At 41.9% G+C, this 144179-nt stretch overlaps 7 protein-coding genes across 11 annotated transcripts in view; 3 read left to right on the top strand and 4 right to left on the bottom strand.

Annotated features, from left to right (window-relative positions):
• The window catches only part of LOC139646238 (vascular endothelial zinc finger 1-like), a 16438-nt gene extending 5739 nt beyond the window's left edge, over positions 1-10699 (bottom strand). For all 3 annotated transcript variants that reach the window (XM_071522197.1, XM_071522198.1, XM_071522199.1), the window contains exons 1-4: positions 10636-10699; positions 3785-4545; positions 1566-1635; positions 858-1026 (exon numbers count right to left, since the gene is read on the bottom strand). In XM_071522197.1, the coding sequence (XP_071378298.1) occupies positions 858-1026; positions 1566-1635; positions 3785-4545; positions 10636-10668 (1033 nt within the window). In that variant the 5' untranslated portion in view covers positions 10669-10699. The remainder of the gene's footprint in view (positions 1-857; positions 1027-1565; positions 1636-3784; positions 4546-10635) is intronic.
• A 3204-nt stretch (positions 10700-13903) lies between these two features.
• Positions 13904-15010, top strand: LOC139646240 (gap junction delta-2 protein). The gene has a single exon (XM_071522200.1). The coding sequence runs from the start codon at positions 13904-13906 to the stop codon at positions 15008-15010; it is 1107 nt and encodes a 368-aa protein (XP_071378301.1).
• A 19511-nt stretch (positions 15011-34521) lies between these two features.
• On the top strand, positions 34522-112176 carry LOC139646243 (neurofibromin). 3 transcript variants are annotated; one of them, XM_071522207.1, is made up of 57 exons: positions 34522-34581; positions 38064-38207; positions 42008-42091; positions 43775-43965; positions 45428-45534; positions 46656-46723; positions 47119-47194; positions 49812-49969; positions 50236-50409; positions 51328-51456; positions 52855-52929; positions 53083-53214; positions 53900-54037; positions 54348-54461; positions 55136-55215; positions 55911-56034; positions 57205-57451; positions 57922-57995; positions 58524-58607; positions 58978-59364; positions 59489-59628; positions 59877-59999; positions 60407-60490; positions 60662-60778; positions 61597-61778; positions 61994-62205; positions 62901-63062; positions 63246-63343; positions 64335-64470; positions 65552-65614; positions 70805-70963; positions 71458-71555; positions 71778-71924; positions 73093-73239; positions 73875-73985; positions 93061-93493; positions 93748-94088; positions 95134-95336; positions 97230-97423; positions 98082-98222; positions 99970-100249; positions 100800-101014; positions 101470-101531; positions 101633-101774; positions 101949-102050; positions 102664-102804; positions 103027-103153; positions 104931-105062; positions 105208-105343; positions 105871-106031; positions 106159-106281; positions 106438-106556; positions 106704-106804; positions 107354-107496; positions 107868-107914; positions 109255-109471; positions 112034-112176. In XM_071522207.1, the coding sequence occupies exons 1-57, from the start codon at positions 34522-34524 to the stop codon at positions 112174-112176; spliced, it is 8328 nt and encodes a 2775-aa protein (XP_071378308.1). The 3 variants fall into 3 exon arrangements, with proteins under 3 accessions (XP_071378308.1, XP_071378309.1, XP_071378307.1); XM_071522208.1 differs by having other exon boundaries at positions 58975-59364; positions 101633-101747; XM_071522206.1 differs by having other exon boundaries at positions 58975-59364.
• Positions 78452-82409, bottom strand: LOC139646248 (oligodendrocyte-myelin glycoprotein-like). Its single transcript, XM_071522214.1, has 3 exons — positions 82064-82409; positions 80148-80360; positions 78452-79445 (listed from the first exon to the last, which is right to left on the bottom strand). The coding sequence occupies exons 1-3, from the start codon at positions 82075-82077 to the stop codon at positions 78452-78454; spliced, it is 1221 nt and encodes a 406-aa protein (XP_071378315.1). The 5' UTR covers positions 82078-82409.
• LOC139646245 (protein EVI2B-like) lies at positions 86216-89114 on the bottom strand. The gene is made up of 2 exons (XM_071522212.1): positions 89011-89114; positions 86216-88374 (listed from the first exon to the last, which is right to left on the bottom strand). The coding sequence occupies exons 1-2, from the start codon at positions 89027-89029 to the stop codon at positions 86693-86695; spliced, it is 1701 nt and encodes a 566-aa protein (XP_071378313.1). The 5' UTR covers positions 89030-89114; the 3' UTR covers positions 86216-86692.
• On the bottom strand, positions 90351-92649 carry LOC139646247 (uncharacterized). The gene is made up of 2 exons (XM_071522213.1): positions 92603-92649; positions 90351-92095 (listed from the first exon to the last, which is right to left on the bottom strand). Exon 2 carries the CDS (start codon positions 92087-92089, stop codon positions 91427-91429), a length of 663 nt encoding a protein of 220 aa, XP_071378314.1. The 5' UTR covers positions 92090-92095; positions 92603-92649; the 3' UTR covers positions 90351-91426.
• A 5626-nt stretch (positions 112177-117802) lies between the features above and the next one.
• akap1b (A kinase (PRKA) anchor protein 1b) lies at positions 117803-135007 on the top strand. Its single transcript, XM_071522201.1, has 11 exons — positions 117803-117938; positions 124911-126643; positions 129798-129922; positions 130888-131014; positions 131301-131428; positions 131681-131858; positions 132824-132974; positions 133258-133325; positions 133915-133988; positions 134073-134138; positions 134725-135007. The coding sequence occupies exons 2-11, from the start codon at positions 124936-124938 to the stop codon at positions 134785-134787; spliced, it is 2688 nt and encodes an 895-aa protein (XP_071378302.1). The 5' UTR covers positions 117803-117938; positions 124911-124935; the 3' UTR covers positions 134788-135007.
• The last annotated feature ends 9172 nt before the right edge of the window (positions 135008-144179 follow it).

Raw genomic sequence — 144179 nt, 5'->3', positions numbered from 1 at the left:
ACTCTCCTGGTGTCACCTTCCTTTTAAAGACCATTCAACCCTGTGTCACTTTCTGAACTGAACAATCCTTCTAAAGTAGCCTACATCTTGGTGGCTAATGCTGCACTGACTCATTTCCTGTGACTTAGTTGGTGAGTAAAATGGTAAATGTCTGCAAACCTCTCATAAGAAATAAAAGTACTGCAGCAATGACACACTGCATGATAACCTGCTCCTGACTGAAGCCTGAACTCCAGGTCACAGCTGCAGGCAGACGATGCCCCCTTTCGTCTGTAGGCCTGTATAATCAGGTTAGACTGATACATGGGGCCAATATTTGCAGTTTATTAATAATGGGATCTGGTACAGTCAGTGTAGTCTACCTCTGATATAATGGATATGATGCAGTTTGATTGATTACATGTTTACTGTAGAATTGATCAATACTACACTGGTTGTCTACGGGAAGCCCTTAACCTTTTGATCAGATTCCACAAAAGTATGTATGGATGTGTTTTATCATTATTATCATCCTGGGGTTCAATGGAGAGTTTTAGTGTCCTGTGGCCTAAATGTAATTTCAGAGGCTTTTCCATCCTTACAGGACTACATTTCTGGGGGAAAACACTGAATACTTGCAATTTTTTGGCAGGCAAATGGTCAAATTCAAAGATATTGGCACAAAATATCAGCAAATATCAGTATTGGCCTTCAAAAACCCATATCAGTTGAAGCCTTCTATATACACCTCATGTTAAGAGAGAGCTGAAAGCTAGTTGGGGCAGGAAGGAGGTAAGAGTGGAGGATGAAAAGAAAATGTGGTAGGTAAAACGGAGAAGCTAAGGAGGGATGGAGTTAAAAGGAGAGGCGTGGCCTACCTTTATTATTACATGGGCTGTTGAAGCTGGCCTGGCCGTGCGTCTTGAGGTGACTGGTGATGTAGGCAGCGCTCAGCATCTTGCCGCAGATGTTGCAGGTCACTTTGCCCTCATGCCTGATCATGTGGGAGCGCAGACGGTCTTTGGTGGCGAAGGCCGAGGTACAGGCCTGAGGCAGACAAGCAGTGATCATTGGCATTCGTTCTTTTAACGCATGAAGAGCACAACGACCAAACACAAATCTAAGCATAACAACTGTTAATGTGTTGACGGTCAGAAAGGGATTAGCTTCCTTAGTGGCTGTTGGTTCCGCTTGCCAATGGATGGCGGATAATTTGCATTTTTCAAAACTCTGCTTTGTTAACGGAATGCCAAAATAGCCAGTGGTTTATGGGATTGCAAATTGTAAACAAAAAACTCTCTCCATTATGCAAGTCAACAGAATATCCGTTTCCATAACAAAAAGTTTGTTGTTACCACATATTGGTTTTCATAATGAAAAAAATAGGAATAAAACAGGAATAGAACGAAGGGTGTCTTCATACATTCAACATGAAAGCTACTTGACACGGTGAGTGCTAAGCTTTCCTGCATGCTTGAGTCTGAATATATTCCTCCTGACATATATGGATTATGACACAAGTCTTAAAACAGAACATGAAAATAAAATGCAATTGAGAGGACGATATTTTGGGTCAGAACTCTTACCGTTACTTGGCACTTGAATGGCCTCTCTGAGGAATGAACATGCTTGACGTGACAGCTTAGGTGGTCAGGTCTACAGGGTGAGAGGACACAGAAGATAATGGAAAAGGTTAAACATAGGAGGGTGCAAGTCTTAGTAGTAGTGGAGTTTCACTCACACAATTACCACAGATAGGCACACATTACATCAACAATGTTATATTTGCAAGCTCAATAGGGCTGTGGAAAAACAGAAAGGGGATTCTTTCCGCAAAGAATCTTATCACACCAAACAAAAGCTTTAATGTGGCATGTCTATTCTATTCAAGAGTTGAATGCCATCAACTTTTGTGAGCTGTCCACGATTAAATTTTCAATTATATATACGTATATGTATATATGAAAACTCAAAATTGTGTTTTGTCACAGTCACAAAGGGTGACATTGTCCAAATCCTCTTTGTGATGGAAAATGGTTAAACACAAACCTTGTCCCTTCACAGTTCCATTTCTAATTAAAAGAAAATAGCACCCAAGTAAAGCAAACATTCAAATCCAGTCCCAGAGATCATTTGAGCTAGTCACATAATATCAACTACTAGCAAAAACATTTGTGTAGCAAATATTTGCTACATATTTTAGGCAGCAGGAAGTCTCTGAAATCACCGATTTGTGTCCCATCTACATTTTGACTTTCAGACTCAATTTCAGTTCCGTCATATTAAATATAGAGACAGCTCATATTAAATAAAATCATATGTCTGCTCTCCATGATTCTGGACTACATGCTGAGACATCTTGGCACAACAGCAGTTATCAGTTCTGCCTTGGCTGACTGCACCGAGCGCCAAATGGACATGCCAGAGATTTTCCCTCCAACAAGAGAGTGGCGCAAAATATCTGTAAGAAGGCCATTTCACACTGGCAGGGCTTTTCACGATGGCAAGCAGGCGCCTGATCCCATCTTCTCAGGAGTGCAGTGGAGCTGAAAAGCTCACATCCCCCTCCCACTCATGGTTCCTTGTTTCATTTAAGACGCAACGGATAACCTCTTTCGAAACTACCAACCCTGCAAATGAATGCCGCGTTTACTGGAACTCAGGAGTAAGGGCTCTTCTATGCAGAGTTATACATTACCAAGAACCAGGTGATGTGCTTTAAACACTTCACATTTCCGCAATGAAATACTGTGTGGTTTACCTCAACTTTAAAGCTGTACTAGGGCAAAATCACATGTTGGCGGTGAAATCACCTAGTCTTTGGTTGGAATGAAAACCTGCATACTCTTAGCCCTCCGTGACACACGGTTGCCAAGTTAGTGAATCCAGCTTTCTGTGGATAAAGTCATCGCTCACTGCTGTTTAGGTGACAGTTTGTATTTCACTCTTAAGTGTTGATTCGTCACTTCCTGTGTGGAGAAGATTTCCCACCAGTGACCATACTGACACACCAGAATTTCATTTGGGCAAATAGGGCGACCCTACAGCGTCTCAATTAGGAGAGATGGGATACTGTTGTTTGTTTTCAGATTGTCTGATGCAGCCACTGAGTCATTCTTTTTTTAGCCAAACCACCAGTTATACATAAAAGACAGGTTTTAGCATTTACCTTGGATAACCTCAAAAGCCTTTCAAACAGCAAATGCTTGGCCTAGGGTTATTTTAACCCAGTCTATCTTGAACGGGTTTTTCCGTCCATAAACTTAGAAAAAAACGTGGTCTCTGGCTGCAACCAGTGTGAAAAACCCAGCAGTGACTAAGTGATTTGCAATTTATTTTAATCGTAGTTGTTCATTGCAATCGGCTCAAAGCCCACATTACCAAGTGACAACAAGGTGCTATCCTGGCCTTATGACCCAGCCGTACGTGTTCAGTGGGTCAGAAACTACAGCTTGAAAAATAAACTATTCCTCTACAGAGTTGCCAGCTTAGCTCCGCAAAAGAGAATACTTTTTGTGCCAGTGTAAAAATATATTTAGCAAAGTTGTTTCACAAATTCTTGTTTCGCTTCTTTTGTAAAATTAAAATTTTGGAGCCCATTGAGATTAAAGCAGTGATTAAAAGCCACCATTGTCCAAATGTGGTTGTTCTTTGCTCTCCAAATAAAGTAAAAGTAAAACATTTTTTTACATTTTAAAAATGTCAATTACTGGAAATGGTGGGCTATTTAAATCAGTAAAGATACCCCAAAATTGTAGATATATTCATGTACAATAAGACAGATTCAGAAATGATGTCCACATACCTGGAGAACCCCTTCCCACAAACAGAGCAGATGTAAGGCTTGTGAACGCCGCCATCGTGGGAGCGGACATGGTACGTCATGCGATCCTTCCTCTTGAACCTCTGCTGGCAGATCGGACACTCGAACGGCTTCTCGTCAGAGTGCGACAGCTTGTGGCGGTTGAGGTGGTAGACGTCGCGGAAGGCCTTACCACACATGTCGCACCCGTGATTCTTTTTCACCGGCTTGGGGGGCTTCTTAGGGATGCTCTGCTGCTGCTGGTGCTGCATAGGGGTCATGATGCTAGTGCCCGTGGATGTGGAGGTGGTGGCTGTAGTCAGGATGCCGGCCACAGTAGAGATGTACGAGGGGTTGCCGCTGTTCTCCCGTGGTACGGTGGAGATGAGCGGCACCATGGTGGGGGCCGTTTGCGTCTTCTTGGGCCGCGACACCATCTTGATGCCGGTGTGGCAGGACTCGTGCCGCCGCAGGTGGTAGCTGTCCCGGAAGGCCTTGTTGCAGTAGCCGCAGATGAAGGGCGTCTTGGATTTAGGCTCCTTCTTGACCACAGCAAGAGGAGGCCCTCCGCCACCTCCGCCCCCTCCCCCGGTCCCGCTGGCCACATTGTCTTTAAGGAGCTCCGCGGCGCTGACTGGGGGCTTCTGGTCCAAGGGTATGGGCAGCACTGGTTTCTGATCAGGCGGCTCTGTTCCAGAGTTGAGGAGAGGCAGGAGGCTGTTCCCAGCCACTTGGTGCTGGTGATGCAGGGCCTCATTGGCCTGCTGTGGTGACAAGACACAGCCACAGAAAAACAAATCAGTACACATCCTCAAAGCTTTTGCCACAACATGAAGCAACGCAAAGACAAAGAGAGAGTGGAGAGGGATACATGTTTCTGCTCCAGAGAGTTGTAATGGGCTGCCATGTCAGCAGAACTACTGCATCTAAGATATGCTCTCTAATTTGGCAACGGGGATGAAGGTGGCATCAATCTTTTCGGAGGAGCAACAGCTTAACTCATTTCTTAGATCACACTTTTTAAAAGCATACTTGGCAGTCTGCTAGAATTTTTTTTTTTTACTTTTCTTGAGAAGAATTTTGTGTATTCCTTAAGTATTCCACAAGCCTTAATCCAACACAATCCAAATGTATCTGACAGACATATTTTAAATTTGCCAACTTCCTACTGAAAAAAGCACGATTTCAACAAAAATATAAATCAGTTTTAGAAATTAACATTGAAATGTGAGTATGTTCGGTTACATGCTGAGGAACCCAGTTCAATGATCACATCATATAATACAGACCACAAAAACAATTATTTCATCTTGAGTCTTTAAGATTCATGTCTTTCACAGATTTTTCTCCTGCAAATCACAATCAGGCCACTAAACCCCTGACTGATGAAATCGATGCATACTACGAGCAAGCCCTCGCTTTTAACATAGCCTTTAATTTATCTGAAATAGAAAGTGACTCATTTCCTGGGCACGGGTGACTCGTACAACAAGAGCAGCCGTGAATGCAGCTCTCGCAGGGGGGTTTAGAACGCAGCTGTTCAGCAAGGTGCCGAATGACTAATAAGACACAGGAGACAGAGGAAAAGTTTTCTGTGAGCTCAGTGTGATGATGTAAGGTCAGTCACATAAACCCAGAATGCAATATGAACAAAATAAATGGTCTTATTATCTCTTCTTCATGCTAGCATTCTCTGGTTACTTTGAGTTTTTGTCTCTTATATACTATGTGAAATCCCGACAAGGTGCGTCATGCTGGTCAATGATAATGTGTTACGGTGCACAATATTCACCTAAGCCCAACTACAGCTGAGAGTAACTGAAAGCCCTGTGTTGAAGCAGACTTGCACTCCGGTCCAGAGGACACACTCAGCTCCTTGCCCCTATTCCACAATCTAAATTTGTAGCATGTAAGGCGATCTGCCATGGTGATGGAGCCGTTTCTTCATGTGACCAGTCGTCGTCTGGCACAGTGCGTTCTGGGAAAGCAGAGAAGAGCACAACCTGTGCAGTAGCTCTACCTAGGGTGTGTTCACAGCAAGCATGTTTGGAGTGGTTTACTCAAACTCCGGGAGCTTTTATACTCCTTTAGTTTCCTTTGGCCAGGTGAGAACAATGTCATTCAAACTCAAGGGGCACCAAATGACTTCATCAAGACTACTGAAAATGCAAGCCTCAGTCCTCTTCCAAATGAACTGGGGTGCGGTTCATTACGAGTGATAGCATAAGCCGAACCAACTACAGGAAACAACCCCAAAACGCAAGAAGAACGCAGACGAGTCCATCATGCTTAGCTTAAGTTGAAAGAGACTGGAATCAGATTTGTTTTGACTCTCCCACTATCAAAATCTCTAACCTGGCCATGGGGTGGCAGGTTACTTAAATTCAAAGCACTTTTGTTTACAATAAGTCCTGATTCACTCGGAATTGGTAAGTGTAAACCTAAATGAACCAAAAAAATGCAACAAAATCAACTTTTCCACTATGGTTTGGACCAAAGAGAACCAACTTTAAGTGTGATCACACCCCCACATCAAACCTTTCACAGATTCCATGTGCATATGGTGTGGCTCCTTGATTCATGGTATGGTTCATATTTCAGGATGGCCAAGAGTGGACATTAGCCATTCTGTGAGAGACTTTTGAACTAAGCCTTGTATAGCATTCCATACACAAGTGAGAGAAGTAAACTGATTCCCAATCTGGAAACAGAGATAAGACACGCTAGAGACATGTGCTAGAGAACTAATTTTGAGAGTTTGACATCAGAGTTTAATTTCTCAAACACCTGGTGAGATTCATAATGGTGCCATGCAAAAAGGTGAACCTGTGCAAAGCCTTGTGAAACAAAAAACTTGTGGTGTACAGTAGCTGCCTTTGTAACTGACTTCAAAGTTAAGGCCTTTTTCATGTGGTTTTTCCGTTAATTTGTCCCTTTTGATGACTTCACACCATGCCATGCAGCTTGTGGCAGGTGTCACTGTTTCATACTAACCACATTCAAATTCCCCCTCAACTAAGTCATCACTAACAACATATGGTACTGGGAAAAAACTGACACTGGGGACATATCTAGGTGGTATCTTATCGACAAATGTCTTTTTCTTGATCATGTTTTCATCTCGATTTCTCATCACTGCACTAGCAATCCAGAAAAGTCAAATACAGATAATCAAACCTACTGTCAGAATACTATTTTTCTTAACAATAACTTAGTCAAAATGGGAGCTAGACGGGTCTTATCCCATACTTGGAGAAGGATGGTGAAGCAGGTGTTTCTCAGAAGGGTACATAAAACTACATAATCATCCTTTTGAAAGAACTCCAAAATCTTCTGCCACTACCAAAATAATGTAGACAATGGAGGATTGAAAAATGCACCATTTTAAATAAATAAAGCAATGACAGGCACACAAAAAATGACCCAACAGCGGTAATAAATCAGCGTGCGGAGGACATCTTAAGTCTGCAGCTGCTGGCATTGTCCAATTGGTCATGGCAGATCCCCAAAGGGATATGATGAACAGAGGGGGAGGGGGTGTATGAATATTTTGGCCAGGGGGTGAGCAGAGGTTCACATTGTAACCAACAACTTTACAACAGGTCGGCCCAAAGACATGGCGATTGAGACGGCCTTGTTCTTTTCTGTAATCACCATAGGGCAGGGTTAAAGACCTGACCCATGGCTTTTCAGGTTCAGCCAAGCATCCCAACCCGGTCAGCCAGGCAGGGAACGTGGTCTGAGGGGGCCAAAGATGCCAAATTGCTCCTTTTTTTTTTGCAGTGTGTTCTTTTGTGGAGGACACAAATCCAAGCGCTGATGCACTTATGGCCCTCAGGGGGGTCTGTTCAGCTGCCGGCCGCGTCCCTGCTTAGTGCAGGCGGCCACACTGTGGAACTGTGTGTTAGCATGGTGGAAAAAGCTGGGGGCCGTCACAGGTTGTCGACTCCCCTTTATATCCTCCACACTGTAGCAGGACTCAGACTGGAATTGTTACTGCAATTAGCATTTCTTCTCGCGGATGTGTATGTAGTCTCTGTGTGTCTGTGTGCGTGTGTGTGTGAGACAGCCAAGTGTGCGCGCTCTCCCTCTCCCTCTCCCTCACACACACACACACACACACACACACACACACACACACACAGAGGCATAGGGAGAGCAGCCTGCTGTGCCATCACGCTGCTCTGATGATTTTGATACAAATGCGCTCTGAAGGCTGAGGTCCCTTCCAAGATAAATAGTACTGAAACAGAGTCGGGGGCGTGGAAAATAACAAGAAACACAGCGCAAATAAAAGTAGCCCGTTCTGTGTTTCTTTCACTGCAAGGCGGGGCATGGATTCACTGTGATAGAGAGCCTCATTCAATAGAATGTTAATCTGTCTACAAATCTGTCCCTGAGTGAGGTGGTTATGGGATGGCTTCCAATTGTTCTGTATACATTCACTCCAAATTAGGCGATACTATGTCAAATACGCCGCACTTAAGGTGACAGGAGATATGACTAAAAGCCTAAAATCTTAAATTTTGATTTGTTTTAACAAGATATTTGTCTTGAACATTGTGGTGCATATTAGATTAATATAGCTTAGACATGAATTATGCTTCCAAAGATGCTTGTTAAATACAGTAAAAGAATCAAATATCTCAACTCTTAAGAAATATCTTGTTGTAAATCACAAAAAATGATGATACAAGTGTGACTAGACCCTTAGAAATGAATAGCAACATTGAGGGATAGCCTACAGTAGCATAGCCTGACAGCAACCCCCACCCATTCAAATGCCATCAAAACAACGCCTACAGAACAATAACAAGTGACGCTCACTAGAATGTAGCCTCATTAGATGCCTCATCACATGAGGTGAACCAAACGGAGCCTAAATAAGTCTCCTACTCTCTCACGCACCAGCTCCAGGTATTTTGGCCATGTTTGCATGAAATAAAACGATCACAAGTGCTATCCAGCTCTTGCCAATTAACCAAGAACAGATGCACTTTTGACTTCAGCAGAGGAACACAGTAGTAGCCTACAAGTGTACCTGTAATACATTTCAATGGAGGGGGGCATAACAATACAACTATGATCACTACCATGGCAGCTGAAGCCAAGTTGCAGAAAACAATGGCTAGGCCACTCAGGTGGGCACAGCAGTGCCTACAGTCTTTGAACCTGTATATTACAGTCAGTGACACTGACAGTCTGAAGTGCAAAGGCATAAAAATGTTAATTGCTGACATTTTAGGAATATGCCAACACTGTTTGAGTGTCTTAAGTAATAGCCCGCACAGTGTTTAATTCAACTAAGGAGGACTTTAAAGAAGCAGGAGAATCTGTTCTTACATTCAAAATGTTTATCCTTCCCAGAGAACTGTGATGCACAATTTTGTCATTGTTTGCCAATAATTTGAGTATGCACAGATTCAATATAAACTGAGTTGTTCCAGACTAATTCAAATAGAAGAGGACACAAATTTTAAAGTCTAGGCTTTCCACTGATGGTGAAAAACCAGGATTACTCTTGGAATTACCTAAAGTCTGACATGCAGTGCTCCAGCAAGGTCCTGACTATAACATTAAGCAGGCAAGCAGTTTGTATTGACTGTAGCCCCATACGAGCAGTCCTCGTATGTACAGAACCTCACGCAAGAGTCCATTCGCAAATCTGACAATTACATATTGGCTTGCTTATCGGCATAGGTATACACCTAATGGAACATTTCACGGATGGTTCGGGTCTTCTGGTAAATTCGGCATACAGATGATCCACTAAGTAGCACTTAATTTCAATAAAATCTCAACTTTTAGAAATGGCTCGCACTGTTCGCTACCATCCACCACTGTGTATTTTGGTGGCAGAGGATTGTGGCAGGCAACACAGTAATAAAAGTTGTCATTTTACTAAATTAAAGTTGTACTTAGTGTATTGGACCTATGTCGATTTGAAGAGTGGCTCCTAACGATTCAGAAAAGGTCTTAAGTCAAGTTGTACAAGGTATGTTATGTTTGCCAATAAGCAAGGCCGCGTTAAACTTCCAGATTTTTAAATGGGGTTTGGCATAATGTTCTCTCCATACGGAAAAGGGAACGTATCGGGTCTATGCTGACTGCAGCTTAACATAGTTTACATTCTTGCCTGCGAGCCGCGGCTCCAGATTTCTGGTAAAGGAGGAAAGTTTGCAGTCGGAAGTACGGCTTATTCCCTCCTGTCCGCGTGCCAAGCAGTCTACATTTTACAATGTTAGCTAGGTTCTCGTTAATGGAATGATGTAGCCAAATCCCTTTCAACTACTGATCTTCATAAAAAGAATTAAGTTTGGAAATCCCATTAAATCACTGCCCATCAATAATCGCTATCTGTAGTATAGTGAGGATTGTTCTGTACCAGACAAGAAACTAGCCTGGTTAGCTAACCCGTTAGCCACTTAGCTTAGCATAGCTAACACAGCAATAGCCCGAGCTACTAGCTAATTTACTAGCGCGCGCGTCAACAGCAGTTACTGTTCTGACACCAGAAATTAGCTTCAACTATGAATAATTGTGCCGATTAGCACAAACGTCGCAATAAAATATAATACGCAACGCAAATAATTAAAAGAAGGGTAAGAAAGCAGCCACGGAGTGTCTCGGTAGACCAGGCTCAGCCGGGGGTCTCAGGTTTGATAAAGCTGGCTAGCAGTTTGCTCCAGCGAGCCAAACAGCGAGCTAGCTAGCAGGCTAACGCTACCACCATTGTTTTGCTTGGCTAGCTCCACTTCATTTCACTAAGTACAATTTGTTTGGCCAACAACGCTTACACATTTTCGAAAATGCCTATACAGTTTATCAAATTCCCTACGAATTGTGCCACTTACTTGGAATAAAAACGTACTCCAGCTCGGTTCCATTGCAACACTTAAAATCTGCAGGAAACCTACAAGGAATCTACAACAAAGCAGCTAAACATGGCAGCTACAACTTCCTGTAACCCTCAGGGCTGAACCATGTCCAATGGACTTTTTCAGGACGTCTGGAATTTACAATAAATCACATTCCAAATCCCTTTCCTAGAGACACTACGGTTAGACAAAACTACTATATTTGAGCAAAAAAGGCATAGCGCTCTTTTATACAAATCATAAATTTGGTGAAATGAACTAAACATATTTTTAGAACACAAAAGTGTGTTTTTACAGACAAAAAATGTCTAAGAATTCTGCGCCTAAATGATCTAGTAAAAGAAAGTCAAAATCTGTTTTTGATTATGTAAATATTTTGAGCTTACCAATTATGTCGTCTGAAATATTTGAAAAGATGGAACATACTATCTGACTTAATTTTAGGCAAGGTATTTATCAAGATCCAAATCATGTACATGATAAGCCTATTTAAAAGCAAAAGCTGACAATTTATGTTAAATGTTTTGTGAACAAGTTATTGTCTAAAAAGTTTCCAAAAATGCCTTTCTCAACACTTGTAGAATCTGGATAAAATGTTCCACTGAATTTCCTGTATATCCCATCCTAGCAACATTGTGTGACAGACAAGCTTTTGATTTATTTTTTACAATAAACCAACCTAAGTATTTCAATATGTCTGTCAGTCTACAATATTGCAAAAATAAAGTAATAGACTAATATTAAACAGCTTTAAGTCATAAAACCCTCAACAGTTTTTCACCATAAAATTCTTAATAGCTGCATGGACTAGTCCATTATGTCTGACTGTCAGGTCTCCAATTATATAATAAAATGACTCTGAGGTTCCAAGTCAGTCCTATATAACTTATAACTATATAACTAATTTGAATCACTTGATATGGATTTTATTCACATCGACAGTGAATTCTGTAATGGAATTGCCTTTAGCTACAAGCAATTTAATATAGGGACATCAATCTAATGAGATTGTGACAGTTAGGACATTTATCTTTTTAACTTTGCTGTGCTGCCATTTGGTCCCACTTTTGATGGCTATGCATTAAATGTAGTATGCATGCTTCAAATGAAGGTGCTGACATGCCTGCCAAGTATCCAACTGATCATGCTCTCCCACTTTGAGTTACAAGCTATTAGGCCTACAACCCATTTCCCAATCAAAAACAAACTTCATGTATTGAAGGCTTTTTTTATTTTTTTGTTTTTTGCATGTATGGTGCCATTATTTGTCAAATAAAAATGGATTGAAGTAAGTCTCTATACAATTTAGTAATAGGCTATGCACACTTGCAAGGTCATTTGATAGTAGTGGCCCTGTTGTTCAGGCTAGTGTATTTGCAAATAAATGCCAGATGTTTTTAACAAAAAAAACATAGGCCAGGGAAAATAATTGTTTTTCAAAATATTCCAGCATGGCAGACACTGACAGTCCAAGATGCAAATGGGTGGGGGAGATAACCTTTTATAATTTAAAATTTGCAATTCCATTATAGCAATCTCATCTGCATATGTAATTGCGCTGGCACCAACTGTTGAGTTGTAAAGTTTCATTTCTCTTTTCTCTAGCGTGTAGCATGTCACAGTAAAGAAAAAAGTAATTTTGGAGGAAAAAGAACTAAGCACCAGGATAAAAATAGGGTTTCAGCCCTATGGGCCTGCATCCCTGACAAAAACATTGTTTTTCTGTAGTCCCATGGAGTCGGGAAACATAGAAAACCAAACCATAGACACAAAGAGCAGATTTATGAAACAGAAATATAGGATAAAAAATCCACAGTCCCAAGGTGTATTTCATCAAGATAGACTACTCAATATTCTCATTTCATTCTGCTTGACTATTAGTTATTCAGGTATGGATTACGTCTGGTTGCCCTGTGGTGTTTACTTATGACCTTGCACACTGAAACTAATCCAGCCTTTCACTCCATCTGCATAGAGTGACAATTGAATTCCAGCCCCTAGCAAACTGCAGGGGAATGGTCCTAGACCAGTGCGCTGTACATTAGTGGCAGAGTTGAAGGGCTGCAGATGCATCAGTGGTACAGATGTTGGTGAAGATTCTGAAATTGACGAGACAGTAATCGCTCAACTGGGTGAACAGACTCAGAGGATTTGATAAGACCATCAGTGAGAAAGTATTGGGGGATATATACTAAGGTTTCTGTTTCTGGACTTGGATTGGATTCCTGGATGTGCCGTTTCTGCAATCTACTTACTACCAACAATGATTGTCTCCAGAAGACAATCTTAATGTATTTTGAATGATTGTACAGTGCGATCTACCTGGGACTGGAACACTCATGTAAGAAACTGTTTGAAACAAGTTGTTACCCAATTGGGTCCACTGTATGTTGATTGGACCGAGGACTACAGAGAGGCCAGCAGAAAGCTGCTGGGCTCGCCCACCTCAAGCCTCTGCTCTAATATCACCTTTTCATTCTAAAACGTTTGAGGCATCATCTGGAAACAGTATGAAATATTGAATGATTTATTCCTCTCTAAGTTGTACTTTTCAAACAGGCTAAGTACAGAACCTTTGCATAAACCAGCATTGTGTCCCTTTTCCAGCTTGTTCCATACAGTTTTTGTTTGACTATTCCCGGCTGTTCAGAAAAGGTACCCCTCATTGTGTTTTTAAATCTTTGTTGCACTGTATATTGCCTGTCTTTGTAGCCCCATAGCACAATGCCAGTTTCAGATAGTGTGGCTGAATATGTGTGGTCAGCCTATTCTCCCACACCACGCTCAGCAGGATTCATTTCATCCATCAAGCTGCTACAACATTAAAAATAGCCATGCAGATTGCATGGCAAAGACTACTTTCTCCAGATTTGCTTTGGAAAGACGCAGATTATACTGAGGTGAGTTGACTTTTCACTGTCTTACTGCTTTAGAAATTGCATTACATTACCCTTCAGTTTTATGTACGTACTCCCCTATGTCTATACAATACAAATGAGTTATGCATTTCTAGAATGTCTTAGGAGTATGAGGATTGCAAATGAGGAGTTACAAGCTCACAGTGTTCCATAGGAAAGTCTAATCCATCAAATATTTTTATAAATATCATAGTTTTATCAGCCACAAATTTTTACTTTGCCTCTTTATCAGAATGCACACAGAAACCCCATTCTCTTCCTCGTCATTATTATCCTAGACCATAACTCATGACCCTAATGTTTTCTTTTTTTTCTAAGGTTAAGCTATGGGCGACTGGTCCATACTTGGTCGTTTTCTGTCTGAGGTACAGAACCACTCCACGGTGATAGGCAAGATCTGGCTCACCATGCTGCTCATCTTCCGCATCCTGCTGGTGACCTTGGTGGGTGACGCCGTCTACAGCGATGAGCAGTCCAAGTTCACCTGCAACACCCAGCAGCCCGGATGCAACAACGTCTGTTACGACACCTTCGCTCCCGTTTCGCATCTACGCTTCTGGGTCTTCCAAATCGTGCTCGTCTCCACCCCCTCCATCTTCTACATTGTTTTTGTTCTGCACAAGATTGCTAAGGACGAGAAGCTGGAGGTCCAGAGGGGGCAGGTGCTGGCCCAGAGGCCTCCCAGAAAGGGCTATGGACAGTTGGGAAGAGACGGCATGGAGGCCCTTGAGGTTGGCATGCCCACCCACTGTCCTCAGTATAGCGAGGAATGGAATGCCAAGGAGACAGAAGGAGTGGAACAAAGCCTCCTGGAGGAGGACTATGGCGAGGTAGGGGAGGATCCTACCCAGCTGTCCAGCCAGGTTCTGCTTATCTACATCCTTCATGTATTACTACGCTCTGTCATGGAGATCACTTTTCTGGTGGGCCAGTACTACTTGTTTGGGTTCGAGGTGCCTCACCTGTACCGCTGCGAGACCTACCCCTGCCCTACCCGCACAGACTGCTTTGTGTCGCGTGCCACTGAGAAGACCATCTTCCTCAACTTTATGTTCAGCATCAGCCTGGGCTGCTTTGTGCTCAACATCGCAGAGCTCCACTATCTGGGCTGGATCTACATCTTCCGCGTCCTCTGCTCAGCCTGTTCCACCTGCTGCAGTCGGGAGAGGGACACGGTGGGACTGTATTCGAACCACAACCCCCTCCTGCTGCAGCTGAAGCATTCGCTGAGGGGCCGGCTGGTTCTGCAGACCCCGGCGCCCATGGCCCAGGAGAAGGCTGGAGGTCTGCTCACCCATGCCCCAGCGATCTCCTTTGAGACGGACTCTACTGTGGAGTGCACCTCCAAGCGGAGTCCAGAGGACAGAGACAAAGTGAAGGTCAAGCTGGCCAACATGGCCAAGCTAGGACGGACTAAGAAGTCTTGGTTATGAAAGTCCCATTTTTTGTACTGCAGTAGTATTTGTGAAGAAGGACTGAGAGAGTGCACTCTAAGATGGCATATTTACTCATTTGTGGCACATGAATTATGTATGGGCTTCTGATTCATTTTCTTTAACTGCATTAAAGACAGAAACACTTTTTTAGAAACACGTTTCTAGAGAGTGACTTCATGGATTTAACTTGTGCATCGAAGGTACATTTGGAATACCACACCAGATTCATTTTTTACTGGCTTCTAGTGTGTTGTGAAAAGGGGAAGATCTTTTTCTTTTGCTCTGAATATTTGTAATGTCACCCTTACTTTCCTTTTTTCATGGAACAGTTTTATGTACCTAATAGCTAGAAAGGTTTATATTCCGTTAAAATTGGGTACAAAGACATATTCAAATTCTTAACCTTAACCTTCATGGTATCTTACAAACAATTTGTTTTGTTCACATGTATTTTAATGGAACTGAATCATGGTGATTTCTGTATATTTTATACTGTCAAATGAGTTCTTGCTATTAACTTGCAGTTTATTCCTCAGAGCTGTTCTTGGGTGCCTTACTGTATGGTTGAAATATTTGGTAGCCATTAATTCCTGATTCATCAACGCTGATGTACATTACTTCTGAAACCATATGCACCAAACACATATAAAAATTTTAAATATCATCCTGAAGATCAAACGCCATTCTGAAAAACTAAGACCTCTGACAAGTTCTGACAAGTTGTTCCATTAAATATATGTGGCTCTCTGTGCTGTAACAAACACCATGAGGGTGTCTTCATCTTTTCAAAATGAGATTTGGATCATGATTTGTAAATTGAATCTGTTTTCATGGTGATCAAAATGAATCTGGATCTTTAACCTCTGGTGAAAGATATACTCTGGTGCTTTGGTAGCTGAGTGGTTATTTTGGTGGTTAAGAAAAGGATACCCTTTTTTGAGGGTGTACCATGTTCCTTTTAAAACTTATGGGACATTTTCAGTTACTTCTGTACTGTGTTTGAATGAGTCGAGTTGTGAGGTTGAGATGTGACCACAGGAGGTCACTCTAATACCTCCTGATGGAACAAAAATACACCTAATGGAATAAAAGGAGTAAGAAATATAAAGATATGCCATCTATTTTACAATAAATGTACAATCAATAATAAACTGACTCATTTCCTCTATCTAGGACTTTATAATACAAAAGCCCTGGACACTCATTTATTGTTTTTTTTGTTGGTAGTGAGTTTGGATGGCTATAAATTGTGTTCTGATTTGTGTTCTGCAGTGACATGAGTATCTGAAATAATATGATAATATACACTGCCCGTCAAAAGTTTTTTTTTTTTTTTTACTATTTTCCACATTTTAGAATAATAGTAAAGACATCAAAACTATGAAATAACACAAATGGAATTATGCAGCGACCAAAAAAGTGTTAAACAAATCAAAACTATCTCATATTTTAGATTCTATAAAGTAGCTGCTATTTGCCTTGATGGAAAAGCAAAGGCTTTGGAAAGAACTTCATACATAGGATCAACTTCACTATTTATATTTGTCTAAGAAACACATTTCACGCTTTTAAGCATAAGCCTTTAGATCAAAATGGCTTTAAGATCATGAAAAACATAGAACATTCAATGAGCTGTCCCCAAACTTTTGACGGGCAATGTATACGCTGAATGTGTAAATCCAGTAGACAATTTAAAAGATGACATCATTCAAACTACCACATTTAAGCCACAACTAGGTAACAAGGTTAATGATCTTCAACTGGTGGAAGATATGTGATTCCAATGAAATTACAGAATATCAGCAACACCAAACAATTTAAAAATCAACATAGTGTACATTTTTCTTATGGAGCCCCATTTAGTGTTAATTAAAAGTGAATAATTTTTAACTGTGAGCTAGACACCTGAAACCCAAGACTCTAATCTGACTTTGTGTACTCACTTTTTTCTAAATGTTGCATAAAAATGAGCTTTGCAATATATCAGTATTAACCGGGAAATGTACCCATATGCCTAGAAAATCACTTTGTCCATCTTATCCTGTTCCTTCTATAAGGAGCTGCGCATGTGACATGATCAGGGTTAAGGACAAACTTTTCCCTCCTGTTGCTATATGGAGACAGTGGTTGATGTTCACTGGCATTGGCTGAATTGCCTGAGGAAATAAGAGTAACTTTCAAATCCAAAATTCAGTGGAATTCAGGTTCCAGGCACTCTGGACAAAATGTAGCATTATGATCATTGATTTCCTCAAAAGAAGATTAATTCTTCATGCACACTGATATACGACAGCTGGGTCCAGGAGAGCTAAATGCTAAAACAGTCTTTTCTTGAATGATTTGGAGATGCGAATGATGTTGCAGAGGATAATGATTGTTTGGGGGAGAAAGAATTTGCAGAGAATGAAGAAATTTAGAGGATGAAAGAGTGCAGAGCATTTTAGAGGTCGCAAATAAGAAGCTTTTGTCCTTGTTCCACTAGGGCGATCTATGCTAAAAAAGTAAAAGGTTCAGTTGGCACAGTTACCAATTAAATGCAAGTTTATGAAAACAGGTTTTTCAGTTGTTTCCTAAATGAATGCACAGGGTTTTGTAGTGGTATTTAGAGTTTTGAATGGTGAAATGAGCTTTAGAGATCAAAAGCGACCTTCCTATACAGGGAGTTAAACGCTCTGTAATATCAGCTGGAATAAATCCATTTTATGTTTCAGAAGTAACTGATGAAATCTTAAAATCAATTCTAAATTCAACTTGAAGCCAATGTAAGGTAGCTAAGACAGGAATTATATTATCTCTCCTCTTAGTGCTTGTTAAAAAGCATAGTTGCTGCAAAGGCAGATGAGAAAGAGCTTTATTGTGGAGGCAAGAATAAAGAGTTACAAAAGTCAATATAATAGTCAATAATTTTCTCAAAGTCATACAAGGATAAAAATGACCTGATTTTAGTGATTTTTTTTCAAATGATAGAAACAAAATGAAACAAGACTAACTTGATTCTCGTAATTTATGACAGAATCAAAAGTGACTTCCAAATTTCTAGTAGCCTGTATTATATAAATTACCAAGTTTAACAAGCACATCATTTGTGATAAACTGCAACCTATTTGGTTCTATGAAACCAAATACACAAGCGTACTGGGTTCATCATAGTTATCATTCATGCAATTTTGGGATAAATAGATAATTGGGATCAATATGGGATCAAAGATGTAGAAAATGAAAAACAAATTCAAAAACAAAAACATCAAAAACATTACTGATCAACAGGAAACGCTCTCCTGAGTCCAACAAGCCATCATTGATTTCAATGCAACTTTTGGATAAATAGATATAGATTGTCAAGAAACAGCCAATCAAGCCAGAGTTCAACAAGCTGTCACACATCACAATGTGATTTTGGGATGAATAAAAATAAACAATAGAAAACCAGCCAATCAGGAAAGGGGGAGGGGCTTGAATGACATTGCCAATCTGCCAATCTACAGAACAGTCTGTCCCAAGTCTGATGAGCCATCACTCATGTCAGTGCAACTTTGGGATCAATAGATATAGATGATGAAAAACAGCAAAAAAAACAAAAAACAAATTTGTAGCATTGAAACTTTCCTCCGAGTCCACCTATCTCAATGTGGGTTCGGCATTGTCCGATGAGTCCATCTGGGATCAAGACAAAAGGACGATCACACATCTTAATGATCAGTACAGCCAATGATCTCACAATCCAGGATCAATACAGCCAATCAGGAGAGGGGGAGGGGCTTAAATGACAATCGATAGGAAACTCTCTTCCAAGTCCGACAAGCTATCACTCAAAAATAACAAACTCAAATTTATTATCATTACATTGAATAATGTTTTGATACATCCAAAATAATAATGCTAATAAAAATAATACATTTTATTTGAAAAAAAGAAAAGAAATATATAAAATACATAGAAACAAATACTAAACCAAATTTTGTATGTGATAGGCAATGTTTTATCAATCTCTTCATGTTATCAAGGCTACGTGTATCACTATGTTTTACAGGCAAATAAATCTGTGTATCATCTGCATAGCACTGAAACTAAGCATTAATTAAAATTAATACCATTATTTTATTAATGGTATTAATTAGAAACTGTGAATATGCCACAGCTTAAGGAATAGTTCCCCCTAAAATGAAAATTCTGTCATTATCTACTCACCCTCATATCATCCAAAACACCAGTGAAGTTTGTATGTTCACATGACAAACAGCGAGTTAGCTAACGCAGCTAAATGTCAGCCTTCTCCAAAACAACTAAATAGATAATGAGTGAATTTTCATTTTGGGGTGAACTATTCCTCAACTATTCTCAAAGATGCTTCACAGCAAGAGGCAAAGTACAGTTTAAAACATTAAATCACAAGCAGAAAGATAAAATGACTCAAAGCGATATTGAAAAAATAGCTTCCCTTCCTTATCAACTTCTGGAAGGAGAGGCTGCCACTTCTCAAGCCGGTTTACACTGAATAATAGTAAATTCTACTGTTATATTGAGCCTCCTGGTGGGTTTCGTCCTATTTTTTAGCTATTTCACATTGTAGCTGTCTTTTAATATGTTGTTCACTGCATGTTTCACCAATTGTTTAACTCTGGATGAGGTCTCTAGTCAAATAAGTCCTTCATCTGCCAAAATGCCATTACCCCCAATTTACTAGACTTTTTTATGAGTAATGGTTTATGATTATGAGTAATGATTTATGATTGAACTGAAACCTGGCTGAGTGAGGGAGACTTTGCCCCACTGATTGAAGCCACTCCCCAACATTACTCATACTTTCACCAACCCGAAATATCTGGTTGTGGTTGTTCTCTTTTAGGTCTTTTAGTTTGGTGTGTTAAAAGAACCTACACATTTGAAAGGACATATATCTGACTTAGTATTGTCATTGTCTTTTTAGCTTTCCATACTTTGCCATTTTCTCACACAAAGACGAAATGACCAGCACATTTATATGCATATCAGTATTCACGAAGGACGTTTCATTAACCATTCATGGCTAATTGTGGTGATGGTTAATGGGGTCATGTGCGCAAAATTCAAAGTTTCTTTTCCTCAATTACATGTTCCTAATGTTTCAGTAACAACTGGACTGAGCTAGCAGAGCTGTGTTCTGCAACAAAGGTTTGGAATTTATCAAGTTTGCCCAGACAATGCCCCGCTGGACTTAATCCAATTCATAGAAATGATATTTGAATATTAGCATGATACTGGAATATTAGGATGAAGGTGTAGTCATGCACCAGGAAAGAGCAATGGCTTAGCTAGCCAGTATTATGCAATATTTTTCTTCAAGTTGAATACCAAAATTCTAGAGAGTAGTCCCTATCTGGACAATACACAGCCAAAAGCAGTACATTGTATCTCAGTATAATTGTGTAAAATGTTTACTGACACTACTTTCAGAATGCTTGCTCTAAATTATTACATATTTCCTTTAATAAAGCACAATTTGTATTACCTAAGAGTGTATTTTGTTCATTCTAACCACTTTTTTGATTGAAACTAAGCCATTCTACAATGTCCCTCAGTATGTTCATTCAACTTCTAATAGAAATAAAACAAAACAAAAATACAAATAATATAACACATATAAAACAAATATTGTACTGTCTCTCTCATAATATAATTTATCATAATTAATGCATTTTGAATAATAATAATAATAAAAAAGATTAAATACATTTGTGTCAACCCTGTTACTCCAATGAAACTCTCATAAAATAAAAAAAAAGAAAAATATGATTTTCAGGTAGTGACATCATTTTCATGAAGCAAAAACAACAGTGAGAAGGAAAATAAGTTTCCCAGCTATATTTTGCCTGTTCTTGAATGTTTTAAAATGTTTAACTGATGGTAACGATCATAAAATGTCAACCCTGTTATCCCGCATTTCAAAGGAAATCAGCTCCTATGTTCACTCAATCCTGTGCTCCCAAAGTCCAATATTACCTATGCTTGAGTCAGCTTGAGGAGGGAGTCCACCCTCCTTTACCTTTGTATTATTTATTGAGACAGTGTAGTGACAAGAGACAGGATAGAGAGGAGAGTAGTGACAGCGCTAAGCAAGATTTGAATTCTGTTGTACAAATTCCCCCAGCATTTTATTGGGACTGTCGGGTTCTGCCCCACTTGGTCTGTTGCTTCTTATAGAATCCAGTCACTTTACAATCCCAGGTCTTTTTTATCATGCTGATCTTGAATATTTGGATTTTCATTCAGACAGAATCCGACAGAGTGTTGTCGTCAAGACCGCCACATGCAAGACTAAAAATAAGATCAAGACCATTTCCAGTCCAGATTGAATCAAGAACAATCTTTTTCCATATGAATGATGTGCTACAATGGCATATAATACGTTTTACACACTGTTGAAGAAAATGAATGTTTCACTTGGTGAACATTATAGAAACTCAATTCATTATTCCTCATACTATTTCGTGTTGTGATGTGTATGCTCTTTAGGCTGTGGGGAAAGGGCATCATTATAATTTGATTTGCACATATGTGATAAAAGCATATAAACTGCTAGAGAGTTTGTCAGTGAGAGAGAGCGAGACACAGAGAAAAAGAGAATGAGAGACAGAGAGAAGAGAGAGATTGAATTTTTTTTTTTTTATTAAACCAGTCAAGGTTTTTTGGCAGGTTTGTGAATTTGAGAGCATTTTGAACTCTGTTGTTGTTGGCATTTGTAAGTGTATGTCCATTTATTTAATCCACTGCAAGGCCTTTTGTGTTTGTTGTGTGAGAGTCAGTAAGTGTAAAGTGACAGTATGAAAATCTCCAAACCTACAGTTCTTTCAGCACTCCTAAGACATAGTGTGTGTATATGGGAGGGGGAGTCGGGTTAGGCAGACACAGAGGAACACAGAGACAGTTATGTTTTTGTATCCAAAAACAAATAGCTGTTGTTCAGCCAAAATTTGTTGTGGCAACTTGTATTGCCAAATGGACTGCAAGCATTGTCAAAACACCATGCATAGCCCGCTTGCGAGCTAAACGATTAGTGAATATTATGGCCAAATCTAAATTGTTGTGTTCTGCTCAAACTTTAACATAGCAACTTGTCCTTTGGAGTGGCCCTCAAAACATATCCAAAAACCATGCAAATCAAATTAATCGGAGCAGGAAGGCCCTAAGCATTTTCAACAAAATTTAAAACTATGGGAATTCACAATGGTGGACAATGAACAAAGTTGCTCAGTATGAGGAGATATAAATTTGGAGGAAGTTCCATGGATATGCCTAACCCTGTTTTTGAAAAGTGCAATTTTTGAAGTGTTGCTGTAGAACCATCCATCTTGGGTGGCACAAAATTTGGCTACAACGAGCTGCAAGCATCAATGAAACTCCATGCATACAGTATATACCTTGTAGTGAACTGGGCCAACAATACAGAAGCAGTTGAGTTCAATGACTGGGGCTAGTTGGAGTCCAATATAAATTGTTGTGTTTCCATCAAACCCAGTGTCGGGGCACTTGGCTCTGACTCGGCATTGGGAGGCGGTTAATGGGCCGACTTTTCCGCACAACGCATGCAACAACGCAAAAGGGCAACACAAGGGGCATTTCTTGCGACGCAAGAATTTGAGAAACGTCAAATTGTCAAATTTGAAAAACACAGCTTTCGAAAGCTGCATTTCTGGGAAGACAAAAGGCTTTACTGGAACTTTGATGGTAACGTCTACACGATGCTAAGGCCTAGGAGGAAGGGTGAAAGTTTGAGCCACCAGGGAGCAGCTGTTTGGAAACTGCAAAATGGACATCTGTTTTGATGAAGTTTTTATGCACACCTACCACAAAATATGAATAGAATAGTCATATTTTGCATGCACTGCCATCCTGACAATGTTCACTTGATAATTAACATAGTCTATACAGTAGGTCTATGTAGTCTTAACATACATTCATGGATGAACCTTTTTCCTCAGCCTACATTAGTGAATTTGGTTTGCACCAAAATCTTTCCTGCATTTCATGCTCTAACAATCAGTTAAAAAACAACACCATCCTAAATTGGCAAACAACATAGGAATCAATACAATATAGAATTTATTTTTAATGGCCCGAATTCCAGCAAATTTCACTCGTGCCATATTGCTTTTGTGAGATGTTGGAATTAAAATAGGCCCGTCCTACACATCATAATCCCTTACGCTCTTATCTTTCCCTTATGGTTTTTCAAGTTTTGTCAATGATATATTCTGAGCGTGGTCACAGTGAGATCAGACTTCCTGGGGAGGAAGCATCTCTCGTCTCTTCTACTATTAGGACCGCAAGCAACATGGTGGCATGAATATCAGTTTTTGTGTCACGGTGGAAAGTGAGAGGTAGTGGAGGAAAGTGGAGGAGTGATTTTTGGAGCTTTGCAATGCAGCCATGGCCTTTCAAAGTTGACCTTTAAAACTGCACTAGGCAAGTTTGCACATTGGCAGCTCCAAACTGCAGAGGGAAGTATCTGAATGCTCATGTGTGCCAACTTTACGATCAACTGTCAACTATCAACTGTGATCATTTTACACCACAGGATACCAAAGGGATGAGAGAGGCAAAAGATCTTTTCCTGGTCCAGTTAGACCCCAGTGACTGGCAGTAAAGCAGTGTCCTCTAGTGGCCCCCACCATGGTACCAGGATGCACTTAACCCTAGATCCATAGCCTGGCATACTGGCAAAGTTTCAACTCACTGAGTGACCGAGGGGCCATGTGTGTTTTGCATTCAGTGACATTCTCTGGTGGTCGCAGGTAAACTTTGTCTTTGTGAGTGGGTGAATATCAAATCCAACAATGCCAAAGGATGTGATGCCTTGTTCTTGCAATGAATCTCAGGGCTTCTCATTTGTTCTCTTGGTCAAGTCACCATCCGACGTATCCTCGGGTGACAAGTAAATCCATCCTCCCTCCTTCCATGCTTTTGTTTCGGAAACATACTTCGGCCATCGGATATTACATCAAACGCGCCATGGAGGACACAGGAACGACAAAAACGTATTTTGAGAAAGACCCACTGAGTTATAATTTGGTGAGTGGTGCTGAGTTGTTATAGGCTTGATGAGTCCAGCAAAAATGTACTGAGGGAACATACAGTATGGAAAGGACACATAAGAGTGACGGTGCACATAGGATGTTGATTATGACGAAGTGCAATTTGACAGGGGCGATACACCACAGTCTTCTAGGTTGAAGAGGTCCCAGTTTTTCTGGCTTCTACAGTAATTGAGAGAGATAAGCTAGGACCAGAAGATTGAATATCTCCAAATGAAGACACTTATATCCTATTGATTGCACACAATGACTGATGTAGCCCCAGCATGCTTCTGCTAAAGCCTGATGGCAGTGGAAAGAAGCAGTAGACAAGCACAGTCGGCATGTAGACACAGGAATGTTGTGGGGCAAGTGCAACAGGGCAAAAATGAGGTGAGACAGTTTTTGGGGATGGCAAGCTAAGTGGTTTATGCCAGGCCTTTCCTGAATTGACTAGTTCCTTGCCTCAGTTCAGTGCCAACAGGCTTTTGTGAGTGATAAAACGTCTTTTGTTGGGGCCACTCCTGCAGGCTCCTTATCTCTTATCTGTTTCTCCCTTTCAACAAGGACAATAGCCAGCACTGTTGGTGCATAGTGTGTGTGTTTGCTATCACTTTATGTTGACTGCCAAAATAAAATGCACAGACAGAATAAGACCTATAGTGTCCTTTTTACCATTAAGAGCCTGTTCACTGTATCACAATCCCATTTCCTCTTTTTTTACAGATTGATTTATTGTGGCATTCTTGCGGGGGTTTTTTTGTTGGACAGTGGAGATAGACAGGAAGGATCGGGAGAGAGAGATGGGGATGACATGCGACAAAGGTCCCAGGCTGGATTCAAACCCAGGAAGTTGCGGTTACATGGTATGCGCCTTAGACCACTGAGCCACCAGGACGCCCCCACAGCCTCATTTTCAACCAGTGATGTATTCAACTTGGTGGTCATAGTGGATGATACCAAATATGATAACAAGGAGCCTAGATACCTACTCTGGTGGTAAAGTTATTCAACAATTGAAGGTAGTGATTGGTGGCGTGATACTCATTGCCAGTTTAGTGAAAATAGGGAGAATGATTAGCTATTTTGTTAGGAAATGGCTAGGAGTCCTGTGTTCTCTTGGCAGTGGAGCACTGTATGGGAAGTTGTCTCTGTTACCTCCTTTTAGAACTAAGGATGCGCAAAAGTAAGATTGGAGTTGATGCTAAAGACAGAACAATAAGTACTGTAGCACCTATTCCAGCATATGGGTGGAAATGAACCACTAAAGAAGCAGTAGGCAAGCACAATTGGCATGTAGACACAGGAATGTTGTGGGGCAAGTGCAACAGGGCCATGGGGTCCTTGGTCTTGGCATAAGCAAGCCTGAAACCTGTACAAAACAACCATTAGAAGAAAGGAAGCTGGGAGCGGAGGAAGCAGTTTCTGAAGCTAAGCACAGATAATGGATGAATGGGGAAAGAAGAAGAAGAAGAAGCTTGATTGAAAAGAACTTTGGAATATGTCGGCTTACTGTAGGATTAGATTCATTACTGGAGCAATCTATGATGTGCTGCCATCACACCAAAACCTTGAGAAACAGCAAGGCATAGACAAATCCAACCAACCTGCCAAATGCAGGTAGAATTTGGCAGTGGTGGGCAACTGTCATTCCTACCACTTTGGTAGGTGACATAATCGGATCTATATTCTGTATGAAAATGACCTCTATAGTTTTCCAAGGCCTCCACAATACTGAGGTTTTGATCGGTGTGTGCTTTGACATGGCTCCAACATCACTAGTTCTGTCTCTCAGTAGTGTGTGAGTTGAAAACAGCAAGCTGTGTCATCAGGTTGAATGAAGTTAAGTTGCAAGTTAGATAAGGTATAACTGCATTGGCAAAAACTAAAGAAACTAGAATGTGGCACAAAAAGACCACAAGAATCTGAAACTGAATCATTGGGTCTTGGCAGCAGGTCATGGCTGGCATGTGTTTGACCAAGAAAACAACATCATGTTTTTATCAAGGATTTATGCTGTGTAGAAGTCTAATTATTTTGTAGTTTTATGTTGTAGTATTTTGTACTGCCTTTTCTTACTGCTTTCCACAAATGTTGATGCTGTGACTTCCCTGTTCTGTGGCAGCAAACCTCACCTTGGTAGCCACAACCAGCTCACTACTGGCCACACCCACAGCAAATGGTACATGCCCCAAAACGTCCCCAACATCATTGAAAAGACAATTTCAGTGATGACAGGGCTTTCCCCTTGTGAGCAACTCTATGGCTGAAAAAACACAGTAATCGACTCGATTATGGAAAGCTAGGAGGAGGATTACAGCGCTATTAAAAATGAAATGCAGACGAGACTAGTGAAGGAGTATAGCCTAAAGAACCTAGGAGGCTGCTTCAGCAACATTTTGGTTAGTTAAGTTAAGGATTTCCCAAGCTTGCATCAAAAAGGCTCTTGAGTAGCCAGTGATTAAAGCAGAAGATGGGAAGGCATTAAATACATTTGCCCTGTTCCTGATTGGGTGTAGAAATACTATGAATGATGTGGAGTTCCTGGATGAGATGGATAACCTGCAGGATATTAAGTCTGTCATCTCAAAACTCCCCTGTAAATTAAGAGAGCGGCAGAGAAACCAAGCCTTTGAGATCCAGGAACAGAAAAGAAGAAGAGACAAATTTGCGGAGTTAGTAGAATTTATTGCCTGGTCGAACAACCTGCTGTTTGTAGACATCCTAGATCAGTGGTTCTCAACCTTTTTGGCTTGTGACCCCTATAACGAAGCAATGCCTGTTCGCTGCCCCCCATTACAAGAATTCAGAGTGTTCCGAAGGTGCAGTTCGAAACAGAAATGTCCAAACACACCGCCCACCAGCGCAGTGATTGGCCAGATGTAATGAAATGTGAAGGGGGCTGGGAACAGGACGGAACAGGTTCTATAGGAAATGACTGAATGATTATAGAAACACTATAGGCAGCAGTTACTATAGGAAATGACTGGATGATTATAGAAATACTAGTTGTTACTATAGGAAATGACTTAACGATTATAGAAACACTATAGGCAGCAGTTACTATAGGAAATGACTGAATGATTATAGAAATGCTAGCTATTACTATAGGAAATGACAGAATGATTATAGAAACACTATAGGCAGTAGTTACTATAGGAAATGACTGGATGATTATAGAAACGCTATAGGCAGCAGTGTGTGTGTGTGCTTCTCTTGGAAATGTCTGAACGATTAGCAGCATACACAACAGCATCTACTAGTTTCTTTGCTTAACAATGCAAAAGAAGCATTACATGTCTACACAGCTGTTTGATTTACTTAGCATGGAACTGCAGCTTCAACCTGTTTCTGTGAGTCAACTGTTTTTAGTATTTGCTATTGTTTCCTAAAGCCTGACCGCAACTAATACATAAAGTCAGTTTATGCATAGTAACGGATGATTTTTTTTCTGAAAATCAACATTGATGGGATTATTGAGAATTTGATTTTGATTTGACATATATAAATGAATTGTGTGAAGTTCAATACCCTGCACCAAAACCTGTTTTTATTTATTTATTTATTTATTTAACCTTTATTTAACCAGGAAGTCCCACTGAGATTAAAAACCTCTTTTACAAGGGAGACCTGGCCAAGATCGGCAGCAGCACAGATAAGAACAAATGGTTTCAGACAGACTACAATAAAAATAAATATAGGAACAGAACAGAATACAATACAAGCAGGATGCAAAATACAGCATAAACTAACAAAACAGTTAAGTAACAATAGTCCGCTACACAGTTGAGAAATGTGTTAATTTAAAACAGTGACATTCCAATGACTTAGCCTCCAATTCTTTCATTTTGGATTTAGAAGCGTTTAGCGAGATCAACTCGTTCAGTTTTAAGTCATTCAGGAACATATTCCAGGCAGAAGGTGCAGAATACATAAACACCCTTTTTCCAATCTCTGGACATACATTTGGGACAGAAAGCATAAAAACATCTTGAGAGCGCAAAGAGTATTGACCAGTACTTTTCCTGCAAAATACCAACACAGAGATAGGATGGGAGCATGCCAAGATTACTTATAGATTCAGATGTACCAGTGTACAAGCCTACCGGTGGCTAGAGCAGGCCAACTTACCCAACTGTATAACTCACAGTGGTGAGTTAAGGATTTACAATTAGTGATAAATGTGAAGGAGGCATGGTAAGCTGTATCAACCATCTGAAGACACTGAACAGAGATATGCAGATATAAAAGATCACCGTAATCCAACAAAGGTAAGAATGTGGCAGCCACAAGTCTTTAACATTAAAAGAAAAGTAAACACTCAATTTAAGCCTCAGCGGTTTAACCAGCTGCTGTACATGTGACTTAAATGGGAGTCATCGATCAAAATGTCAAGATATTTATGAGAGCAAACTAGCTCTATTACCTTTCCCTCCTGAGTGACCAACTGAACTGATATTCAGAGGCCTGTTTCTAGAGTTGGTGAACAACATAAGCTTGGTCTTAAGAACAAGTTTCAGTCGAAGCAATGTGTTTTGAATAACATTGTGCAAAAATTTGATAGCTTGAATAAGGGAAGGCACACAGCAATATATAATAGTGTCATCTGCATAAAAATGAAAATGAGCATCTGACACACATTGACCCAAATTGTTTATATTAATAGTAAATAATAATGGACCTAATATAGAACCTTGTGGTACGCCTTTGCAGACCGGTAGAACAACAGAGCAGAGACTATCAAATTTAATGCACTAGGACCAGTAAGATAGTTACAGAACCAAGCAACTACTTGCTCTGAGAGTCCTATGTTCAAAAGTCTTCATTTTAAAATATTATGGTCCACTGTGTCAAACGCTTTAGACAGGTCAATAAAAAGTAAAGCACAGTGTTTCTTCTTATCAAGTGCAGCATAAATGTCATTTACCACCATTATTCCTGCTGTGCTATGCTGCTTTCTTAAGCCTGATTGCCATATTGCTAAAATGTTATTGGTGTATAAAAACTCCTTGAATTGATCACTCACAAAACCTTCAAGAAGGTAGAAGAAAGGGAGAAAGGGAGAACAAAAGTAGATTTCCATATCCTTGGTATTTCCTTTTTTTTCCACAGTTAGGTTAAAGAGATTTGTCCGAGGCTCTGCCGAAGTCAGCTGCCAGTTTAAAAAAATAAGGATCAATCAATGAGATCAGGTCCAGAGGGCTTCCTTGAGTCTAGAGCTTTCAGGGCTTTACGAACTTCATGCACAGAAAAAGGTGAAAAAACTAAAAGATTGACCATCACTTATTGGCTGACCCACATCATAATCAGGTTTTACTGAAGATGAGCAGGAAGTATCAAACAACGAGCCGGAAAATATAAAATGGTCATTAAAACAATTCAGTATAGCCATTTTGTCATTAACTACTAGACCCCTTCATAACATAGGCAGGTAAAGCATCTGAACTAATATTCACAGATATGGATTTGATGCTTTTCCAAAATTTTCTAGTGTTATTAAGGTTGTCAGTTGTGACAGACAAGTGAAACAAGATTTGGCTTTCTTAATTAAAAAAGAACATTTGTTTCTTAATTGTCTAACAACAAGCCAGTCACTGGGAGAATCGTTTTCATAGCCTTCACCCAAGTTGCGCTTATGAATAAGATAGATCAGTGGAAAACCAAGGGTTATCCTGGCCCTCGACTCTATATCTCCTAAACAGTGCATACTGTACAGGCTTACTATGCATAGTAATACGATAGCTTGTCACAACAGAAAACAACAATTAATGTGGCATGATACTCAAAGTATTCTTAGAAATATTCCAGTGATGCAGGACTACAGAAGAAATAAGAACCACGCACATGCAGCCATATCCTATTGATTCTTGAGCTCCCCTGCCATTTCCTCACAACACCAAGTTACTGTGTTTGTGTATAATTGAATATCATTCATATGCAGCCACGATTTCTGTCATATTTTTAAAATCTCCAAACGGAGTGCCTCGGCCTCAATAAATGCCCCCTTCAACATCTCTCCATCCTTGAAAGACCTCTTGTGTTTAGTAAGAACATGTGATACACAATATAACGCTATGATCGCTGCCTCTCCTCTGCTAATAGGCTTTGTGAAAATGGACTACTTTGCCATTACTTGAAATTTCAGCTCTTGTACGTTTTTTCTGTAATTCACTCTTGGCTGGGAAATCCCTCTCATGGGTTTGTGTGTGGTTTTGAAACAGCATTCCAGATTGCCCTTCTTTGTGATGGAGATGCAAGCATGGCAGATGAGACATAGACATTCAAGTCACATGACTTGGACTCAAATCAGACTCAAGTCACTATTTTAATTACTTTAACTGACTTGATGCATGAAGAGACTTGACTGGACTTGGGTTCTGGTGACTCTAATAAAGTTAATCATGTGTTCATAAAGGTTCATCTAAGGGCCTCTGTGACAATTAGGTACTGGTCTTCTGCTAACTTGTCAGTGATCTTCCGACAGGGTGTCAGGTGTGGTTGCTATGGTATTTAGAGCACTTCTGTAAGGTCTATTGTACCTGTTAAAATGAAGTCCATAAGTAGTGAGAAGATAATCAAGACTCACGCATGTACTGTCTGACCTGGAAATGTGTGGCGTGGAACAGACTATTGATTTGCCACGTGTTTACTAAATAGAGCATACTTGTAAAGAAGGAAAACATACCTCAGTAGAAAGATCAGATGTTAGTAAGTGGGATTACCTCCAGAAAGTCTGAATTACGCATACAGAAGCCATCAAGCCCTGGCAAGTGATGAATAGCAAAGATGATGACCATCTGCAATTAAGACCACATTGGGTTAGGTAATCAACGGACCACTCAGAAGAAATTTCAGCTCCGATAACATCAGGCTACAGAGTTATACGTCGAATCTCAGTGTCGAACATTGAGGACGTACATAGGTTTGATGAAAAGGCAGAAATGTCTCATTACGATTGCCGATTCATGCATTCAGTATGAGCTCAGTCAACACACCTTGTGGATGGTCACTACTGCATTGGACTGCCTCAAAAAGATGAAAAGATGAAGATGCTGTTCAAGTATGTAGCAGAACAACACCTCACTAATCTCAAGAGAAAGTTTTACAAGAACCTTGACTTTCACAAGGAGTATAATTTCAGTCACAGTCCCCACGGAACAGTTGGATCACAGTGATGGGAGAGTGGTTTATTCCTCACCATGGTGTATGCCACCCAAAAAGAAGTTAAGAGTTGTCTTGCCTGTACTCTTGCCAAGGGTCTTGGGACTCAGCGCTCTAGTGGTGCATTCCATTTAACCAAGTGGGTGAGTAACAGTAGAGCTTTATTGTTATGAATCCCTGAGGAGGAACAAGCTTCAGAGGTCAAGGATCTGGACCTGTGCCACCGACCTTTTCCACGGAAGAAACATTATCTTTACTGGGTGATTAGGGCGATAAAGTGATGATGTTTGAACGTACCAGTTACTATGCAGACAAACCCAACCCCAAACAGCCCAATGATCAAGGAAGCCAGTCCAAAACAAGAGCCCAATGCCAAAACTCCAAAATACAATCCTGCCAAACCCTATAAACAGCGTTTTAAGTCCAACAGCATTTATACCACTCCCAAGCATATTGAAAACCGCAAACCTGGCAACATGAGAGGCAGCCATGGATGTGAGCTTAGCTGACAAACTAAGCTAGTAGTTTCCCTCTGGGCTAGCTTGTCATTATACCTTTATGAACTTCAAAACTATAATTATCATTTGAATTTCACAATAATCTTTACACAGAGTGAAAGCCAAGACCTTATTTTATTAAAATTGGATGAAATCCCCAAAACAGCCGACAAATGACATTGCGATCCATAGAGCCCCTGCTGTCACGAGGCTAAAAAAAAACACAAAACGGTGGCACAACAGGGCCTCCTAGCGGTCGCGGGGCCCTACGCAGCCACGTAGTCCACATATAGTAAGAAACGGCCTTGGTGCAATGATCCTCTGGGTTTTTCGGCACCATTCATCTAACCAGCAAAGCTCATCTTGAGAGACCACAGCAGAGAGAGGGAAGGATGAAGAGATTGCCGAAAGACAAGCACAAAGACAAGCAAAACCGGTCCTTTAGCATCAGCAGATGTATCAAGCCCGCACGATTTGGAGTCAAGAAGGTGGTGCAATTACACCACTTTTCGGATGCCAGTGACGAGGGGTGTGGCACAGTGTCCTCCATCCTGCTGACAAATCAGCAAGATCAGAAACATAATGCTTCCCTGATGGCTACGTCAAGGGTCGCAACAAAGACAACAAAGACAGGCCAGGTGTCAGTCCTTCGCTCTGACAATAGCACAAATTTTGTTGGAGCTGAATATCGGAAGACTTGGATCAGCCCAAGATCAAAGAGGCCATGATGAGGCCATGATGTGGCTCTTTCGGATAGGCTTTGTGACAACCCCAGCCAATAGGAATACCTTCTGGATAGCACACAACTGGCTGACCTGTCAGTATGAATGCATTCAGGGTGGGACAAAGCAACTGCAGTTTTAGATGGTTTATGTGAGAAGGAAGTGACAGGAATGACTTCTGCGCTAACGCAGCAGAGTGAACCTAAAATACACTATGTATTTTCTATGTATTTTATGGGTTATGCATTTAATAAAAATTGCACCAAATAAATATATTCCTTTAAGTAATCATTTTGACAATACCTCTTTTTGTCAAAACGAGCATCAAAACAAAATCTTTCTTTTTTTTTATTCAATCCAATTCCAATTATCACATTTTTTTATTGGTATTAGTAAAAGAAGCAGCTCATTTGACTTACCAGAAGTCAGTCATACAACTGTCATAAGGAAAGAAATTGCTCAGTCAGAAGCTATGTCTACAGCACCTGTATTAAGATGAAGACAAGCATGCTGGAGCGGCCTATGATGAAGTTGTGCTTGTTGCTACTTAAAGACTGGAAGAAGAAGAAAAGCTAAAGGTTTAAAAAATGTCTCTTGTTCATTTAATGCTGTCAGCCTACTCAATTAGGGTTAGGGTATATGGAAACAAATTTAGATATTTCTTTAGAGATGTAGACAATTCTGTCTCACTATTATTTTAATAACTTATAGGGTTGCTGTAATCTATTCACAAAATGCTTCATGTGTAATCCTAATTGCCTTAAACTAATGCTCCTCACTCATTTGTTCATAGCAGAGAAACATATGCTTGTTTCATTTAGTGGAGGCAAGAAGCTGTTGAGCGAGGGAGAAAATACGTTTTGGACTGTGTTGTTGTGACTCTATTGTTTTAGATTTGTTGGGGTTCAACAGTTAAAGGCAGCTTTGAACATAGCCTACAGAAGATATTCCAGTAAATCCCAGGTGCTGAGCATCAAATTACCATTAATAGAAACAAGTTTATTGAAAAAACTGCTGAATCTTGGTCATTGCTTGCTGTAGATAATCGGGGATGCAGTGGATGGTAAACCCAGTTAAACTCAGTTTACCTTTTCATTTGCAGAATAGAGTTTACTACCTTGGCTGACATTAATCTTTCTGACCCAAGTGAATTGATTACACGAGGTTGAAATTGTGGAAATGGTAGCTGTAGTTGTTTGTAATCTGATCATAGTTTTTCAATGAACTTCATTTAAAATTGGTAAACAAAACAGTCAAACCCTTTATGATAATTTAAAACAACATTCTGATGGGCCCGAACAGTTAACGCACGCGCTTCAAACGAGCTGCGTCAAGCCCCCCCGAGTTAGCTTGAATAATACTGAAGGGCATCGTGCCTTCAAAATAAAATCGTAAAAAAGATTTAGTATTACAGAAAGGCGATAAGAAAAACCATATCAACGCAAGCATTATGGTAAATATGGAGCGACACTGTAGCTGTTGGATGTTTTAATGTCCATTTCACAACATAGCCATAATGGCCTATGCAATATGGCATATAAAAAAGGATGCCAAAAATATACATAGAAACTCTAACACCAAACTTATGCCAGGGAACTTGCACGGGTGTCTGCTAGCTTATGAAAGTGCCTTTTAATGAATTTAAATCTCCCAGTTTTCCCGAAATGCAATATGAGCCCCAGTTTCTCGGTTCCTATTGTACTATCGTTAATTACCGATTCATCCTCAAATACATTCTTTGTTTTAACTTTTGTACTTTGTATTAACTCAAAAAACGTTGAAACACGCTCGTCAACAAGTGTGTCATTGTGAAGGTTGTGACCGGAAGTCTTATTTTTTTTTATTGACGCTGACTTGACACTGGTCTCCAACGCCTCCCATCAGTTTCTCCGAGGAAGACTTCCGGTGGTGTGTCATGGCGGTGGCATGGTGAATCCTGCTGAAAGGGAAAAATAACTCGCCCCTGTCGTCCTTTTCCATCGATTCAGGACAGATTTTCATGCATATCTAAACCTGTCAGCTCCGGTCTCATACCTTGGATTTACAAGCAGAGCATCGCGGTGTCCCTCCGCCCGGCCATGGCGGCTCACAAACCAGTGGAATGGGTCCAGGCCGTGATTACTAGATTTGATGAGCAGGTAAGATGGGCTAATATGACTCCGTGGAAGGGTGTAGCAAGCTTTGCTAGTCTTAGGCCCTATCAGCCCGGATACATTTGTCGTGAAACAAAACTAGGCTGATTTTCTGCTAATTTGAGGGTCATTTCTTCGACTATAATTGTCGAACTTGTTTTCAGTATTGCTTGTTCCAGCTACAAAACACTGAAGATGATGTCTTGCTAGGTCTTGCTAGCTAGCGCTGTTTCCATGATCAATCAGCACAGTTCTCCCAGATTTCTCCTGTGCTTTGTGCTGACCTAGCTAGCAACATGAAAACACAATGTGGAATAGTATGGTGATGACTACTGAACCCCTCCGTTAGCGTCTGTATGTTAGCTAGCAGGATAACGTTTCCTATCATGTCAGCTAGGTAGCTAATATTAGCTGGCCTAGCTAGCTAATGTAAACAAATGAGATGTGACTGGGTTAGCACACTGCATTGATATGGGGGAATTGCACCTTTCTACCACTAATTCTGGCAGGTGAGGAAATGTCAGTAGTATGAGTTAATGCTACTATCCCTGCTAGCTAATTTCTTCACTTTCACTGTCATGTTGTCTGCTTGATATGGCAGATAACTCATAGACTGTATAGTACATAAGGGTGAAACAACTATATAAAATCTTAAATTTACCTATGCCTTTTCCTACACAAAAAACATTTACATGATGATTTTGATTTGGACTTATTACGACTGTTCATAATAGAAATTGTAGTCGGTACCATTAATTATGGGGGTAAGTTTTGGAGAAATCACATTATGTCTTGTAAAATGGAACAAACAGATTTGACGGCAGAATAACCTTTTGTCATAAGTATATAGCCTACTATGAAATATAAACAGATTCAGTCCAGTTGAAAACAAGGTGAATGGTTATAGGGCTGGGAAATAAATCAATATTATCGTTTATCATCTTTCAATAGAATCATATCATGATCAACTCAAGTTTATATATATATAGACCCATAAAACAAATGAGAGAATATGCTATTATTTGAAAATGACAAAGTTTCGTCATACTTCATACGTCATACTATATTACCATGCAGTTCAATGTGATAACCATCAATTTGATTAACGTGATTTTGCTTATGTTACCAGATATTGTTATATATATCGAAATAAGTTCTTACAATTATCGGGCTAATAATTTTGTCCATATTGCACAGCCCTAAATGACTATACACCTATACACCTACAACTCAACGTGTAAATGTGTGTCATGCTGCCCCACCAGTTAGCACTGCAAAATTATGTTTCTTGTTTGAAAGGAAATTTGACTTTGTTCGGTGTCCAGCAGTCTTTGCGTCTGGTGTCAGTGGCCACATTATGTGGATTGTAGTCGGGCTTAGCTCGGATCACTACGGTTTGAAGAAAGTGGCATTAGGAGTTAAATCCTCCTCTTGTGTATTGTACTAAGCCCCAAACGAAGCCTTCAAGTCAATGAATTTTATTTCTTGTCCCCATTCACTTGCAGTTTTTTATCTTAGCTAAAATTTCTTCCTCTTAGTCCAGCCTTCTCTACTGTCGCATGTGTGAGCCATTTCACCCCTGGAAGCTATTGCTGTGATGATAAAGTCCCCCCAGGCAATACCCCTCTACCCAAGTACATCTCCCCCACAGCGCACCTCCTCAACAACAGTTTGAGTCATTAGATGGTGCACTTTGTTAGATGTAATCATTACAGTAATAACAGCAAAAATCCATTTCCTGAAGGGAAAAGTGTGGACTAGCTGCACGCAGCAGGAAGTGTGCTTGCCTCAGCTTGAAAGGTTAAAAAAAGGTGACTTCATTAGAATGAGTTTATCGTTTCAGTGTTTACAATTTGACCACCAGATGACACTATTCACTCTATGCCATTCATTTCTATGGGAGAAGAAAGTTGAATGTCTTAAAATGTATAAAGACTATCAAAAAGTTGAACACATCTGCACATCTCCAAACCTACAAACATAGTGATATGAAAATGGAACAGACTTTCGAGCATAAAATGTGAAAAGTTCCCGCTGAGTCTCAGTCATTTTTTGTTATAAATGTTTCAAGTTTTCAAGTAGTTTCAAAAAGCACAAAGTAGGCCAAAGTACAGTATACATAATAAAAGTTTAATTTGAAGGTGTAGTATGGAAGATATAAGAGTATGATTATTGTGTAATATACAGTGTAATGTAAAAACAGGAATTTTTTTTTTATTTTTATTTTTTTACATGCATTCATTTCCAGAAGCAAATGCCTGGTTTAAAACAAATCCCAAAAGTTGAAATGCTTTTCATTTACACAATGTATTGCTTGGTATTGAATTCAAGGTATTGATACTGATATTAGTATAAAAAATGTGTAAGGAAATCTCATCTACTATTCACTATGTAAACCCTCCCCCCTCCTTCCACACACACATAAACATACACAAAAGTGCAGGTACCACATTTAGGTGTATCTATTCACATTTTTGTCAGTTATGAGATGATACCTATAAATATCTGAGTTTATAAGCATCACACATCAAGAAAAAAACCACGAGATATTGCAATGTAGGCAACAGTATTCATTATTAATGAGGATTTATGGTAACATGATCATTTTGTGTCCTTTGTGGCTAAATGTTGTAGATTAAATCACTTTTTTTTTTCAACATCATTTAGTCGACACATAGCGGATGCGATGTGTCCTTACGTTGAGCCAAAGTGCATATAAGGGAAAGATGTGTGTGTGTGTGACCTTTGGAGGAATGACCAGGCCTGGCTCGGTGAAACAAAGAGCTTACTGACCATGCTATGCTGCGCCGGACTGGAGACAGAGGGCCCGGCCTGTTTATACATTGTGCATTATGTGGATGTGTGTGTCAGTCTGAGTTCATGATGGAACAGCGGGGCTGCAATAAGTTCCTGTCCCAAGACCGGAGGAGAAAGTGCGGTCTAGCCGAATTAACAGCTGGAAGTCGGCTTGCTTCTGCTTGAGAGGTTAAAAAAATTGAATTCATTAGAACGAGTTAATGGTTTAAAAGGGTGTGCAATTTGACCGTCAGATTACACTATACCCTGTCTGACATGAGAGAAAAAATAAGAATTAGTAGTTAAAGTCCAAAGTTTTGGAGAGAGTGAGCAGAATAAGAAGAACAACAAAATAGTGGGAATGGCATGAATGTGTTCGTTTTCAGCTAGTCCACTAAGAACAGTAATGATTATTATAATAGTAAATAAACAGTGGGAATAGCACAACTGTCCTAGCTTTAGGCTAACATGTCAGAATTATTTAGATCTACATTAGCTAAATTACTGATCGATTGCTTGCTAATAAACAACAAAGTGGGCTCTGAAACTGTATGATTTCAAAAACAATATGGAGTATAATATTACTCACATTATTGAATGAGCGTCATGGTATCACTTCCATGTAATGCAATACCATGAACTGAATACTGTGGTGACTGCATCATCATCCCTTCTCATGTCTTTCCTTTCAGCTTCCGATTAAAGTAGGACACCAGAACACCCACACCAAAGTCAGCACAGAGCACAACAAGGAATGTCTGATCAACATCTCCAAGTACAAGTTCTCCCTTGTCATCAGCGGCCTTACCACCATCCTCAAAAATGTCAACAATATGGTGAGTGGGCTTCTTCCTCCTCTTTTGACCGGCTTGTAGGCAGTGGGGGTTTGTCAGTGGACAGTCTCTGTAGTGCTTTTATTAGGACATGACAAATACAGGATATGGGGTTGACATTCAGGCCAGTCTTCTCAAACACGGATCTACTAGCTCATTTGTGTGCCAGTGCATTTTGATGCTGCCACTTTGAGATTTGAGATGTTTTTTTTGAGATTCAGTTTTAGGGGTGGGCAGATCATAACTGTCACAAATACATCGTATCCCAATCCAAGTACATTTTGCAATGCGTTCATTCAACATAGTTTCACTGACACAACTAGCACACGCTAGCTGTTTCCACACGTTGCTTTCCCAACGTAACTATCCGGTGTTGCCCAGGCCGAAACAAACCCCAGAGGGATGCTAGATGGTGTTGATCCAGATGTGCCATTACTAGCGTCCCAAAGACGTCTGTATAAAACAACTTACCAAACCCTTCAAGGCCTTAGTATCTTGTTAGCAGGTCCATCAAAGTTCCAATAAATTCTTTCGTTTTCACAAAACACAGCTTTTGGGAGCCGGGAGCTAAAGCTAATACTAGCTCGCTAATGACGTCGCCTCCACGCTTCCTTACGCACAGCACATGCAGCCTATCACGATAAAAGTCCCCAAGCAATCTATGAAAACGTGTAAGAGAGAAGGGGTTGGCACAATGCTTTGCAGATTAAAAAGTTATTAATTAAAATATGTATGAAAACGTACTTGCAAATCTGCTGGCTGTACTGGCTGGTCCTAATGGTCTGTCAGTTATAATTTTACTTGTGTTTTAAATGAATGTCCTAAGCAGTGTTTATTTTTTTTTGGAGGGCTATATTTTTCTTAAAGGGTGCAAATAGCGTATTGTATAGTCTTAGGAAAGCAACATGAAATAAATCGTGATCCATATCGTGGATCGTGATACTGCCTGAAAAGATCGTGATTTGGAATTTTGACCATATCGCCCACCTCTTATTCAATTTACACCAATTCTACTCACTTGTCTGCATAACTGTGAAATTCTCTACATTTTGTTCAAAGAATAAAGTAGCGTTTATGGTGCTATGTAATTAGTCCAAACCGCCATGTCGGCATTCTGCATGCTTGATCGCAAATTGGAAAGCGTTTTCTAACAAGATCATCATTCTGTCATATCATTTCATAACCAAACCAACCGATCACTGGGCAACTGGGCCACTAAAAATGTATATTTGCTGGCCCAGAGCTCTGAGAAAACACTGTCGGGCCGTGTTAAGAATGAATTAATGATATTTCAGTATCAGTTAAATATCAGTAATTAGAAGCTTGAAATATTAAATAGAAGTCAGAAAGACACATTCCCCTCACTTGTTGCCGTGGATACCACCGATGTGAAATTTTAAACGGGAAGCAGGAAGCGAACATGTACACAGTCGCCATAACCGAGTTGACATACCTTATTATGCATTTAATACTTGTCGTCGTAGGAGGCTACAGTTTATATATTAGCCATTTTAGGTGAGTACAGTCAACACTGGTTGAATATACGCTTTGTCATAGAAGTAGATGTTAATAACTTGCACTGGAATAGCTTCTTTGCATGTTTTTCCATCATGCTTGACATCTGCTTTTGTTGTTTTTCTTCTTGATCTGCCTTTGTTTATGCTGACGTATTTAGAACATAGAGAGAAGTCAACAGAGAAGTCTGCAAGGTAGCGGACTCGCTGAAAGTCTGCATTGAGCGCCCCCAAAAGTCCACCTGAGAGCCCCTGCGAACTTGATGAATTTTGACAATGGACAGCCCTCCTGGACTTCACGGGAGCGTGATATAGGCTAAAGTCCACAAGTGTGCAGGTCCGCGGAAGTCCGGACATTTGATACTCAAGCCTTACCATGCTTTGACAGTATGAACAACTTGACAGATTTTGGGCTGTGTGAGATGCTCCGATTACATCTACTGTATGTAGTAGCAGCTTCAAAGTTTTGAACAGTCAAATCTAGGTCGACCGATTTACTGGTTTGGCTGATTAATTGGGGCTAATAGGAGGTTTTATAAACAATTGGTTATCGTGGATATTAGCGCCGATGGTTATGGGCCCTCTGGTGTTCGAAATAAATAGGGTCATTCCCTTATGTTAGCCGACCTGTCTCACTATTTGCATGGAGGCTCCACACTAAGTGAAAGTTATTAGTTGGACATTGTCAAATTCTTAACATTATCAATTAGTGGGTTACATGATGGTATTACTAGTGAATTAGTGACTACTAACGTGACCGCTGCTCTGTTCTGCCGGAAGCATGTCATGTAGTTTTGCTAATTTGTAAGTCCTGAAATCAAGATGGTGGTTAGGGTAAAAACTAGTACTGTCTGTCCTTTAGTATTTCTGTAAAATCTCCAACTTCCATGTAACAAGGGGCTCTCAATCATCTTTTCTGTTAAAGTCCATGCTGCTATCTTGTTTTGTGTAGCAAGCTCAGCACGCAACTGCTGGCCATATCGAAAATACCTCTATCCTAAAATGAAAACGGTACAGCTACTGCTCATTTGTGGGCTAACGAACCAAATTCTTATTAGGTGTTGTTATGATTATGCGTAACTGCTGGTAAAGCTAAACAACGATTGACTGTAGCCTAAAGATACAGTGATATTAGACTAAGTTAATGCTGCTGCTTCGTGTGCTATAGTAGGCTACTTTGTTGGCCAGTTTCACTAGTTATTAACTGCAATTTACTTTTCGCACGAGGTATGTCAATGAATGAATTGATCCCATCTTTCATTTGAGCCGTAGCATGCTGTTCTGGCATTGAGTGTTATATGATCAAATCCACCAGCGGGATTTGGGAGTCTCCAAAATATTGTTATTATATCGGCCTTTAAAAGTCCACCTTTGGTCGACCTCTACTTCAGAGCTTACCTTCGACCGGAATGATGGATGCAACTCCAAGCATTGGTTTTGAGTCAAATAAAAGTTGTAGAGAACTGGGCAGCTTTTAATGGCTGTAATCAACTTCTCCATTTTGCATTTGCCAGGCGGGACTAATTGTCCATGAAATTAAACTACATCGGTGAGGAAACAAGGAAGCACAGAAATCTGATTGGCTATTGATGGCCGATGACTGTGAAATTTCAGCTGTGACCAACTTTTCTCTGCCGACAAGCTTGTTGACTGTCCACACGTCGGCGGAGTTTCCCCGCTCGCACTCTGAATGCACAGTTAGCCTTAGGGCAACTTTATGTTTTTGGTAAACAAGTTGTTGGATTTTCAGAGCAATATTTAGCCTAACAAGTGGGAGTGCTTATCTAGAATCAGGTCTCCTTTGACACCATAATGAGGTCAAGGTGTCTCATGAAGTGATCCTAAATCAGCTGTCTGAGACTTATGGTACGTTCGGACTACGGGCTACAAAAGTAAGCTACATTGTCCCCAACGGAGCGGAAGAATTTTGCCCGGGTGGTCGTTAACATGTTGGGTGCAGCATATAATAATGTCGTACCATCATAGCTTTGTTTTTGTCTTGTTTTTATTTTATTTGGCAATACTCGTTCTTCTAATTCGTCAAGTAAATAATAATAACGTAAAAATAATTACGCTACTTTTAATTTGTTCGCGCGTCATCAGAGCGTGGAAAAAAGTTGAAGCCAGCTAAACTTCATAATGGTACGTTCAGATTACGGGCTACAAACTGAAGTACAGACCATAACACCCAACCTTAGGTTTCAGAATGGAATCCCTTGTTGTTTAACAGCTCACTGAATGACATATTTTGTTCTGTCTGCTTTCCTGTGCTTCTGGTTGTCTCTATAGCGGATATTTGGGGAGGCTGCTGAGAAGAACCTCTACCTCTCCCAGCTCATCATCCTGGACACACTGGAGAAGTGCCTGGCTGGGGTGAGCGTTTCCCTGTCTCCATACTCTCTGCTCTCTGTTCTAAATGTCCTGAATCCAAATTGAGTCACCCAATTGGCTGCTTTCTACCTACTGTCTCTCTGTTTTATCTCTTCTCTTTTTCCTCTGCGATCTCTTTTATCTCGCTCTGTTAGAAATGACCTGATCTCGTCTCTTTCAAAACCTACGGTTCTACCCCCCTCAACTTGAAATGGCACCAATTGAAAGCACTTCCATGACAAGCCTGCGGGGTTGGGAGTAGGTTGTCAGCCTCCGGAACCTATCCGTCTCCCATTCATCTGCATTACTTGAAAGCCTCTGAAACCAAACCCAGAAATTATTGAACGTCTCTGTTCTGTCTGCTTGCACTCACCCAGACACAAACCTCTGGTAATGTACTTAAGGCCCTATCAATCCTGCTCTCCCTCGTTTCTGAGAGGTACCTTGGCGACCTGGCAGCCCCAGATTACATTTGCAGGTGTTTCCTCGACTCGAGTTGGTGGGGGCCCGGCATCTGATGGGAGCCGCCGCCAGTTTCCTGTATAGGTTTTTTTCATTAGCGCGCACCGTCAGATGGAAGCCAGCTGCTCTCCTGCACTCATGGTTATAGACACTTGTTTAAGATTCTCTTTTTTTTTTGGTTTGCTCTGCTTTCAATGTACACTCAGTCTTTTCCTATACACAGGACACAGGTAGTATTCAGAAGTTGCCAGTTGGTGTGCCACTGAGCAAGGCACTGAACTCATGTTTTATAAGGAGTGAGTTGCTACCAAATGCAGTCCTTAAATCATTTTGAAAGGCTTGTTTTGTTTTTGGGGGCAGTCCACTCCCTTAGTTACTTTTTCAGTTAAAGAGACTGAAGAAGCACTAGGAAAGGCACAGTGGAGAGCAGGCTGCAGTAGGAATTGATCCAAGGCTCACAGGGATACACATGACTTTGGAGTCAGGGATCTCAACTAATATGCCCTCTTGGACGCACGCTCTGTTTCTTATATCTGGTTTTCTTATTGTCACTCTTGTTTTATACTCAAAATAGAAGGATTGGAAGCATCTTACATGTGCAGCGTCAAAAATGTAGATAGATGTAATGTATTGAAGCTTCAAAAGTGCATGATTAGCAGGTGAACATATATAGGCTGCTGTTTGTGCACCTGCTCATTATGCGCTGTTGTCTACTGATGCGCTTCCAATACATTTTTGACGTTGCACATGTAAGATGCTTCCAATCCATCTATTTTGATTATAGTCTTTGCCACTTCGGAAGCTCTTTTCTTCCCACTGTTTTTTGACATGGACACTTTTTTATACACACTACGATCTTAAGTTTGATGTAACAACATCTGATGCACTTAGAAGAAGGCAACAGTAAACATGTCTTCCCCCACGAATGACGCAATCCCCCTCTGGGCCAATCGGTAACAAATATGTCAAAGAAATATGTTTTGACCGGTTACAGTAGCGTCCCGCCTTGGGCCGCTCAGTGTAATTTTCAAAAAAGTGGCGAGAGACATCAATGCCCCAAGTTTCAACAAAAGCCTATTAGTGGAATCTGAGAGAGTGCGTGTGATGGATGAACGAATGACCCATAATCCCTCCTCAATATCAACATGGGTACAAAAATCAACCAAACACAAAGCCCTTTCCCTTTCGCTGACTGTCTACCTCTTCTCTCGCTTCCTTCCCCAGCAATCCAAGGACTGTTTGCGTCTGGATGAGACCATGCTGGTGAAGCAGCTCCTGCCGGAGATCTGCCATTTCATACATACGTACCGCGAGGGCCACCAGCACGCTGCCGAGCTTCGCGCCTCGGCCTCGGGCGTCCTCTTCTCCCTCAGCTGCAACAACTTCAACGCCGTCTTCAGCCGCATCTCCACCAGGTAGCCGGGCGAACCAGTTTGTCATAGGCCTGCGTGCCACCCAAGAGGTTTTTAAATTTGGGGCTGCTGGAATAGCATGTAGCCCAGGGGTATTCAACCATGTGCCAAGGGTACGCAGGTTTTCATTCCATCCAAAAACTACATCAGGTGATTTCACTGATTAGTTCCTCCTCTCTGGTTGAAGGTGTGCTAATCAGTGAAACAGCTGGTGTAGTCTTTGTTTGGAATGAAAACCTGCATACACTCGACCCTCCATGACGCGCGGTTGAATACCCCTGATGTTGCCTTTTCCAGCTCTATAGAATTTCTATGAAAATGGGGAAAGGGCTGCAGGTTTGAATCTCCAGATTAGGGTTAGACTGCTTGTTTGGTTTGTTGTTATATTGGGCTGATATTGGCCATTTATTAAAAATCAGATATCAGTGTCGTCTACCTCTGATATGATGGATATGATGCAGTTTGATTGATTCCATATTTATTGTAGAATTGATCAATAAATTGATCAATTTAACCTGAGTTGATTCTAATGCAACATTTTGATACACCCGCATATATGTGAATTTGCAGGGTTTGACATTCAGGCCAATTTAAGTTACTAGCCCAAACAGTGAAACCACTGGCCCGTTAGTGTGCCATTATGTTTTGATGCAGACACTTTGAGATTTCTTCGAGATTGTGATTCGCACGTGCATCGTGCAGAAAATGTTTGCACCACAATCTCAATTTTAGTGCTCTCTCATGCATTTTAAGGGCTCTATTCTTGAAATTTGAGGGAGGATTCATCAATAGAATTGTCTTGGAAGAGCAGAACTGTTTTAGGTGGTAGCAAACCAAAACAAAACATCAGTATTATTATGCTGGTCTCATAACAGCTTTCTCTAGATGAAGACCTCTAAGATTTTACTTGGTAGTAGGGCAGTTAGGCTATATACTGTATAGGCTTTTAGTTAAGTTAATTAAGTAAATCACAAATTTTCAGTAAGACATTAACTCAGGATTAGCTTGAACCTTGTTAAGAAAGAAAGTTTAAGAAAATAAACTTTTGAATACAGTTTCAAACCTTATTTGTGAAGTTTACATTTTCACAATCGTTTCACATTTACATCGTTATCGGCCTTGCAACACCAATATCAGTCGCACCCTAGGCCAGACCAGCAGGGAGAGTGACATTGTACCACTCTGCTCTCCCTTAACACCTACTGCCGAGGTCCCTTGAGCAAGGCAGCGAACCCCCAGCTGCTGCAGTAGAGCTGCTCAGTGACCGACAGCAGGAGGCTGATTGTGCTGGGCAGTTCCCAGTGTGAATGAGTGGAACTCCAATGTGAAGCAGGGTGTTGCTGGAAAAGGGGATGCAGTGCGCTCAGCAAAAGACCCTGGACAGATTAAAAAAAAATCCCCCAAAGTCCTTTGATTTCTTTCCCCATTCAAACCATTTGAATGTATGTGTGGTGTTGTCTCCTAGGCTACAGGAACTGACGGTGTGCTCGGAGGACACTGTGGACGTCCATGACATAGAGCTGATGCAATATATCAACGTGGACTGCTCCAAGCTAAAGAGGCTGCTACAAGGTTAGCTTCCAACATCCTTACAACTCCAGATTGTCAGGCTCAGCACTTCTTATAAGTGGCTGGTATTGAGTAATACATTACTCATAACTTACTAATTTCAGAAGTAACATTAATACTTTACTCATTAATTAGAGCAGTAATTCGTCACACTACTCACTACATTACTTTTCCACCATACCCCCCAAATTGGTGATTGCCTCCTCTCTTAACTGCTCTCTCAATCAGGGTAACTCGATTGCAATGATGGTATGTTTATGAATAATCTTTGGGGAATAATCAGGGAACCAAATAGTGTTGATTTCCAAAGTTCTTTCATCCCTTTCCTTGATCAAAAGTAGCGAGAATATTTCCACCCAGAGAAAGTCTACATTCATGCTAATTTTTTCTCATGTTCACAAATGGTGATATACAACTGCAAGTCTCAAATTATTTGCAAAAATCATTTCACAAGCGCAGAATCTTTTTACAAGCTCAATTTTTTTTGACCCTTTATTGAGCCCGTAAAAATCAACGTTTTTTCCATCTATGGTCATAGAGGTTGGGCTCAGGACGTTCCTGCGCCAACTGAAAGAGGGAGACAACTAATGGGGTTAATCAGTGTTTGGAAAAGTGTTCGTCTGATTTTTAGAGGGTTGATGACAAGTAACAAGTTGCAACTAATATTATTACTGAAAATATTACTGTAACACGTTACTATCCAACCCTGCTCCCATGTTTCCTTGATGGGGTCCCTAGCAAAATGAAGAAAATCAATTTCATAATTTCACTATTTAATTTTTTAGCTGCCATTGAGATATTATGTAGTGAATGGGTTGTGTGATAATGTTTTCTCTCTTCCAACTGTGACCTCCCCACCTCTATAGAGATAACCTACTGCGAAACTACTGCCAAATTTAAAAATGGAAAAGTATTAATTTTAGATGAGGATCCACGCCGAAATCATTGTCCACCATCATGAGGGGTGGTTTGGGTAAATGCGTCTTCTGGGACTCTTCATATGGAGAAGTCCTGATCCTTTCGGTGTGATAGCCATGAATGGAAACCAAAAATGGAGATCTAGGTTCAATTAATGTTGGTGTTTTAATGATTTGTTTGCCGTAATGCTGTTTATTTCCTTTCAGAAACTGTATTGAAGTTCAAAGCTCTCAAGAAGCCCGCCCAACTAGCTGTCATCAACAGTTTAGAAAAGGTACTTCTCCTAATGGCACATTTCACATGACATATTATTGGCTCCTACGAAAATGTGCAGCTCGTGCAGTGCCATTTAGTTTGATGTTTTATTTGCACACTATCCACTTGATTCAGTTCAGGAGTTATTGGCTCCTACGAAAATGTGCAGCTCGTGCAGTGCCATTTAGTTTGATGTTTTATTTGCACACTATCCACTTGATTCAGTTAACCTCAAGGGAAGATCAACAATAGCTGAGCAGTTGTTACAAATAATACTCATGTCGGGAACTCAAGCACAAACACCAAAACAGCTGAGACATTTTAAGTGCCGCACTCTTTCACGATTTGCTCATTCCTACCAGTTCCATCTGTGTACAGGCCATTGCTATACTAAACGCTGTGATCTTTCCTCAGGCGTTTTGGAATTGGGTGGAGAACTACCCAGATGAGTTCACCATGCTCTACCAGCGGCCGCAGACAGACATGGCAGGTGGGGAAACACAGACAATTTAACAACAAGCTTTCTCACAGATCAGTTTAGCTAACTCGGGGCAGAGTTTCAGTCTGGGAGCATTCCTCTATACAGAATCACAGTCCTTGCTTGTGGACTCTCCTCTTCGGCTCACCCCATAGGTTTTCAATGAGGTTTGGGTCAGGCGACTGGGATGACTATTGCAAAAGCTTTATTCTGCTTTTTTTTGTGTGGATTTCGAGGTATGCTTTGGATCATTGTCCTGCCGGAAGGTCCAACCACGACCCAGTTATAGCCTCTTGACAGCGGCAGATTTTGGTCTAAAATCTCCTGGTACTTGATGGAGTCCATGGTGCCATGTATCCTAACAAGGTTCCCAGGACCCTTGAAACTAAAACAGGCCCACAACATCACAGATCCACCACCATACTTGGTACATATAGTGAGGATTAGGTTCTTTTCTACATGACCATCCCTCTTTTTATGGCAAACCCGCCTCTGATGTTTCTGGCCACAAACCTCTTTTGTCTCACCTGACCATAGAACCCGGTTCCAATCAAAGTTCCAGTGACGTTGAGCAAACTCTAGGTTTGAGGTTTGATGACAGCAGACCTTCCAAATACCTTGTTGGCATGGAGGTGCCATCTAATCGTAGTTTTTGGAGATTTGGTGACCCCAAGATACAGCCAAGTTCTTCCATTCTCCAACTATGATCCTTGGAGAATGTTTTACCTCTCTAACCGTCCTCCTCACTGTGCATGGGGGCAGAATACACCTTGCATCCTCTTCTAGACAGGTTCATCACAGCTCCAGTTCTTTTAAACTTCTCAGAGTGGAGTTGGGTATTTTCAGGCATGTAGCTATTTCTTTTATAGCCATTACCTGATTTATGACAGTCAACAACCTTTTGTCTCCTTTCATCTGTGTGTTCTCTGACCTTCCGCATGTTGGCTGACTAAGGGAGTTTGGCCAGGTGTGTCACCTCATATTTATACCCCAATGAAACAGGAAGTCATTACCACTTAAGAGTTCCCAAAGACTCAGATGGATTTTAATTAGTAAAACATAAATGACAATATACTTTGATTACATTGTGTTCATAACAATTTCTAGGCGTGCCAATAATTGTAACACACATGCAGGTTTATTTTTGTTTGAATAATTTCACCTCAATTATAAAGGTTAGATTTCTCTCATATTGCATGTGTAAGATCAATCTGATAAACAACATTTTTCCATAGCCTTTTTTGATAATCTTTACTGAGGGTAACAATAATTCCTGAGGGCACTGTGTGTGTGACATAAAACTTAACATAAAAACACAATTAGTGGGAAATCATGCCCGGGGACACAGAATAAACACATAGAAATCAACACAAAGAATAAACCATCTTTTACGCTGATAGCCTCATTTTTCTGCAGTGTTTATACTATGCTATCAAAATGAATTTGAGAATGATATATTGAGGTAAATATTTTACACGTAGGGTCTTTCATGCGTCTTTACATTACATTCAGCTTCAGCTTGGCTTGTGTTTAGATTTGTCTCCAATTACACTGTGGTTATCGAGGTGAAAATCCTGCATCACCGTTTCTCTCAGCTCCTTTCTCATTATACTTTGATCTTGAAAATGTATCAAATTTTCTCATGACCAGGAATCTGCTGGAATTATGTATTCCTGGCTAACCTCATTCTTCATCATAATCAGGCAGGCATGATGTGTCAGCTTGGGCACATCTGAAAATTATAGCAATTAAAGGTCCTATGTGTATCATATTTAAACATCAATATATCAATGTCAAATTAATTGAGAATTGTGAACTGTTACCTTGGTATAATTGCGTAAACAAATGAGACCATGGTCGTGTTGGGTAGCCTCTATCTGTCACCTGTGGTTCCTTTTTCACTAGCTGCCTAGCCATGCTTTCCCGTCAGTCCGGATGCACTGAAGATGCTGCAATAAATATATCCTGTAAAGAAGATAATGATATAATAAAAATCCTTTTTTATTTGTAGCATCTTTAAAGACAGAGAAACAAAGGGTTTCATAACAAAAGGGCATCACAAGAGGTGCATTTACACTGCACATTAAGTCCTAAAAGGCTCGCAAAGAAAATAGATTAAAGGCAGGCACAGATAAAATTAATAACATAAGTCATAAATAACAAACAGCATCTGCCTCCGGAAACAATAAAGAATACAGCAGCATCTGGATCGAGCACCATGCTGGTCTACTACTTGTGGATGTTCACATTTTTGCTTGGGAACATAATCTAACCGAACAGTGAGGAGAGGAAGCCCTACTTCTCAGTTCAGTGACAGTATAGTTGGATGTGTGTGTGTGTGTGTGCGCTACTTGATACTGCATCTTCTTCTTTGTTTTGAAATACCTTTCTTTGGAGCTTGGCTGCCATAGTGACTGTATTTTCATTGTAACATGAGATTACTACCATCTATACTTATTGCACAAACAACCCATACAATTATCGTCAAAAAAATATTGTGATCCCTAGTTGTATCGACGTGTGTTTACGGTGATTGTACTAATGGCTCAAAATGAATGTGGCAATGATTTATTGATGTTAAAATGATATCATTAACTGTGTTTGTGTGTTTGTGTTGGCCGGCCCTCAGAGGCCGCTGAGAAGCTGTTTGACCTGGTGGACAGCTTTGCGGAGAGCGCCAAGAGGAAGGCGGCAGTCTGGCCTCTGCAGATCATCCTCCTCATCCTCTGTCCCGAGATCACACAGATCATCTCCAGAGACACCGTGGACGACAGCAAGGCCAACAAGGTGGGAGGAAAGAGCACACACACACACACACCCACACACAGTAGGGATGGAACGATATATCGGAACTGGGAATGCGAACGGGACTGGAATGAGACTGTGATGGTGACTGGGATTGTGACTGAACTCAGGATAGGGGGGTTAGCAAATGGAAGTGGGATGGTGTCTGGGAAGAGGACTGGGTGGGTGATGCCGGCTGGGTAGGTTAGTTAGGCTTGTTAACTGGGCCGGTGACTGACTCCCACTCACTGCCACTTTCCTGTCTCCAGAAGCTGTTCCTGGACAGTTTGCGAAAAGCCTTATCCGGCCAGGGCGGCAGCAAGCAGCTGATGGAGAGCGCCGCCATCGCCTGCGTTAAACTGTGTAAAGCCTCCACCTACATCAACTGGGAGGACCACTCTGTCATTTTCCTCCTGGTCCAGTCCATCGTCGTGGATCTCAAGGTCAGACCACTCACTCTGTTGGCCCCTGGGTGCTTGGACAGCAGAGCTTTCTCTTATGTTTTAAAAAAAAAAATGTCAGTCATGTTGTGGGTTTTTTTTTTTTTTTTTTGGCCATTTCTGCCTTTTATTTGATAGTTGACAGTGGAGATAGACAGGAAAAATTGAGAGGGAGAGGGATTGTATATATTTATTTATACAGGTCAACCACTATTTTTTAAGAATACTGATTATTAGGAGAGCAAAAATGGCTGATTATGATGGTTTTTTTTTAAACAAATTTAGTGAAAAATTCAAACAAACAAATGATGCAAAACAGGTCAGGGGATTTTCTGTTTACCTGATCTTAAATTATACCTATAGCCCTAGTTTGGATCTTCAAGTTAATTAAAAAAAACTTCACATTATCTATGCATATGGGAGGAGCAGACAAACTGTGTGTCTGTCAAACTTAATAATGTATTCATGGAGTCATGATAGAATACTTGGAATTTTGTGTGGTTTCTTGGAACACAGGAATGTAATGTCATTATAAATTACACAATGTGCTAGTATGGTGGATACTGAGAAAGTGTTCCAAGCAAAGCTTGAGACAGCTTCTTTGAACAGTGAAAAAAAAAAGCACTATTTGTTTTCAGCACCATATTCCGTGCTTTCATCCACATATTACAGATTTTCACAGCTCTAATTGGCCCCAATTAATGGATAAAGCAAATCAACCTCTATTTATTTCACTGTATGAGCCTATTCTGAAAGTTTTTGCACATGCAGTCTTTTCTTAGAGGTATGCTACAAGTATGTTTTTGATTTATTTTTGCAAGCCTGCATGCATACAAGTTTTGAGTTTCCTTTATCGGAGAGCACCACTGATAGGGCTGTAAATTGAGCTGGGGTGACCTTTGGCCTTCTCCGTCCCACCAGGCTTTGCTGTTCAACCCAGCCAAACCCTTCTGGCGGGGGACAGGCAGCCAGAATGCCGACGTGGAGCTCATGATGGACTGCTTTGTCTCCTGTTTCCGCATCAACCCTCACAACAACCAGCACTTTAAGGTAAATGGCAGAAAACGTTTATCCCCCGTTACCCGCCCAGGAACCACTGAGAGGTGAAGTGTCCCGTTATCCCAACAGATGAAAATGCGCTGTACTTATATTGTGCTCCAACAGTTGAGGCAACAACATCCCAAGCCTTAACTTTTTTATTGTTGTCTTTGTAGAAACAGTGCCGAGGGTCATATGGCGCACTGTACTTTTCCACTTAACTGCAGGGCTTTACTGCCAACCGCACCAACTTGGTTTCCTTTGCAACTATGCCCAAAGACTAGTCATTGTTGCAACTGCTTGCAGTGAATTCTTCCCAAGCATAACCCACTGCTTTTTCTTTGCCCTAATCTCACATTGGAACTCCGCATTTCTCTCTTATGTTCTTCTTTGGGTGATCACTTCGATCACGCTGAACTTAACTTCAGTTGCGCCATGGCATGAGCATTATTGTGCAGGGATATTACTAAATTGCGTGTGCCCACAAAAAGGAGCTGCAGCTTGAGGATGGGTAACATTCATGTCTTTGCTTTTATTTAGTGGTCTATTTAGTGGTTACAGTTAAGTTTTGAACAGACAAATCGTGTATTTTTTGCTGCTTTGGTATTGTCTCTCAGAACGTCTTTCTTGAACCATGTTACCTTGTTGGTTTTAACAAGTTAACAAAGTCAGCTAGCAAGTGCTAATTAGATAGCATTCATCAAAAATAAACAGGGGAAGAAAATGATGGATGCAACCATTCTCCAAGCATTATTTTTTCCCTGTAGTCTTTCTACTGAACGACTACAGAGAACTGGGAAGCTTTGAATGGCTGTAGTCAACTTGTCGTCCATTTTGCTCTTGCCAGGCAGAACTATTGTTCATGAAGCAAAATCACATTGTCGGGAAACAAGGAAGCACAGAAATCTCATTGACTGTTGACGGCCAATGAAAGTGGCCAACTTTCCTCAGCCGACAAGCTGAAAAGTGATTTGATCGAAGGTCACAAGATTCGAACAGACCAGAATTTACCGTTCACTTTCTTATAGTTGTGCTGTTCTCTGACAACAGAAACAGAAAAATATGTCAGTGACAACACCTGTATTGTGTTAGAAGCTATATTGACACACAGAGTGACAGCAAGTGATCACAGATGAGTAAGAAGTGACAGTTGGCTTCTTAATGTAGCTGGCAATCGTGAGAACTGATATATACCCTGCGGAAGTACTTCAGGAAAAGGTCAGTTATATGTATCGAAAGCATCTCACTCCCCCAAATACAGTGGTATGGTGGTGGTTATTGTTGCAGCCCCGGTCTAGAAGTACCACTGGAAAAGTTCCCCACTCTCTTCTTCTTTTGTAGGTGCCTGAGCTTGGAGAGCCAGTGGACAGAAATGTTTAAATCTGCTTTTTTCCCCTCTTTCTCCTGAAGGTCTGTTTGGCCTCCTCCTCTCCCTCGACCTTTCACTTTGTCTTGGTCAACTCCTTGCACAGAATAATCACCAACGTAAGTCTGCGACAGGTCAGATGCATTATTTGTTGCACAGATTAGTTGCATATAATAGGTTCATCCGGGCTGTGATACAGTCTTTTTATTGTTTGTGTTGATTTTTTTTTACATGTTCCTTCTCATTTACTGTCTTGTGTTTTGTGGTTTCAGTCCCATCTGGACTGGTGGCCTAAGATCGATGCGGTGTACTGCCACTCCGGAGAGCTTCGCTTTATGTTCTCCGACACCCTCAACCGGGTCATCCAAGGCCTCGGCAGCCACGCCCCGCTACGCATGACACCGGTGAGAAGACGGGAACACGTTGCATTGTTACCCACATTTAGCATGCCACTTTATAATGAGTGTCGAGTTTGAGCACTAGGATCAAATTTTCATTTCTTTTCAATTTGATCAGGTCTATTGGTGTAATTTTTGTCATTTTCTTGCCTAATTAAGATTGGTTTGACTTGATGAGGGGAGTATATTGCTTACATTGCAAGACATTGGTCTGACTATAAATGGCATTCATTTTGACTATTGGATTCGACTCAAAAATTCATATTACTGAATTCATGTCATATGTCATTTGTGGGCAAAATCATTGACAATGTCCAACACTAGTATAGTTGCACTTAAGTAATTTTGCAGAAGCATGGGGAGTTCTGCCCTTTTATTGGTGGTGAATATAGTTGTTAATTAGACATAGGACTACTCAAGTCCTCTTTGGCTTCATACACTGCCAGAATTTGGTAGTGACAACCGAATTTATGAATGAGAGTAAAATATGCAGAGCGCAGTAAAATGACTAGATTGTGTATGTGCGGGAAACAGGAGACACACCACTCCTCCAATCTCACAGTGGATGTAAATAATGTCTGTAACCATAGCAACGTTTTTACTCCAGACCAATATGGCGGCTACCATCGCCTGCTTTTTCAATTTACTTGACACCAGTAACCAGAGGCATCAATTTTCGTCCCTCCAACAGAGTCTGACATTCAAAGAGAAGATGACCACCAGCCTTAAGTTCAAAGAAAAAGCCACAGAACTGGACACTCGGAGTTACAAGTGCCTCCTCCTCGCTCTGGTCAAGCTCATCCACGCCGACCCGAAACTCATGCTGCATGTGAGTCCGCCGTGCCTTCACTTACGCTGCTGCACTCATGTCATATGGGAATAACTGCCGGAACGACTTAACAATTAAAAGCAACAACTTCAAGACGCCATGACTGAAGTTTTTCTGTAGACAAAACCTGAGGTGAAGAGTATTTTCTAGCAGTATTTACCATCTGAAAGTTAAGGAGAACGATATTTTCTGGTAGGAAGCTTGCATCTACTGTCTTTCCCATGTGACGTGAATACAGCATTGACTATATTGACTACAGACTGGCTTGCAGTTTTCTCACAGTTTGTGTGTGTGTGACGTTGCGTGTTAGAACCCGGTGAAGCAAGCCCCAGAGATCCAGAGCAGCACAGCGGAGCTCATCACCGGCCTGGTGCAGCTAGTGCCTCTAACCAACACCACCCAGCTCTCCCAAGAGGCCATGGAGGTCAGATGACCATTTCTTTCTCCATTGCTTGAAAATGTCTTTCCAAGATTCCTTGTTATTCTCTTGCATTTTTCCCAGAAACTTATAGCTAAACCTGAGAGATTGCTAAAGCTAAAAGGATTTTTTTTAAGAAGAATTCAGTTTACAATTTTGCTCTGAGCAGTTTGGATTGTTTCCCTTTTATTGACTATAACTCTGAGACATTCCACCAAATTTGAACATAAGGAACATAAGAACATGTTAAAAAGGTTGAGTAAAAGTTTTGGTAACCATTTTGAATTTTTCTTCAGAAGTCTTCTTCCCATAGTCACAAGTTTATTGGACAGGCCGTAAGTTTGAGAACTGATTAAGTTGAATTAAGCAGTATTTTATTCTTGGTATGTCAATTTACTGCTTAATATTGAGCGTCAGGAGTAGTCATCCGCACATTTGACAATCCCTATGACAATCTTTATTTCTTTGGTTCCCATGCAGTGGAACCCGACTCATTGCTCCACTGCAGCTATGTTCATTAGAATTGTATTTCCTACCCCCGAATCTAAAGAAAAAATTTCAGATGTTTCATTTGTCTTCTTAATGTTTTTTTTTTCTTGTTTTCGTCTGATGTTTTTACTGCAGTGCTTAAAATCACCACATAATGTCGTGTCTCTCTTATCCCTGCTATCTCCTTCCAGGCTCTTTTAGTCCTGCACCAGCCAGAGACCATAGATCTGTGGAACCCTGATGCCCCCATAGAAACCTTCTGGGACATCAGGTACTCTCTCCAGTCCCCCCAGCTCTCCATGAAAACCAAACAAAAAAAAAAAAAATCATAATCCACGGCTCACCTGTCTAAAATCATGACATGTAGTATTTCTTTAATCTATAGATTATGGTTAAAGAGTTAAAGAGTTGCCTAGTGCAGCTTTAAAATTGCGAAAGCCATCCCAAGACAATATATAACCTATTAATCAGAGTGTGATCATTAAACCAATCAGAACTGTCGTCAGAGTTAAACTAGCTCAAGTATGGCAAAGGACATCCTACCCCAGCTGCCTGCCCCCCATGTTTTAATGCAACTCCAAACGGAACCACCTTTTAAACTGTACACCATGGGTACTTAAGCCAATAAAGAGGAAAACTAGACATAATATATAGCATTTAGATCAGCTGTAAAACTGCAGCAAACAAATGCTCAAGGGCTCTATGGGTAATGAAAAGCATTCAGAGGGGAACTAGACTGAAAATAGACTTAAAGCTTAACCACCTCCAGTGACATCTAGAGGCGGCAATCAGCATTTTTCGTGTGATTCCATGATTTTGGTATTTTCATATTCAGTGAAATTCCACAATGGCAGAATCGCAAGAAAGCAATGGGGTCTATCACTGATCCTCTGTGACACTGGACTCCTACTTGATTAACAACCCAAATCGTTGAAGTTTGCGGGATGATGAGCCTCTTTTTTTCAGTTCCCAGGTGCTCTTCCTCATCTGCCGGAAGCTGATCAACCATCAAATGGTCAACGGGACAGAAGTGCTCAAGTGGCTGAGGGAGATCCTCATCTGTAGGAATAAATTCCTGCTGAAGAACAAGGTAGAGGCAAGCTTATTTCTAGTGCACTTTTAACAAACACGCTTGTCACCTAAAGTAAGGAACGCAGATAATGCAAATGCACAAATCCAGATAAAAACAAGATCGAACAAGTACTCTTCATCGCAGCTTAGGTGAAGTGTGCAAATGGAAGTGTCAGAAGGGGATTTGTAAAGATTGAAATGGTACCTGTGCTCTTTATTTTCAAGTGGCTTGCTCAAGTGCCTGTGTGGACATGGAGTACCAAGGACTTAATGGTCAGGGGTTGGTCTAGAGTACAGAGTGAAGCTTACCTGTTAAGCTATTGAGTGATCTAAAGCTAGAGATAGTTAAGGTTTTAATGTCAGCATTCTTTGAGAGGACTAAATAGAGGGTGTGATGTTGACAGGGAGTGTGTCCAAAAACATGTAGTGCTAAATTTACTGTCTGTAAGAGACATAAATGCCTCTTGAAAACATCATCATAATTGTCAATTTGTATATTAAAGGGAAATTAAGCAATCTATGACTTTTATCGACCAAAGAAATTGAAAGAACATTGGGGAGTTTATGTTCCAAAAAAGAGAGATCATGTCTTGGTCTCAAAACAAACAGCAGATGGCGCTCACAACGCATTGGCAATTGCTTTGAATTCAAATCTTCAGTATGATAGTGAAAGGCTCTCTCTCTACCCCAGTCTTTCCTGTCTCTCTCCACTTTCAACTCTCTAATAAAGGCATAAGTGCCATAAGTTTCTCCTCCATGACTACAGCCCAACAAATAGGACATACAGGCTGCACCTGATTGGATGAAGGCTTTCACTCGTTGGGCTGTCCTCGGTATCTGCCCCCGGATTTCAAACTGGAAAAACATGGTGGCTTTTTTGGAAACTTTCTCTTATATTGTGAAAATAGTTCACTGAAATATGTTTCTGAAAACATTTGAGGGAGTTTGTACATGAGTTTGGGGAGTTTCCAGAGGCGGTGAGTCATGTTGGAAGCCCCTGATTTGCAGTAAGTAGACTAGACCTCAACATTATGCAAATGTGATTTTCAAATGGGGTCTACTCTCCATACATTGGGGCTTATAGACAGTAGGGGGAGGAGGCTGTTCATATGGACAATTTTAGCTTTAAATGAACCCCCCAAAAGTCTTAGTGACATTTTGCGTTTTTCCTCCTCTCCACTCCTTACAGGAGTGCGCCACCATGGGCAGCGGCATCCCCATCTGCCGGCAGGCCCAGACCAAGCTGGAGGTTTCTCTTTACATGTTCCTGTGGAGCCCGGATGCCGAGGCGGTGCTGGTCGCCATGTCTTGTTTTCGCCACCTCTGTGAGGAGGCCGACATCCGCAGCGCTGCCGACGAGGTGCCCGTGCAGACCATCCTGCCCAACTACGCCACCTTCAGCGAGCTGGCCTCGGTCAGCAACATGATGGGCACAGGTCGGTCCAAAAAAAAACCCCACGCCGTGTTGACTCCACCTCTACACACTGCAACTGCTCGGGTTGAATCTCTTAAAGCCACAGGATGCAGCTTTTTGCCTTGAGGCAGGAAGTGTAGTGTTAGTCCCGCCCTCCCACTCCTCAGTTCAAGTTCCTGCCCCAACACTTCAAACAGTGGGACACAAGCAAAGTGCAAGAGCAGTTATCTAGCAATAATATACATTACAGCCAAGTTATCATGGAACAGTGATGTGCTGCAATACTGCACTGTACATTCTCGAGTGTGGTAGATTGTTTGGTAGATTCTGGATGTCTAAATTCCTGGATGTAGCACTTAGTCCTCTGTGATCCTGCTCCCTGTAACCCTCTTTTGAGATTTGTCTCAGTCTGAATAGAGAAAATACCAGTGTGGCCAGCTTGGGGACTTTCACTGTCCGTTTCCTTTACCACTTTCCTTCCTCTTTTGGTAGGTCGGTCCACCTTGCAGAAGAGGGTGATGGCCTTGCTGAGGAGGATAGAGCATCCCACTCCAGGAAACATTGAGGTGAAATTCAGTCAAAATTCCTTTTGTCCTCAAATGCCTTTGCTCAATTCACCTCTATTGGTTGAGATGATATACTTGCAGGGTCTGATATTACTTTCTGCCAGGCGTCAAATGCTGGTAAAATCTGTTTTTGGTGGATAAATTGGGGTCACCTCCTACACCGGTTTTTGAGACAGTAACATTTCATTGCTTTGGTTATATACAGTCTTTAGTGTTTGCCCCTGTTAGCCACAGTACTCTCGCTGACTGTGGACCAATCAAATCAAAGCAAAACAATGGCTCTATCAAACAGGCTCCTGATTGGCTGCCTGTTTCGCTAGCTCTACTAGCTCTACTCTCTATTTTTGTTTGTGCTGCCTGGATGGTTAAAAATCTTAACGTTAATTGAAGCTTAAAGGGAAAATCCACCCTAAAACACTTAAACTCTGTTAAATAAAATAGCTTTTGCATATGTACGAGATGTAAACGTTTGTAGTTGAGTTTGTTCTCACTTCTGTCTGTGCACTATTTTGTCCGTTACACCTCTAGGCTTGGGAGGACACGTACGCTAAATGGGACATGGCCACCAAACACATTCTTAACTTCCCCAAAAACAAGGCAGACGACGGGCAGGTAAGGGTGCTTTACAGATGGAACACCGATGACATGGTCTGTACTCGTTGTACCTTTGGGACAGGAGGGTACTATGGATCGGGCTGTGTCCTCCTGTCTGACACACAATTGGGCTACAGACACGCTGAAGATTTTTTTGTTGGTGATTTTGTGTTGAATTTTAAAACTGCCTCCACTGACAGCTTTGTTTCTTTATTTTGTTTTTTTGCATTGGTCTTCAGTTCAATTGGCATGAAAAACGAAAAATTTCTCTTTCTTAAGCTGGAGACACCCTGTTGTGTATGTTACACACAGGGTGTCTCCAGTGTAGCCTCTTCAGTTCTGTGCGTGTGCCACTCAGTGTTGCCGTTCCCCCCCCCCCCCACAGCAGGAGTGGATCAACATGACGGGCTTCCTGTGCGCTCTGGGCGGCGTCTGCCTCCAGCAGCGCACCACCCCCGGCCCGGCCACCTACAGTCCGCCCATGGGCCCCATGAGCGAGCGCAAACACTCCATGATCTCCATGGGCTCGTGCGAGGTGTCCAACCCCGTGGCGTCCGCCGCCTCCTGCTCCTCGTCGGCCTCCAGCGAGACGCCGCTGAGCCGCTTCCTGGACCGGCTGCTGGCCCTGCTGGTCTGCGGCCACGACCGGGTCGGCCTGCACGTCCGCACCAACGTCAAAGACCTGCTGGGGCTGGAGCTCAGCCCTGCCCTCTACCCCATGCTCTTCAACAAGCTGAGGAACAGCATCGGCAAGTTCTTCGACACGCAGGGACCGGTGAGTGGAACTTGGGGGACGATGTTTGGATAAAAATTACCACTTTAATAAGTTGGTTTAAGATGTGGATGTCTTCTGTCGGTGTCAGAAATGCACTCAGTGAGGTCACTCTGTGGTGTTCCAGGTCCCGATAAACGACACTAACACCCAGTTTGTGGAGCAGACCATTGCCATCATGAAGAACCTGCTAGATAACCACACAGAGGGCAGCTCCGAACACCTGGGACAGGCCAGCATTGAGACCATGATGCTCAACCTGGTCAGGTCAGTACACACACACACACACACACACACACACACAAAAATGATATTTATTAGCTTGAGGTTCAGGTCTGAATCTGTTATAGTATTATTGGTTGGAGGTTTATGTATGTTTACTGGTACGCCATGAAATAACCACTACAATTACACCATTTTCTATGAAGTAAAAGCAATGACTTTATAACAGGCCATGCTGGAGTTGTTTTGGGGTGTGCTGATCTCCCTCCTCCCTCCCTCCCTCCCTCCCTCAGGTATGTGCGCATCCTGGGCAACATGGTCCACGCAATCCAGATCAAGACCAAGTTGTGCCAGCTGGTGGAGGTGATGATGGAGAGACGAGACGACCTCTCCTTCTGCCAGGAGATGAAGTTCAGGTCGGTCAGGTCAAGCTGCAGCACCAGCTGCCAATGCCACCTGTGTAGAGTCTGAGAAAGTCTATTAAAATGAATGATCAAAATTTGAGGCCTGTAAAGTAGCAGATGTCTTAAATCTAAACACAGTTGGACTTTTTCTTATTTTTCCCATTCACAATTTTCTATAGGTATGATCAATCAGGAATAGGCTGGTTTTGGCATCTTTGTTACTTTATTTTGGGCTTAAATTCAATTCTAGGTACCATTTAGAAAGTCTTCAATTTATAAACGCAAAAATGTGTCTTATGTTAGTTGTGTTTTCAGTAATAGCCTGCATGACACATATTTAGGTTGGCAGTGTTTTAACTGGTAGTCCTGGTGACCAGGATACTGAGGTTCATGCTGTTGCCTTCCTCTCTCTTATGCAGGAATAAGATGGTGGAGTACCTGACCGACTGGGTGATGGGAACCTCCAACCAAGCTGCTGATGACGATATCAAGTGCCTGACAAGGTGCAACTTTGTTATATGCGCTTGCCTTAATTGATGCATTGATGCACACCTCAGTATTTTATCTTTAGTTTGCTTGCAGGCTGATATTCGTTTTAACCACATGATAAACCTGTGTGTACATGATGCCTTATGCCGGTGTGTGTGTGTGTGTGTGTGTGTGTTGCGGTGCAGGGACCTGGACCAGGCCAGTATGGAGGCAGTCGTATCTCTGCTAGCTGGCCTTCCACTGCAGCCAGAGGAGGGAGACGGAGTAGAACTGATGGAGGCCAAATCCCAGCTCTTCCTCAAGTAAGAAATTACCTCCACTCAACTCCTCTGTCAGAAAAAATCAACAAATCTTTACCACATTAGAGTATGCTTAGATGTTTGACTTTTAGTTTGTTAGATGCTTCCCTTAATATATTGTATAATATCCACCTTCCATGACCTTCCATGGACAGACACACAATATAATGTAACACTAGATCTAATAACCAGTGCTACCCGACCTTTTGATACACTTGATTTAAAACACTTTTGATTGATGGTAGTTCATAGCAGAACTTTTTTTTTTGATTCATGCAGTTCACTGGATCGCCTAGCCAGCCAAGATCAGATATGATGACATTTATGAAGGAATGATTAGTTGGGAATGAAATGATAAAACATCATATCTTATCATGCATACTTCCCATACACAACCAGCATAGTGTTGATCAATTCTACAATAAATATGTCATCAATCAAACTGCATCATACCTGCTTCTGGACGATGTTCACTGGATTACCCAGCCAGCAAAGATGAGATGAGGATCATGTTCCCAGTGAGGAAATTGGATCGTACAAGGGAAAAAAGTTATTACAGGATAAGCCAAAGAAAAACAAAACAGCGAAAAACAAAGAAGAAATAGAACATAAACAGACAATTCCAGAGTATATCAAATAAAATTGTATGAATGAAACTGAATGAAAATGTGAGTTAAGCATTATGAGGGTGTGCAAAAGAGCTCCCGAGCATAGAAACCGATAGACACACAGACAAAGAAAACGCATAGACAAAGAACTAATTACCAACCAAGAGAAGCCCTTTCCTCACCGGAGTCCCTGTCGTCTGCTCTGGTGGTCAGGTACTTCACCCTGTTCATGAACCTGCTGAACGACTGCAGCGAGGTGGAGGACGAGGGCCAGGCGGTGGGTGGGAGGAAGAGGGGCATGTCCCGCCGCCTGGCGTCGCTCCGCCACTGCACGGTCCTGGCCATGTCCAACCTCCTCAACGCCAACGTCGACAGCGGCCTCATGCACTCCATAGGTGAGTAAACCGTTTATAGAGGTATACTTTTTTTTTTGTTTGTTTTCAGGTTTCTCTTGAAAAGGGTTTGACAACCTGATTAAATAGAAGATAAATAAAAATGAAGCCAGTGATGTTATTCGTCATCACTGTTCTTACTTATGAACCACATAAAGTCGGGGGAAAATTCTGTTCATGACGAAGACCTGCAAACTACATTCCCCCCCCCCCCCAAGGTCTGGGCTACCACAAGGACCTGCAGACCCGAGCCACCTTCATGGAAGTGCTGACCAAGATCCTGCAGCAGGGAACGGAGTTCGACACGCTGGCCGAGACGGTGCTGGCCGACCGCTTCGAGAGGCTGGTGGAGCTGGTCACCATGATGGGAGACCAGGGAGAGCTGCCCATCGCCATGGCGCTGGCCAATGTGGTGCCTGGATCCCAGTGGGTGTGTACCTCTGCTTGCTTCTTCATTGGCTTCTTCACTAAAGAATGACTGAAATCCTTCCAATCTGGCCAGTTTGCATCATTTGACATGGAACGCCTCCACTCAGCAGGTTTACCTCGTTTGAATTAGCGGAGCTGCTGTTTTTAACCAATCAGGGTCCAGCATTGTGTATCCATAGCAGTCTTAAAACTCATTAATACTCTTTAAACTAAACTGTATTCATTTTGCAAAACATCATCGAGAACATTATTCTTCTACCGAGCCATAGCATATTTGAAAGCAAAATCATGAAAACGGAATATGTGAGCTTTAATGCTTTTCTTCATGGATTTATCATAATCCACAACAGGGTTTCCCACCGCGCTTTATAGTAAACTTGGGCTGGCTTAATAAAACAACACCCTGCCTGTAAAACTGTAAAACCGTAAAACCATAAAAACCTTAAGTAAGTCCATTAGCAACCTCAAATTATTTCCTTTGTGCTATTGCAAGCCTTCCCTCCCTGTGTTTACTGGTATACTGTGTTAGCCTAGTAAGTAAGTCGATACAATGTAAACTAATTAAATTGGGTTTATTTGCCCTTGCATATTAAACGGCAACGGCATCAATAATATCTGCGGATGTGAGCTGATACCAAGTAGATGTAAAATGCAGTCCCAAATCCACCTGATCTATTTGCATGCGCCGTGTCCCAGGACGAGCTGGCCCGGGTGCTGGTGACGCTGTTCGACTCCCGCCACCTGCTCTACCAGCTCCTGTGGAACATGTTCTCCAAGGAGGTGGAGCTGGCCGACTCCATGCAGACGCTCTTCAGAGGCAACAGCCTGGCCAGCAAAATAATGACCTTCTGTTTTAAGGTAGAGAACACAGCACACACTTCCACTCTACCCTTCCAGTCGAATTAGTCGCGCCGGGTGGAGTATTAGTCCAGGTTTTGACCAATATGGGTCTTTGAAGACTGAAGACTGAAACCGCATTTATTGCAAGATTGAATGCACTTGATTTATTGGATGCTGTGCGGGTTCCTTTGTGTGTGTCAGGTATATGGGGCGGCGTACCTGCAGAAGCTACTGGAACCTTTATTAAGAGGGGTCATCACCACCGCGGAAAACATCAGCTTTGAGGTGGACCCCACCAGGTAAAACTAGCTGCATGTGACATGAAAGAACATTAAACAAGAGAATGCAGTGTTTTTTTATGCAGTATTGTCAAATTTATTGGCTTTTTCAAATGTACAAATACACAGAATCAATGTTATTTATAGCACCTGACATTTGAAGTAAATTGGTACTCTATAACTCTAGTGTATTTCTTGGGGTTGTGATATTGAAACTGATTTTAATGACCCCCAATTTAGTGGTTTTCATGTGTTATTTTAACAACAAAACATTAAAAACCTTGCCATAGATTATTAGAAATTCTGATTACTGTGAACGCTTGATACTGCAGCTGTTGGTGGTTATTTGACCACATGAAAAGGTGTAGTGTTACAGATATCAAAAGGTGATCAGAAGAGTGGCCTATAGTCTAAAGTAGCCCTAATAATCTCAACAAAACCAAATCAAATCCTACAGCCAGTGTGAAATGTTTGTATGTGAATTTTATTAGATACATAGCCTTGGAAAATGTCTGTGTGCTTGTCATCTTGCTTCATTTTTATTTATTTTTTTCGTCCACTTAGGTTGCTAATTGGCTAACCTAAGCTAAATACAGACAAACAGTGATGCACAGTGAATATAAATGTGTATTTACAACAATTAGAAATGTTGGCAATAGACACATGTAAGATTATTGCTCACACGGTCTGATAGTGATATGCAGTAATAGTCTGATACTGATATTCCATGTTAAAGGACAATGGAAAACATGTGGGGTTGGGGGTTCATTAAAGGAATAGTTCAGAATTTTCACCCTCATGTCAGTTGAAACACCGGGGAAATTTGTATGGTCAATATTGCAGCCTTCTCTAAAACAACTGGAGTGAATGGAGACTTATTTTCCCCCATCCAACCCGAACAGATATGAACGTAAAATGTATTTTTTTGTTTGTAATAGCTGTCAGACGGCAGTTGCTTGTCAAAGGAACGCTGGTTGGAGCTCCCTCTCTCTCTCTCTCTCTCTCCCCGCAGACTGGAGCAAGGGGAGAACCTGGAGGAGAACCAGAGGAACCTGCTGCAGATCACCGACCGATTCTTCCAGGCCATCATCGGCTCGTCCAGCGAGTTCCCCCCGCAGCTCCGCAGCGTCTGCCACTGTCTCTACCAGGTAAGCTACCTCCCCCCTAACCAACCCCCCCCCCCCCCCCCCCACCCCACCCCACACACCCCAACGTGGCCACCGGCTGCTCACCCCGACCCCCCCTCTGCCTTCATCTGTATGTGTGTGTGCACTGTCACTTGCACATTTCAAGCTACTGCCTCTCCACTCTGAGGTTTCCCCCGACGCCGCTGAACTCACTGCTCTCTCAAATCACGTGCATTAGGACACTAACTTACATACACATACAGTAGGGTTTGACCGATATGAGTTTTGATACTGAAACCTTTGTTTTTGAATTGAAGCTACCGGTATCTAACATCTTTAAATGTCCCCAAATGTTTTTTCGACACCGACTAACTGATATCCTATTTTTAATAAAAGACCAGTATTGGCCCAATATGTCGGCAAACCAGTATATCGGTCTAACCCTTGCAACATGCAAACCATTTCTACTAGACAAACTGCCTTATACGAAAGCACACCATTGAGTACTTTCTGCCGTTTCCACCTAAATGTCTGATGAGCAGCCTCACATTGCTGCTACCAGGGTAAAACGGATGCTCCACAGCTTAGCTCACTCATGCTCAACAACCATACATACAAACTGAATGAATAGCCAATGTTATATTGCAGCTTAATGTTGTTTAATTTGTTGCCAATTCAAAATGGTTTATGCCCACACCCCCAAAAAAGTGGTTTGGGACGTCAATCAAATATCAATATAAAATGAATCAAGTGAAGATTTTGTGTTTTTTTTTCCGGTACCATCTTTGGTTAATCATTCCTCATGTTGGATTTCCATTTGCAACACCATGTGGAGGCACACGCATACAAACTAATACAGTCTGCTGAAGTAAACACACGCAAACGCATGCATGGACACGCATAAAATACCTTGGGAGCAGTGACGAAAACTTTTGTAACAGCAGTTATTAAAGATTTGCCAATGTTGTCCAAGATGTGAATGTGTGTTTACGCCTCCAGTGGTTAGGGCTGTGCTACCTGTATGTGTGTGTGTGTGTGTGTGCGTGTGTGCGTGTGTGTAGCTGGTGCTGTGACCATGATTGTGCTCATCTCTGTTCTGTAGGCTACTTGCCACTCTCTACTGAATAAAGCAACAGTAAAAGAAAAAAAGGAAAACAAAAAAGCAGTAAGTTCAGAGAATCTGTTTTTCCCTCAGCCACTTTTCCCCCTAAAGCAAAAAAGCCTTTTTTGCATTTTCTTCATTTGATTTTTTTTTTCTTCATTTTTTTTAAATTTGGTTTTAATTTGGTGTTTCTCTGGAAATGTTTTATTCTTTTCTCCATATTCAAGTTTGTGTACAACCCTCTTTTAAAATCATTGTACTAATATTGGCGCCAAGTTGCTTCCATTTTATTTATTGTTTTCAATTAACAACTCCCAAAAACCAGTGGCATTCTTCTCATGATATCTCCCTCTTTTCTTTCTGATCTCTCTGTTTGCACTCCAGGAGACTATTTCTCAGAACATTTCATCTGCACTGGAAATGATCCATGTTGTTTTAAATCATATTGCTTCATCTCATCCTGATCCAAAGGATAAAATCCCCCCCTCCTCCACACACAGACACAAACACACACACACACACACACACACACACACACACACCACCACCACCAGGCAGTGTAGAGGACCCCCACCTGACATGTTACACAAGACAATGAATTTGCTTTAGATGAAATGTTCTGAAAAAACTGGCCTCCTAATGTCATGGGTTGGATTCTTGGGCTGGTATCTGAATGGGAAAATTCACCCTAAAACGGAACAGTTTTTTATCACCTTTCGCAGTTCAGGTTGGATTTGCAACCACAAAACCACATTAACCCCATGCTGATGTTTTATTTTTTTATAGAAGCTTGTCTATCATCATAGTGTGACATCCTAAATAATTAAAAAGCTACTACGGTTTTGCTAGTTGAGCAAAAAGATAAATTATAGTATCTCCCAGTCTCTCATTCATTGCTTTTGGAACATGTCCAAAATGTTTCAGCGGATTATGTCACAGTTTAGTCTCGGTTGTTTGGCTTCTCGTTTAAACAAACATAAAACCTGTTCATAATAACGGCAATTATTGAGTTGCCCAGGATGATCAGAATGAGGTAAGTGATGTTTTCGGGTGGATTTTCTCTTACTGGCGTCTAGAGGTAGCTTGGCTTGAAGGGTAGCGCTTTGGGATGTGGGTTGGCTGCTGTCGCTGAGTGCTGCTCAATGAGGCCAGATATTCCTGCAGTGAGCATCTGCATCTGGACGGTTGCTAACACTAGATGGAACCACCAGCGTGGAAAGTTGCAACACTGGCTGGGCTGCAATTTGATTCACCTGCATTGCTGCAGTGCATACAACACTGTCAAAGGAGACCAAGAGAAAACGATGAACTGAAGTCACCGAAGCTCGGTAAAAGATGACACACTAGTCGAGGCTTATTGTTGAGCCGTGGATAAGGATGCAGCAATAGTCAGATAGTCCTATCTCTCAGTCTCTCCCTCTCTCTCTCTGCAGAAAGTAATGCAGTATTTCCTATATCAGTTTGCCATTTGCTTAGTTTATTTCTATTCTTTTGTAACCTAACCTTTATTATATAGATAACAGGTTTTGACAGACAACTTTAAACTAGATCAATGTGTGGCTGTTAAATTTAACATAGTAAAGAACTTTGCTGTTCCTGCAACGCTGTGCCAGCGTCAGGATGTGGATTTGAATACTAGATCATTTTGGACTCTTTTCAGATATAGTTAACTGCCAAAATAAAGAAAACACTGGTACTGAGTATCTAAATAGGGCCTTGGGCAGCCATGAGCTGCCAGAACAGCTTCAGTGCATCTTGGCATAGAATCTACACCTCACCTACAGCGTGCAAAACAAGTTTACACCCCATGCCTACAACTTCTTGTGGCATTACTCATACATATACTTTACTTGTCCGCTTGTTGAGAAGGATGACTCATCTGACTACATGACTGTTTGTCCACAGTTTATTGGATCTGTATTGATCCTCCGTAAAGAAATTCTCTATTCTCGTGCCCTGTCTGAAGATCTCGCGTTACGCATAGGCTCATAATAGGCTTAAAATCAATCAGTAAAATTTATTCTAAAATGGACAGGCAACCAGTAAAGAGATGCTAACATGGGGGAGATATGGCCCCGACATTTAGTTTGGATTAAAAGCATTTCTACAGCATTTTGAACACGCTGGAGCCTTTTTGGTTAAGACCGGATATTGCAGTTATCAAGGTGAGATTAGATAAAAGCATGTATAATCTTCTCTGTATCACTGAAAAGTGAGAGCAGCGAGACGTATGTAATTTTTGCTGTGTTCCTGAGATGAATAAAGCATGACTGAACAGGCTTTTTTCTTATGCGTCTCAAAGTTAAGGCTCAGTTCAAATAGGACTCCTACGTTTCGAGGCAGGCTTTGCTGATTTAGTGGACTGAGGACAGGTCGAATTTGGTGTGCTTAGGTCCTATCAAAAGGACTTCAGTTTTGTTAGAATTGAATTGTAAAAACGTTTTGGACATCCAGTCCTTGACATTGTTAAATAACTATGCAGAGAGGCCAACTTATTTAGTTTGTTCGGTTGACTGAGAGTTACAGCTGGATATCATCGGCGTAACAATGGAAGGTGATGCTATGCTGCATAATTAAGTGACATAGAGGGAGCATATACAGGGAGAATAATATTGGTCCAAGAATCAAGCCTTGTGGCAGACCACAAGTGATCGAGGACTGTGAGGAAACCTAGCCGTCAATGGGCACATGGAATTTCCCATCAGTCAAGTATGACAAGAACCAATGTCAGGACCAGGACGGTCCCTGAAATATGGACCCACTGCTTCAATCTATCAGTGAGGTTACCATGGTCTACAGTATCAAATGCAGCACTGAGGTTAAGCACCATTAACACTGAGCACTTGCCTGCATCAGTATTTTTCAAGATATAGTTTGCAACCTTGACAAAGGGCAGCTTCAGTGCTGAGTGAAGGAGTAGCCAAAATGATATGCAACTGGCACTGCCAGCATTTTTGCATGACTCTAAGCATGATGGGATGTTAATTGGTTAATGACTGTGGGGACCACACCAGTGTAGAAGCACCTACTCTCAATATACAGTGTATATATATGTGTATATATACATATATTTATATTTATTTTGGCAGGTACCTGCATATAGTCAATTTTGCTTGACTGTGGGCCCATTTGTCCTTGATTGGCATATCATTATATATTCAGCCAATTTGCTTGTCATTAAGGTGACTGAATAGCTTAGTCAGCAATGTCAATCTTAAAATTGATTACTAACAATTTACAAAATCTGGCTTCTTGCCATTAAATGCCCACGTTGTGTGTATAGCATGGAAAGTTACAATCCAGATTTCAGTCTATATGTATTTTAGATATGGGTCAGTAGCTGAATAATATGTTCTGTTTTGAAAAAACAAAAACATATCCTTTCATTCTCTGATTTACTGTATGTTTGACCTTACTGCAGTTTGAGCCTGTGTGTGAACCTTTGTTTTTGGTGATATAAAGTCTGGGCTGAGTTTAATATGGATTTGATTAGGTTAGAGGCAGCAGGCCCCCTCAGGATATGAGCTTGAGCTGATTGAATTCACAGATAAGTTCTGGGGAATCCAGTTTTCAGTTGAATGATCATGAAGTCACTTATATTCTGGGAACTTCGTGTGGTCCATCTCTTTCCACAAGCCCTCTATTTTTGACTTGACTTGACTCTATTTTTGTGCATTTTGCACTACAATTTACCCAGGACTTAGCATAGGTGTATGTATTTCCTCTTTGGATTTTGCATAGGAAGAAATGCTTCAGTTGTCCATTTGCACTGGAATTGTTGTATGCATGTGAACATACCTACATACCATGCAAGGTGGTTTTGACATTTTTTGCCAATACCATCACATCAGTGATTTTGAAGCCACAGGTGGAATCCTGGATTGTCGGGACAGTGAATGTCTTTGTATGCGAGTATGTTTGCATATGCATGTTGGTATTTGTTCTGTGGGTTAACGTCAGTGCTTCCTTTATCGGACACGTCTCCTTCCGATGTGCTTCTTTACCTGAAGTTCTCCTGCGAACGCAAGGATAACCACCTTATTTCACAGGACAATTTGATCTCAGGTTTACCCCTTTTGGAACAACACACCCTTATTTCACAGGAGAAAGTCAGTTTGATTGCCTGCTGAAGTCGGATAGGTGCATCTGTCTAAACAAGTGCTGAACGAGCAATTTTTCAGTTGTGGTCGCTTCTGTTTTCCCATCTTCTAAGCTTTGTATTAATGGGCGCTGCTACAGCCCAGATCCATGTCTCGTCAATAGATAGTTGGGGAAGAAGGGGGAACAGTACCGGCCATTAAGCACTCACAGATACGGGCTTGGCTGCAGGTCTGATAATAGAATTGGGGGTTTGAGTCGGGGCGGGGGAAGGGGGGGGTTTGTGCTGCATCACTAATCGTCCATCGCAGGAGAAAGACGCATATCGATTTTAGAACTACTTATTTATTGACTTGTTGGAAAGTTGTCAGTGGCCAGCGTTGGCAAGACCGTGTCCGATCATGGAACTTGTGACGTTACGTGTGTAAGTTCTTGCACCTCTGGAATGTGTCACACACAAGCCTGCTTTCCCCCCCAAAGCAAAGGCGCGATGTGTGCTCCCGTGATATGTTTGGATGGTCACCAGTGTGGGTCATTCACTGCTTCGCTCCACCACTCATGGCTCCGCACCTGTCACCCATCTTCTCTTTTTTGCGGTGATGAATTACACTCTTCATTCGTCACCACATGATTTGCCATTTCTCCCAACAGCGAAGAGACTGTTGGATTCCTTGTCTTGCCGTGTCTTCATCCGCCTCTCTCTCTCTCTCTCTCTCTCTCTCTCTCTCTCTCTCTCTCTCTCTTACTCTGGCTGGCTTTAACTGTAGTGAGAACTTTCCTTGCTCTTGTTACAGCCCAAAATGAGTTTTGATTGTTTTTCCCAAATCTCTCTTCATGTGTCTTTCTCCTCTGTTCCTCCTTCTGAACCCACTGTTCTCCCCGACCCCCTTTCACGTTTTTTGGCCATGTCTCGCCCAACTCTGCTCCCTTCCCTGTTACATTGTTTTTTGTTTTTTTTTTCTTTCTCACATCATTTCATCTTTTTTGCTCCTTAATGTGTTGAAATCCATCTTGTTTTCTCCCTCCCTTTACTCAAACCCCATCCCCTCCTCAAATCTTGCTCTACCGTTCCCCCTCTATTCCACATTTCCCCATTGTTTTTTCGTTTCCCCTTTCTCTCCCTCCGCCCCCCCCTCTCCATCCGTCTTTATCCAGGTGGTGAGTCAGCGGTTCCCTCAGAACAGCATCGGCGCGGTGGGCAGTGCCATGTTTCTGCGCTTTGTCAACCCAGCAATTGTGTCCCCCTATGAGGCCGGCATTTTGGAGAAGAAGCCCCTGCCCAGGATAGAGCGGGGTCTCAAACTCATGTCCAAGGTAAAGGAGATGAGCGTAAGAGAAGAGAGACACGTATATTCCAATCAGGTTTTTAGCAGGTGCTGGAGTATAGCAGCTCAAAGTGGATTCAATCAGGAAACACCGTGCACTGCTTCCAGTGCTCCCAAATGTATTCATCTGTTCCACAACGTTTCGACTGTACGTCTTCATAAGGTATCATGCCAGAGACATCCTTACTCATGATTGGGAAACTGAATGGCCTTTCATACAGTCCTGTCATTTTGCCCTCCCCCCCCAAAATTGAATTGAAAGTCAAACAGAAACGGCATTTCGATGTTGTCTTGCTTTCGTAATTTGGCGGATTTCCGGTGGGAACAGGACGTTGGGGCTGGACATAACACAGAGAGGGACTGTTCTGAAGTGGGCAGGTTGGACCAGAACAAACATGGAAAAATGGCAATGCAGCCCAAAGCACTTTCTTTTAGGATTGCCTTTTAATATTCAAGTTGTGTTTCCCTGTCTTTTTCCTTCAGATCCTGCAGAGCATTGCCAACCATGTCTTGTTTACTAAAGAGGAGCACATGAGGCCTTTTAATGACTTTGTGAAGAGCAACTTTGACTCAGCCAGACGGTAAGGCACTTGGAACATGATCCCTACAAAAGCCTCCAAATAGTAGCTCACTGACTGTTCCTCGCATATGGACGTATAAAATATAGCTAGCTAGCCAGCTAGTTCATGAACATTGGGGCGTGTTTATGATAAGTCTGGAAAAACGGGAATTTTGAAATTGGAAATGAGTAGGAGCCCTGTCTAAGGTCTTCATCCCTGCCCCCTCCCACCATGCTCCTGCAGGTTTTTCTTGGACATAGCGTCTGACTCGCCGCCCAGTGACTCTGTCAACCACAGTTTGTCCTTCATCAGCGACGGCAATGTGCTGGCCCTCCACCGACTGCTGTGGAACAACCAGGAGAGGATCGGCCAGTACCTCTCCAGCAACAGGTCTGGAAACGCATAGAAATAGTGTGGAATAGATGATTTTATCAAGCGGAACATTTGTCTCTCTTAGTTTGGTGAAAGAACAGGCTGACTTCACCCCATATATTTCTGCTGCAGGTAACAGTCCATATGATGCTTAAAGAAATACACCAAGATTGTTGAGTGAGAGTAGGCTCCATGCTAACACTTTAGCATACACTATGTTGAGTGATTATAGGCTCCATGCTAACACTTAAGTTGACCGACAGACTACCAAAAACGTGGTGTATTCCTTTAATGGACCACAGAACTGCCTTGCAATCATGAGACACTGACCTAAAATCTAATTAGGAGTAAACAAATGTCATATATATTTAGTCTATGTTATAAGCTTCCTTATATAAAACACAAGCAACAGTGAATTTACAGTGTTGTGTTGTTATGGTTGTGACTGGTATGTCTCCTTAAAATATTATTTGTGTATGAAGGGGTGCACTGATATTCTTGTGAAATATTGGTTGATACAATACATTTTTCTCTTTCTCTCTCATAATTTATTCTACACTTGCTAATGCTACAGTCTATATTGTGCAGTAAAAGTAATGGATCAGGTCAGTGCTTGGTATTCAGTGATACATAATTCGTAGTAGTCAGAAAAAATTATATAGGTGCATCCCTTCATTTCAGTGCATATTATAGTAAGATTGAACATCAAATAACATATTTTAACATACGCCATCTGCCTTTGTTTCCCATGTTCCTTTTACTGTTTTTAATAGAGAGCTAATTTTATACACTTGATCTTTTTGCTACGATTTATCTTATCAAGAGTGTGTCAAGAGCACCAAAATTGAGTATCTAGTATCTAGGAGACGTTTTGCCATATAATAGTTGAGATACACTAATACTCAAAATTAAAATTTCTTTTGAGTTGTGTATATATCAAGTGGGAACTGTACTGAAATGTCAGAAGGGTGATATAGGAATATTTTTCTACTTGTAAGCTTTGAGAGTACACACACTTTCATAGCCTACATGCACCAGTCACAGACAAGTCCTCAAAGGTTCTCAAAGTGAGGTCGGCAGACTTTTAGGGGTCCTTGAGGTGGTTCCAGAGGGTCCGAAGAGACTGAAGAATAGTTTGTATGTTCTCAAAATCAATGCTATGTGAAATTCCGTGTTCTCTTTCCAGGGACCACAAGGCAGTGGGCAGGCGACCTTTTGATAAGATGGCGACCCTGCTGGCCTACCTGGGGCCTCCTGAACACAAACCCGTGGCCGACACCCACTGGTCCAGTCTCAACCTGACCAGCTCCAAGTTTGAGGAATTCATGACCAGGTACGATCTATAGCAGCCTGTAACATAAAGTCTCTACACAAACTTGTTTCTCATGCACACCAAGCCAGAGATCCTCTTTATGTGTGGCCTTCTTTAGACCTGCTAATGCACATTATGTGTATATGCTGTATATTCACATATTTGTTTTCTTTGTATATTCATGTTCTCTCTCATTTGTATGTTGTATATATTGATATTTTTATATTTTCTCACTTATTTTTGGTATATTTTCATATAGCACATCTTTTCAGTCTCAGTAGGTTCAGCTATTTTACACACCCTCATAATGCTGTATTTCATATCTTCTTTCATGCTTTTCATTCAAACATTTTCACATAATATGATCTTGAAATGTGGGAATTGTCAGTTGTGTTAGATGTTTAATACTCCCCGATTTGCTATATTATTTATATTCTATTTTTCCTCACTTTATCCTGTGACTATGTTGATGCTGCAGCGACCCAATTTCCCCACGGGGATCATTAAAGTTTCATATTATCTCATCCGTATTGTGGCTCACGCTGTGCTATGGGATTTTGGTCGACTTGCCGTGTTTTGACAGTCATTCACCCTGTCAAGTAAATGAAGTGGTAACAGATCCTGAGCTTTTGTGGTTTCTCCTTTGTCTCTTCCAGGCACCAGGTCCATGAGAAGGAGGAGTTCAAAGCCCTGAAGACCCTCAATATCTTCTACCAGGCAGGCACCTCTAAGACTGGCAACCCGGTCTTCTACTATGTGGCTCGCAGGTAAGGCCTGGCAGGCACCCATCTTACCTCTATCTACAAATCGGATTGGGCGGCAGGTCCACTTAACCGCCTTGCTCTAAAATAGACTGATGATGCAGAGTGTTTTGCTTAGTAGGAAAACACACAATCTTTCAGCCGAGGGTTGAAGCATTATTTTTTTGCTTTCAACAAGCTTAATTTCTCTGAGCAGTGTAGCATTTACCTTTTTATTGTTGTGATCATTATCTGGTCAGTGTCCCGTGAGTTTTGTATTAGCCTTCCTCATATACAAGATTTAATTGAAAAAGATGTAAGCCTTTCTCTGAAGCATCACCAAGTGCTTATTTTTACACACCTCTTAGGACCGTAGCAGGGTGTCTTCAGGCTCTCCACCTAAAAACGACACTTCTAACAGATCACCAATTTGTATTTAAAGAGGCATGAGGTAATCTATGACTTTGAGCAACCTCTGTTGGTGACAAAGGAATTGCAACAACATGGACACGTCTCTAGCATAGCTTTGGTGGCCTGGAATTGACAAAGTAATAAAGTTACATTTTCCCATTAGAGAGGAGTAAGCTACCTAATGAGAGCAGAGATCTCACAGAAAGGTCAAGTGAAGAGGTAATATATCACCACACAATATACTACAATAATAATACTGCTTGGTCATTTGCTTTTTTGGCTTGAGAACAAGGCTTTTTAGCCGTTGTTGCTGAAATGTGTTGCAACATCTGTTACTCGCTTGTAGCACTGTCCTCCATTGTTGACCAGTTGAAAATGTGAGTTTTGAAAGCCAGAAATCTCAGCACCTGGCAAAGTATTTGTTGAGTCATTGCTATTGAAATCCTTGCACATATATTATGGTGATTTTGCGCTATGGAAGAGTAAAAATGATTAGGTGTTACTGCACCTTCACACCAGATATGTCAACTTGATTAGGTTGTAGAATTGAGGCGGTGTGTTTGTGGTCACAGTATATAGCAGATATGGTTTGGTGGCATGCTGTAGTCTCCTTCCTCTGGGTAGGCTATGTGTTGCAAATCTAAAGTGACTCAGTAGACTCTCCACAGCTAAATGCCAGCTACTCTTGGTGTCATTTTTGGGAAGGACCTGGGTTCTTGACCATAATCAACATCATTTCTCTATGTGTGTGTGTGTGCTTGTGTGTGTATTTTGTGTTCCTCATTTCATTATCGTGATGAGTTTCGGTAAATGAGATCATTTGTACAGCTGTTCAACAAACTGCGAAGCCCATGCAACTATCAACAAACCTTTATTTAAAATGCCTAATGTGACAGAAACCTAGTTGATGAGCATTTGATGCATATGTGGCCCTATCTCTTAACAGCTTAGGCCTGGCCTATATTGCTTATTCTTCTGTTTTGTTGTTTGAACCTTCAACAACCTTCACGATTGGAAATCACAGATAAACCCTTATTTAAAGCACTTTGTTCTGCTTTTCTTTTATGTTTTTTTATTATCCTATAACTTAATTTATCTTTCTTTCTTTTTTTTTTGGTCATTGTGAAGCGTCAGCATCTTAGTACCTTCAGGCAGTTGTCAAATCCTTTATCTTGCTTCCAAACAGGGTTTTTGTCATCAGGTCCTACCTGCCTGTTGGCATGGAAACCACTCCCTGTCAGCTTCATAACTACGAACTGTCTCTGCACAATAGAATGTCAACTTTCTGCTCATTATTAAGCCTACTCCTTTCCTCAAGTTCAGATTTAAGGTAGCCAAATACTTCAACTAAATGTATTAATTTGGGACACTAAATGAGAAAGGGGGATATTTACTGGCATTCACCACCCAACCAAGACATTTCATGTCGGTTGCTGGAACCTGACACAGTCCAAGCCCTAATGCTGTGTCTTATTGGACTGACAGCCACTTCAGTTGCCTTCTCCATGTTCAGTATCTTAGTCACACAGCAATGGTACTCATGATCTGCTGATGCTCTTAAAGCCAGAACAGGAGGGCCTCAGAAATATAACACAAAGATCACTTTCTTGGACATAGTCTGAATGTCGCTCAACAACATTAGCTCATGCAGGACTGTCTCATTTCGTCTGCTATACTGGAACAGGTTTGCTTAGGCTATGTAATAGTGTGACGCTGGTGAGGAAATGTTTGCATATTCGTAATGAAATTCAGTATTCTATTTTAAAGTGCAGGCAACATATGCTTAAAATATTTGAATTATTCCATTTCTATTCTCATGCTTAAAAGTAGGCACTTTTATGACTTACCCCAGATCAGAGCTCTCAAAGCCTTCCAAAACTTATTTTGTTTAAATGTTGGCTGGCCATTGGAGCCCTCTCCCCTAAAAATACATAGCTATTCTGTATTGGTAATGCTGACTCTAACATTAGCTGGTATATTACTAGTAACAACAGATTTATTTACCATTTATATGCAGCATTTACCTCATCCCCAACAATACTGATCACCCATGTCATGTAGACTACAGAAATTAACATCTGCCTCTACCAGGGCTTCAAAAGACAAGTGAGAATACCACTGGTTCCCTTTGAGGATACCATCATCACTGCTTGCCCCAAACTGCAATGCTGTTGGCCAGCCAACTGGTAAATAAACCTTCTTTCCAAATCCGTTTGGGAGAACACCCAAAACAACCACCGTCCCCAAATCAAAGGTTTTGAGTCTGACTACTGCCTTGCTTTCAGAACAGGCATGCTCCCCGTTTTTGTTAAAGTTTCCTCAATAGCAAGATCAATGTTTAAGTTCTGGCTATTTTCTCACAGTACTTTCTTGTGCATTGTGATCACATCATCCATTTGTATGTCCCGCCTACAGCAATAGTCCAATCGCAATCCTCTGACACTTTGTACCCCTTTACTCCTGGCATTAACATGCCTCCTGGGTGATCAGATTGTGATCGAATGCCACAAAAACCAAAAATCCAGGTGTAATGCACTCAAGACACATTGAAGATCCAATAACTCAAACCACCTCCAAAGGTGGGTAGAAAGGCATTTGACCACATTAATAAAGTAGTGTAACTGCAAAGCGTTTTCAATCCACATAGGAAGTATGTAAATAGATGCAAACCATTTCATCCTCTTGTAATGGAAGTAAACTAAGTGTACTAGCAGCCTTCTCCTCCGCTGTTGCGCATGATATGCATATTGTCCACAATCTCTTCCTCTGTTCTGAAGAATAAGAAAGATCATACAAGAATTTGCCAGTTTGTAAGCACTTGCCATCCATAGGACATATAAGTGGAAGTGATGTACGTACATGACAATTTGCGTTTTGCGTGGGAAAGAGAATCCGATCCCAATGTGGCTGCATGAGACGCATTTTAACGGCAGGTGTAAATGTAATCCAGCTAAAAGATATCTGGACACAATCTGGATACAAGACACATTAATGCCAGGAGTAAACGGCACCATTGTGTCTGAACTGCCTGCTCAAAGGATGGCAGTTCCAAACCCCTGAATTGGACCCTTAACTATTAGTGGGAGAACGACAAAACTGACCCCTGTCAGCACCCGAGGGTGAGTTCACCCCATTACACAGGGCTGACTGCTCAGCTGTATAAGTGGAGGAGGAGATTGCGTTGACTGTTAACAGGCCACAGTGGGTTTAGGGCTATTGACTGTGCATCCAGGTACAACAGCATCCATGAACTACATATCATAGCCTTTTAGTTTGTTCTTTCTTGTTTCTTTGAGGGAAATTTTATACCAGTTTCCAGTGTGTGCAGCAAAAGTTGTTTGATTTAACCTTTAAACATAACCTGACCAGTTGGTGGAGAATTGTGTTTGTCAATTGATTTCAGTTTGTCATGGGATATCACACATAATTTTATGTCATGTGTCACTTTGGCTTGTAATTAGGATATTACCTCTAAGTATAACACATAACAAGTATGATGAGAAGTAGTATATAATTTGAGCTATGTGTTGGTCTTGGTTGACTCAGACGCTGTGATGTAAGTAAAATATAAAGGGGATGTCGTAACAGCAACTATTCCACTAATGTTATGCCAAACACGTGAAGAAAAGTTACCTTAGAACATAAACTTTACCCAAACCACCATGTAAATGCATTCCAAATGGGTTTTCTTGTCTTTTAACTCAAAGAAAGCATAAAATACAGCAGTGTCTGTCAATGTACAAGCATTATACTGAGAGTTGAGCATCGACATTACCACACCAACTGAGGAGTGTCAGGATATTTTGAATATTTTTCATGTCATGTATGTCTATATAGTACATTCATCTATATGTACAAGAATTTGAAAGACATTGTCATATTGCACTTTGTAGATGGTCAGCTAGTTGAAATAATGACAGAATGGACATTATGATTATGTGATTTTAGGCAGTAACAGTCGGAAACAGTTTTTACAACGGAAATGAGCTAAGTCAATGTTCGGTCATTCTTGGCCATACATTCAGTTTTCAAAATAATCCAATGAGTAAAGTGTTTTGGTAATGCATCAGGTCAAGGTGGTTTCAGAAGGTGTTGAAGGCTATCACCATGACTAAAATATTCAAGGCGACTGCTTGTGGAGTTTGGGTGAGGAGTCCGTGGCCTCGGTTCCGTGAGCTTCCCATTTTGGGCTTCTTGGCAGAAGAGCGCGGGCGTGCAGTTGTGCTTGTGTGTGTGGAGAAACTGTAAAAAGTCGTGGCAGATGTCCAGACAAACAGCATTTGGTCCCCAGATTCATTCATACCCCCTCTTTCTTCTCCATACATCCCAGTCTCGATAAGTGCCGATTTTGCCTGGTAACCAGAAGTGACCTCTGCAGTCCTTGCAGGAGGTTGGCGATCATGCCCTACATCTCTAGTATCAGCTCCAAGCGGTGGCTCTGTGTATGAGGCAAAATGCCACTCCCTCCCAGGTTTTGCCAGATGGGCCTGCCCACAGGTTGGCCTTGTATAACAGGGGCAACCCAAGATGGTGGCCTGGGTCTGCTCTGCCCAATTTATAAGCTTTGTTATGTTTTCTTCCTCCTCACAAGCCCAGGGATTATCTCCAAGAGTCATCACCTCAAGTCCAGTCAACTTTTCAAAGATCCCTTCCGACACCCAGGAGAAGCGGTTAGCATGCAAGTAGAGCTGAGCCAACCTGGGCAGTCGATCCAATGAACCAGGCAGGATCTGCACCAGATAGTTATGGGACAAATCAATGGTCTCTAAGTTGTGTGGCATGTTGGTGGGCACAGTCCAAAACCGATTGTGACTGAGGTTGAGAGCGTGGAGACTGGGCAGTGTGTTGTTGATGAAGACCACTCTCTCCAGCTCATTGTCCGACAGGTCCAGCACCCTCAGGTTCCAGTGGTAGGCTGTGTCATTTTTGTCCAGGGAGCGTAGAAGGTTCCCTGCTGCTCGGATGTCCCACAAGGACCGGGGAAGGGCGGGGGGCAGGTGCTCCAGTCGATTGTAGGACAGGTCCAGGGTTCGCAGGTGCGCATAGTGGCTTAGCTGGCTGTCGAGACCTAGCAAGCTGCCAGAAGAGGATAATTAAAAAAATGACATGAGAGAGACCATATTATAACCAGCTGACTGTATCACAGAAGCAGATGTACAGCACAGATACCGTTTAGACTTGCCACACCACAGTCTATATCTATTTCCCACCTTCCTTACCCCACTTTCACACTTCAAGCAGTTGATGTGTTGCTCTATTTTCACCCTAACCTAACCAAGCACTAATTAGGTAGCAATAATCAACAATAAAGAGAAATAAACCTCATTACTATGTAGGAATTTTTAAGACGTTTATTCCTGTAGTCTTTCAGATAGAAGCTGTAAAGAACCGGGAAGCTTTGAATGGCTGTAATCAACATCGTGTCCATTTTGCACTTGCCAGGTGGAACTATTGTTTATGAAACTAAATCAAATCAGAAGGGTAACAAGGAAGGAAATCTGATGTCCATGAAAAGTTCAGCTGTGGCCAACTTTTCTCAACTGACAAGCTTGTTGACTGTCCACACATCTGCCAAGTGTCCCTGGTTGCTCGTCTCTATAGGAAGCGAATGAATCTCTGGTGACTTGTTGATGGTGTTGCCCACAGTGCAAACACGGTTTTAGACCTTACTTTCCACCTTCTGGGATCTCTTTCTTGGACATAGAAAATCCAGTCTAGCCTTCTGACCTGTGGAGCAGGGCCGCAACCAAATGGCGATGCAGAGCTGGAGCTGCTTACCTATTGAACGAGAGGTTGAGGGAGCGGATGTTGTGTTGCAGACCAGGCGGTAGCTTGGTGAGGCCCCGCGAAGAACAGTCCACCATGCGGTGTCCCCGGTTGCAGGAGCACATGGAGGGGCAGATGGACAGCACCCAGCCCCCCAGCAGCCCAGACAGCAGCAGGAGAAACAGGAAGGCCAACGGAGCAGAGCAGGCAGGCATGGCGAGGGCTCTGGGCGGGGGGCAGTGAATTCCAGACAGGATACGGAGATTTGGGAAGGGATTGAGAAGAGATAGGTAGCATGAGAGAGATGGAAGATAGAATGTTAGACATCTTAAGTTGATTGGAGGGAGAGGAAGTAATGGAATGCGGGAGAAAAGTTAAGGGTACACTCAATTTATGTGTAATGTGTTCCATGTTTATTGTGGGAATTCCAAGACGAATGTAGAAATTGACATGGCGTACTAATGTAGATGAACACTTGATGGTTTTTTTATTGTATATTTGGAACATTGGTTGAAAGTACCATCAAAGTGCCATTTTGGGTCACTAATGTGGCATAACATGTGGCATAACATTTATTCCATTGCTTTATCAGTGGTCATCATTTGGGTACTGAGTGTAGAATAGTTTTGGACCCTCTGTACAGTTTTCTGCATCCCTCTCATTGCCTCAACCAACTCAAATACAGGAAAGAAATCTGTTCAAGGTTAAAGTGAGTGCTTGCCCTCCTTTGGATATACTCTATTTCTCAGTGGAGTGCTTCCACATGAGCATGAATTACTATTCATGTCCTCGTGAACATTTCAGAGCAATTCAGTGGCAAAATGTAAATTAAGGTTGAATGTCAGAATACTTTTAGACAGCAGTCTGTGATGTCTAGGTCAACTGCAGGGTGACCCATTACATCCACATTACTGTCTTTGTTGTGCTGCTTGCCAACAGTGTTCAAAGGTATTTAACCAAGGGTTCTCTAGATGGTCTATTAATACCTAGATACTCAGATTGGCTCAGACAGTTACACTTACTGTGAAGTAGTACATACCCTGAGCTTTTGTAAATGTAGTTGTAATCACCATTTAATACCATTGAAAGTAATTTGGATTTCGTTTTATCCGTTTGGGAAAGTGCCTTGAAAAATCGCCTCTGATGCATAGCAACAGCAGTACAAATGGAGGGCAGTTCGATTATGTCGGACGCCCACGGCACACTTAAATTTAGGCTCTCCTCTCATTTGACATTGTGACAGTTCAGGTTGTGTTAAGGGCTGCCCTGTGCCGGAGTTGGAAAGGCTCGCTCTGGTGCAGCTTACAAGGGTCCCAGTCATTCCGAGCGCCCGACCGGCTTGAAGCCCCGCCAGTGGGGAAGGCAGCTCGGAAATACTGCAGTGAGAGCCGACTGAATTCATTTAGGACAACACACAGACCGCCTGTCCCCAGATGCAGAGGCAGGAGTCTGTTGAGCAGAAGCGGCGCGCGTGTGTGTGTGTTGGTGTGTTGTGCAAAGACTGCTGTGTCACGTTATCGCCCTTAAATTGTGCAGCTTTTCCAGAAACTTCTTCATACCGTGGCACCCTTCAGTGAGTGATAACGGCTGAATATTCAACATAGTTAGACCTTCCACGCTAACCGCACCATCGAATTCCTCCTCATGTAATTTCAAATGCTGTCAAGTCACTTTTTCAAGGTCGGTATTAAGACCTGCCAAACAGATAATGGAATATCTGATTCTGATATCTGCGCAGTGATGGAGCAAGGCATAGTAGTTCCCTAATGAGCCAGCACTACACTACACTGCAGTCGACTGGGTTAATATGCTCTGCAGTCAAATATTTCAATGCCCTGGAAATCAGGTGTGTGCATGTGTGTGGTGTGTGTGTGTGTGTGTTGTGTCATGTGCTCTCAAGTTGTCTTCCCATTCTGTAAATCACTCACCTCATCCTCTCCATCCTTTCAGTCTGTCATCTCTCCTTTTTTCCTATCGTTTCTCCTCCAGCTCTTTTTCCTGTTTTCTTTATATTTTACTTTTCGACTCTGGCCCTCTTGCTGCCGTTCAGACCGTTGTTGTTTTTTTTCTTTTTTTTTTCTTCTTCTTTCCCCTCCCCGTTTTTCCCTCGTCGGTGAAGGTAGGTCTTTCTTGTCTTTTTCTCTCACCTTGTTTTTTTTTTTTCCACCTCTCTCGTTCTTCGGGCTTTATTGTTTGTGTTATGCTGTGCTGTGGCCAGGTAGCGTCTCAAGCTCTTTGTTGCTGTTGTGGGCGTCCTGGCATGGCAGCGAACGGGGCTGCCTGCTAGCGTCAGCCTCTGTCTTGCTCGCTCCTCTGCAGGCTCCTGATGCAACTGCAAGTCCGGGATGGGAGAAGGAGAAATGGATGGAGGGGAGGGGGGGGTAGAGCGAGTGAGGGGGAGAGAGAGAGAGAGAGAGAGAGAAGAAAAAGAATTGCAGCACCGACCTGGCTCACTCTGCTGCTGATGAGGCAAGCAAGGGCTGGAATGGGGGGGGGGGTCGGTAGGAGAGAACAGGGGAGGAAGAGCTGCAAGGGGTGGGGTGGGGATGGAGGGGGCTACTGCTGACTACAATCTTTTTATAATCAGGATCTCTCTCGCTTTCTCTCTCCTCTCTCTCTCTCTCTCTCTCTCTCTCTCTCTCTCCTCTCTCTCTCTCTCTCTCTCTCTCTCTCTCTCTCTCTCTCTCTCTCCCTCTCTCTCTCTCTCTCTCTCTCTCTCTCTCTCTCTCTCTCTCTCTCTCTCTCTCTCTCTCTGTCCCTCCTCTCTCTCTCTCTCTCTCTCTCTCTCCCTCTCTCAGTTGTTTAAACGGGCTGTTCATTCGTCATAGCAGCCAGCTGTGTGCAACTTACTGTACACAATACACCACCTTTTTTTCCTCCATTTCCCATTTGTGTTGCATACACACACACACACACAGACACAGTTCTTTATCCTCAGAGCACACTGGACTGGTGGACACAGTTTTTTTTCAAATTATTGTGACCAAAAGTACTTGATTTATCATGCATGTTTTCTCAAATTGTGATGTGCAGATTTTTTTTAGGTGTTTTTGTTTTTTTCTGTAAAATAGCGGGAACTGATAAAAAAAGGAAAAAATGGTAGTACACAAAAAGCTCCGTGGTTGGCTGTAGCAGAACACCAAGGTAGAGAAGTGTGGTGATTTGGTGAAAAAAGATGACACGGAGGTATTCATATTGATCAACAACCCTATCAACCCACGCAGATATATTTAAAATTTGACTTTATGTGCAGTTATGATTTTAAAGCTCACCTCTTTGCTGACGATGTGCTATTATTTTACAAGACCCAGGTGGGGAGTAGGACTAGGCATCCCTGATATCACCTTTATTATCTGGCCTATAATACAAGATACCATTTATCCTAGGCCTATAAAACCAGGAATGACATTGCTAGTCTGTTATTTTTTTAATCTGTACATTGGCATTACCCTAAAGATAATTTTAAAATTGATAATCCTTTGATCCAGTTTTCTTGCGAAATACTATTACACAAACACTTGGCCTTGAATGCAATATCCTTACCATCATGCCCACTTTGGTACAGCCCTTTGTTTAATGCAGTTGGCAAGACATTGAGTTGCTGTACCTGGCAGTGCAAGTATATTTGACAGGTTGGACAGTTTGTGAGGGATGGAAATATTATACCATTTAATGAGTGGAAAACACAGTTTGAGTTAAAAGATACAGATTTGTTTTGACTTCAATTAAAATCCATTTTGATGGTTCTTATTTCTAAGTACCCAGAGGTTGGGACTAAGGAGGACCTTGGTAACAAACATCCCCCTTTAGTTGCTGTTATGCTGTTATTGACAGTTATGTCTAGCTGTGTAAGAAACAAAACTATTCAAATAAAGCGTACAATTATGATGAACTGGAAACAACATACACCATTCTGCTTCAGCATAGATAATTGGATGAAGACTTCATGGATTTAGCAATGGAGCGGTAGCCTCAGTCCTTCAAGAATACGCTAATGAACTTGATGGACCTTGGACCTTAGTCAGATCTTACTTGAACAATAGTTTTAATGTATCACCTGGTATCTTTTTGCTTTGTGCCTTTTCCTTGGCTTGTGCCCCCTGTGTGATTTGGGTCTTGCTGACTCGACACCCTGTTGAGCTCCGCATACCCAACTCCCCACTTTATGTACTTATTGTATTGAATGGCTTTGTCCTGCTTGTTCTGTTGTTGTATTGTTGTCTTGTATTTTATTGGTGTTTGTCTCTTTATCATAAAATGCAAAAAGTGTTAATACAAGAAAATCCTACTTTTTTGCACCTATAAGTATAACTTTTTCCCTGCTGGTAGTGTAATTATACCTTTGTCTCCGCACAAACTGTAGTGGAGAACTTCTTTTGTCGCAGCTTGTATGGTACAATGTTTTTGGTAATAGCCTTTAAGGCCTCCGATGAGTCGTCCTTTTCTTTTTCCTGTCAGAAGCCCCTAACAGCTTCCGCAATAAGAGCAGCTGGGAGCTGAAAAGTGCAGAGGCACGGGGAACATGGGGGAGAATGACTGCCCTGTAGCTAGTGGTTTTTGTTTTATGATGACAGTGCCCCCACTACTAGTGGCACACTAGCAGCCAAAAAAAAACCACACACACTGTCTGGTAGATGACACATAAACTTTGTAATCTACAAGACAGGATTTGCTGCAGAGTCTTCACTTTCTCAATCTGCTCTTGAGAAATCTTGAAACTTGTTTCCTAATATGTAGATGCAAAGATCAACTCATTGTACACTACCCAGGGTGGTTTTGATCTCCTTTTGGTCAACTGTACTTCATTTGTTGAATTAATGTGCTATATGCCCATACTCTGGCCATTTCAAATTAGTGAGACAACAGACAAACAAATATGTGTTATTTGCTTCAGGTTCAAATCCAGCTTTTGGTTTTGATGTTTAAATGTTGTAATGCACTGAAGACACATATTGCCCGTGAAACATGATTCACACCCTTTTTTTTTTAGATTCACACTTAAAGACTTCCTCAACACCAGTGTGAAAACCGACAACTGAGGCATAGGATGTTACAAAACTGTTTTTTTTTTTTATTTAGCCTGTGGCATTCAGAACCATTTGTCAGAATGTTTCGCAGTATCCCTGTCCCTAGTCAGCTCCCTGGCTGCAAGAAGTGAAACAAAACCAAAATAAGTATTGTGATCTCCCTCAATTTAGCTACTTCTCTTTCTCCAGCACCCCGTCACCCTCTGCTTTCCTATCAGCTGCAATATAAATACAAAGACTTATGCAAGCCGTTATGGTCATATTTCCTCCTTTAGCATTCTCAGCAGTGTTGATACATTGTATCAGATAATATTCAATGAGTGGCTGGGAAGACTGTGAAGGTGTTGGGCACCGAGAACTTTGGATTTATGCTGGCTGTATCTTCCAGTCTGGGTGACATTTTTATAGGGGGATAAAGAACATGCTGTGGGTTAGTTTCTGGTGTGAGAATCCTTGGTGTGGGGATGGGGAGCAGACATTGCTTGCTTCTCTATCACTACCCAGGAGGGAAAATTATGGTAGAGCTGTACATATATACATAACATTTGCCCTGTGCATCACATCCAAATGTGTAGCCAATATACCCAATTCATCCTGCATGAGCACTACCTACATTGCTGAAAGACCATGATGATATCAGACGATAAAAGGTGGCTGGATTGAAGATATGAACAGGAGAAAATAGGATAAATTTGAAGTTGCTTTCTGCTGCTAATGCTGTGGTTTCAAGTCTGATTCATAGTTTCTTTTTTTATGGTTTTGACATTTTCCTTTTGTAAACTTTGTATCGTTCTGTATTGTTAGTATACTGCTGGGCAGCACTGATCTACACAGGGAGAGCTACTGCAGCATTGCAGTAACTCACTCACTAATGGTGTCAGGCCTGCCTTAGAGAGGCTCAGCCTCACTCTGACTTTCATTCACTCATAGCATCTCTATTCCTCCCTCTTGGTATCTTTTATCCATGCATTTTCTTTCCCCTTTGAATGGCCCATCCTGAGAATGCTTTGTTTTTTAGTTAGAAGCTTTCTTTAATACATACACAATAAAATACATACTTTATTTTAACAATATGGTTTTCGTTAACATCAGATAATGATATTTAGGCACTTCATTACTATATTTTGTTCTTTTGAAACTAGATTGGAGGAAAAGCATCAACACAACAGCATGGAACAAAGTCACTAAAGGAAATTAGATGTCAATTTTGTATAAAACAGTTAAGACTCTGTCTTAAGGCGTAAAAGTGGATCAATATGTGCAGTTAATGATGAAATAGAATGTTTTGTATTCCCATCAACCCATGGTGTCATTTTAAATATGTCTTGTCAGATTGTCTTCATTTCTGCAGTGGAGGCATAGATAGGCATCAGTTTGTTCTGTATCTTGGTGACAGTGGTTTCCTCTGTTTGGACAAGGATCAGAGTAAGTTTCCTGTGTTCTTTGACACAACACAGCAGTTGTTGTTGCTGCATAGAAACCTGTGGAGGTGGAGCTGGGGGGAATAGAATGTCTGTTTGCTGTGTTCATCTAAGTTTGCTCTAGGCCATCATCCAGCAGCGGTGGAGGGTTGGCGTCTACGGCGTCAGCTAGAGCAGGGGGAGTCGCCGAATGGTGTTGTCCAACGTCAGCGATCTCTAAAGGTGAAGCAGGCGGTTGAGGTGGAGGGTCATTCGTGGACAGTGGGTCATTGGTTTGTGAAGAGGTCACTTGGATTGGAGCTTCTACAATCTCGGGAGCTTCCCCCATCTGCGTCTTTTCCGGAACAACCGCAGCAGTCGCATTTCTAGCTTGTAGCTCGTCTCCAGCTACCTCTTTTCCAAATGTACTACCTGGATGATTATCTCCAAAGGTACTGCTCGGCTTAATGTCTTCTAACTCTTCATCCGTTTCCTGGAGCAAGGACAGCCTCCTGGAAAGCCTCTGAGGTAGGAAGCTGGAGAGGGAAATTCGATTGGATGACCTCAGTTCTACTTGGTCGTCGCCGTCAGTTCCACTATCAAGAAATGGTGAAGGGCCGGCCCAATCTCTAGTGTTTATCTGCTGCTTCTGGAGCTTCCGTTTCTTCACATAAATGACCAGGAAGCCTATCATCATCAACACCAATGCTCCACCTATTATCCATGCCACCGCTGTGCCGTGGCTTTTTCCCTTATTGGGCTCTGCCTTCTCGTCTGGCTTCAGTGGAGGTTTTGGTTTTTTCTTTGCCTTGGTGGTGGTGATGAATGGTATCTTTGTGGCGACCGTGGGTGCTTTGGTTGTACCTTCTGTTTGCTGTGTAGCACCACCACCATCACCACCACCCGTGACTGTGCCTGCATTTGTAGAGTTGTTTACAACAGGCTTGGTAGATGTCTTTTCAGTGGAGATTTGGGTCGTAGGTTTTGTGTTGTAGGTCTGTGTTGGACCTATCACTGGGCTGGTAAGATTTTGGTCAGTGGTGGTGAGAGGGTTTGAGGTCTTTTTTGTACCTGGGCTTTGGGAGAAGGTGCTGGGCAGTGGAGCAGTAGTTGTAGCTTCTGTTCTTGAGTTGTTGGCTTGAGTTGTGTTTACAACCATTGCTGAAGATGTGAGTTTAAATTGGATTGGTGTCGTGGACTGTGTTCCCTCTGTTGAGCTGTTGGACTGAGACAAGATGGAAATGGGAGTTGGTGCTCTTTGGATATCTGCTGATTGATTCAGTAAGGATAGTACAGAATTCTTTGTTGGAGCTGATGGCTGTAAAGGTCCAGGACTGTTCGTAGTTTTTGCCTCTGTTAGACTTAAATCCCCCATGATGGTCGATGTGAAGTGAGCGCCTGAGTCCTTGCTGTGCAAAGTGGGTGAAACTCCTTCAGGTTTCATTGTGGAGATGTTAACTGAGGACCTGCTGGGTTTTGTTGTCTGGCCATCACTAGGAGATGCGTTTCTCTTAGCCCTCGTAGGTGAACGACCTGTTGAGAATGAAGGTAAGCTGGATGCCTTCCTTTCCTTCGATGGATCTTGAGCCTGAAGTTCACTGGTGAGATGTTGCTCGATCATGTTAAGGAAAGTAAAGCTCTTCTTACTTGCCGTCACTTCACCGGTCCTTAAGGTTGTGAAGTTGTGATTCTGTCTAGGTGTCACTGTACCATTTACTGTCAGTGGCATCAGCCACAGAAACAGTAGACTTACAAAATAGATTCTCCTCATTATTTTCTTCTGTCTTCTGACTGGTTTCTGTCTCTTTGTAGCTGATGAACAGAGGAAAATATATTGTTAGTGATGCATGATATGGGATCTGTAGATGTGCTGTCTCATGAGGAAATGGTTTAAGAGAGTTTCAGCAAAAACCGGCAATGTTGTGAAATGTAATCTGACATTTGGCATCATTTCCTCAAAATGCAACTCAAAGTCGGCATTGTGTTTTAAGGATCCATGTTGTCTATATCTAAAGCACGACAGTTAACATTTTCATCTGGCTTATCATGTTCATTTCCCCATCTAATTTTTACAATATTAAATATTCTTATAATAGTAATTTTTAGAAACATTTTTCAATTTAATCAAAAAGCAACCCGCATAGTTCCGTAACACATCTTAATGTACTTGCCGCCTCATCCTTTCCTAATCACAACCATCTAATGCCGTTTGATGGATTGAAACATTTTAGAAATATGCTTTTTTGTTTTTTTTAGATAAATTAAAGCTTCACATATTCAGGTGATTTTTAGCTGATTTTAAATGCCAGAACTACAAATATACATGACTTATCTGTTTCTATTCTCATTTGTCCCCTCAACACATATTTTTAGTACACCTACATGTGTACACTGTGCCCCATTCTTGGCTCCGGCATCAATCCATTTTAATAATTAAAATGTACTTACCAAAGACTGGACACGGCATAACCTGTTGTTGTGTTATCCCAGGGTATATTAAATGTATATTAGTGGTTGGATATTCCGCAGTTGCACGGCTCACATGGTGCACGTTGAATGAAAGCAGTAACTGGGGGTGTGGAATGCATGACTGGTTCTTGCTTCAGTTACAGGAAGTGTGAGCTGTGAATCTGATGACATCTTTGTGCGTTAGGAATCTATCTGCCTGTGGTAAACACTGTAGTCTAAATTCAGAGGCGTTGTGTGACAGTGATGGACTGCACCTCCATGGTTATGGTTGAAATTTTGCAGTTGAGTCTGTGCTCTGAGGGAGTGATTAAGTGTTCACCTTGTAGAGTTTAAATGGAACGTCTCTCGTTTGTGTTTCTTTCAGTGATATTCTCTGCATTGGTAAAAAAAATTCTTTGCTCAAATTTTATCTGCTATATCAAGAAGAAACCACCACAAAAAGGCTCTTTTTATCCTTCAATGACATGTTCATTGAAAGCCATTTGCCACCTTGTGGCCACTTGAACAAGAATCTTACATCCGAGAATTTGTTGTACCCACATCAGATTGCTATTTTGGGACTTCCTTTTCGTTTTCAAAGCTGCTGTGAAACATACAGCTAGTACTATCTACTATCTGCTATGCTAGTACTATCTCAGGCCTATCAACGAGCTGATTTTTCCTGTTTCCATGTTCAACTCCACAAGCCTTATTACATTAAAGCAGTTAAACATTTCACCAGGTCAGTTTTTTCAGTATCAAATAGATTCACAGATTTTATTTATTTATTAAACCAGGTACAGTAATTAATAACAAATACTTATGTACATGTAGGCCTGATGGCATGTTGATTTACTGATCATTTTAATTTAGCTAGTGAATACTTACTTGCATGTGGACTTTTATGTTCCTTGCAGACCAAATATCACAATATGTTTTTGTCATTTTTAAGGTGGCCGTGTATAGACTTTATTTAACAGCTGCATATGAAGTTATAATGATGTTTACTGCACACTTCATTAAACTGCATTATTGTTTCTCTGTGTCACAATACAGGTTGTGTTATTCTGTTAACTCATCAAGAATGGTGACCAAAATAATTCATTTCAAAATTCGCAAAATCATAGAATTTGTTATTTTTGACATTGTCTAGCTCGCTATAGAGAAGTTAAGATAATTAACCTAATAATTAACCTAATAGGTGTTATTAACTACATGATATTATATCTTCAGGCCAACCTTTTAATAGTTAACTTAGCAGCCGCTTATTACATTTTTTTTAATCTAAGCCCATAACTGGAGAGCCGTGTGATTAGTTTAATGCTGTGTAACATCTGGTTTATTAAAAAAATTTTTAGTAGCATTTTCTCTTGTTGATTACCATTCACAAAAGGTGTCAAATAGTCAAACATTGATTTGAAACAAGGGAGTCATTCACACATTGCAAAAACATCCATTTACTTAGAACAGGGTGTTTAAACAGCCTCTTTTCCATACACAGGAGAGTTATGAAAGTACAGTTAGATCAGAAAGTCTGCAGTACAGTTAAGAGATCTGAGACAGCTCAACTGACACAAGTGAAGGTCAACAGAGAGACTCATTAACATAACAAGGATTCTTGGCAGACTGTATACCCAGTTCTTTGACCATTCGTTTCAACATGGCTGTTAAAAAGTCTGCTTTCAGCAGCAAACAAGGTCCCTGGCATAAAAATTGGATATAGATCTTGGGATGCTTTAGAAGTGTGCTGATCTATCGGTTGTTGTTCTGCCCTGTTGTCAACACTGTTTCAAAATTATTGTATTCACTTCAGTCTATGTTATGTTGGAAAGCAAGCAAAAGAAGCCAAATCAAGCAGTCTTACTGTCTTTATTGCTAAGCAAGAACGCAGAGAATGTGCCATATACTCATTTGTTAGATGTATGAAAGGTTATACTTAATTTGGCAAAAATGAAATTGGGATTCCTTCTCCCACTTTTTTGCATGTCTGTGATATAATGAAAAATGTACACCTTCCTTGTTTATCTAAGTAGTATCTTCACATCCTCTGTCTTTATACTAAGTTGACTACATCAGCAGAGGAACACTGTTCTTATCACATAATTCAATAAAAGATTCTCACAATTCCATCCAAGTATTTCTATAAAAACAAATCTGTATTTTACTAATTGATACAATTATGCAGAAGGTATCCCACTGATACCACCATACAACAAAATTCATGCACATTTTACTGAACTAATTATCCAAGGTGAAAATATTTGACAAGAACCCAAATGAAACATGCCAAATGCACAAAAACTTGCGTTGAGCCACGAGAGCTGTACTGGCCTGGTTGCTGTTGATGTCTTGAGTGGAGCTGAGCTCTCGGCTTTGAATCTCTGAGGCTGGAGTTTAGTGGGGTGGAGTTACTACCTCACACCACTAGGGGCATGTCCTCTAGATCCCTGGGAACATCCAGACAGGAGTCCCTGGAAGTGGAACTCTGCATGTGACCGGCCATTTCTTCTGGATCAAATGCCATTGCTTTGGCACCTTCCTCGAGCCCGGCCTCAACCTTCTCCCCTTCCTGTCGTATCGCAGCCTCCCCCTTCTTCTCCTCCATCTCTCCGTCTGCCCTCACCTCCTCGAGCATGACGCTGGAGTCACACGGTCCGACCAGTCCTGCCACCTCAGGCCGGTCGGTGCCCCAATAGCCTGTACCACTCACCAAGTCCATGTTGGAACGGGAGGGGCGGGGTGCGCGAGCTCGACGCTGTAGGTAGCATACCTGGCAAGCCAGTACCAGGGTGGAGATGAGCAGGCAGAGGATCAGTCCCCCTGCCGAGGCTACAGCAATCAGCCCCATCTGGGTGTCAATTAGGCAGTCAGCACCAGTGGCATTGTTGGGAATATCAAAAGGGTCTGTCTGGTTAGTGGTAATGACATCAGACTTTACAATGGGGGCTGAGATGAGACTTGTATCTTCTGTTGTGCTAAACACAGACTTATCTGTTCCAGCCTGGTCTGCAAAGGTAGGACAGATTGACAGCTGGTTGAGTAGGAGAAACAGGAACAGAGAAGTTCTGGTACTTTCCATTGTGCTCTGAAATAGAGAGAAAGAAAGAAAAGAAAGTTACTTTCAAATTGACAACACTGGAAGTTTTATGGGTTCAGTAGTGAAATATTTCTAGTAGCTGTAATGTTTTTATGGTTAAATCAATTTCCTCATTGTGTGCTACAGAGAAAGCTGGGATTGGTTAATCTTACTTCAACTCAGAAGGGAAATTAATCAAAATTGTGCGCTTCCCTAATTTCTATGTTAATTGGCCAAGATAAATCTTATTCTCACTGTCACACAGTACAGCAGAACTATTAATTAATGATCCTCAACCTGCAGCCCAGCTGCTCAAGGTGAGTTTTAATGTACTCATTTGCTCCTAACCCTGGTGGAGCTGCTCGACATACTGTCAAAAATGTGTTCAAAAATATGAAACTTGATTTTACAAATGAATTGCCATTTTGTGTTTTTTGAGATTATGTAATTATAAGAGTGTTTGAATTTGATTTGATCAGAAAGAGAAGTTGGGTAAACCTTTATCGGCAACCTTACCTTATTTTCTTGGTTCCGAGCAGAGCAAATGATGTTGAGGTCTTGGTTGAGGGACGGAGTGAGACACCTGCTGCAGCTTGAGTCACTTTTGAGATGCTTTGAACACACTTCCTGTCCCCTGTCTCTGGGGCTCTTTCTGACCTGGTTATTTTGGGCCTTCGCTTTGGTACCACAGATGTTAATCAGATCTTAAAAGAGAAGGAAGACAAAGAAAAGAAAATTTGCATATATTGTGTACTATGTAATTTCTCAGAAACTCCCTTAATGATAAGCACACCCAGAAAATCATTGGTGTCTTGGAATGATTGAATGGATTGAAAGGATTAGCAACTTATTTATTGGATTTTCAGCAGACTTTAATGTGAGCTAACCACTCAAAACACAATATCACAAGGCCTTGAATTCTTTAATTCTACTGAATTTGACCTTGTCTCATCTTCCTTGTCCCCTTTCTTTAGATTCAAAACGGGCCAGATCAACGGTGACCTGCTCATCTACCATGTCCTCCTCACCCTCAAACCCTATTATGCCAAGCCCTACGAGATTGTGGTGGATCTGACCCATGTGGGGCCCAGCAATCGCTTCAAGACGGACTTCCTCTCAAAGTGGTTTGTGGTCTTTCCGGGCTTTGCCTATGAGAACGTAGCAGCCGTCTACGTTTACAACTGCAATACCTGGGTGAGGGAATATACCAAGTACCACGAGAGGCTACTGACTGGCCTGAAGGGCAGCAAGCGGCTTCAATTCATTGACTCTCCGGCCAGGCTGGCCGAGCACGTCGAGCCTGACCAACAGAAGCTGCCTGCAGCTACGCTGACCCTGGAGGAAGACCTTAAAGTGTTCCACAATGCCCTCAAGCTGGCTCACAAAGACACCAAGGTCTCAATTAAGGTAAGATTGCAGCCCTAACACATTGAGTTTTTGGAGGGTTTTAGATTTGTCTTCAGTATATAATATTTTCTGGTTCAAAATGAACTTTGATAGAATAGTTTGATAGAAGGATTGGTTTAGTGGAGGTCAGTTTGTTAATAAGCTCATAAGTTCAATTGATTATATATGAATATATTCAAGGTATGAGTGGCAAAAGAGATTTTAGTTAGCCTTGGGTTGGCCAAAACAATAATGTCTGTTTTCTTGCCAAACAGGTGGGCTCTACGGCAGTGCAGGTGACCTCAGCAGAACGGACTCGTGTCCTTGGCCAGCCCGTCTTCCTCAACGACGTGTACTACGCCTCAGAGATTGAGGAGATCTGCCTGGTGGACGAGAGCCAGTTCACCCTCACCATGGCCAACCAGGGCACGCCGCTCACCTTCATGCACCAGGAGTGCGACGCCATCGTCCAGTCCATCATCCACATCCGGACACGCTGGGAGCTGTCGCAGCCCGACTCCATCCCCCAGCACACCAAAATCAGACCTAAAGACGTTCCCGGCACCCTGCTCAACATCGCCCTACTCAACCTGGGCAGTTCTGACCCCAGTCTCAGGTCAGTCCTGCAGAGCATTAAAAGTTAGAAAGGCCAGATTTTAATGTAAAAGCACTCGCGTCTTATCAGCCGAAATGACAAAGTGGGGCTACAGCAGAGAAGAGCGTGTCATCCCTGTAATTATGACCCCGCAGATTCACCCTCGTTACCCAAATTAAATTCTGTTATCGGGTATGGCCACAAGAAGTGACAAATCCAAACTTAAGAGTAAAATCAATAAGTGTCTCTTAAATAGCTTCCAAATTGTCATTGTCATTTGGAGCTGCCAAAGTGCAAAGTTGCCTAGTGCAGCTTTAAGGCTAGGGATACACTACATGACTTTTAGGCTGATTATAGCCTCAATTTGCCATCACAACTGTTTTTCAAGACTGGAACAAGTTGACGCTAGTTTGTGGTGGTCGTACAGATGGTCTCTGAGTGTGTGAGGGTTCAGGACTTTGAACGACTTGAATCGGGAGCTGGTCAAAGCCAATGAGAGTTGAGCACCAGAGAAGGAAACCAAAATACAGCAGTTTGTACTTTCCACAACATTTGTGGCTTCCATGGCGGGAAATCCACTAGTGTGTATTCTCCAAATGCAATCAGTCGTCAACTGTGTGTTCCCCAAATCACACTGGTCGTCAAGTTGTGTGTTCCCCAAACCCAACTGGTGTGGTTTTCCCACATCCAATTGGTTGCCAAGCTCCTGTATGACGCAAGAGGAAAAATAATCTGCGTATGCCAGTCATTCAGTGCGTAATGTCTAATCTTCTCAGTCTGTTTTGCTTATATAGTGTCTCTCTAGCCTAAGTGGAACTGTGCATTCTGGTGCAAGATATCAGTGTATACTTTAGGAAGCCATTTGTGTATATACACTACATCTCACAAATGTAATCAATAATAGTCAATGCCTTACTCTCATGGATCATTCTGACCTTATTTTATGTATCTGTTTTGATGTGCTGTGGCATGTGCCGTGTGCCCCAAATGAGAGGGAAATGCTGAAAGTATCAGCACAAAATTTAAAAAAAAAACCCTGAATTACTATTTTATGTTCCCCGCACAGGTCTGCGGCGTACAATCTCCTGTGCGCTTTGACCTGCACCTTCAACTTAAAGATTGAGGGCCAGCTGCTGGAGACGTCGGGCCTGTGCATCCCAGCCAACAACACCCTCTTCATAGTGTCCATCAGCAAAACCCTGGCTGCCAATGAGCCCCATCTGACACTGGAGTTTCTGGAGGAGTGCATCTCAGGCTTCAGCAAGTCCAGTAAGCCCAATTGACACATGTGCTGGCACGCGCATACATCTACACACACACACACACACACACACACACACACACACTGACATACATTTTGTCACGCATCAACATCACTTCCCTCTCGTTCTTTCGCGGTTAACTTTCTCAATCTCCTTCCGTTTCAGACGCGCACTTTGCATTCACTCAATACCCACCCACACATCTGCCCGTCTCACAATCACAAACATCACCATGTCACGACCAGTTGATGTAAAAGCCATTAGTTTTAGGTGGGGTTCTGTTTGATTGCCTCATCCATCAGTGTGCATTGAGCTGTGGCTGGGAGGCCTGCAGTCTCCCCACCATGCCATTCAGCCTGCAAACTGCAGCGGCTACATTCATCACTGCAGCAAGGACAGAGCAGCAGATGTTATCTAGCTGTCTGTCCTTTACCTGCATCTGTACATGTTCATCTTTCATTATGTTCACAAGCATGGCATACGCTGGTATACCTGAGCACATTGCGTTCATATTGGTTTCTGTATGTCTGCTTCTCAGCGAAAAATCACACTATCCTGCTTTTGCAGAGTTCCTACTGATCATGGAAGTTTTTTGAATATCATGGAATTTTGAGAGGTGTAGTCCAGACAGGGAAAGTCAGGGAATTTGATACATTTTCTAGGCAAGTTGGGCAATATCAGAGATTTTACTAATGGGTCATTTTACCGAAATATAGCAGAACGTATTTTTCAACTTGTTTCACACATTCATTGCATTCTGTGGTGGTTTTCAGCCCAACTGCAGTGGAAGCCCATGAAAGGACATTAGGTCATTAAAGGACAATTCCCGCACGATTTGAGTTTTTCGCTCATTTTTTTTTTACGCTTTCCATCCTGCTACTGTTTTTACATGCATCACCGTAAAATATATTTTTAAATCAGTTTTTGCCATACATACCCGAGACCTCTAAGTCGATCGATAAAGGTAATCCATCACTGTGAATAAGAATAACAGTCTTTTTATATCACACTATAAACGCTTACATTTTGAAATAAGTTCCAATCACTGTTTCATATTAACATTTGGAAATTTGGGATCTGCTTGTAAACAAGAAGAGGCAATTAAAGGAAATTAAAGCTAGGTTTTACACAATTACTGCTTGCTGCCCTCTTCTTTACTGGGAGTAAAGGCTGGGTTATAGTTTTGTTTTAGTGTCGCCTTAGCTTGCTTGCGGCATCTACAGCGGTGTGAGCATTTACAGATGTGCACTGGTGGTTCTGTGCCTAGACCGCCAAAACACTTAGATTAGATTCTGCTAAGAGTTTGAGAGTAATACATAACTACTGTTTGCTGACTGCAGCAGCTGCTGCAGCTAGTCGCTACAGAAACAAACACGCTTTTCATAATCAACACAGAATGTGGTTGAGGCAGCACATTTCCTACAACAGAAGAGGAATAGTATGAACACACCCTAAGTCAGTGGTTCTCAGCGTGGGGTCCAGGGACCACCAGGGGTCCTTGAGGGGGTTCCAAGGGGTCCCCAGCAAGTTGATGAATTGTTAAAAGTTCACCCTTTCATTTACAAGAAGTGAACACAATTAGAGAATGTAGAAGAATGACTGTTTCGATCATAGTTTGACTGTTATCTCTCTACCTACAATACAGATACTCAAGGAAATCAAACAATAAAAAATATTCTCAGATTTGGGTCTGAGAGGCAAAATCTAATCAAATGGGGGACTGTGGCTCCAATGTGGACTAAATTAGGGGTCCTTGATAGGAAAAAGGTTGAGATTCACTGCCCCAAGTCACAGATAATTAGAAATCCTAATATCAATACTGGCCCTAAAGACTACTTAGCCATACCTGACATTATAATGTAAAATCTATAATCGTGTGCGCAATGTTTGTCTTGTACAGGTATTGAGCTGAAGCACCTCTGCCTGGAGTACATGACGCCCTGGCTGCTCAACCTGGTTCGCTTCTGTAAGCACAACGACGATGCCAAGCGGCAGCGCGTCACTGCCATCTTGGACAAGCTCATCACCATGACGATCAATGAGAAGCAGATGTACCCCTCCATCCAGGCCAAGATCTGGGGCAGCTTGGGGCAGGTGAGCCTTCATTGGCACTTTTTTTTATGCACATTAACTCTACTCCTGCAACTAGAAGCAGCATCGGCTGGCAGAGGCTCCAAGGATCTAAAAGAAGCTAACTTAATTACAGTCTTGAATTAGTATCTAAGAATTCTTTCAAATTCCACAATTGAAAGGTAAGGACATGATTATTAGGAGTGAGATGGCAGCTTGTTTTATATCAACAATTTCTGTCACGTTAATTGCATCCCCTCAGTGGCACACTGTCGTACAGCATTCATTTACTTAATGCATTGCCTCGAAGCACAATAAACCTGCCCATGTAAATCTTATTAGGAAATATAACTTCACAAAGGGGGGGAGGCAATCTCAAAGGGTAAAAATTACCGGGCTATCTAGGTGAGAGAAATCGATAATGAACGGCGACATGGAATCATCATGTTGGAAGCATCTCCTGCTTTTTTTTTTTCATCTCAGAAATAATGGTTGTAGGTGGTCACTACCCACTGAGTGTCTTACTACTGGTATATAATAGCCTTTCCATGAGTGTAATTGCTAATCCCGGTGCAGTTGTTTGATTCACTGAGAAATTGGTCTAGGCAGACATAGGTAGCCATTGAGGTATGTTACAGTCGACATACGCGTTTAACCTTCATCTTTTCCACTTGGCTTTTAGATAACGGACCTGTTGGACGTGGTGCTGGACAGTTTTATTAAGACCAGCGCCACAGGGGGCCTGGGCTCCATCAAGGCCGAGGTCATGGCTGATACTGCGGTGGCTCTGGCTTCAGGGAATGTCAAGCTGGTCTCCAGCAAGGTGAGACTCCACACCGTGAGCTAATACACGCTACCACGGGACTGCATGAAAACTACATGGAGGCTGCAGAATTTACATATTATCACAGGCAATGTTTTGTCTCATTGAAGTCTGTGCTATAAGTTATAGGACTCATAAAAATGCCTCTAAGACTGTTGTACTCATTTTGCAAAAGAAGCTAGCCACCACTACTTGGTCAGTGTTTCCTTTTTTAACACAGAAGACACTTTTCTGTGCTACATTCTTGCCTGGTAAGCAAGTCCTTTGTGTCACTATATTTGTCAGCCAGTACTCGACTCATCATAAAATCATGCAAAATGGCAGAAATTCTTCTTTGGCTGAGACAAATTCAGCAAATATACAAATACGACCATTCTTCACCCATGCCAGTATGGTTAGTAACCTTAAATTTCCCTAGTTAAGAAGGGTGAATCTCTCTTGGTGTCCCAGTGGAGTCGAGTGACATCTTTCCTTTTTTTAGAAGTAGTATTACAGTATTATTACAGTACTACTGTATTACAATTAGAATTAATTTAAGTTGCATTTTCCGTAACAGTAATACAAAGATGTTATAAGATGTTACGGCATCGATAAGGTTTTATTAATTATACTGTTAAATGACAATGAGACAAATATTTGGGATTAATGGACAAATATATTTTCATTAGAGCTTTTAGTTCATGTGAAGAGTCTGCAGCAAATGTAATGATGAAATACTTACTAATTCAGGAAATGTCTCCAAATCTGTGAATTTGTCCCTTTATCCTTACTTACAGTATCCAAAGTGACAAACTCATCCACTCACTATCCATCATCTATCTGTGTGCTCTTTATCCCAATCTACCCTCCTACTGAGATAAACAAACACAACACACAGCCAGACACACAATAGAAAAGCGAGGCCCTGGCTCCTATTATGGCAGACATTGGCATTGCAGTGAATGGTGGCCATTGTGAAGATGTTTTGCCAAAGAAAAGCCCAACAGAGTCACTGTTTGACTTGAAGTGCCGATCCCCTCAATGATTTTGTGTCGCTTTTCCAAAGTGTTTTAAGAGATTTCAAAATACTACATACATAACTGTGTGTGGTGGTGTTTTATGATATATCAGCCTTTATATTGATGTTATCCTCATGGTGGCATGTGCATGTGTGGTTGGCATGTGCCAGCCACTACTGATGTCATGGTAGGCAAGCCTATTGAGCACAATGGGCCCTTGTCTGCTGCTCTTGGCCTCTTTGTCACCCAAGGATTTGACCAATGCTATTTTCTTGACCGTTAAAACCACTGCTATATTGTCTTATGTATGAACTCAGTATCCAAAAGGACATGCATAGTGTTTCAGAAGTGTCTTCACTGTGGATTGGTTGATTATAGCCACTTTTTGTCTACAAGTGCATATCCTTATTCCCATGAATAACTGGCCAAATGTAAATGTGATGTCATGTCATGATCTTTCCAGCAAAATGGAGGTTGATGGCAGAAAATCTAAAACAGCGATCTAAAACATCAACAGTAAACATCCGCTTTTGGTGTCAGTCCCTCAGAATCAAAGAGCGAGGGCTTCTTTCGAGAGCTGCCATTTTGCACCAACGCTCACCCGTCTCTAGGTGCTGTTGAAAGGCTTTCCTGGAAACTCACTAGGAAATCACTCACTGACATAAATGTAGATGAGTCTGGTTGAGAGAAAGTGCTTTCCACCGTGGTGTCTCAGAGTCTTATCGGTCTCTCCTCTTGCTTTGTGGCAGGTCATAGGTCGGATGTGCAAGATCATTGACAAGACCTGCCTGTCGCCGACTCCCACTCTGGAGCAGCACCTCATGTGGGACGACATCGCCATCTTGGCACGCTACATGCTAATGCTGTCCTTCAACAACTCCCTGGATGTCGCGGCCCACCTACCTTACCTGTTCCATGTGGTGACCCTGCTGGTGGCCACCGGGCCACTGTCCCTCAGAGCCTCCACCCACGGTTTGGTCATCAACATCATCCACTCCCTCTGTACCTGCTCCCAGCTCAACTTCAGCGGTGAGGAGCTCCGACAACACTTTCAACTGATTTTACAGTGCATTATAATGTAGTAAATGGCATAATTGGCTAACCTCAGCTTAAATCTAGGTGCAGTCAAGCATGAGTTTGGCTAGCATTTGAAGATTGAATCTGACATGGTTTGATTTGATTTATAGAGGTTGAGCAAAACTGCCATGGAATTTTTCTCAGATTTAATTCATTAAATAATATACAGCAGAGTAGCATTGTAAGTAGAGTTTGACCGATGTGACCAGTGCTACTGCTACTACTACTAGTACTGCTACTGCTACTGCTACTGCTACTACTACTAGTACTGCTACTGCTACTGCTAGTGCTACTACTACGAGTACTGCTACTGCTACTACTACTGCTACTGCTAACTAAGGTCTAACCCTAATTGTAAGCCATACTATAATTGTATGTGATGAACATTGAAATTGCTCCAAAAGCAGTCATTCTTTGCCAGTCCAACATTTTTGCAAATATTCCATATTTAGCATGTCCTTTTTAAAATTATTATTAATTTATGTTTTTTTAATGATTCCAGAGGAGACTAAGCAAGTCCTGCGGCTGAGCCTGACTGAGTTCTCCCTGCCCAAGTTCTACCTGCTGTTCGGCATCAGCAAGGTCAAGTCGGCAGCCGTCATCGCCTTCCGCTCCAGCTACCGCGACCGGTCCTTCTCCCCTGGTTCCTACGAGAGGGAGACCTTCGCCCTGTCCTCCCTGGAGACGGTCACAGAGGCCCTGCTGGAGATCATGGAGGTCGCTCACACAGTATAGAAAATCAACACATTCACACTCTGTATATCTGTCTTTCCCTTGATGCATTCATGTCATTTGGGACGGTAAGACGGTAGATGCGAGCTTCCTACTAGAATCTACTGTTCACCTCAGCTTTCAGATGGTAAATACTACTAGAAAATACTGTTCACCTCTGCTTTCACATGGTAAATACTACTAGAAAATACTGTTCACCTCAGCTTTCAGATGGTAAATACTACTAGAAAATACTGTTCACCTCAGCTTTCAGATGGTAAATACTACTCTTAAAACAATGAAGTCGTTCCAGCGGTTATTCCCACATGACTGAATGTAGCATCTGCCTCTCTCTCTCTCTCCACTTATTTTCTCATTCAGACACACATGTACACACCTTCACCAACACGTCATGAGCAGCTGCTGTATAAGCTGTTTCTCGCTCTTTGTCTCTTCCCCAGGCTTGTATGAGGGACATCCCAGCCTGCAAGTGGCTAGACCAGTGGACAGAGCTCGCACAGAAGTATGAACCACTTCCGTCCGATTTCAATGCAACCGTCTTAAGTCCATACATGTGGAGCCGTGAATCCCTCATAACGTGTGTTTGTGTGCGTCCGCGGTCAGGTTCGCGTTCCAGTACAACCCGTCCCTACAGCCGCGGGCGCTGGTGGTGTTCGGCTGTATCAGCAAGAGGGTGAGCCACGGCCAGATCAAGCAGATCATCCGCATCCTCAGCAAGGCCAGCCCACTGCTCAGCATAGACCGGGTGAGGACGCACATTCGCTCACTGAGTCTGAATTTGACATTTTTTGAAATGTTGTGAGACATTGAAATTATCTTTTTTTTTTTTACCAGCAAATATCTTCTTCTCTGTCGCCCCTCCTCCCTCTCTCTCGCTCCTGTTCCTTGTTCCTCTTTCTCCCTTATCCGACCACCACAGGGTCTGGAGAGTTGTCTAAAGGGGCCGGATAATTACAACAGCCAAGTTTTAATAGAGGCCACTGTCATCGCTCTGACCAAGCTGCAGCCTCTCCTCAGCAAGGTATAGCCGCTGCAGATCCACCCCTACCCGCACTGAAATGCTACTGCTGAGTGTTACCATGTATTGTGGAATGCAATACTGGTGCTACATATTTAAAAATACCTTTTGAAGCCTTAGAATTGATACAAGTAACCAAAATCAGTAGAATACATATGGAAAAGTGTCACAAAACTGGACTCTTTGACTAGTTTATGGACATATTTATGGATTAAAAAAAAATGAGGATGGTCAGATTCTCCTTTGAAAAGCAATGGTGAATACAAATTGGCAGATATACAAATATCCAAGCTAGCAAACATTTCTGCACTACACAATAATGGCTATGTTTAATCTGAAACCCATGTACTACTACATTGTGAAGTTTATACAGATTTCCAAACAATGCTTTTCTCTCAATTATCCAAGCGTATTCTAATTTTTTTATATTTATTTTTAGTATGATGATATACACAAACTGTGTGATTTTTGCTGGGAACCATTGCGTTATCAAATGTGCCCCATTTTCTTAAATAGTGTTAAATTCAAAGAAAACAACTCAAACTATTTTATGCCCTTCATTATGGTAGTACACCCCTCCATGATCTAAACGAGCGCCCCCTGTGTCTGATTGCAGGAGTCTCCCATGCACAAGGCTCTGTTCTGGGTGGCCGTGGCTGTGCTGCAGCTGGACGAGGTCAACCTGTACTCCGCTGGAACCGCCCTGCTGGAGCAGAACCTCCACACACTGGACACACTGCGCGTCTTCAACGACAAGGTAGCGCACATGCACACACACACACGCACACATACACACACAACCTCAAACCTGAGATGACACATATGAAGTCAAGGATACCACCAGAAATCACACGTTTTTAATGTGAATGATTATGAAATGATCACTCCTTTCATGCCCCAGCATACATCCTATGTCTCCCTCTTCACTTTCTTTCTGCCTCCTCCTCCTCCCTCGGCTAACCCTGTTCTGATGCTGCAGAGTCCAGAAGAGGTGTTCATGGAGATCAGGCGTCCTTTAGAGTGGCACTGTAAGCAGATGGATCACTTTGTAGGCCTCAACTTCAGCTCCAACTTCAACTTTGCACTGGTGGGCCACCTACTAAAAGGTAACAGCAGCCATAATCTTACAAGCAACCGTATGTGGCTTTACTGGATATCCCGCCTTCACTTAGTTGTTGAATGGATTCAACCAATCAAAAGTGGGAATTACTCGTGTAAACAGAGCTCCTGGAAACACCCACTGTGGTACCCAACTCGTCTCACTTGATTTTAATTTTTGACGTAATATGTTTTTTTCTACATACACTGCCCGCCAAACGTTTGGACACACCTGATTGAATGTTCTATGTTTTTCAGTCTCTTAAAGCCATTTTGATCTTAAGGTTTCTGCTTGAAATGTGTTTCTTAAACAAATATAAATAGTGAAGTTGATCCTATGTATGAATTTCTTTCCAAAGCCTTTGCCTTTCCATCAAGGTAAAGGGCGGCTACTTTAAAGAATCTAAAATATAAGGTAGTTTTGATTTGTTGAACGCTTTTTTGGTCGTTGCATAATTCCATTTGTGTTATTTCATAGTTTTGATGTCTTTACTATTATTCTAAAATGTGAAAAATAGTAAAAATAAAGAAAAATGTGGTTTCCCCAAACTTTTGATGGGCAGTGTATATTATATTGATATTATGGAGAGATTAGCCTGACGGGTCAGACCCATGGAATGCTACACAAGCTCCGCCTCCCACTAGATCTGATATCTACGCATTAGCTAATTACAAAATTTGTCTCGGGGCGACGACTGCTTATAGAGTTAATTTGACTTGCTGGGATGGTGTGTGTGGGTCCTGTCTATCTGTCTGCAATGTATTCATGACAATGTATATGGAAAAGAGCATCTCTTTACTAGCTAAGATCTTTCCCCAGTGTAAACATATCTTGCGCATGGAAGCTGAACTTCAAAATAAAAGTCTGCCCTATGTTGCACTTACTTACAGCTTGTTGCCATGGGTAACACAGGTGATTTCGGGCAGGTACTGCAGGTACATGATGAAGAGGGATAAACAGTATAAACAGGATAAACATTGAGCAGTACAGCTTTTCCTTATGACTTTGCATTGTGTGCAGTTACTGTGTTGTCTGATTTGTTGTTTTGCTTTGTGATTTTAGGTTTTGTTTTCCAATTTGTGATTTTGTTTTGCACCTCAGGGCCACTGTACCCACCCCCCCAACGCACATAGTTAACTGTCGTTTCAAAATGAAACATGAGAGCAGCAGCAACATAATGGACAACAGTAAAGCCATATAGATTTTTCTGCCCTCACTGTGCTTTAGCAGTTTTCAAAGGCTGGCATTGTGCAGTATATACATAAAGTCTTATAGGTTTTGCACTTTGGTGCAAATGGCAGAAATCCAAATGTAAATGGGCCTTAAAGCATCTCCTTAGTTACAAATTTGTATGACATCAATTTTTCTGAACAGTTTTTGATTAGTGTCTTTGTAACTGTAGTCTTTTCAGAAGTTATCTATGGCTACATCAGAGTAAGGACACATAACTTGACGGTCTTTGTATGCAGCTCGGTAAAGAAAAGCCGTTTTCCTCAAGTCTCCAATCTGTCAGCAAGTCAACCAGGGCGTATTGACAATGTGTCCTTGTGGGCCGGTTACACAGAGCTTGGCAGCACCACTAGCTCTTGTTATTGGATGGTTTTGTCTGGGTGGATTCTCTTCTGCCTCAGTACTCAAGCTAACTGTATGAAACGGCAATTTCTCTCTAGCGACTGAAGCTAACAATTGTTTTGATGCAGAAGAACGTGTCAAAGAAGTGATTTGGATCGCGGTTCTCGTCCCTGACTGCCGGTCTGTATTTTTTTTATACATTTTCTGTTTAGGATACAGACACCCGTCACCCACCACAGTAGCGAGGACGGTGAGAATCCTCCACACACTCTTGGCGCTCATCAGCAAGCATCTGAAATGTGACAAGTTTGAAGTCAACACCCAAAGCGTGGCCTATCTGGCTGGTATGTCACACCAACACACCACTCACCATTATAAGCTTTTAATTTTGGGAAATTGGGGAAATTTGGGGAAATTTGTAATAAGATGCATGTTTTGGGCACTGCCTTGTCATAGTGGCTGACTATCATCCCTTGTTGTTTTGTGCAGCACTGCTCACTGTGTCCGAGGAGGTCCGAAGTCGCTGCAGCCTCAAACACAGGAAGTCGCTGCTGCTCTCTGACCTCTCCATGGACACAGTTCCCATGGACACCTACTCCGCTCACATCACTGATCCCAGCTGCCGGTGAGCTGACCAACAGATTGGGATCACCGAGGAACTAGCTGTCAGATTTAGTCGCACCTGATTTTTTCCACCACAAAAAAGGAAGACTCCGTAAAGGGATTCCTAAAAAATTGTAAATGTCAGAATGCTGTCAGGTCCGTTCTCAGTTGATGATAGTACCAATATTAGATCCTCTAGCCCACTTCGAGACTGATGAATTATGCTCCTGCATTACATGAATGGTGGATGTGGGACATAGTTTTGAGTAATAACTGAAAACTGGCAGTCATGTCAGTTTTGCTCCTGTGGGAACTTTTTACTGTTATGCAGTTTAGGAATGTAGGCAGCAGTTGTCATGTCTACTTAGAGCCATGTTCCCATTTGATTCCTGACACTCTTGTGTAATGTGAACAGTAGTTACGGATGTAACTGTGGTTCTATGAATTCTGGATGGCTTTCAGAGGCAGTGCTTGACACTGGATATTGTCTGATCGTTTGAATTTTTTTATATAGATGTCAAGTTTTCATTAGTTGTCCTTTCCCCTCAGAACCCTGCGGGAGAACCAGCCGTGGACGTCGCCGCAGGTTTCAGACCGCTACCTTTCGGCCCACCACTACCCCACGGTTGGCCAGATCAGCCCGCGGACCCGCAAGTCCATGAGCCTGGACATGGGCCAGCCCTCACAGGCCAACACCAAGAAACTCCTGGGTATGACCACCGGCCAGAGACAGGCTCCCCACGTCCCTTAGCTATTTATATATTGATCTTCCACTGGGGCTTCCTCAATAAAAGAAATGTGCTAAACCTCGTTTCGTTGTGTTTGTCTGTTGCCCAGGCACCAGGAAGAGCTTTGACCATCTGATATCGGACTCCAAAGCACCAAAGAGACCGGAGATGGAGTCGGGCATGACCACCCCTCCCAAAATGAGGCGTGTGGCAGAGAACGACTACGAGATAGGTGAGAGCAACATGACCATGCTTTTCTGCTCTAAACACTAGGTTAGACAGATATATGAGGCCGATATTGTCTTTTATAAAAAATGGGATATGGTCCAGTCATTTTCCGTTCCTTTGATTACATATTTAATGTTATGTCCCCACGTCATGCTTGCAGAGACCCAAAGAATTGGAAACTCTCACCTTCGCAAGGTTTCGGTATCCGAATCCAACGTCCTGCTGGATGAGGAGGTGCTGACCGACCCCAGGATCCAGGCCCTACTGCTCACTGTGCTGGTGAGGAAACGCGCCACATGCTCCTCACGACTGTTTCCTACGAGTTCACATGAACGGAATACGGATTGCTGTTGCTTCATTTTTATCTCACTGTGCAATGAACGGCTCTTGGTCATTTTCTAAGAGACTCTCACTCTGGTTTTTTAGGCCACCCAGGTCAAATACACCACTGACGACTTTGACCAGCGGATTCTATACGAGTACTTGGCCGAAGCTAGTGTTGTCTTCCCAAAGGTCTTTCCGGTGGTGTAAGTAACCAAGCTAGAGCTTTTTTCCCCTGGGCAAGATGGAACGCTGAGCCACAAAAGAGACCTTTTAAAAGACTTTTCAGTGCAATGAAAGATATTTTCGAGTTGGAATGTTTCAGGCAGTGTTTAGTGTGTGATGTGTTGGCTTTGGCGAGTGAGCGCAAATAGAAAAGGGGCTGCTGTTCAAGCAAGATCTCCCCCGATGAATGATGGTTGGAACTTTTTTTTTAGTCTAAATATGATGCACTTCCTGTGAGTCTGAAAATTAATACGCACAAATACACGCACGCACAGCATCTGCAGCTTCCTGTGGTTTCTCATGTTGCTTTAGCTTCAAGTTTAACTATAAACCGTTGAGCTAACCGGTAGACCGTAATGTCGAAATGTAAAAATGCATGTGCGTTATAAATTTAAATAACCGATTAGTCGTTGTGCTTCGCAGCAGTGTGTTTTGATGTCAAAGCCACAGTAACATGTATTCATCTAGATATGAGGAGCGGCGTTTATATAATGGTGAAAATGTTTGTGTGCGTGTGTCTCCTCTCCCAGCCACAACCTGCTGGACTCCAAGATCAACACTCTGCTGTCCATGTGCCAGGACACCAACCTCCTGAACCCGGTCCATGGCATCGTCCAGAGTGTGGTGTACCACGAGGAGTCGCCCCCACAGTACCAGCCCTCCTATTTACAGAGTAATACACACCGCCATTTTGTCTGTTTCACTCCCTCTCTCTGTCTCTCTCTCTCTCTGCTCTGTCTTATTTCTCTGTTCCTGTTTCTGTTCCGGCTGCTAGAAGTATTTCCTCTGAATCACTTAAGTTTGCTGTTCTTCCACAAACATTTGTTACCTGTGATCTTTGTTGCATGTTTGTTTTATCAAGCCCAATTTCTGATGCCATTTGTTACATGGCAAAAGCAACCATTTATTGATACTTGGAAATTAGGTAATTATAAGATGCTTATCCCTATCCCCCGTGTTAACCTGTCCTCCCACTGATCTCTCCCCCGCCTCCCTCTCCTCCATCCTCCCCCCCCCCCCCCCCCTCTCTCTCTCATTTCACAGGCTTTGGCTTTAACGGACTTTGGAGGTTCGCTGGGCCCTTCTCTAAGGTATGATTCATTACCTCCACATTTTATATTTCCCCGTTTCATTTTCCCCGGGCAGCCTCGGAGGCTGCCACACAGGGGAAATTCAGCCTGCTAAGCAACTGTGGTCTGGTCCTGCAGCTCGCCGTCCGATTGGTGTGGAGATTTATGAATCTTGTAGCCCACATAAACGCACACATACACACACACACAGCGACAGAGAAGCTAGAAATAACTTGAAGCGTAAGTTGCCCTTAATATCTGCTGATTCTGCATCACTTGAGAATGCACAACGCTTACTTTAGTCATTTGCTATGAACAGGGTTCCTACTGCTCTTGGAATTCCTGGAATATCATGGAATTTTTAGTGGTGTGTTCCAGGCAGAGAAAGTCAGGGATTTGAGAAATTCCCTGGGGAAGTCAGGGAATATCAGGCAATTTTTCCGAATGTGTCACTTTACGGGAATATAGCAGAATATAGCCATAAGCAGCAATATTGGGGCTCAAAGCCGTAACGACTAAGCTACCACTGAGAGAAGAGATGTTTTACAATAATGTTGACTTATCTAGCTGAGAATCAATTACATTGCTTGAAAACTACATCTCCAAATTTACAACCATACAAGTCATATTTCTCTATTTTAGTTTGTTTTGGCTCAGCAAGTGTCAAATCAGCAAGCATGATAGCTTGTCAGTTGCAAAAAATAAACATCTGTAGCTCTATATTTGTAGGTATTTGAGCAAAATGTCAGGTGACAAAGCCACAACCAAGAACATAAAAAAAATATTGCTTAGGTAAGGTAGGAAAGTAATGTTTTTAAGCCAGCTGTGGACTGGGATTAAAAAAAATATGGTCCTGGAAATTTTACTCAAACTTATGACCCCGTCCACACACACACACGCACACACACAGCTGTATGGAGCCAGCCGGTCAGTCTATAGCAGAGCCACTAAACAGCATGGCACTTTCTTATCATTTTTTGGTGTCAGTGTTGCTGGACTCGGCGCCGGCCCACAAGTCAACCGGCCCACTGGGAAAAACTCCCACTACTCCAGATGGCCAGTCTGCCCCTGTTTCAAGCCACTGATATTCCTGTATTGTAGTCGCTGTCAGCTTACAAGGCTAACATACAGAAACCTGCTAAATGTAATGTATCTTTGGAAAGATGAAGGTAAAACGGTAACAAGACAGTCAGCCTCAGGAGCACAATTGATCGGAGAAACGACAAATCACAGAAAAAGTGAAATATACTTTTAGCTTCTCCAATCCAAACAAATATCAGCATCAGCCTTTAAAAATCCACATTTCCAACCCCCAGTCATCATGTCTCTGTTCTTCCCCTCCACCCCCACCCCCACCCCAGCAAACCCAGATCCCGGACTACGCCGAGCTGATCGTCAAGTTCCTGGACGCGCTGATCGACAGCTACCTGCCGGCGGCGGAGGAGGAGCGGGGGGAGGAGCAGCTGCGGACGCCCACCTCCCCGTACCCCCCGGCCAGCCAGAGCCAGCTCAGCATCACCGCCAACCTCAACCTGTCCAACTCCATGACCTCGCTGGCCACCTCGCAGCACTCGCCAGGTCTCACCACTCAAAACTCCTCACAGTTTTTGTCCCTGTCCGTGTGTGTGTCTTCTTTCAAAGTCACTGGAGAGGTTTTATTCAGCAACCTGAACCCAGCTAAACACAGAAATGAGTGCCAGGCAGTGTTAATATTCCAGCTCCCTAACCTTCATAGGCTATAATTTGTATATGAATGATTTTCTTTTTTCAGCCATCCACGCATTATTCAAATTTACTGTAATAGGTTCGATGCTGTTTGAGTGGTTACATTTAAAGTTATTGCATTTTCAAAAATCTAGCTTTTTTCAGATTAATTCCAGTAAACACATCACAACGGGACTTGCTCCTGATTGGCTCCCCTCACTAAAGAATTACTGAAATCCGTCCAATCAGGGCCCAGTTTGCAGCATTTGAACTGGAAAGCCTCCACTCAGCAGTTTTACCTCATTTGAATTAGGAGGTCCAGTATTGTTAGGACTTAAATTCAGACAAGACAAATGCTGTAGTTTCACCAAAAGATGCGATGGGGATCAGCAGTAGTATTGGTTTTGTTTTCTTATGGTATATTACATTACTTTCATTTAAGATTAATACAGAACGGGGTTAATACAGTATGATAAACATGCTGGACCTTATGTCTCCTAACAATTAATTTCCTGGTGTGTGTTTTTTCGTATACTGCTCTTTATACTTTCAGAGTTTTCATTAGCTTTGTTCAATGAGAAATAGGCTGGGTTTTAGATTCTATTCCAGGTAGCAATAAAAAGCTCTTCAAAAAAGTCTTAAAGTAACCCCACAGATACCCATTCACATATATATAGACGAGTATGTGAAATAAGCTTTGAGTGTCAGAATAGCCTAGAGATGTGAGTCATTCGCTAAAGCGGTTATCAGTCCAGCTGCCTCTCTGTAGTTTCCTCTGGCCTGTGTTAGCAGACTGGTAGTGTACCTATCTGTTGCTTCACTAGTCTAGATGCTCACCAAGCCGACCGAAACATCGAATGTCTCCAGCCTGCAGTTTGCAGTGCTGTGGTAACTCCTGTCTGTCTCACCGCGTTTGCTTTAACACTTCACCTGGCCGCCTTTTAGAATAGACAGTTTAGATAGAAAATGGAATCCCAGAAGAGGATATACAGTCCAACAATTCTTGTATTCTCCCAACAGTTCAGATGCTTGGAACACGGCATTTTGTTTGCCTTTCAGTGGCAGTTTTGTTGGTTAAGTTGCTTGTTGGTGCCTGCCTCTCATAATGTACTAACACTATCATGACAAATCAAATACCAAATCATACAAGAGCCCATGAATTATGTCCGGTTTAATTGAAAATTGGTATATCGAACAGTGTTACTGTGTGGTGCAGCCTTTTTGGCACCTGAGCTCTATATGGGTGTAAGGAAATTAGGCTTGGGCCAATATTCAATATTATTGAGTATCGTAATATTGCGATATTGAATATATAAAAAAATAAATTTTGTAAACGAAGTGTAATTCTGCATATTCTGAACCCATGGTTAGTGACAGTGTTTTCACATGCACAGCTTAGCCCACAGCTAAGTCAAGACAAGTACAGTGTGGAAAACTATCATGGTTTATATACAGATATATATATGTTTATGTATCTATATATCATCCCATGCTACATTTTTATTGTTGCAATCAAATAACCTCCATTATTTCTCTATTCCATTTGTTATCAGATGATAGTGACTCACTTTGCTGTAATTCGTTTACATTTTAACTTTCATACTCAATTTTTTTGTTATCTTTTGTTTCTCATCACTCATCTCTTGTTTCTCTCCCATTATCTCCCTCTTTTTTCCCATTTTCTCTCTTTCTCGCTCTATCTGCCTCTCTCTTCCTGTATCTCTGCCTCTCTGTCGCTCCCCCCTCTCTCTCTCTAAAGCCTCTCTGTCTTGCTCTAAGTCTGCTGTTTTTGCGCCACACCTCCTCCTCCCAGGTACTCTTCCCCTTTGACCCTCTGTGAGGTCAAGTCAGACCCTCCGGGTCCTTGTTGAGCTGATCCCAGATCCACTCCAGGCTCAGAAATACTTTTTGCTGGACTAGTGTATTGGCTTTAACATAAAAGTCCATTTGCTATGAGCTTCAGCAGAGATTCACTACAAAAAAAGTAACTTAAGATAGGATAAAAAGGGTAAATTTGATGGCAGTACTGCAGTACTTGCCTTTAAATTGAGGAGGCAGTTCACCCAGGCTTGTCCATAGCACCCTCTAGTGTTTCATAGTTGTTACTCAAACACTTGAATCAGATGCAGGCAAGAAATGAACTAGTGTATTGTTAATAGAACAGGAAACAGAAGCGGCTGACAGTGAAGCAGAGGAGCGGACGCGGTCGGGATCGGCCCGCTCATATTTCTGATGCCTGATTCTTTTCTGCTGTTTCACTCCACAGTCTAACGGTTCTCTGCGGCTCTCTCCTCTTCCTCCCTCTTTCGTCTGCACCGTCCATCCCTCCTCCTCCTCCTCCTCCTCCGTCCTCCCTACACCTCTGTCTTCCTTCGTCCCTCCCCTTCCCCCCTCCCCCCTCCCCCCTCCCCCCTCCCCTCCCCTCTCTCTCTCCAGGCGTGGACAAGGAGAACGTGCAGCTCTCCCCCAGCTCGGCGCTCTCCGGCGGCGGCCGCACCCGCCACGGCTCGGCCAGTCAGGTCCAGAAGCAGCGCAGCGCCGGCAGCTTCAAGAGGCCCAGCATCAAGAAGATCGTCTGAGGAGCAGGAGGAACGCCCCCCCCCCACACCCAACCAACCCACCCACCCACCCACATGGCCCGCCAGTCAGGCCTCATGCTGCACTCCGCTTTTACTTCTTTAATTTTTTATTTTTTTTTGTCTCAGCAGGAGAACAAGATTTTTTTTTTTTTTGGTGTTTTTGCATTAAAAAAAAAAAAAAAAAAAAAAAAAAAAAAAGGAGGAATACTAGCGAGGGCCAACTTGAATTCTGTGCTGAGATTTCTTTACGTTTAAATCTTTTTTTTTTTTTATTTTAGCTTCGAGACGGCCCTAAGGCGAACGAGAAGCTGTCGTGGATTCTTTTTTTTTTTTTCTTTTTTTTTTTTTTGTCTCTTTTTGTGAATAGAACCCGCCATGAGTTTCAGGGGGGGGAAGTCGATATTTAAGCTGTACATAGAACATAAGACGACACATGTATAAACCTGACAGCGCAAATGTTTTGTGGCCGTTTTTTTTTTGTTTTGTTTGTTTGTTTCTTCTTTCGTTTCCCCCGCAGCGGGAGGGGTTTCACGTGCGAAGGCCACAAAGAACTCTTTGACGCGAACACCGGCCGGAAGAGCGACATCGAGGTTTTCCGGGTTCGGGACATCGAACGAAGTTATCGGACCATGATGTCGAATATTACGTGGGGCAGTTTACACAGGGGGAAGGGGGCAGAAAAAAATAGCGAAGTTCCGACTTGCGTGCTGAAGTTCGATCCGTGCACCGACCCACCACCCCACCCCCAGATTCAGTTCCCCTCACCCTCCTCATGACCAGGCTCAAAACACTCCCGAGTGCAGCCGCCTCTCCTCCGTCAGCGCAAAGATGGACCAAACGACAAAAAGGCAGCGGGGGGAGGGGGTGGGGGGATGGGGAGGGGAGCCGGCGATCCGCCCGACGGAATCTCCCCAAGACCGCCTTCAAATCTCGGATTCGGTCGGACATCCCCGGTCCGTCCCTCCCCCCTCCCTCTCCCCCCCACCCCCCCTGCCGATGTACATATTATACATAGAAAGATTATGTATAACTTGTCCTTAGTGATCAATTTAGATGTTGACGTTTTTTCTCCATGGTGTGCCTTTTGTCAGGGTTTTTTCAATGTGTATAATTTGTAAAATAGAAGCGAAAACCTTGCTGGGGACAAAAAGAACAGGTACTAATTATGGAGGCGTGCCGTCCACATCACCACGAGTCAACACGCTGCAAAAGAGCTGTGTCATAACTGGCATCCAATGATCGTCAAATATACAATCATCCATATACCCTGTTGCCTGAAAGTATTTATCCTGTACAGCTAGATAGTGCTACACACACAAAAAAAAAAAAAATCTTCTTCTTTTTTGAAAAACACTTTCCAAAAATGTTATTCTTTTGAAACACTTTCAGTGTATGAACATGAAGATTGCAAAACACTAGGGGAAGGCGCAAACTTGTAAATAGCTAAAAGCCTTTTTTTTTTTTCTTTTTTTTTTTTGTATGTGTGTGTGTGCGCGTGCATTAAGTTTTTATTTTTGGGGTTTTTTGTTTTTCTAGTATGAATCGTGTTTTCAGCGCATAGCATTTTGATTTGTTTACACAGTGACAAGGAAAATTGTGTAATAGGCAATAATCCTCAACTCTTAAACTCCTTGGTCAATCACCGGTTTTATTTGTACAGCCGAACAGGGAAAACCAAATTCAGTATGTCGACTTGGTGCAATATGATGCCAACTCTTTTGTTGCCTATTCACATTGAGGTTTCTCTCTTATGTGGAATTTATTTATTGATTACCTCCAACGACCATTTGAAGAGGAGAGAGACATTGGATTGTGTGAAGTTTGATCCCATGATACTAAAAACACCTCCATTTCACCCCGACAGTCTGAGTTGGAATGAAACACAACCCGCGTGATATTAGGATAAGTTCTCGTATTTAACCCCTGGGTTTTTTCTTAAAGGAAAAATACATCCCTAAAACACTTTGACACTGTTACAAATGGCTATCGGTGATGTATCTTGCATTTCTGGGTCCATTTTGTTATTTGGTGGTGTATTTGGGTTTTCTGGGTTTGCTACAGAAAATGTTTCAGGATCTAAAACATCAACATAAACGTCAGGTTCTGGTGTCAGTTCCTCAGAATCAAAGAGCGAGGGCTTCTTTCTAGAGCCGCCATTTTGCACCAAGAGACGTTCACAATCGTACAGGGAGAAATCCATCATAGAAGAGGAGAGAGACCAATTTCTCCACCAAGAGTAGCCTCAATAGACCAGAATGCAATGCAGCCACAAGACATGTTTCCAGTAAGTGGCACAGACCATTCTGCGAAATGTAGGAAATCACTACCTGTAGTAGAAGTAGACGAGGCACGTTGAGGGAAAGCGGGTTCGCCAAAAATATATGACAAAAATAACTCCCGGAATGCATTAAACATCACAAATCGACGCGATCTGACAGTGTGAGAGTATCTGAGGGTGACGTTTTTCCTTTTAACAGCCCAGACCCCAGCAGTGTGATCTGAAGAAACCCTCACAGCAGACCCAGGGACTCTGCACCAAAGACTAGCTTGCACTACGGGAATGGGAAATGAAATCCGGTTTCACAAACACGTTTCTGGGGGAACATTTGGCCAAAACGGTTCCCAAACCGACGGGACGCGTGCGACGCATAGAACGGGACTGTGACGACTAGTGTTCCCACTAACCGCTTCCCATCCACAGCTCAGCCTGCTTTGGTTTCTCAAACACTTCTATCCTGCCTTAACATCTATGCATGGCAAGAGTTGAGTATTGTTGTGCAACTCTTTTTTTTTTTTTTTTTTTTTTTTTTTTATCAGTTTGTCCATACTAGAAAGTTTGAAACAATTTCTTACCATTTTAAGTGTTGATTTTTAAAGTATAGATACCATGTACTTTAAGCATACATTTGTGAAATGGTTCACCACTTCTGTTTTTTTCTTCTATTGTCGTCATTTGAATTGAGTGTGAGGGAATGTGTTATATTCCCTTAATGTCCATACAGTTCATGCAGTGAACCAACATACGTGTGATCACAGAACAGATGTTTTACCAAACGCTACGGCCGAAAGGGAACGAACAGATGATGATTTTAACAGAGACGGCCTTAGAAACAGTATTGTACTTCAGCCTCAACAGAACGGCGTAAAGGGAAGAATAGAACATTTGCATTGCCCAATGTGTAATAATAGGGATTATTAACAACGAAATCTATTGAAACGTGATGTAGAATTCACTCCTCCCGAGTTTGAAGCAGAGTGAATAGTCGGGGTAGTTGAGTAGGTGGAATCAGTCAGTGGGATATAGAATCAGAAACCTCACTCCATTTTAATCTTGTTGCCCTTCATCGGTGATGCATTGTCATAGTTTCACTAATGGGATTATATTGTTTTTTGTTTTTTTGCATTAAGGGAATCAGGACCAAACCAGGAAATAATTTTTTTCACACTGTAAGTTGTTTAAAAGTCAGTAGCGCCATTTTTGCCATTTGGGTCACATGTCATTCTTCCCTTGTGGGAGTTCATACCTCTAACCACTGTCCAGTTTCCATTATTGAAATATGCGGCAGCCATTTTATGCTGATTTATTACTATCCAAAACCTATGAAGCTCAGTACATTTGGGGGGGGGGGAGACATCACTCACCTCTTTCTCCTTTTCAGCCACTCAATTACAGAACAGCGGATCAGCTTTTCTGAAAAAAAACTGACAGTTCAGAGTACAGTTCCACCGAGAAGGGTTTTTGAAAACTGATACCAATATTTTGGGGGGTTATAGCTGCCAATAGACAATATTTTGTGCTGATATTTAAAGTTTAAATTTGACCATTTTCATGTCAGAAAATTACAAGCATTCAGCGTTGTCCCAGAACTGTTGTTGTCTGGGTGGAAAAACCTCTGAAACAGCATTTAGACCATCATGGGACACTAAAACTCTCCACTGAAACCCAGACTAATGACATTATTTTAGGGTTAGCAGCTCTTTCATGTCGGCTTTCCAGTGGTCAGGGAGGAACCTCCATCATATCAGAGGTGGACGACACTGACTGGCTGATAGTTAATGAAAGGTCAATATCGGCCCCATATATCGGTCTAGCCCTAGCTCAGTTTTTCATCAATTGCGAGGGTGTTCATTACACATTTCCGGATGCCTGTAGCGGCGATGGCTCAGCACAAAGTGGCTACAAAATATCTCAATCATGTACATTTTGCCTAATGCTGATCTGCTAAGGTCAATCTGATCATTTGTCAAAAGGAAAGAATGATTTGGGATCCAAACGCCCGGGCTGGTGGAGTTCTTTAAAGCATGACGTCTCTTTCACTGTACACGGAATGAGATACTTTGCAGATGACACACAAATGTATCCTAGCAACTCGATCCGCGGGGCTTCACTTACCAGGAAAAACCTTAACGGCAAATTTCTTCGTCCGAGCACCATAATATCTGTTTTCCATAGTTTCCAGGCTTTAGTTTTACTTGTATGTGAATAGAATATTAAGGATTAGGTATCCATAACCTCTTAAACAAGTGGTTGACTTGCACTAATTTAAAAATCACAGTCATGGGTTTGTAAAGATGAAAAACCTCAAATGTGGCATGTTTTATTTGATGTTATGCAAAATCTAATGTCTCTAGAGTATTGGTCTGAGTTTTGTTTTTAATGCAGTATGTGTGACAATTGTAAATATTTTGTGTACAATTTGAGATGGTATATTTACTACACTGTACATACATGTGATATTGTATCATTTTGTTTTTGTAAAGCAGTTAGTTTCTGTATAATAATATACAAATTGAACTATTCCAGTGTTAGTAATAAAATGTTTTGCTCTCCACTATGTTCGAACCTGTGTGCTGACAGAGACTGAAGCCATTTCTTATTTTTTTATTTTACCTCAATAAAGCACAACCACACATTCGCTACCTGGAGGCTGTTTCAACAAGCAAGACCTCAAGTTTAACTGAAAACGATTTATTTTTTCCTGCATCACTTGACAAATTAAGCTTGTCTAGAATCTCTATCGCTTATTCCAGTTTGGTTATGTGAAACCGACAAACCAAAATGTATGCAGGCCTAGTAAAGATTTTAAAGTTGAAAACGTCATCCACAAGAAATGTTTAATGCCTTTTAAATTGTGTGTAGTCAAGCCAGAAGAGTTGGAGAGACTCCATTAATGGAATTTCAAAGTCAAATTGCACTTTAACACATTACCAGCAGTGATGTAGAGGTGGTGAACTATGACCTCTACCAAGTCGACCAACCACCAATATAGACTAGATAAGATATACTTAAATTTGTTTTCCTCTTAAAGACTATCCTTATATAGCTTACATCATTTTGATGGTACATACTGTGATGCATTTAGGTTATAAAGATTTATGTAAGCCTAAAAATATGGATAAATTCTATATTCTCTTCTATAAATAAAAAAGGCGCGTTTATCCTCCACTAACGTTACCTCCCTGGTTAGCAATAAAAGTGCCGTTATCAGAGCTAGTTATTTCCTCACATCCTAAACCTTTACTGCATCCTCATAGTAGTTCCCGCGAGATTACGGTTGACTTGAATGAGCCTGACGTCTTGGTATCGCGAGGTTTGATCAGCTGTTGAGTCTGTTTTTAGAGTCTGGTGCTGGTCGGTGAACACGTGGGGAGGAGAGAGAGACTTTCCGTAGGGGACACGCTGGAAAAGCTCTACATTATAACATTATAACATTATAGCAGTGTTCCTCTCACCGTGGCGGCGCTGAGGATCCTAACATCCTGTAAGTAACGTTACGCTAAAATGAAGGGGAAAGTGTGGGTTTGGCAACAGGGGGAGAGACCATGCTAACCCGTAGCTACTATCTGCATCATCTTAAGACAGCGTGACTTAGTTCATATCCACTCACAGGGCTGCAAGACACTCATACTAAAGACCATTCAGAGACATTTTCACCTGTCTCCCGAAGCTGGTTATAGTTTAATATCACCGCTTGAGTGCAGCAATCCCATGTCATTGGACTACTAGCCTATACATCTTGCACTAACAGACACATCGCCAGTCAAGCTATTCCAGCTAGCTAGCTAGCGGCTACCCCCATTGTACAACAGTGAATTGGTAAATTACTCTGCTAATTGCTTCACTCCTGTGGTCTCTACACACTTATTATTTAGCGTTTTAGGGTCTGGCCTGAATGGTGACAAATGTCTTTAGGTTGTCAGGTAGAAAGCAGCGGGCTGTCCTTCTCGCCATGCCAGCTAGCAAGCTAATGTGAAGGTCTGAGGCCCAGGTTGCAGGGCAGAATTACACTTTGACTTAAAATGTCCTTTAGCTCTGCGACATTTGGGCACAAGCTCTCCGGTGCAATTTTGCGCCGTTTTAAAGCCGTGTGATTCAGTGCTTATGTAGTGTGGCCTAATGAACGTCACTTGGTGAATTGAAACTCTAAGATGGCCTTAAACAAGAGGCTTAAATGATTTAGGTAACCTACGGCCATGGCATGGGCTTCGAATCACAAATAATGTAGCGGATGGAAACGTGCGATCAGCTGCATGCAGATGCATTTCGCTCTTATTTTCTTAGACGTTTTATTTCTCATTGAAGCCAAGGTGTTGGGCTAGCCGGCTAAGTTCCTAGACTGATTCCTGCACTGCGGCCTAGCAGCCATGCTGTATTCCCTGTAGTGTAGGTCACAGCTAGCCCTGATACGGGATTCTATACAAGAGATCCTAACGCCAAATCCCATTCAAATATCTGTAAATGATATGCTTCCTTGCCTATCGGCTAACTTGTATACCTTTAGAACGCGACTTAAATTCTTTCATGAATTCCTAGGGTCTTGAGGTAAATTCGGCATTTAAGTAATCCAACAAGCAGCATATGTTTCAATAAAGTTTCAGTTTTTCATATCTGTTCCCACTGTTTTGGGGGAAGACGAGGGGAAACGGGGACCAGTTCTAAAAGTTGAAACTTACTTGAAATAAGTGCTGCTTAGTGTATTAGATGCACGCCGAGTTGAAGGGTGTCTCCTGTGAATTCAGAAAAGGTCTTGAGTCTTATTATGATTTGTGTACGTTTGCTGATAAACAACGCAACATTAAACTGCCAGACTTCTGCATGCAGTTTTTGTGTAGTGATCTCTCGCTAGGTCACAGCTAGCTAGTTTCATAGACCGGTCATGCTGTCTCTTATCTTGTAATGGAGCAGTCACACACGACGGGTCTTATAGCCCGTATTGAGCTGCACAAACGGCCCGAGATCACCTTATTGGCTGCGGGATTATTGTTTGTGAGCCACACATAGCCCATTGTAGATATTCTTAGCACGTAGCTTTAATACTAGCATTAAGACGTCGGTGAAAGTTGGCAGTATGGCCCTCTGGTACTGGACAGCTCGCTAGGGCAGTCCAGTGCAAATCGTCACAATGACAATGACACGGTAAATGGCTACAATTACATTTTCGTTTGGCTGATTTTTCACTGTTGGAAAATATTAGTCTTCGTCGTGTAATCTAACCGTAGCAGTGTAAATTAGCCCCGATAGGTTTCGATCAATCTTGTATAGCGGCAACGCTTCGCCTGTTTCCCATTCAAAACCAGACTGTACTTTTGCTTGCCTTAACGGCAAACGTATACAGCTCAGAAAATGTGCACCAAGATGTTTTTTTTAATTACTTGGAGCCACTCTAGAATTCGGCTTACATGCCGCACGTCATGTAGCATTTATTTGAAAAAAAAATGTCGCCTTTAGAATTGGTGCGCCTGTTATCTCTACGTTAACCTTACTACCAAAACATACCGCCACGGATGGTAGCGGGCAGTGTGAAGCAGTCCTAAAAGTTGAGATTTTGTTGAATTGAAGTGCTGCTAGAGGGTCATCTATATGCCGAGTTTACCAGTGGATCTTTTTCATTTCGCTCTGCAAGTTATGTACGTTTAAGCAAGGTAGCATTAAAATGCCAGATTTTTTGAATCGCGTTTGTCGTCATTGAACGTACAGTGCTAGTAGCTATCCAGCAAGCGACAGCGTGCAGCGTTAATAGACTGGGGTGGAGAACGCTTGTCTGCTCCTATGTGGACGGTGCGCTAGTGTTTCTCCGTATTCCTTGTGTAATAAGCTGCTTAGACTGCCTCTGCTCACTGCTCAGCGTGTTGTATGGTTTGTAACATGTAAATAGAGCCTGACCTCTCCGTTATCTAACCCGTCACAAGGTCACAACCTGATTCTTGACTTTCAGCACCAACGCACACACGTCTGGTATGAAAGCAGAGGCTCTAGATCTGTTCGGCTGCTTGTAGAGCAGCCAGTCCTCTTGTATTCTAACCTTGTTCAAGGTGAATGTTGTGAATTCAACATAGGCTGTGTCGGCAACTATTTAATATGGGCGTGAATGCATCTACATCAGCGCTTCTCAATCATTTTCATGTCTCATACCCCAAAATAGATCCACATTAGACCACTGACTCTATTAGATAAGATATAGTCCCAGAGACCCATATGGGAAGATTTTAGTTGTTGATTTAATATTGAATTGTAGAACTGTCTGCACTGTACATGGGGAGATAATAGTGGTGAGAGTGAAATCTAGGATTACAATAGTTAAATTATAGTGAAATTAAACTATTCTTTTAGACCCCACTGATCTACATAACCAAATCCAGTCATTTATGATTGACCCAATGTTCTCGATGGTTGAATCCTAAATGGATTTTGATCCTTTATTAGTATGCGACTAGTATGTGGGTAGTGTGTGACTAATGCTAGCTGATTGACCCCTCTGTTATCTCTGTTATCCACTTCACTGCCAGGAAGCCTCTGTCACCTCTGTCAAATTCACTTTTTGGCTCACCTGCCACTGGCTGGTGTCTGCCAAGAATAATGTTTACCAGCCAGAATAATTATTATAAATTTTTCATATAAATATGTTGTGCTACCTGTTTTTCAATGCTATTTCCTGTATAGAATCAGCAGATTTTTATTTTTTTTTTAATAAAAACCTTTACATCAAGGTAGTGTTTAGCTATTGCATAATCTGTGTTACCAGCTGAATGATGACTTTTCTTATAGGCCATTTTTATGAGAATATTCGGCTTGTTGTGTTCAAATTAATCTTCGGTATCAGTGTATGCTCTCTGGAATGGTGCCAGTATTTGATTCACAAAATTATGTTATTGTTGTGGCAGACACGTTTTATCCCCACCCCCCACCCACCCAAACCCTTTTTTTTTTTTTTTCGTATAATGGTTTTCTAGACCCAATACTGTGCTATTTAGAACTAAGCCTGTTGCTATGTCAGACAAGATCAGATCTTATGACTTCTCAGTAACTCTGCATATATATTCACTTGTGAACCGCCCCCACACACCTGTTGACAATCACTATTGCAGTATAAAAAGAGAAGGCTGGTACCATTACTGGAGTGGTGCTGTGATGTGTGGTGTGCTTAATGCCAAAATGCGTTAGCCTAATGAAGCCAAACTTCAATGGTAAAATGGTAAACTGACACCAGGGCTTGCTGTTTTTTTTTTATTTTTGGAGTGCTGCTATCCCATGTCCGTCATGGCTTTCCTCATGTTTTAATTATAGCAGATCGCCCAGCCAAAGCCAATGATTATTTTCATTATTGATAAAGCTATCCATTTTTTTCATTAATCAATTAGTCTATACAATGTCAAAAATAATGACTAATGCCCATCACAAGTTAAAATTGCTTATGTAGTCTGACAGCAGCCCAAAACAAAGTCAAATGTTTTTCTGCTGCCATACTGGATTTTTCCTTTTTTAAATGGGTTCCTGGCTATTCTGTCATTGATCTTGAGCCCTTTAGGTGCGTAGGTTAAGCTTGATAAAACAGCAGCTCTCAGTGAAGTACTTGCACATTGTATATACTCTCTAGTGTGGAATTTAAAAGGAAGTTGATGGAGGGCACCGTGATGTGTGCATGGTGTAGTCTTTCCCACCTGATGGGGAATGAGTCATTGCAGCCATGCATAATTCAAGGATAGGGCCACAAAATAGGTCCATTCATGTGTCTAAAGTATCTAAATGTGTATGTTTTACTTGGATCAGGATTCCCACTGGTCATGGAATTCCTGGAAAATCATGGAGCTTTGAGATGTGTATTCCAGGCGGCTACAGTGTGGAGTGGCTGCTCGCAGCTATAGTGCGATTTGAGAAGTTCTCTGAGGAAGTCAGGGAATATCAATTTTCCAAATGGGTTCACCTCACTGGAATATCAGATGTATTCCTGTTAAGAGAATGTATTTTCCAACTTGTTTCACATTAGAGCTGAACAATTAATCAGGAAATAAAAAATCAATCGCAATATAGTAATAATATAATATAATAATGCAATTTCCAAATCGCAGAGGCTGCAATTAATTGCTTATGAGAGAGGCGTCCAAAATGCATTTCTAAACAAGGTGTTTTAGTGCTGCAGGTAATCTTTAGTCCATGAATCAAGAACAATATTGGTGAAAACCTTTCATCATACTCGCAGTTTAAATCACAATTTCATTATTCCGGCAATTAGATTGTTTGTTACTATCTTTCAGCCCTAGTTCACTTATTAGCTGGTTTTCAGCCCAACTGGAGTGGAAAGCAGAATGTTCACTTAAAAAAACAACACCAACAGACTAGGAAGGAAGAACACTTTTAAGTCATGAAAGCGCTTTGGAATTGTCACCAGGGCTCTGGTGGGAACTCTGCTATATAACATCATAGGTACAGTTTTAGTTATGGTTACTCCATCACAAATGGCCATGAAGTGATTGTTGGTTCGGTGCTTTCTGTTAAAATGGTCCATCCCAGGGCAGAGCGGTGTGCTTCTGGCCCGCAGGCTGACTGCAGTTGACTGTGCGGAGCAGGTGGGAGGGCCAGCAGCCATAGAGGTCAAAAGTCCAGGTTCATTTGCGCTCACACTCCTACACACTCCGTATATATAAGAGCCCGAGGCCAGCTGCCAACAAAAGCCCTGACTGGCAGTCGCGCAGGACGTGACAGAGTCGCCCGTGTGATGCATTCCTTCCTTCTGGAGGCAGGGGCGGCCAGGTCCGTTAAGGAAAGGCATGTCTGGACGTCCTTTTTTTAACATGGAGAGGGAGTCCTCTCCAGCCAATCGGGCACACCAGGAACCAGGCATGCTCAGTGCACCGCCTGGAGGCTAAAGCAGCTGATAGGCCTCCTGCAGAAAGTGTAGAGGGCCGTTTCATCATCGCTGGATCGGGCCGATTCCCCAAACACAAGCAAATTCACAAAGGGCGTAAACAATTAAAATGTCACACACCTTAAACCCAGCCTGCGTTTGACCTTGGATGGTTTTATTTTCCCTGTGTGCTTTATCTCTTCGGTTCTGTATTTGACTTTGACTTGAAAGTGTTTGGCTTTCTAGTTAAGTCCAGAGAATATTTAATTGGTAGTCAGTTGCAGTATGCTGTGTGTTTATGGCAGAGTTCAGAGCTCTGTTGCTAGGGAATGGCTGGAATAGGTGTAAAAGGTTTCAAATAAAAAGGATTACAATGAACGCCACCAAACTGGAGTTGCCCACACACTAATTTATTTAACAGTAGTGTTCAGTTTTACCCCGACTTAAATCTGTCAACTTGATATCTAGACTGTCAAAAGAGCTCAGAGATCAATGTGAGAGATGAGCTGTTGTCTGTGCACTGTCTGGCCTTAACTTGACTATTTAGACTTTTTAAACTTGATCAAGGATGATGGTAACAAATCCCTGAACATTTTTCACTATGGGACACTGACAAGCAAGTGTCTTCATGTGTCTCTTGATGGCACTAGGTAGCTCCCAAGTAGATTTTAGGCCCCCCCCACCCCCCCACCTCCTCCTTTTACTATTTTAGCCATGCTAAACTGTCTAAACTGCAGCCATTTCAAGTGAATTGTATCCTATAGAGTGGGCCACACTGGTTCAAATGGTTGCAGTAGTGACACAGTGGGTCACACAGGGGATACATGTGTGCTACAGACATTTTTAATTTCACCAAAGATTCTAGTTAAGTGGTACAAAGGGTCTATTTACTCTGGTATTTTTAAAGAGGCTACTACTACAGCACTCACTTCCCCTGTGCCATTTGTTGTGAAAGATGTGTGAACAGGTCTGATGGATGTTGTTGCTGACTCCCTGGCTGGGTGTCGATGTAAACACACTGCATATTGGTTGAATCCTAATTATCATGTTAAACAGAGGGGTACTGGTAATACAGGGTAATACCACACAAAAGACTTAAAGCCTGGTTCCTTTTATATAAACAAATGGTAGCTATTCAGCTATTTTTCTTGCCAATTTGACATGGATTATGCTTTGATGTACTACACTGAGAAGTGCACAGATATTTGGTTCTGCATATACCCATTCACATTTGAACCCCGATTTGTGACATATCTTGGTAGTTTGACAGTAAAGTGTCCAGTCTTGTTTTCTGTAGCTCTTGGGACTGAGCAGAATATGAATTATGATTGTGTTCTCCAAATCCTCACTACTTCGCATTTTTTGTTGATATTCTAAAGCAATCATGGTTTCATCTGAATCTGTCAGTCAAGCGCGTGACCATGCAAGGGTGGCTGTGATTCAATAACTTAAGAATTGAGGAACGTGTACTTTTTTCAAACTTTTATCAAACCGCAATAAACTGGCTGATCAGAAAGTGAGTTTGCCCAATCTTGCAATCAGCTGTGTTAAATGTGAAATGTCCTTCAAGCTGTGCTAACCTGTGTGTTTCTTTTGTTACTGCTCTCCCAGGTGTAGCTGCTAGAGTCCTGAGGAAATGCCACTGAGGTTTCGCTCTGTTGTTCCCTACACGCTGCCTGGAGTCCTGGCGCTGATAGGCTGGTGGTGGTACATCACACGGAAGAAAGAGCGAATCACCAGCCATGACAGCCCAGAGGGGGCTCCAACCACAGTGGGCCTCCTAACCTCCCCAACAGAGGGTAGCAATGGTCTAGTTGAGAAAGGCACTATATCCCCAACAAATGACACGGGAACCCCCACCCACCAACAAGCCAGCAGAGACAGACCTCCAAAGGTCAAAGAGCAGAGATCGACAGAACAAGAAGTCATTGCCCAGGTCCACCTCCCAGATACTAAAGCCTCACCTTTGCAGGAACAGAGCTCTGAAGTAGCAGCTCCTCACCCTGGCAGAGTCAGAACAGAGGAAATCCATAAGGCTTCGGACTCAACTCTACTACCACCCAGCATAGAAGAGAGCCCTGCCCTCCATGTATCAGCGAAAGCCCACAAGGACCCAGAGAGAAGCCCGGCACCCAGCTTGGTAACAGAGCCTGAGAAACACATGGTCAAAGATCCAACCTCTGCTCCAGAATCCATAGTAGAAGCAGCCATCTTGCCCTGCCAGTCTGCCCAGTTCACCCAAGTCACCGGTGCCTCCCCGACAGTTGCAGATCTTGCCAATGCTGAGAGGCCTGAGCCAGAGGGGGAGGTTGCGACGCAAGAGGTGGCAGTGCCCTGTGTAGCACAGCCGGTGCAGGATCTCCACACCACCATCACTACCAAAGATGAGATAGTTGTTTGTCCAGTCACCCCAGCCAAAGCCCAGAGCGCGATCACACCGGAGGCAGACTCTCTAGAGACGCCCACGCAAGGTTTGTTCCACCACGTGCTGACCAGCACACCTACCTCTCCGGCCCCAGCCCCGACCCCCATAGCCCTGACCCCAGTGCAAGACTCCACTACCACACCAGCGGCCTCAGAGGACGTCCTCGTAAGCAGTACCAGTGGTGAGGAGCAGGATCTGGAGCTCCTAGCAGCCGGACTGATCACTGAGGTCATCTCGGCAGCCACCCAGGAGGTCCTTGGTGTCACCGGCTGCCAGGACACAGACAACAGCCAACCTGGCTGCAGTAGCGGCACACCACTGGCCAACGGCAGGCCGTGCTCGCAGCAAGAGCCAATGACAGCAGCGCAGCAGCACCACCTCCTTCTGACGGGGCCCTCCCAGATAGGCTGTGAATTTATAGAGGCAAAATTAGCAGAGAAGGAAGAGCAAGGGATGCCTAATGGATGCTCTTCAGTCTCAGTGTGGGAGCCCATTGAGGCTAGTCACAGGGAAAATGAGTTGAAGAATGCACAGATCGGCCATTGGCCGACAACATCACACCAAGCAGCGCAAGGTGCTCCACTGCCAAACCTGGTCAAACTGAAGGCCGATGAGGGGGCGGCGCTGGCTGAGGACTCCGCCTGCAGCACGTGCCACTCTGAGGACGGCGTCAGCAGTGAGGACCTCCAGAACAGCATCCCTGACAGTCAAATGGATCTGATACAGGTTACAGAAATGTCAGCAGGAGAGGCTACACTGCCTCAGCCGTTGGCTGAGACCTCCACAGAGGCAACAGTCTTGACCTTAGCTGGAGAAAACACAGTAGATGCTGTGTGCGAGATAAAGAGGCTCAATGGAATGGGCCTCCTGAGGAACGGTGCTCATGGGACGAGCGAGGCGGAGACGGACCAGTCTGGAGGTGAGAGATGAATCTGATTGTGTCTAATCTGTGTTTAGTGGTGTTAGAAGTGAGATTGCTGACCATTTTGCTGTTAAAGGGCTACTTTGACTTTTTGGAGTTCGGCCCATTGGTCTTCTTATCCAAATGTGACAAGAGGATTGGCACCAAAATCATCTATGTATCTCCATCTGTGCACATGCTATTGCTTTAGCATGCAGTTATTGTTTTTGTGTTGTTTGTTTTTTAGATAATTTTTTTGGCTTTTTTTATTAGGTAGTTCAAAGTAGAGAGAGACAGGAAAGGCTGGGAGAGAGAGGGGGATGACGTGCAACAAAGGTCAAAGGTCCTGGGCCAGATTCAAACCCAGGACCTTTTAGTAATGCCAAAGGTATTTGTGGTATTGTTTTTTTATTCAATGGCCTGTAGATTCACAACTTCTGAAAACAAAATCTCAGTCTTCATCATAGTGAAGTCCATCATTCCATCATGAATCAGCAGTGCCAAAAACTTGACTTGTCTGGCTAACTTGGCTCACTTCCTCTGTAAAGAAAACAAGTTACGCTCAAAGTCTTGTGAGAAGAGAAATTGTCTGCCATTGAAAGTGCATTCTTTGCCAAATTTTATGTCTATTTTATGAATCCCCTCGCCTTGTGTATCTCCTATCCTGATTCCTCTCCTGACTCTGTTACATTGGCGAAACTCATTTAAATTGAGTTTATGACTGGCAAAGATTATTGTACATCACTTATGTGAACTGTCTACAGAGCCATATAGAAATTTGAATGGGGTGATTAGAGGCATTTTAGTAATTACATTCTATCCTGTTTGAATTGAAGGATTTGTAGGAGATTGGTGAGGATACTTGTTGTGAAACCTCATGTCTAAACTTCCTCAAGCCTATTAGGAATTGTTTAAAGACCCAGCGCAATGATTTCAATTAAGTCAGGAATAACTTGCTATGGATTTCTAATGCAGGGAGTGTCATTTTTTCAGTTTTGATGGTTCATTTAATTTGTTATAACAGTTTTAATGCCTCTTTATCTATGCCCTGCCAATTCTATGTAGTTTGAGGGGGCGTGGCCCTTTCCACTTGCTTAACACCATTCATTTATTATTGGCCATCATGTCCAAAGTGAGGCATTTAACATTCACAGTACAACTGGTGATTAAGTAAATTATTTTTTGGAATATCACTAAATACTTGCTACATGTCAAATTCCATGTTTAAAAAAAAAAAAAGTCAAGGTACATGTTCTTCCTCTCTGTCAGTCTGTGCCTTACTTGCTCACCCACACACAGAGACCAGCTCTGTTGTCCATTAAACTTAATTATTCAGATGAAAAGTACTATGCATTTTCAAGATGAGAGTATTGAGAAACTGCAAATAAACAGCTTGTCATTTTACAGCAGCCTACGTTGCTCTCACTAGCCACCAAGGGAAACTGCGAGTCGTCTTTCTCTTCACTATCCCACACCGTCACAGACTACTCTTTCTAGAAATAAGCCAATTATCAGAAGGTCAGACATGAGGCTGGTGTTAACCACCATTAACGGTAACAAATGCCAGGCCTGTGCTGATATGAAAATTTCATAGTATGATTATCTTGGCCAAAATTATCTCCATATACGATATTATCTCGATAATTATTACAAAGATGAAAACCTTAGGAGGAGAATTTGACAGGGATGGTGATTGTGATTTATCTTTGGCAGCCTGATTATCCCCAGGGGGGCAAAGTTGACATTATTTCCATCAACTATTGACTTTCCCTATAGGAGGTTACTTCACATAAGCAATCTAAAAAGCATACGGCTTTGATTTTGAAATATGTTGTACTAAGCATCAACACATCTTGGCTTCATTTCACAAAAATCCATTCAGTATTATGAACGATAAAATTAGTTACTACTCCCCACTCAGTCTAATCTTCCCCGCTGTCAACAGTTGGTACATTCTACCTTGTACTTCATACAAAGTCTTTTCTGTGAGTTTCTGTGCCTAAAATAACAAACGTGCAGATCGTCTAAAAGCTTATTATGGTACGTAGTGAATCTCAACACCATTCATTGCTTTGTTAGTTGCAGAAGAAATAATTCTTTGTTGTCAATGGAAAATCGCGTTAGCCGCTAGTCAACCACGGGAAAGCTTCAGCCTACACTTCCGCTCCGGCTCCCTGCCCTATCACGCTGTTCACTTCCCAGTGAGTGGTAGAGGTAGAGGGCTCCCCCTCTGGGGGAAATAAAATATAATGATGACAGACGAGAGAGAATTGTGGCTGTGCTGTGTGTTTGAGTTTGCTATTCTGCCTTCCAACAAGCCGCTGGTTATCGCGGTGGTCACGGTAATAAAAATTAGGGACGGTGTCATAAAAAAAAATATATGTGTATATATATATATATGTATATAGTAATACTGTTTATTGTCCCATCCCTATCTAGGACAAGCAATGCTGTTGTGCTGACACTTAAAACTCACCTAGTTAACAAGCTAGCTGCCTGTTTTTAACTGTTCGTTGTTAGCCATTAGCTGTACATGGACATGGTTTGTAGAACAGTGAGCCTAATCCTTCCCTATAATTGTGCCATTGTCTGCATACCGTTATTTTTGTTTCTTGGGGAATAAATATCCAGGAATATCCATGGAACTTGGGCAAAAAGTTACAATATATAACATATATAAAGCAGGCATGGTGGTTTGCATACCACTGACCAATGAGAGTATTCATTGAAAACTGGATGATGCCATTTGTACCAGTAAGTAGATTGAATTATTAGATGGTTTGATAACTAAAGGAAGAGTTTCTCAAATGGCATTTCCACAGCAGAATTGTAATAATTTGGGCATTAGGCCATTTGATAAACATTTGCATGGGCAATGTAATTCCAATTGCACTGGGCCTTTTTAAAGTTGCTACATGTAGCATGATACCTTGGTATGATTACCATCAACAAATGTAACCACGATGGAGACAATTGGTAGCCTCTATCTCGCGCCAGTGGTATTGTTGGTGCTTGTTTCTCAAAATGAAGGCCACACTTCCCATAATCCCTGTTGCTTCCTGTCAAATGCTTAGGATGTGCAGTTGACCCCAAGCATCTGTGATGCTGTTTTATACTGCTGTAAATGTGGTGATGTGCGATGGTAAAGATGGTGATCATTGTGTCTGTCCAGGCTCTGATGTGAACAGTATGGACTCGGTGGACAGCGGCTGCACTATGGGTGCTGGGGAGAGCCAGAGCAACCATGCTACCGCCTCGGGTTCTGAGCTCGTCATTTGGGAGATTGAGGTGCCAAAGGTGAGTCAATGGGCAAAGATTAGACTGACATGTCAGTTTGTCAATATATCGGGTCCATATTGGCCTTTTATTTAAATCTGATATTGGCCATTCATGATTACCCCCCGACCAGAGAAATCATTTCATTTTGTGGGAGGACTTTACTCATCCAGCCTCAGCGTTGGCAAAGAATTTCCTTTGTATGGGTTTCAGTGGAGAGTTTTAGTGTCCCACGGTCTAAAAGCTGTTCCACCCTGACAAGAATAGAATTCTGGATATAAAATGGAATCCTTGGAATACATTTTTTGGCATGAACATGGTCAGATGTAATGATATTGAATATCGACACAAAATACTGGTTAATTGCAGCTTCAATCCAAAAATTTCACTATCGGTATCTGCCTTCAAAAACCCACATTGGTCGAGTTCTGATTGTTTTTCTCCTTGGACACGAATGGCTGCTATGGTCCACTTTCTGAATTCTGATTGGCAGGTGGCATAAACACTCAAGAGTGACTGGTGCTTGTGGATGCCTAGACTTGTGATTTATTAATCCCAAACTCAATTGGAATTACTCAAATCAGGCCAGTTAGACTATCACCCAATTAATCATTCACCAAGTGGAGAAAAGCCAGCAGGGAGAAGTACAAAGAGTGAAGGCAAAGATTACTGACTTGACTAAGTTTAGACTCTGCCCCTATGGTGCTTGAAACGGCTGATTCAGCAACTTTGCTAGTTCTCCTTGGAGTATATTGTCACAGTTCAAGTTTTTTAAATGACTGAATTTGGATGATTTTTCTCCAAACCAAGGGAAACATTGTAAAGGAGGCAACGTCTCCAAGAAGTCTGAATTGTGGCTTGCTTCTTACTATTAAGTTCACAACATTGTTGAGATGTAATAAACCACAAGTACAACACTGTGTACAAATTGCCCACTGTCTGTCTGACATGCTATTATCTTTTTTCTGGCTGTCCGCCCCTCGCAGCATCTGGTAGGGCGGTTAATCGGGAAGCAGGGGAGATATGTGAGTTTCCTGAAGCAGAACTCTGGTGCGAAGATCTACATTTCCACCCTGCCTTACACACAAGAGTTCCAGATCTGTCACATAGAGGGTGAGTCAGTGGGATTACCTCTTAAAATCTCCCAGTGCTCGTTGAGAAATCCAAAAAATCTTGTGTTGAGAGTAAATGTGGATCAGTTTTACCGATTTTTGACAGGACGGCTCTTAATTTTGTGTATGTTAGTAGCCGCAAATCAGATTTGGTCGTAAAAAATTAATACAAATGAGCACACGTTCTTTAAAGAAACTATTGAAACCAAATGTCTGTTGTGCACGTGTATCGTTTTGAACTTGGCCAAAGTGAAACGTGTGTTTGATCACCCCCCCCCCACCCCCAGGCACCCAGCAGCAAGTTGACAAAGCCCTGTCGTTGATCGGGAAAAAGTTTAAAGACTTGGACCTGACCAACCTATACGCACCTCCGCCTCCACCGCTCACGTTGCCGTCGCTCCCCATGACCTCCTGGGTAAGCACGGCGCTACGGAGCTTTTATTTTCAGAATTGATTCATGTGGGAAAAATATTGCCAGAGCCGCCAATTGCTTTTAAAGCCAAGAGTTTCTTCTCACCAATAACGTAGGCAAACCCCTTCATCATAAATCTATGTTTTTGGTCGAGGAAAAAAAAAACCACATTCAGATTTCTCTTCGAGTTACCAGAGAAGATAATACTACATGTGGTGATAAGTGGATCTATCACCCCCCCACCCTCCCTCCCAGCTTCTCCTCCCCAGCGGCGTGACGGTAGAAGTGATCGTGGTGAACATCGTGTCGGCCGGCCACGTCTTCGTCCAGCAGCACACCCACCCCACCTACCACGCCCTGCGCAGCCTCGACCAGCAGATGTTCCTCTGCTACTCCCAGCCGGGCACCCCCGCCCTGCCTTCCCCCGCCGAGGGTAAGCGCTAGGGTTACACCCCGATAGATTGGTTTCACATATAACCGTCCAGTCGCTTTCGTCCGCCTTCAGTATGATTGAGATTTTTTTTTTTTACGTCTTAGTGGTGTTGGTCTGTAAAACCCGCAATGAAACCTGCTTCACCCTGCCTTTTAAGGAGCTGCAAACTCACCTGAAAGGATTTTATTAGTATGGATTTCAGTGGAGAGTTTTAGTGTGGTAGTGTCAGTCTAAATGCTATAATGTCAGAGGTTTTTCTGAGAGGCCAATTCTGAGGGAAACACTGAACCCATTTCATTTTTGGGATTTTTGGGGGAATGAAACTGGTCAAATTTAAAAGATATTGAAGATCGACCCAGAATATCATCTATTGGCAGCCTCAGTTTAAAGAAATTGGTACCTACACTGGGTGAACTCTAGGACGCACCTGTGTGTGTGTGTGTGTTGAGGAATCATTTGAAAGGATTGGCATTAATAGCAACGCTATGCATATCTGTTGACAACGATCATTTAAACATCACTGATTTTTGAAGTTTGTTGACTTTAAGATTCAAGATTCAAGAGATTTATTGCAATTTGCACAGGTACAGAACAGTACAGGTACATTGGAAATCTCAGTCAGCTTTTAAAAACAGGCAAAGAAAGGCAATTAAAAGAGCAGCATAAAAAATAAGTTATAGATACACCCTATATAAAAATACACACTATATGAAAAATACACACTATAAATTATTGCACTATGAAATTGAGTTATTGCACAAAACAAAACAACCAATGGACCCATGGACTGGGGGAAAACTCTGTATGACAGAGACCCGGAGAGTGAGAGGGGGTGAGGTAGTTGAATGCTAAATTCCAGTTAAAGTATTTATGGGTCATAAATGTGTTGGAGCCATTGGTGAGACATTAATAAGTATTCTATCCCTCTGTCTTTCTCTCTCTCACACACACACACACACACATAGTGGGTGTGATCTGTGCCGCTCCAGCAGTGGAAGGAGCCTGGTGGAGAGCCCAGGTCATCACCTTCTACAAAGAGACAAATGAAGTAGAGATCAGATATGTGGACTACGGTGGCTACGACAGAGTCAAGATCGACTCGCTACGGCAAATAAGGTGCGTTTCAGAGGTTTATTGTTCACTCCAGGTATTTAAAGTATTACTCCGGTATTCACTCAGAAGGTCGTGGAAACTGGTGGATTTTCTAGGATTGTATTTGACTTTGCTCCAGCTCTTCTGAGCTCACTTGTCTGCTGCCATTAGTTTGGAAACCTAAATAGACTGTGAAACGCTGCAGCCTCCTGTGGCCGACATCAGAGTTGCAGCACAAATAGCCATGTCGGCAAAATGTGTTTTTTATGTTACCTGACTGCTCCTCTGTTTTTGATGTATTTCCCAGGTCGGACTTTGTAACATTACCGTTCCAAGGTGCTGAAGTATTACTTGACAACATTGCCCCACTTCCAGGTAAATCAGCGTTTGTATTGGTCTGTTTACTTTATTATTTTTTTCTATGTTTTTCTACGTTCAGTAACTTCTGAACTGTAAGGCCTAGAATCAAAACTTTATTCTGTCAGATTCCTCGACTCAAGGCAAAATCCATTGCACATACAGGTTTTGATTTCCACCAGGAGAGTTTTTCATTCATGAATTTCATGCAAAACCTATTTTCCGCAAGTTGATCCAGTCTTTGGGAAACTTGACACACAGACGTAATCTAGGAATCTCCATATATGCTATTACCCAGAGTTTTGAAGACTTGCAAACAGGAAGTCAGGCGTAATAATAACTTAAGATAAATATTTGGGATGGACCCCAAAGTGTGACAGAACACACGTGGTCACGCTCCATAGTGCCAACATCAGGCCAGCCTTGCAATAGGACCATTTATTTATTTACTTATTTATTTTCAATTAGAAATAGGCTGATTTTGTTTCTACGTTTTGGTTGTTGAATTGATCTTAAATTCCAGGTAGCAGAAAAAGGCTCTTAAATTCAGCTCTCTGAAGCCTGCAGAGACCCTGTGCTTGACACATGTATAAATGTCCTTCAACAGGAGAGGATCGCTTTTCAGCGGAGGCCACCTCGGCGCTGGAGGAGCTGACCAGAGGAGTGGCGCTGCTCGCACAGGTAAAGCCTTCAGTACTGAGCTGCTAGAGGTTCAGTCAGTCAACCCCCCCACTGACCGGCCGTTTCTCCTCTGTCTCAATACAGGTTTCAAACTACGATAACAACACAGGCCTCCCTCTGGTCCAGCTCTGGAACATGGTAGGAGACGAGGTACGTTGCTGGGACACACCTGGTTTTCCAAACTATTTTCTATATAATGCTGTATATACTATATCATTTTAGGGTTTGACCGATATGGGGTACTCAAGGCCAGTATCGGCGTTTTTTGGACTGACGCCGCCAGTAGCTATTTTGTGCAATATTCAATATCTTAAAATATGAAAATTTTCAAATAATTCCAAAAAATTTTGATGTTTTATTCCTGGCAGGGTTGAAAAGCCTCTGAAACGGCACATACAGCAATGGACACTAAAACTTTCCATTGAAACACAGGATAATAATACTAATACTAGTAAAACATATTGATGCATACTTGTGGAATCTGATCAAAATGTGTCATCAGACTCAATTCAGGTTAAGGTTTTGCCATAGACAATCAAGTTAGTATTAATCAATTCTATAATAAATATGTAATCAATCAAACCGCATCATATCCATCATATCAGAGGTGGACTGGAGCCCCATCTATTGGCAGTCTAACCCTAGCATGTATATATGAGTGTGTTCAGCCATGTGCTTAATAGTTGCATCAATAATTAAATCCCCGAACTGATTCATCTTTCTCTTCCTCTTCCAGCTGGTTTTGGTGAACCGCACGCTGGCAGAGAGGGGGTTGGGGGTTTGGGTGGATGGATTTTGAAACCCCGACCTCCCTTTGGTCCCCGCCCCCGCCCCCCTCCACCCCCTTATTCTCCTCTGATTGGCAGTCCAGGACCCAGGGGACCCAGCCCCACCCAACACCTTTCACTTTGCAGTGAGAGGCCACACATCCACTGGATATGAGAAGATTGTTTTTTTTGCTTTCTTTGTCTTTTTTTCTTTTGTTTTCTTTTCTTCTTCTTTTTTTTTTTTTTTTTTTACACCACTTGTCAAAAGAAATTAAAAGTTGTTATCTGCAGGCATAATTTACCTGAACAAAGTACTGCTTCAGAATAAGCCAACTTTCCTTTCCCCTCCTTGTTCCTACACAACAAAATGAACTTGAAGAAGGAAACGGTACTTGTAAATTTTTAAAAAGAAATCTATATTGTAACTAAATAAAGGTTAATCCGATTGCGTTTTTTTTTTTTTTTTTTTTTTTTCTCCGTCCCACCTGAAGATTTCCTCCTGGCCTCGGCACTGCCTGACTGTGGATCACCATGCTGTGGATATATATCTCAACTCCAATAATGTGTCGGTCAATGGAAGACGAACACCACCATCAGCTGACTATGTAGACACTTGTACTGTGCAGTTGACAGTAGGCATAACGGTTGTCCTCCATGTATACAGTTTTGAGGTTCATTGACACTTGTGCTATACGTGAGATTCTTGTCTGTAGGTCCTTAGTCGGTGTCAGGTGCCGGCTGCATTTCACTGTTCATTTAGCGGATGTTTTTTTTTTTGTTTTGTTTTTGGGGTTCTTCCAAATGCGTGTTCAGTCCCACCGGTATCTGGATTCATCAATGGAGGCCAAAGCGTTGAGACTGGCGGGTGGTTAGCGCAGCAAAGGAGGGCAGAGGGTGTTTCCTGGTGGAGTACCTGAGGCATGACCGGGCCTGCTTCATCTGCCCTGGCCTTCATCCAACCCCCGTGGCCTTATGGAGTAATGGGCTTCCTTCTCTGGGCTCTCCGGGCCGCTCCACCCTCCGCCTGCCCCCTCCCTCCCATCTAGGAGAGGGGAGCGAGCCGGCGGCCTCTGCCGTCCGCTGGCTCGTCTCGGGACTATTCTCCAGCTCCTACGCTGCGTTCCGGAGATGTCGGAAATTCGGACTTCCTGTTCTGAAAAATGTAACAGAACGGCAGAATTCCAAGTTGGAAACTCGGGCGTGCGCTGTAAACACTACACAGCATTGCTTTTAACATGTTTAGAATCCTCAAAATACCCTCAAGTTATACATTTAAATTATTTTTTGGGTTGGGGTTAGTTATAACTATCAGAACACCTGGGCAAATTGGGCAAATTAAAGAAGCTTGACATCTAATGGTGGAAACTAGGGTACTGAACTGATTTTTGGTGCCAGGTCACCTTCTATAGAGTACAACAGCTGGTGAAATCGCCTGGCACCAAAGACCAGCCAATAGCAGATTCAGTACACCAGTTTCACCATCAGGCTTCACACAGATTTGGGTTTGGGGTCGCGGGCGTCCATGTTTCATCCCTGGATTTTCCCAGCTGGACTACTGGAACGTACAGGAGTTGTAATTACGACTGACAAGAAGTCAGGAATTTCCAACTTGGAACGCAGCATTGGCACCACACTGCATTTGAGATTCATCATATCTGGAGCAGGGACGCAAGTAATTAAGCTCTTCCTATCCTTGAGCCTCAGTCAGCTGTCCAATGACTTGAAGAGAGGAGGGAGCCCATGAAAAACTTTTGGACAGACCGTGACACCCGGCTTGGCAGGAGCGCTACACAAGTTTTTACTTGGCCTTGCTACATCTCATTGTAGGCCTAGTACATTTATACAGTCCAGAGTGTATCCTCCACAGTATGCATGGTAAACCATCCCAGGAGCGCCTCTCCTATGGTGTTGACATCTCCGTCTTCTATAGCCTCATCTGTCACACAAGCAGACATTTCTATCAGGCCAGTAGCACACTGCTGTTCTACATTCTGTATTCCCATTCAACGATGAGGGTCAAGGAACTTAAACAGGGTCCTGCAGGTCTTTCTTCACCACTCGTATACCCAGAGGGTCGAGTGTCTTCGGTGGTCCTGGACATGGTGAAGACTGCAGAGTAGATGAGCCACGAGAACCACAGTCATCCTGCAGGAAGCATGACAGCTTTTCAACGCATTGCTTTTACTGTTGCTTTTTTTTGTTAAGTTTGCATCTGAATTTGGTTGTCACATTTAAACGGAGTATACATGTTGTGAATTCTATTTTAGACACATTGAATCATAATGATGCTTAATCAGTGTCATGTATTTGAAGCACTGAAGTCAAACTTTAACCATGTCTGGACTGCTGCTATGACAATGTTAGATTCAGCCTAAATCCCCTTCAGAGGTTTATTTCCAAGATGTAACTGTAATTCTAAATAACGTTATTTTCTCAATGCATTTCATATTTTTTATCAAGTCTTTTTCAATGGGTATACACTAAAATGAAATTCACTAATGTTACCCTAGCAATAAGGCAGCTTTATTTTGACTAAGTTGAAGGATGCGATGCCAGAAGGGGTATCAAGTGTTGTATTTGACACTAAGGACTAACAGCTATAGAGAGTTTACTGCATCACTGTTCTCAACACACACAGGTAAACAGCACTTTCTCAAAAAGGTCGACAACTCAATAATGCATAACTTCAATAATTATCTCAGGAACGGTTAGTTTGGTGTGGGCAGCTGATGTAGGAAAGGGGGTAAAATGACATTAAATGGCGTCTTTGTTCTTGAAAACCTTATTCAAATAAGGATATATAGGAAATAAGGCACCTTAACAATTGCATTTAAAGCAAAGAGACTGGGTCAACATGTTGGTGCTGGAATCGGAGCAGTAGCCATATTGTTGAATTGTTGTTGGCTTGTTTGTGAACTGTCCTGTCCTCCTTCAATTTCATTGTTTTTTTTAATCCGCCTTGATCATGCCATACTACTATATTTCCCCCATTCTAATGAAATAACCCCCAAACCCTCCTGCCCCCTTCACCCCTCCCCCAAAATCTATGATGCTTGATCAAACTAGAGCTGTTGACTTTGTTCAGTTCTCTGTAAATAAGATATTTCACTGTACTTTTGTATAACACTTGAGAGAGATGGAAACTAAAGGGAACATTATTTTTTGTTTTTGTTTGGTTTGTTCTGGTTTCTCCCGCCTCCCCCCCCCCCCCCCTTCCAGAGCCACTCAATGTTCTCCATCGGTAGGACTGGTTTGAAGTGTTTGCTTAGCTAGACAAGTAATCATTTGATTATTTAAATGAGTGTTAAGCTATCCTGCCCAGAAGCATTTAACATGTACAGGTCAGTTTTTGCTAGGCTCATCTAAGGTTTGATTCCTGGTTGTACAGATCTATTGGGAAAAAAAAAAATAAAAAAAAAAAGTTATTACAAATGTTTTTTTCCATGTCTTGATTGTTAATTTTTTGGTACATTGGTCAATTTAATCGCTAAGTGAGAATAGACCCCAGAATCTTTGGCCCCAGTACTTCATGCTAACTGGCGTAGTATAGGCTCAATGCTAACACTTACTGTGTTGAGTGACACTAGGGTCCATGCTAACACTTTAGCATACACTATGTTGATAGGGTCCATGCTTACAAGCATACAATGTGTTAAGTGATAGTAGCCACTAGCACCATCTCAGAAGTGAGAAAATGAGAACATGGTAAAATTAACATCAAATATGATTAACTAGGCCTACCAGGGACTACTTTCCCTGTTTCCATTTAAGTGAAGGTGGTGGGTGCAAGGAGGTTTTTACAGTGGGTGGTGGGAGACTGTACAGCTTAAAATGACTGTTTAGCACAAGCCTACTGTCACTCAACAAATGCTAGTGTTGACCAACAGGCAGAGGTGTGACCAAGTCAACTTTGCCAGAGTCCCAAGTCAGTCTCAAGTCTTGAGGCACAAGTCTCAAGTCTAAATGTAGATTACCAAATCAAGTCCATGTCATTATTGTCAAGTCTCAAGTCTAAATGTAGAACAGCAAGTCAAGTCAGAACAAATCAAGAGTCCAGTATCAATTTAATATCTTAAAGAAAACTAAATATCTAGGACTTTTCAATGCAATATGGTTTTAATAGGATAAAAACTTGGTAAGAGCATCATGAGTTTGATTTCTATAATCAGTTTCAGCTTCAATAAATTCAATCATTCCATACAAATTCAGAAAACATAATTTAAATTCAGTCGTCTGCTGGAACAAATCTCATCACTTTCAATCTAAGTCATTTACACAAACACAAGATCTCAAGTCAAGACTTTAGAAACCTTTTCAAGTCATCAAAGCACAAGTCAGAGTCAAGTCCCAAGTCACCAGAACCCAAGTCAGGTCAGGTCTCAAGTCTTCTCTTCATGCATCAAGTCAAGTCTCCAGCAATTAAAATTGTGACTCGAGTCCCCGCCTCTGCCAACAGGACAATCTCCCAAAAAGTTGGTGTATTCCCTTCATGCCCGTGTGGTTAATACATGCTGGCACAGTTACCAGGCAGCGTCACTAGATGGCAATATATCCCTACATGTTCTATCATAACATCATTTCATCATCTATGAAAGACATTGGAATATGATGTGTAGGTCCTAATGCAAGGAAGAAACTAACATTTTTACAAATATGAAATAACACATGCTAGTTTCTGTAGCACATTTTCCTATTATGTGTGTTTGAATTACATTGTTTCTGTTGGTATTCGTCAAGGATTTGCTGGTCAGTGCCATTTTACTTTCACACTACTCCCTTCACAAATCAGAATGGTTATTCAAAAAGTGATTAATGCATTTATACGGCGCATGATGAAGGCGTGTCCACGTGAATCGGCTGTGACACCGGGCCCCTCGGAGCGGCCCGTGCTCCCAGCCAGCCCATTCAGCGGCGGATAATGGAGCCGCAGGTTAGAAGATAGGAGCCCCGCACCGGGCGGCTCGAACAAGCCGCTCTCCAGCTTCTATGGGGTGGCAATGTGGAAGCAAGGGCCCCTGTAAAAGATTCATGAATTACAATGAGTGTTTCTCCCTTTGACTCTGGCAGCCTGTGAACTTTTCTTCTTCTATTATAGGGGAGCAGTGAGGTGGTGCGGTGCAGACTGGTTAAGTACAGCACTCCAGCCAGGCTGAATAAGTGATTCAGTGCACTGGGGGAGATAGTGCTACAGAATTGAAGAGCAGCAGTGACTGACACCCGGTGTAATTCAGCTCTGCCTGTCGGAGACTCCCGAAACGTAGAAATACATCTCTGGACATAAGTTGCATTTGATGCGGCCATTTAGCATAGACTATCAGTTACTGTGATGATTTCTTTTCATTATTTTTTGGGCATTTCTGTTCGATCGGACAGTGGAGAAAGACAGAAAAGATGGGGATGAGGTGCAACAAATCCAACCCAGGATGTTTGGTACATGGTACACACTGGCCTTAGCCAACTGAGCCACCAGGATTCCCACTTATTATCATAATTCATAGGGATGTATGGTTGAACAGATCTGCATGGGCATGTGCTGCTACATTTTTACAGCAATCAAGGACTACAAAATGTTTTTCTTGATGTTTTTTCAAATATCCAGGTCATGCAGCAAAGGTGTGAATGCACCAGTGAACTCTACCGAAGACCCTTCAAAGGACTGAACACTGAGCGGTTGGCCCTTGTGGTTTCACCTTCAGAAGGTAACACGGATTTTGCACTAACAGGTTCAAATCTCAACGAGGTCAAAGTCACAGCTCTGTAGTTCAGTTAGGTCTATGGAAGAGGATTAGAGCCACGTGAAAAATGTATTTGAGTTCTCTGAATTCTGACTAATCTCAGAATTCTGACTTTAAACTCAGAACTGAAATAATTTTTTTCACGTGGCTCTAATCCTCTTCTGTATCTTTGGAACCAGTAAAAAGAGTTTGGAAGCCATTAGGTGAAGAAAATGTTATAACACTTTTCTTTCCCAATCACGAATTTATCTGCGATAGGTAATGCTTTAATCATGTGACATGATTAGAGCATAACGTTTATATAATAATTTGCCATCTTTGCAGTGCAAGTAGCACCATATGGTGTTACGCTGTGTGTCACTGGACGTGACAACATCCTCATAAGTCATTCTAGAGATGCTATGAAATTCAGTATGTTATGTTAAAAATCACATGACAATAGTTGGTGGGTGTACAGTCAGTAAATATCAATACAACATATTTTCCTAAGAAGAAGTACTGTTACTTAGCTGAAACTGTAGTTTAAGTAGAAGTAAAATTACTGGTGTAAAAATCAACTTCAGTAAAAGTAAAAAGTTGCAATTTAAAATGCACTCGCACTAACACATGATCTTTCCCAGGCCATGCAAAAAGGAGGAGAGGAGATAGTTCTTTTAAATAAAAAGAAAACTTAACAAAATAAAGTGCACAAACAAAGTAAACCATGTCAACAAGATTCATTCAACATAATTACCATTGTCCAGTTTCTGATGCAGCGCTTATGGAGAGCCTACAACATTTGTACTATGTAATGGATGTAATTTAAAATGTATGGAAGTACTGTACTTCAGTCAAAACATATTCAACTAAAATTAATATTACTGACTTAAAAAATTTCTCAAAAAACTACTCCATTATAGGAAGTAATTGTAAATAATTCATTTCCACCCTCGCCAAACCTCACATTTCTTTTACACTTATGGATCAAACCTTTTCAATCAAAGTTGACATTTTCAAAACTTCAGTCACAAAATGACTCTTTCATGTAAGTATCCTAACACAAGCAACATATCTACAATCTATAAATTACACTACTGAGTATATGACTGTATGCTGTTTTTTAAAGATCAGTTTTTAGCAATTCTGTTTTATTGGACAGTCACAGTATAGAGAGACAGGAAAGATGGAGATGACATGCAACAAAGGTCCTGAGTCGGATTCCATAAATGCAGGAATAAGATAAACATGAACAGACACCACACACACACACACACACACACACACACACTCCGTCTCTAAAACTCAGTGTTTTATAGGTTTATGAGTGTGAAGTTGTTATGAGTGTGAGAATAATAGCTGAGTTTAATAGCTATGAATAGTTGACTAATAAAAATCCATACAGCCACATTTTCAACTATTTCCCATTTTCCCCAGATTTATATGTTGATATATATAAACCAGTACATATATATATAATATACTGAAAATGAATTTGATGCTAATAGATTTTAGACATTTTTGACTTGGAACACATGGTGATATTACATTTGGTTGACAAATTGCCAATTTTTAATCTTCTGTTGTTAGATCTGAGCAAATTTGAACTTTTTCCTTTTTGATTTGTATAATTTTCCAGATTGGATTTTTGACTTAATAGTCCATTCATAAGCTTCTTTTCATCTTTCCATTTGGTGTTTAGTACTCAATGCAGGCACTGGCCTAACATACTGTAATAATAAAGACGCTCAATGTAAACTGCGGCTTCTTGTATTTCTTCTCCCTTCTTCTCTTTATTCCAAACAAACTGCTGTTGATGCTTCCATAAAGATAAAACGCATCACTTCCTGTGCAGCAAAGGATTTTTCCCGGGAAAGAGGAACCCCCTCATTGGTGTTTAGAACAGCAAATGTAAAAGCTTTGATGAAAAAAAATGGACATTCATTTATATGAAAAATGTGTTACTTATTAAGTAGGGTTTGAGGATTGGGGTTTTCCCAGCAAACTGACAAATAGTTTAATTTCACTAATTTAATTCACTACAAATTATCTCAGTTGGAGGATGTATAAGAATGACTATTGTTATCATAGGTTTCACTGATCATTATTATCTGCTCACATACAGTGTAGACATTTCTACAATTCAATACTATTATTCAGTACTAATCAACAACTAAAATCTTCCCTGTGACTGATGAAATGACATCTGTGGCCTATTGATTGTGTGTTGGGGGGGGGGGTCTGTGGTGTGAAAACCACTGAAAGAGTGGTGTGAAGAAGAGATCCAGGTGTTGGGTTGGAGAAGCTTCCAGCAGATGGCATTAGAAGTCAGCAGTAGGCAAACTGTAGCTTCAGCCTGACAGATCCATTTATTCCTTGGGAGCGTGTGTACAAATAGAATTACAAATGTACTCGAAGGAATCTATTTAACAGTTCTACAAGGACGTATTACTTTTTCATGCATATGCCTGACTCTAGACTTGAAGGGAAAAAAAGAATTTCATCATCTGAGCTTTCGTCCCCAACAGTTTGAAGCTCTGCTTTCAAATCTTTTGTGTGGCAAATAATAATAATTATACTATTAATAATACTAATAACAGGACTACTACTACTACTACTACCACTAATAATAATAATAATAATAATAATAATAATAATAATAACAATAATAATAATAATAATGATAATAATAATAATAGTAAATATAGTGAAATTATATTTTATAGCACCTTAAAAAAAACGTTTATTTATAAAGTACTTCAAGAGTTAATTCAATTAAAATGTAATGAATTCAAATCAAATTGATTAGTGACCCAGCCCAAGAAAATAAAGGCCTGTCCATGGATTCCATCAGAACATTACAACAAGAATTTTGTTCATCACCATATATACAAGCATAAAAATCAGATGAGCTTTAAGTCATGGGCCTTTCCATTTTGCTCATTCTATATTTTGGTCACCGCAGTGGGACCAGTGATTAAGGAGGCCGGTCAGAAGCCCGGACCAGGTGGAACTTCATGGACTCCTGCATATCCTTTTACAAAACACTCTTTTTTGTGTTTGAGTAGAAGCTGTTTGCAGCTGTTTGCCGGCCTTGCTGCTGTACCGCGAGTCTCGTTCTGCGCTCCAAAGCGGGGTGGATAGCCCACGTACGGGGCTGTCTCTGCCAGCTGCTAGATGAAGCTGTGCTTTGATGCGCAGAGCCACGTCTCTTTGATGGAAGTTCATTAGAATGAGAGCTAACAGCTTTTGTTTAAGGGCCTCCTTGATGTGCCTGCTCTGCGAGGGGAAAACAGGATACAGTTTTATTTTAACTAAATGTGCCAGTGTGCGCCTGTCATTTCACTAAAGCAGCAGCAACAGGCGTCCCACGACGCTGTACATCACACTGCAGTCACAACAAAACCATCAAACGGGCAGCCGACAAAGCCGTGTAATGCAATACAGCTTCTGTACACCCAGGCCGTTTTCCGTTAATAAAAGAAATGTGTTTTAATTAGTAAACATCTGAAGACAGACATAGGTTCTGTCCTTTTTAGAGAAATCTTTAAAGATCTAAAGACAACACTACTAAAACAGAACAGGATGTTTGCTGTGAAACGACGATCAGGCATTCAAACAGGATGGAGAATACACTGGAGGACAGACTCCCATGAGGGATTTGGGTCTCATGTGTTTCTTTCACTCTTACACGAACAGAGTTTCATAGCTGC

This window comes from Centroberyx affinis, unplaced genomic scaffold (genome assembly GCF_046629955.1).
Source record: "Centroberyx affinis isolate AG114_WGS23_722 - 3 ecotype Tasmania unplaced genomic scaffold, CSIRO-AGI_Caff_v1 ptg000966l_1, whole genome shotgun sequence".
NCBI lineage: Eukaryota > Metazoa > Chordata > Actinopteri > Beryciformes > Berycidae > Centroberyx > Centroberyx affinis.
This window is presented reverse-complemented; position numbering and strand designations above follow the sequence as displayed.

Bases quoted from the DNA above. Each gene is read 5' to 3' on its own strand.
- LOC139646240 (XM_071522200.1), top strand. From the start codon at position 13,904: ATGGGCGACTGGTCCATACTTGGTCGTTTTCTGTCTGAGGTACAGAAC.
- LOC139646243 (XM_071522206.1), top strand. From the start codon at position 34,522: ATGGCGGCTCACAAACCAGTGGAATGGGTCCAGGCCGTGATTACTAGA. The intron at 57,996-58,523 runs GTGAAATTCAGT...TTACACCTCTAG, and splicing joins CCACTCCAGGAAACATTGAG to GCTTGGGAGGACACGTACGC. The intron at 94,089-95,133 runs GTCAGTCCTGCA...TTCCCCGCACAG, and splicing joins AGTTCTGACCCCAGTCTCAG to GTCTGCGGCGTACAATCTCC.
- LOC139646248 (XM_071522214.1), bottom strand. The intron at 79,446-80,147 runs GTAAGCAGCTCC...CTCTTCTGGCAG, and splicing joins CTCAACCTCTCGTTCAATAG to CTTGCTAGGTCTCGACAGCC.
- LOC139646247 (XM_071522213.1), bottom strand. From the start codon at position 92,089: ATGGAAAGTACCAGAACTTCTCTGTTCCTGTTTCTCCTACTCAACCAG.
- akap1b (XM_071522201.1), top strand. From the start codon at position 124,936: ATGCCACTGAGGTTTCGCTCTGTTGTTCCCTACACGCTGCCTGGAGTC. The intron at 131,429-131,680 runs GTAAGCACGGCG...CCTCCCTCCCAG, and splicing joins CGCTCCCCATGACCTCCTGG to CTTCTCCTCCCCAGCGGCGT. The intron at 134,139-134,724 runs GTACGTTGCTGG...TTCCTCTTCCAG, and splicing joins GGAACATGGTAGGAGACGAG to CTGGTTTTGGTGAACCGCAC.